General features: G+C 37.3%; 1 protein-coding gene across 1 annotated transcript; it reads left to right on the forward strand.

The window, feature by feature from the left end:
* Positions 1 to 36619: 36619 nt before the first annotated feature.
* On the forward strand, positions 36620 to 108304 carry CNNM1 (cyclin and CBS domain divalent metal cation transport mediator 1). The gene is made up of 12 exons (XM_074296036.1): positions 36620 to 38213; positions 59352 to 59495; positions 66291 to 66431; positions 67694 to 67863; positions 76069 to 76168; positions 76412 to 76459; positions 80309 to 80371; positions 89655 to 89815; positions 103237 to 103420; positions 103584 to 103712; positions 106126 to 106248; positions 107597 to 108304. Exons 1-12 carry the CDS (start codon positions 36635 to 36637, stop codon positions 107674 to 107676), a joined length of 2922 nt encoding a protein of 973 aa, XP_074152137.1. The 5' UTR covers positions 36620 to 36634; the 3' UTR covers positions 107677 to 108304.
* Positions 108305 to 125249: the final 16945 nt, after the last annotated feature.

The following is a 125249-nucleotide window of genomic DNA, read 5'->3' on the forward strand; positions in this document are numbered from 1 at the left end:
CATATGCTAGCTTTGTAGCCATAGGCAAGTGCTCAAGGTAATAAGAAATTATGGGTGAGTTCCATTCCAGGAGAGCATTTCCTGTGTGATATGTGTCATCCCAAGAAAGACCTTGTGGCTCCTGATTAGTCCTCCTTGTATGTCTTTGTGTCAAGTGGTCACTTACAAACCCAAACTCACGCATGTGTTCTTTATAGATGCCAGTGAAATTACAGATACTTACTGCAGAACACCTAAACCATCCTTCTTTTTCTGGGCTCCCAGTGACTATAGAACCTATTTAGATAATAGGATTTAGGATTTATAGATTAGTTAGACTAAAATTTCATTTTACAGATAAGGAAATTGAGGCCCTGAGAATCAGATTTAAACCAGTCTCTTCTGCCTCCAAGTCTTATACATTTTTCCTTTCTCCTGCTTCATGAGTCTCTGGGTAATTCCTCAGGGCAGACACCTAGAATTTCCTAGAAAATATATATTTCAGAGACTTTTTATGTATCGTAAGTAATGAAAAATCTCTATTGCTGTTCATATCTGTAGTGAAGATCTGAAAAATCCCATTACTACAAGATGGGATAAGCTCCTTTTGGTAGCAGTAGATCAGAAAACATATTGAGTCTTGTTCTCTCTGGTATTTAGGAAGGTTCTGCCAGTAACTTCGGTGTACAGGCAGGCAAGATTTTTCTTATATTCAGGTCTTGAGCCTGCCATTGAGCACTTTCTATGCTCCCACCCAAGTGCACTTTATTAGATGCTGGGGAGTGACTGAGCTACTAGAGAGAACTGTTATAATAGGAAAATACTGTACTGTTAATAGCAGAAGAGTGTCTGTACATTTTAAATTAAACAGAAATGGCAGTGACTGTGACCACTTAGCACTTTTATTATACGATTATGTGCTGGGAATGAAAATCGTAAATTCTACTGCTACATTAGCCCAAATCATCCTTTTTAAACTTTCAGGATACTCTCCAATGAGTGAAATTCACTAGCAAGAATGTGGATGGCGACTACCATCTTGTGGGCAATGAAGTAATTACAGGAAAAATCTTTGAAACAGATGGAAGATGGCTGATCATTAATTCATCCCCCATGCAAACCAAAGAAAATCACTCTAATAATCTACTCTATCATTTTTATGACTTTGGAAGGGAACGATTCCCAGAAGATTTACATAGCAGTTTCAATAATGAACTAGAAGTATATTGTGATGGAAGAAGAATTATCTTGCTACCATTCTGTAGCCAACTAAAATCTGTCTCTACCAGTAAAATATGCTTCTGTACTTTTCCCTAGAGAGACCATTGCTCTGAATTTAAAATTCATGGGTGTATTGACCTGAAGCTATAAATGTTAGCCCTGGGCTCTTTTTTCTTTGCAAATAACCTTTTAAAAGAGAAGAAATAAATAGGGTACCTAGATACCTTCCTTTGCTTAACTATTTTACCATTCATTGTATTACTGCCAAATCTGAACCAGGGAAGGGAATAGAGAGAAATAGTAATTCGACTTTGTTGCACATGGTACAATTTAAACACAAGGAAAAAACTGAAAATGTCTTTCTATATTTGAGGCCCAGGCTGCAACTGGTTTAAATTGTGACTTGTAAATCCACTGTATCTGAATTATATATTTTAATTTTATAATAATAAAACATGTTTTTAAATTGTCAATGATTCAACAATTACTTGAAGGAATTATTAAAGTTATATTATATAATTTGTTCATGGTGAAAAGGCTTTGTGTGAGTATAGATGCAGGATTCTGAACGAGCAGGAAACTTAGAAACCTTACAATGAAATGATGAAGTTTGCAGGTGACACAGAACTGGAAGAGGCAGCTGACACACTGGATAGCAGATTCAAGATTTAAGATCATTTTGCCAATCAATAAATTTTGGGTGAATCTAATAACGTAGGATACACAGAAGATTTCTTACACTTGGAACCAACTTCACAAATAAGAGATAGGGAAGATGTGGTTGTACAGAAGTTTTTCTGAAAAAATATCAGGGAGGATTGGTGTACCAAACTCTCACAATGAGTCAATAGTGTGACATAGCAGCCAAAAATAGCTAATGTCAACTTGATCTGTTTTAAGAAAAGTTTTATAAAAAGGCTAACTGAGGAACCTTTCAGGCTCCAGTGTGGTAGTGATACCCTCTGTTTCCTAGCAGCCAACCAAAGTCTTCCTGAAAATGAGCATAGAACCATCTTGGTGCCAGAGCCATCTTAGAAGCATGTCCCCAAGACCTGGAAGGACTTTGAAAAGTTAATTCAATGTGATTTCTATAATAGCACCAACTAATGCCAACTATGCCACAAACTCATTGAGGCAATCCAATAGTCTCAAAATACTTTTCCAGAGGGACAGGTAGGTTGCACAGTCACAGAGGACTAGCCCCAGAGTCAGAAGTACTCAAGTTCAAATCTAAGAAAAGAAAAAGAAAATGAATGCAAAGAGGCAGATGTCCTTTAATGACCTAAAAGTTGGTGGGATCTTTGTAGAATTGGCTGCCTTGAGAAGTAATAGGTTTCCACTCTTTAGAAGTCTACAACCAGACTGAATGACAAGTTATCAAGTATATTGAAGGTAGGACTACTTTTGAGGTATAGCTTAAATGAGGGAGTTGTGGAGATCCTTTCCAATTCTAATATTCTGTGACTTCTTGAGGGTATAACTTTCTCATTTCACAGTTGAGAAAACTATGGCTCAGAATTATAATTCATAATGGTAAAGGCAGGCTGAAACTATGGGTCAAAATGAAATTGAATAGGAACAAATGTGAAGTCCTACTTTTAGGTTCAAAGAGCCAATTGCTCAAGCCAAACTGTAATTGCTAACATTTATACAGTTTTCTAAGATTTGCAAAGTGCTTTACAAATATTATCTCATTTTATCTTCACAACAATCCTAGGACAAAGATGATATTATAATTATATTACTATAATGAGACAATATAATATGGCAATTTATAAAATCATATATTATTGTTATTAATACATATTATAATAACTATAAATAGGAATTTGTGCTCTGAGGAAAAAAGAGGTAAGGATGGCAAGTTTACCTGGAATACAGATGTTTCAGGAAGGAAACTTGAAGAACCTACCACTGCTGATAGACTGGCCATGACTGTAGAAGGAATCAGCAGAGTGGACAGGAGGGGCTAATGATAGGACTACCTAGAGGAGAAAGCATGCAGGAGCTTCAGGAGGAGGCCATTGCCACTGAGGATAGTTCCAGATGGAAAGAAAGTCACCGGGAAGGCAAATACAAAAGAAAAGCAATCCAAGACATTGCTGCTAGCACTTTCTAAGTCTTAGTACCCTAAAACAAAGTGTCATAATTCTGCTCTAGTGATATATCTCTGTGTACATATGCAAATTGAAGCAGATTTTTTATAGAAGCAGTTTATGTGAAAAGATCTAGTGGGCCTGGTTTGCAGCAAATTCAATGTGAGCTATTAAAATGATATGGTTACTAACAAACCAACATGATCATAGGACACCATAGGGACCAACCCATAGGAAGTAATAGTCCCATTGTGCTCCATGGGAGTCAGAATGTTTTCTGAGGGCCATGTGTTAAAAGGAGCTTTGACAAATTGAATTCAGAGAAAGAGGATGATGTTGGTGGGAGTCTTACAATATGACTATATCATAAGAACAACTGAAAACACTTGGAAAAATCAAGCCTTATTGAGAGACAGAATAGCCATCTTTGAATAGCTAAATGCTAACATGTCTTATCATGTGGAAGAAAGAATAAATGCTGATTCTGAAGTCAGGAAGATCTAAATTCAAAGCCAGCCTTAGACACTCACTAGTTGTGTGACCCTGGGCAAGAAACTTAACCCATGTTTGCTTCAGTTTTCTTATTTGTAAAATAGGGATTATAATAGCACCTAACCTGAAGAGTTGTTGTGAGGATCAATAGTAACATTTGTAAATTGATAATCCTTGTAAAAATCCCTTAGCACAGTGCTACTCAAAATAAGCACTTATTTAAATGCCTATTCCTTTCTCTTCCCCTACACTGATTCTGTACAGCTATAAATGACAGATCCAGCAAGGCTTACCTGTACACATCCTTTGCAGGCAGTGTTGTGCTGGAGAAAAAAAACCTAGATGTGGTTATCCTGACCTGGATTTGAATCCTCACCCTTATATTTGCAATTGGAAGTCATTCAACTTCTCTGTCTTCATTTTCCTTATCTGTAAAATGGGGCTTAATGATTTGATCTCAAAAGGCCTTGCATTTCTAAATATGTGACCCTTGATCCTATGATGAAAATGAGGAAGATGCACAGTTAATTTTCTTTCACTTGAGAAAATTATCTAGTGCCAATAGTGCTAAAAAGGAATTGTGGGTTCCAAGGCAATCCAACAGATTTGGGACTAGAACAAAGAAACATATAGAAACTATAACATCTAGTCCCAAATCTGCCATGAGTTGGTCAAAATGCATCCCCGGCCTATGCCCAAAGAGCTATCAAACTGTGGATACTCTTTGAATCAGCAGTATCTCTACTGGATCTATATCCTATAAAAAAAGAAAAAGGATGTACATGGTCAAAAATGTTTGCAGCAACTCTTCTTGTGATGGCAAGAAACTGGAAAGTGAGTGGATTCTCATCACGTGGGGAATGGCTGAATAAGTTATGGTATATGAATGTTATAGAATAGTATCTTTCTATAAGATTCTATAAGATTTCTATAAGAAATGATCAACAGGATGATTTTAGAAAAACCTGGAAAGATTTACATAAACTCATGCTGAGTGTAGTGAACAGAACCAGGAGAACATTGTACACAGTAACAACAAGATTGTGTGATGATCAGCAGGGATGGACTTGGCTCTTCTCAGCAGTGTGAATAATCCAAGATGATTCCAATAGACCTGGGATGGAAAATACCATCAGAGCTGCAATCAGAGAGAAACTATGAACACTTAAAGTGAATCGAAACATGCTATTTTCACCTTTTGTGTTTGCTTGTTTGCTTTTTTCCTTGTGATTATTTTCATTTTTGGTCAGATTTTTCTTGTACAACATGACAAATGTAGAAATAAGTTTAAAGGATTGTACATGTATAACCTTGCTTACGTCTTAGGGAAGGGGAAGAGAGAAAATTTTGGAACACAAAGCCTTACAAAAATAAATGCTAGAAACTATCTTTACAAGTATTTGGAAAAATAAAATGCTATTGAGGAAAAAAAATGCTTCTCCAGCCCTCATTCTTCTCATCTGCAAAGTGAGAGAGCTCAACCAGATGTTCTCTAAATCCCTTCTAGCTCTAACATCATGTGGTGAAATCCCTGCAATGATTGTATGCTTCTGGATGACTGTCTCTTTTTCTGTTAGACCAGGAAATAGGGTGTCGACAGTAGCTCAATGACCTTTAAGAATACTGGACTACCACTTACATCACTGGTTAATTGCTATTGATATTTATAATGGCCAGTGCATGGCCAGACAACTGTAACAGCAAAATTCTTTGTGATTATGGCCCCCACTCAAGGGTTTGGTGGGAAGCTCAGCTTTTTTTTTGGCCAAGTGTGCCCTGACATAGGGATGGTGAATCAGGTACAAAGGGTACATTTAAACTCCTAGGACTGTCCTGTTAATTGATTAGTAATAACATTCATATGACACTTGAAAAGTTTGAAAAGCCCCATATATCCTTCATGTCCTTTGATTTTTGCCATATCTCTGTGATATAGGTGTTATGGTTAGTATTATCTCTATTCTACAGATGAACAAATTAAAATTGAGAAATGGTAAGTGATTTGTTTTCACACAGTTAAGAAATTCAAGATTTGAACCCCATTCTTCCATCTTCAAATCCAGAATTCTTTACCTTTTACCATATGTATTCCCTCAAAGTGTTAATTGTAAGATTCAAGGACCAAAACATCTTAGCCTTTTTTTAAGCCTACCAATATCCTACTATAGCTAAATCCTCCCTTCTGCCTCCTCTACTGATGTGAAGAGCAGATAGAGGTTGAAGACCCTCAGAAGATTCACAAAGGGACTTGAATGCCTCTCAGGTAATGTAAAGATTGACTATACCTACTTCCTCATTTTACAGATCAGGAAACTAAGGCGTGGAAATGTTAACTTACTCACTGTCATACAGGTTGTATTGTAATCATACTAGAACACAGCTCCTCGGCTCCAGATCCTGTGCCTGATCCTGATACTCAATAGATGCTTAATAAATGCTTATTGAAGGACTGACTGAGGACCTGAAAGAGTTAATGTCCTTCCATGAGTATATTTATTAAATATTTGTACTAAAGAGAGACTTAAGTCCTGGACGTCTGAGGGATAAATCCCTAGCCTGAAAGAGTTACAGAGGAGTAAGCCATGAGGCTTTTGTTCCAATAAAATGCTTAGCTTAGATTTCAAGGACTGAAACAACAATAACTGATAAAGTCATCAGAAAACACAACTTAGCTGGGTAAACTATATTTATCTGTTAGCAATTTGGCTGGCCTAAATCCCCAGGTTCCTCATTTATCATCAGAAAAAAAATCTCATATTGGAACAATAGTGCTGGAACTGTCAAGTGAGCCCCTGTGTTAAGCTCAGGTTTCTTGGTAGACAACAGTACCAATTAAGGAAAAGAAGGGACCCAAAAAGAGCTTCTTTTCATCATGGGCTGCATTGTTCTCTGCTGATAACATAGAATGTGATGGCACATATATGGCCTATCAAAGAGAAATGGTACAAGGAAATTACCCAGAGAAAGACAAGAACTTCTATCCCAAGCATCCATCCTGATGAAGAAGCCTTTGGCATCACAGAAAAAGAGGTGAAACAGAGTTTAATGTTCTTATTAAATCAAGCCCTTCTTCCTTCACCTCAGGGAAATGTCTCAGCTCACAGAGTTTCCAAGATTGCAAGGAAGAGCCAAGTTTCAATTTATTAACAAGTCCGAAAGGCTTGTCTTCCATTTGCAAGTGTTGTGATGTGTTAGAACACCCAAGAAAGCAATTTGTGAAGGGAACATTAAAGCAAATACTAGGAGGTAATATAGAGTAAAAATCGCTGGTGACCACAACTATCAAAGCCATATGTATAAAGTAAAGAAACCATGGCATCATGGATGGAGAGCTGATCCCAAAGTCAGGAAGAGCAAGATCCAAATCCAACTCCTTTTTCTCCCCCACTTAATGGTATTTCTTCCAGTTAATATAAAGAAAGTTTTTAAGATTCACTTTTATAAGATTTTTAAGAAAAAACAAAAAAAAGTATGCTTTGATTCACATTCTGACTCCAAAAGTCTTTCTTTGGATGTGGATGGCATTTTTCATCATGAGTTTTTTAGAATTCTCTTAGATCACTGTATTGCTGAGAAAAGCAAGGTATATTATAGTTGATCATTGCACAGTGTTGCTGTTATTGTGTTCAATGTTCTTCTGGTTCTGCTCACTTGACTTTTGCATTAGTTTCTATAAGTCTTTCCTATTTTTTCTGAAATCTAGTGCCTCTCATTTCTTATAAAATAATAGTATTCCATTACAATCATATTCCACAATTTGTTCGGGCATTCCCCAATTGATTCCCTTCAATTTCCACTTCTTTGCCACCACAAAAAGAACTGCTTTTTTGCACAAATGGATCTTTTTCCATATTTTATGCAAATCCAATTCCACAATTTGCCTCTAATCTTCCTTCCCAAATAGCAACCAATATGGTCACATTACTCTGCCTATTCCCACGGGGCTGGAATCACTTACTATATTTTCCATCATTTTAACTTCCAATTGTGTGAATGCAAATATATGCAAGCACTCCAGGGAATTTATTATTTATACTAATTATTATTTGAATAGTAATTATAATAATAGCTAAGATTTATATTGTTGCCCTTACTATGTTCCAGGCACTGTGCTAAACTCTTTACAAATATTATCTCATTTGATCCTCACAACAATCTGGAAGATAGTTGATGTTATCATCCCTATTTTAGAGATGAGGAAATTGAGGCAAAGGTGAAGTGACTTACATACTTAGGGTCACATAGGAGGTGTCTGAAATTCTATTTGAACTCAAATCTTTCTGACTCTGGGTTTGGTGCTCTATTCACTGAGCCACTTAGCTATACACTTTTTATGAAAATCAGAAGGATGAGTAGGAAGGTGTTGAGGTGCATAGAATATTGGACTTGGAATCTGGAAGGCATGAGTCCAGGTCCTATGTCTAATAGGGTTACTAGTGTGATTCTAGACTTCACCTCTTAGTGTCCCTAGACAACTTTCTAAGACAAAAAGTTACACATATAGGTGAAGGAAATTACTCACCAGAAGGTTCCTATACAGGTTAACTCTAAGATCCAGACAATAAGAAATGCATCTGTGGGGTAGAAGTATTTCATAAACTTTCAGCCATATCCCATGAGGGCACACTGTATGACTAGAAAACTATGGAAGAGAACCATAATTAAAGTAGGGTAAATGGGGTTTTCTCTTAAAGTGCTGAAATTTATAGGATACTAACGATAATTTCAGTCCTTCATTAGAATAGAAACAACTTGTTCTAGCAATACATTAGCAAAAATAATTAAACTAAGTAGCAATAGGTGGGATTCTCCTTTATTTTGGTAGTTATACCTTAGATGAGCTCCAATCTACCTGGTACTATCCTGATCCTCTGTCTCCCCACAATAGAGACTTCATAATGTTGGAGAGACCCTCCCATATCATTAACCACAGAATTTTTTAAAATGTGCCGATTGTCCCACACATAAAAGAGTTTTAGTTATGACTCTGGTGAAGAATACCAGATTGGGAGTCAGACAAACTAGGTTCAAATTCTGACTCTGAGATCAATAAACTTTGTGTAATATTCGGCAAATAATCTTGGGCAGATCCAACATTCTCTGTTTACTTTCATTTTGTGAAATTGAGCTATTTCATCTTAAATCCATGGAGAAACAATCCAGAAAAAAAAATAATGGAGAAAATTAAGTTATTGTTTAATTCGGGGGTTGGATATTGATTAAAGGAAGTCAAGAGTACCACCTACTAGGCCACACAATTTTATGCACAGAGTATTGCTTCAAGTTCCAGCTCTGGTACCTACCAGTTCTTTGATCACAGGCAAGTCATTATGCTGAACCTGTCCCTCCATCATTAAAATGAGGTGTTAAGAAAAACAATCTCATGGGGGTGGGACAGAGCCCACAGTTAAATTAATAGTAAAAATATTATGTTATAAGTGAATAACTGAACCAACAATATCACTTCATGGTCTTGCAGTTATGACATGGGATTGTTTTAAGGCATTTCAAAATAATGCTATATAATGGTGAAATGCTATATGTAATCTGCCTGATATACCTAATAGGGGAAGTAAGGGAAATGCAAAACATAGAGAGGTACAAAGTGCTTTACCATTTATAAAGAGGTGCAGAAATCTGAACTCTCAGATTTCTGCACCTCTTTATAAATGGCAAAACACTTTCCTTATGACAACCTTGTGAGTTGTGAAGGGCAATTTATCATTTTAATCCATTTTATTTTTATGTAGTTCTGTTGTATCTAACTCTTCATGGCATCACTTTTTTTGGCAAAGATAATGTATGGTTTGCAAGAATTTCAGCTCATTTTATAGATGAGGAAACTGAGGCAAACAGGATTAAGTGACTTGATCAGGGTCACAGAGCTAGTAAGTATCTGAAGTCAGATTTGAACACAGGAATATGAGTCTTCCTGACTTTAGGTATAGCACTCTAGTTGCCCATTTTACATAAGAATAAGCTGAGTTTCAGAGTTACCTAAGAAGAAGAAGCATGGCATAATGGATAGGGCACTTAGTTTGGAGTTGGAAAGATCATATACTTACTAAGCATGTGATCCACAGTGTACCATTTACCCTCATATTCTCATCTGTAAAATGAGGTCATTGAATTTGATGGCCCCAAAGGTTCCTTCTAGCTCTAAATATATGATTTTATCACAGAGCTGGGTCTCAAACCTAGGCCTTCTGACTTTTACTTAAGTGCTTTCCATCACACTACAATGAGATAGGGAGACTGGGAACTCTTTAAATTCCATCCAATACAGGCAGACCCCATCAGCAAGCCTTGATTAAATGATTCCCTATGAGCTAAATGATGGCAAGGACCAATCATTCTTTACATTTATTTCCTCAGTAGCTTCCAAGGTGTCTTGCATATAGTAAATACCCAACCAACATGTGTTGAATTGTTCATTTCTTCAGAGGTTTCATTATCAGTCCAGTCTGCATCTAACCTTACCTTTGCCATCTAGTGGTGACAAGGAGAAACTGCAGGGCAGTAAACCTTTCTCAATCTGAAATGATAGAAGCAGAGAATCAGAGTTGAAATTGGAAAGGTCTTCTAGGTCATTTTGTCCAAACTTTAATGATTTGCACAAGATCTCTCACAGGGGACATAAAGGGGCAGAAGGGAAACTCAAATCCAGATCATCCTTTCTGACCACAAACCTTCCAGCACCCCGTGCTTATGGTTCAGTCATTTTTTTCTCTCATGTCTAACTCTTTATGACCCATTGGAGCTTTCTTGGTAAAGATGCTGGAGTAGTTTGCCATTTCCTGCTGCAATTCATTTTACAGATGAGGAAACTAAGGCAAACCAGGTTAAGTCACCTATCCGAAGTCACACAGATAATGTCTAAGGCCAGATTTGAACTCAGGAAGATGACTTTTCCTGAATCCAGGTTGGGCATTCTACCCACCATATACCCATCTACCTATCCCACATGTTATATACATTCTATGTGTACTTACATTTACACCCAGAATGGCTTAAACTTAGTTGATGTTCTAACCTGCATATAGAAAACAAAAAATCTCAGAATAACACCGCTGATCATTGGGGCAGCTGAGTATGAAGTAGAGAGAATGCCCAGCCTGGAATCAGGAAGGCCTAAATAGAAACAAATGAAGAAATAAACAGAAAAGAGAATGAAAGTAAGGAAGAAAGTGGCAGTGATGGAAATTATGAAGAGGGATTTGGTATAAAGTATAAAATCTGAAAATTCAAAGTAACAATACATAAAAGTAGCATTCAATGGTTACAAAATGTTTCCTCAATCATCTCAATCTGCACAACAACACTGTGAAAGTAGATAGATAAGTATTATTATCCTCATTTTACAAATGGGGAAAAATGGGTTTCAGAGAAGTCCTTTGAATTGCCCCTGATCACATTACTAAGTGATAGAATCAGAATGCCAACCTAGATGTCTAATCAGAGGTGTAACTAAGGTTAGGTAATAAGGGCTTTGCCCTGGCACATTAAAATTTAAAGTGCATTGATGATAATCATACTCCTTCAGTGGGTAAGATCAACTATACTTAGAGCCAAATTAGTAAAATGAAATAGTTAAAGTAGAAATATATCATATGAATATACCCAGCAGTGTGCTGTAAATGAATAACAATTACTCCCCCCCCCAAAAAAAAAAAGTATGGCTTGACCCATTTTTAAGTTTAATCTGAATTATAAATATTTTATCTCTTTTTTAAATCCAGATAATCAACAAAACAACAAATCAAGTCCTGATTTTGTGGTATTTTCCCATTTTTGAGGTGCAAATGCTCACACTGAAAATTTAACAATCAATTCTTAAGAATGCTAGTTCCAGCACACCCCTGGGGGACTGCACACGCCAACTCCGTGAGCTTTTTTCCAGCTCAACTCATTATGTTTCCTTCTCTAGCAGATCCGAAACTTGTGTCCTATAGTCTTAGGCATGTTTCATAGTATTGGCCCCATTCCCCAAAATTGCTTCTTTAGTTCTGCTTCTGATTTCATATCTCAGGGTCTTTCAATCACACCATCCTGCTTTTCAAAATAAAATAAGAAGGTAGCTTGCCAAGCCAAAGGCTACTGAAACTTGTATATCTTTATTTTGTATTGTGTACAATTATGCATTAAAAATAAAACTATTTCTCCTCTTTTTAGGGATGTCATCTTACATTTGTATTTGGTTTAATTTCAGATCAATGTGGCATTGGTTGGGATCCTGATTATAAATTAGTAATGTTAGAAGTTATAATCAGCAACCCTGATTATAAGCTAATCTTGTTTTGCTCCATGCAATTCAGAAACCAGGGTAATGTTAAGTATATTTTTTCCTATTTGAATAACCAAGGATGCTCCCCTCCCTAGTTCCATCCCTTATGTTAAAGGATAGTAAGGTTGATAAATACAGATGTAAAAGTGAACTCAAGAAGTTAAATGACTTCCTCAAAATCTCACAGAAAAGTGTTTGAATCCAGATTTCCAAACTTTGAGCCTCGCTTATTTTCCTGGTTAAGTGATACTGTGACATCTAATAATTATCACCTAGTGGGATAGGCAGGCAATGATTCCTTTATTCTTGGTAGCTCTTTATTAATTAAGTTCCTTCTCCAGTTCCTGATTTAACTAGTTCTCATTATTCACTTTACCATGCTTTTCTTCTCTTCTTTTGTTCTCTCTTTCCTTTGTCTTCATCCCTTTATTCCCACTTCCATTTAGCTACATAAATATAAGAGGTTAAAAACAATTATGTACATTCATGCTGTAACCTGGGAAATATCTTACTCTTCTCAAAAATCACACTGTGGGAACTACTTGAAAAGCATTGTGTACAGGTGTCTAAATGGAAAGAGAAGTGCTAGCTGCACTCTCAAAATCACTAGTAAACTCCATTCCCCCTTCATTAATTGAAATTGGCCAAATGGATTGAAAAAAAAAAATCCAGAAATAACAAAATGGACCAAAGGACAGGATCTTGAAATAATAACACAAGACCATCATCTGCATACCATGTAGTACTGAAGAGACCCCCAAAATAGAAGACTCTTGAAAGTTGGGATCTGAAAATATCCGGATTATTACCCAAATACCTCCCTGGAATTCTCCTGCAGAGCTAGAGTCTTGTGAACTTGGAATCTTTTGAACTTGGCAATAGCACGTCTTGGCAGATTTCACCCAATAAATTGCACACACAGTTTTCTCCTTGAGAACAGGGGTATAAATTTATTGAACACAAAGGATTAAAACATACGATAATTACTTTGGGGAAACTTTAGAGATCCATTGGAGAAAAGTTCATCCAGGAGAGTTTGGTTTCTCACTTGAGGGTGAGGGGTTGACTCTTAATCAGCTCCAAATCCCAGATCCCTTTTAGTAAAACATTACATGCCTTGGAAACTAAAGTAGGACTAGACTTCCCTTCTGAGGAGAAAAGTTTGAGGTTTTTTTCCTCTTTTTCTTTTCTTTTCCTATTTTTTTTTTTTGCTATTTTTAATGCTTAGAAAATAATTTTCCCACAATACGATATATCTTTAACAAGCACCAAAACAAGCAGGCACCTAAAAGAAAATTTTTAAACTGTATTCAATTGTTGAATTTGTAAAATAAAACAAAAAAATGTTTTGGGCAGATGAGTGTAGCCTCCAAGGTCACCAGCTAGGAAAATCTGGATCCTTAAAAACTTTATTAATTTGAGGAGTATCTCAGAACTCTATACCCTGGACATGATTGGAACTCAGTGCACAGTACTATAATCAGAAAATTCGTCTAATGAGCAACTACTGGGCCAATGTGTCCCAAAACTACTTTTATGTAATGGAACTGATCTATTTATCCAATCCTAATTTCTCTTCTATCCTCTAGTCTCACATCTCTAACTGCCTACTGAACATCTCTAATTGGATGCTCTATAGATGCCTTAAAATCAACATGTTCCAAACTGAATATGTTACCATTCCTCCAAAATCCTCCCCCACTTCCAGACTTTCTTATGACTATGGAAAGCACCAGTATTCTTCCAGTCACCCAGATCTACAATATGGAAGTTATCTTGAAACTCCTCACTCTCTCATACTCACTATATCTAATCTATTGCCTAGTCCTGTCAATTTTATCATAACATCTCTCTTACATGTCCCCTTCTCACAGCCATAGTTTTATGGATGAAAGATGAAATATCTGAGGAAATTGCTTTGAGTTTCTGAGCATATAAAATTATTAAACAATGCATAACAAATGGGTACCCCATGTCTCCTTAGTTTTGGCAATAGACCTAGAATACATGGGGAGAAAAATTTTATGCATTAAGAATAACTAATCAAGTAATAATTAATTAAAAGAAAACAATTAACCAGGATGCAAAATTATCTCCCCATGTATTCAGAATTGTTATGAATTAAGAACAACTAATCAAGTAATGATTAATTAAAAGAAAACAATTAACCAGGATACAAAATTAGATAATCTGATTTCTAACTTAAGGAAATATTAGGAACTTTCCAAATTGAGAGGAGCAGAACCAATAGGCATAATTCTCTGAAATCAGAAAAAAGAGGTGTCCCTCTCCACCCTGTCATGTGCCTATATTTAATCTAAGGAAACAATAACTGATTAATCAATTTGGGGCCAGTTTCCAGATAAAATATAAAAGTTGCTTAAGATATAAATTGTGAGAAAATTCCTTGGGTCAGTCTTTGAATTCAACCAGGTTTCTGATCAGTATAATCTTGGTCCTTACTGAAAAGTCTCTAGGTAGCAGAAAAAGCAAGTTTAGTTTCCTAGCCACAAACAATGCAATAAAGTTTTCCCACAATTCTGACAATTGAATATAGTTTTCTCACAAGACAGAAATTGAACTAGACCCTAAATTGAACAGAAAGGAAACTGAGCTAGATCCAGAATTGGATTCCAAGATGGAGTCACTGTGATTTTCTCAACTCCCACAGATGTAGGCCCTCATTATCTCATGCCTGGTGGTCAGTCTAAGTCTTTCCCTACTCTGATCAGTCTTCCAGGAAGCTACCATATGGATATCCTTAAAATATAAGTCTCACCATATCATGCCCCTATTCAATAAGCTCCCCTGGCTCCTTATTACTTTCAGACTCAAAGGTAATATTCTCCTTTGGCTTTCAAATCCCTTCATAGCCTTGACCCTTTTTACCTTTCCAGTATTCTAACACCTTACTCCCCTCCATATGCTCATTAATCCAATGACACTGGCCTCCTTGCTGTTCCTTGACCAAGATACTCCACCTCCAGCCTCCAAATGTTTGCACTGACTGTCTCATGCCTGAAACACTCTTCCTCCTCTTCTTCATCTCTTAACTTCCCCAGCTTCCTTCAAATCTCTGTTAGTGGGGGACTTCCGGCCAAGATGGCGGCGTGGAGGCAGATAGCTGCTTGAGCTCCTTGTTTTCTCTCAGAACTTACTTCATGACAAGCCTCAGACTTAATGCTTGACCCCGAAAGAAATCCACAAATAATCACCAAGAGAAGATATCCTTGAAAGTCGCCAGAAAAGGTCTGTGTTTCCTTGGGGGAGGGTCAATCAGACTGGGCGCAGACTGAGGGCAGGCAGCCAGAGCAAGACAGGCAGCTCACACAGCTCAGACCTGAGGGGGAGGGGTACGATCTCTGCAGTTTCTGTGAAAAGGCTTTTACCCCAGTGTGGATACTCCATCTTGGCAGCAAGCTAGGATCAGTGGAGAGGGTGTAAACACCGGAGGTGAAGATTAAAACCCCGGAAAGCTAGTCTCTCAGAACCCGGCCACCCCCAACTCCCACCTGGACTGACTCAGTGCGTTCTCAGAGCCTCAGAGCACAGACTCAGTACAATCATCGCTGTTCTGTTAGTGGCTCTCTGCTGCCTTACCCCCAGTCTGTAGAGGGAGCCCATTAATACCATCCAGCCCCAGCCCCCGCAAAACAGACCAATTGTTTCTCTTGTCAATTTATTTTCTTCGATTCCTACTCTGACAAAATGAACAAAAAATTCAAAAGGGCTCTAACCATTGACAGCTTCTGTATGGAGAGAGAGCAGACTTCAAACACTGAGGAGACTAAAAACAGACTGTCCCCAGAGGAATCCCCTAAGGGGGATATGAGCTGCTCCTCAATACAAGAGAATCTCATAGAGGAAATCAAAAAGACTCTCACAAGAGAGCTGGAAGAGAAATGGGAAAAGGAAAGGGAAGCTTGGCAAGAGAGCCTGGAGAAGTCATCCCATGCATTCAAAGACAGAGTGGATAAAGAAATCAAATCATTGAGAAACAAGATTAGTGAGCTAGAAAAAGTAAACAACTCCAAGGAAAACAGGATTAGTGAGCTGGAAAAAGAAAACAGCTCTCTAAAATTAAATAAAATGGATAAAATGGAAAAAAAATTCCATAGAAGATAAAAACTCAATTGGACAATTACAAAGAAAATACATCATTGAAAATTAATCTCGAACAAGTAGAAATGAATGACTCAAGGAGAAACCAAGAGGTAGTCAAGCAAAACCAGAGAAATGAAACAATTGAAAAGAATGTCAAGTACCTTATTAGAAAGACAACAGACCTGGAAAACAGATCCAGGAGAGACAATTTGAGAATAATCGGACTCCCTGAAAAATGTGAGGAAAAAAAGGGCTTGGACACCATTTTCGAGGAAATTATCAAAGAGAACTGCCCAGACATTCTGGAAACAGAGGGTAAAATAGACATTGAAAAAATTCATCGATCACCTACTGAAAGGGACCCTAAAATCAAAACGCCAAGAAATATAGTGGCCAAGTTCAAGTACCATCAGACAAAGAAAAAGATATTGGAAGCTGCTAGAAAAAAGCAATTCAGATATGGAGGATCCACAATAAGGATAACCCAGGATCTAGCAGCGTCCACATTAAAAGAATGAAGGCCCTGGAACATGATATTCCGAAAGGCTAAGGAACTTGGTATGCAGCCAAGAATAATTTACCCAGCAAGAATGAGCATCGTTTTCCAGGGAAGAAGATGGACATTTAATGAAATAAATGAATTCCATCTATTTTTGATGAAAAAAACAGACCTACATAAATGTTTGATCTTCAAATACAGAACTCAAGAGATTTCTAAAAAGGTAAAAAGAAATCTTGAGAACTATACTTCTGCCAAAAAAATATGTAAAGAACATATGTACAATTTGTCTTAGAAACTAGAGGTGGAAAGGAAATTATATCATAAAAAAGTGTAAAGTGGTGGTACTACATCTCATGAAGAGGCAAAGGTAACCTATTATATCTGAGAGAAAGAAAGGAGGGAGATGAACATAGTGTGTATCAATAGACATATTCGATTTATGGTGAAACTTCTTCCACTTCATTGAAAAGTGAAAGGGAAGGAGTAAGCTAAGGGGAAGTGAATACAGAAATTGTGAGGAAAAGGGGTAAATAAGGGGAGGAACTTTAAGGTGGGGGAGGGATCCTAAAAAGGGAGGGCTGTGAAAAGCAAGTGGTGTTCACAAGTTTAATACTGGATAGGGGGGTAAGAGGGAAGGAAAGGGGAAAAGCATAAGCAGGGGTTAATAGGATGGCAAGCAATATAGAATTAGTCCTTCTAACCATAAATGTGAATGGGGCAAACTGCCTCATAAAGAGGAAGCAGTTAGCAGACTGGATTAAAAGTCAGAATCCTACTATATGTTGTTTACAGGAAACACACCTGAAACAGGGTGATACATTTAAACTAAAAGTAAAAGGGTGGAACAGAATCTATTATGCTTCAGGCAAAACCAAAAAAGCAGGAGTAGCCATCCTCATCTCAGATCAAGCAAAAACAAAAATTGATCTAATTAAAAGAGATAAGGAAGGGCATTATATCCTGCTAAAGGGTAGCATCAATAATGAAGCAGTATCAATATTAAATATATATGCACCAAGTGGTGCAGCATCTAAATTCTTAAAAGAGAAATTAAGAGAGCTGCAAGAGGAAATAGATAGCAAAACTATAATAGTGGGAGATCTCAACCTTGCACTCTGAGAATTAGCTAAATCAAACCACAAAATAAATAAGAAAGAAGTCAAAGAGGTAAATAGAATACTAGAAAAGTTTGATATGATAGATCTTTGGCGAAAGCTAAATGGAGACAGAAAGGAGTATACTTTCTTCTCAGCAGTTCATGGAACCTATACAAAACTTGATCATATACTGGGGCATAACAACCTCAAAATCAAATGCAGTAAGGCAGAAATAGTAAATGCATCCTTTTCAGACCACAATGCAATCAAAATTACATTTAATAAAAAGCCAGGGGAAAATAGACCAAAAAATAATTGGAAACTAAATAATATTATACTAAAGAATGATTGGGTAAAACAGGAAATCATAGACATAATTAATAACTTCACCCAAGAAAATGACAATAATGAGACACCATACCAAAATGCGTGGGATACAGCCAAAGCAGTAATAAGGGGAAGTTTTATATCTCTACAGGCCTACTTGCATAAAATAGAGAAAGAGAGGGCCAACGAATTGGGCTTACAACTAAAATTGCTAGAAAAGGAACAAATTAAAAACCCCCAGACAAACACAAAACTTGAAATTCAAAAAATAAAAGGTGAGATTAATAAAATTGAAAGTAAAAAAACTATTGAATTAATTAATAAAACTAAGAGTTGGTTCTATGAAAAAACCAACAAAATAGACAAACCCTTAGTAAACCTGATTAAAAAAAGGAAAGAGAAAAAGCAAATTGATAGTCTTGAAAATGAAAAGGGTGAACTCACCACTAATGAAGAGGAAATTAGAACAATAGTTAGGAGCTACTTTGCTCAACTTTATGCCGATAAATTCGATAACTTAAATGAAATGGAAGAATACCTTCAAAAATATAGCTTGCCCAGATTAACAGAGGAAGAAATAAGTAGTCTAAATAGTCCCATCTCAGAAAAAGAAATAGACCAAGCTACTAACCAACTTCCTAAGAAAAAGTCCCCAGGACCAGATGGATTTACATGTGAATTCTACCAAACATTTAAAGAACAACTAACTCCAATGCTATGTAAACTATTTGAAAAAATAGGGATTGAAGGAGTCCTACCAAATTCCTTCTATGACACAGACATGGTACTGATACCTAAACCAGGTAGATCGAAAACTGAGAAAGAAAATATAGACCAATTTCCTTAATGAATATTGATGCTAAAATCTTAAATAAGATATTAGCAAATAGACTTCAGAAAATCATCCCCAGGATAATACACTATGACCAAGTGGGATTTATACCAGGAATGCAGGGCTGGTTTAATATTAGGAAAACTATTAGTATAATTGACCATATTAATAATCAAATTAATAAAAACCATATAATCATCTCAATAGATGCAGAAAAAGCATTTGATAAAATCCAACATCTATTCCTACTAAAAACGCTTGAGAGTATAGGAATAAATGAACTATTCCTTAAAATAATAAGGAGCATATATTTAAAACCTTCAGTAAACATCATATGTAATGGCGATAAACTAGAACCTTTCCCTATAAGATCAGGAGTGAAACAAGGTTGCCCACTATCACCATTACTTTTCAATATAGTACTAGAAACTCTAGCCTCGGCAATAAGAGCCGAGAAAGAGATTCAAGGAATTAGAGTAGGAAATGAGGAAATCAAATTATCACTTTTCGCAGATGACATGATGGTATACTTAGAGAACCCCAAAGACTCTGCTAAAAAGCTATTAGAAATAATTCAGAATTTTAGCAAAGTTGCAGGATACGAAATAAATCCACATAAATCCTCAGCATTTTTATACATTAACAACACAATCCAACAGCAAGAGATACAAAGAGAAATTCCATTAAAAATAACAGTCAATAGTATAAAATATTTGGGAATATATCTACCAAAGGAGAGTCAGGAATTATATGAGCAAAATTACAAAACACTTGCCACAAAAATAAAGTCAGATTTAAATAATTGGAAAGACATTCAGTGCTCTTGGATAGGCCGAACAAATATAATTAAGATGACAATACTCCCTAAACTAATCTATTTATTTAGTGCTATACCAATCAGACTTCCAAGAAACTATTTTAATAACCTAGAAAAAATAACAACAGAATTCATATGGAACAACAAAAGGTCGAGAATTTCAAGGGAAGTAATGAAAAAAAAATTAAGTGAAGGTGGTCTAGCTGTACCTGATCTAGAACTGTATTATAAAGCAACAGTCACCAAAACCATTTGGTATTGGCTAAGAAATAGACTAGTTGACCAGTGGAATAGGTTAGGTTCACAGGGCAAGATAGTGAATAAAAATAGCAATCTAGTGTTTGACAAACCCAAAGATCCCAAATTTTGGGATAAGAATTCATTATTTGACAAAAACTGCTGGGAAAAGTGGAAATTAATATGGCAGAAACTAGGCATGGACCCACATTTAACACCACATACTAAGATTAGTTCAAAATGGGTCCAAGATTTAGGCATAAAGAAAGAAATCATAAATAAATTGGGGGAACATGGGATGGTTTACCTCTCAGACTTGTGGAGGAGGAAGGAGTTTGTGTCCAAGGGAGAACTAGAGACCATTATTGATCACAAAATAGAACATTTTGATTACACCAAATTAAAAAGTTTCTGCACAAACAAAACTAATGCAAACAAGATTAGTAGGGAAGTAACAAATTGGGAAAACATTTTTACAGTTAAAGATTCTGATAAAGGCCTCATCTCCAAAATATACAGAGAATTGACTTTAATTTATAAGAAATCAAGCCATTCTCCAATTGATAAATGGTCAAAGGATATGAACAGACAATTTTCAGATGATGAAATTAAAACTATTTCCACTCATATGAAAGAGTGTTCCAAATCACTATTGATCAGAGAAATGCAAATTAAGACAACTTTGAGATATCATTACACACCTGTCAGATTGGCTAAGATGACAGGAACAAATAACGATGAATGTTGGAGGGGCTGTGGGAAAACTGGGACACTGATGCATTGTTGGTGGAGTTGTGAAAGAATCCAACCATTCTGGAGAGCAATCTGGAATTATGCCCAAAAAGTTATCAAAATGTGCATACCCTTTGACCCAGCAGTGCTACTCCTGGGCTTATATCCCAAGGAAATACTAAAGAAGGGAAAGGGACCTGTATGTGCCAAAATGTTTGTGGCAGCCCTTTTCATAGTGGCTAGAAACTGGAAAATGAATGGATGTCCATCAATTGGAGAATGGTTGGGTAAATTATGGTATATGAATGTTATGGAATATTATTGTTCTGTAAGAAATGACCAACAGGAGAAATACAGAGAGGCTTGGGGAGACTTACATCAACTGATGCTAAGTGAAACGAGCAGAACCAGAAGATCATTATACACTTCAACAATGATACTGTATGAGGATGTATTCTGATGGAAGTGGATATCTTCAACATAGAGAAGAGCTAATCCAATTCCAATTGATCAATGATGGACAGAATCAGCTACATCCAGAAAAGGAACACTGGGAAATGGGTGTAAACTGTTATTTTTACCTTCTGAATCCAATTCTTCCTGTGCAACAAGAAATTCGGTTCTACACACATATATTGCATCTAGAATATATTGTAATATATTTAACATGTATAAAACTGCCTGCCATCTGGGGGAGGGGGTTGGGGGAAGAAGGGAAAAAATCTGAACAGAAGTAAGTGCAAGGGATAATGTTGTAAAAAATTACCCATGCATGTGTACTGTCAAAAAAAAGTTATAATTATAAAATAAAATTAAATTTAAATTTAAAAAAAGAAGCTAAAAAAATAAAATAAATTAAAAAAAATAAAAATAAAAAAACAAATCTCTGTTAGTCCCACTTTCTTCAAGAAGACTTTTTCAGTCCTTCTCAATTTTAGTGCCTTTCTATTTGGTGTACTCCCAATCTATCCTGTTAATATCTTGTCTGTACACAATTTTCTGCATACAAACACAACATACAGACATACAAACATAGTTGTTTGCATACAGTATCTTTCCCATTAGATTATGAGTTCCTTAAAAGCAGTCACTGTGTTTTTGCCTTTTTTTGTATTCTTAATGTTTAAGAGAGGGGATATAAAATATGCCCTAAACTGACATTTAATAAATGCTAGTTGACTGGATTAATTTGTGCAAAAATATATCAAGGAACTCTTTTAGAAGAGGTGAAGAATTGAAAATTAAGGAATGTATATCAATAGTATATCAACTGTATATCAATTGGCTAAACCAATTGTGGAATATGAATGGAATAAAATATTATTGATGAGACAGTTTTAGAAAAACCTGAGAAGATCTCTATGTTTTGATAAGATCAAAATGAGAACAATTTATAAGATAAAAACACTTTAGATTTAACGCTGATCAATGCAGTAATCATTCATGATTCCAGAGATCTCATGATGAGATGTGCTACTCACCTCCTGACATACAATGATGGCTCAGATTGAGACAAATGTGGTCAATGAGAGAATTGATTCAGCTTAACTATACTTATTTTCACAAGGATTTTCTTTTTTCTTTTTTTGAGAGAGGAAGAGAATGCATATTCTTGTTAATAGGATGTTGCATATGTACAATCTATATCAGATTGTTTACCATCTCAAAGAGGGGAGCTATTATGAGGAAGGGAATTTCCTGAGGAGTGTGTCTCTTGGCAAGAGACTAATATAATACACATAGTTCCCTGGTGCTGGGTGAACTAGCATCAAGGAATAAGTCATGGGATGGGAGATCAAGGAACCTGAATTTTCTCTTCCACTATTAACATGAATTATGACATTAACATGAGTCCAATAGGAATAGGAGGGTTTCCTGTTTAGTAGCTCCAAGTGAATTTCCCTTCCAGGGAAAATTTAATCTCTCAAGATAGTATTATAAGACTTATATGGATCTCTGTGGGGTGAAGAAGAAACTTACCAAAATATCAGGGGGTTCTTTCCAGGAAACCCAAGTTCATTTCCCTTTTGAGGGAATACTAAGCCATAGGGAGACATTGACTCTAAGAGGCTTTAGGAACTTAAAGAGAGTAAGACTCATTAGAGAGGGAGAAGAATTGAACTGATTACTCATGGTTATTATGAGTCATTCTACATGTTTTCAGCATTTGTTTATGCGCTTCTGTTAGTCCTTGGCATCTTCTGTATTTTCTGTGAGATGGAATAAACATTATCCCACACCCAATAAATGTACTGTTATCTCAAGTTATTATGCAGCATCTGGGTGGGGAGCACCATTTTTATCTACAACCATGAAGAGCTAGATATGAGATATATTTGGAGACTGTTACAAATAAACTGAGTTATAAAATAACTGTGATTTGGGGGACTGTCCCACAAATCAGACTTGAATCATATAAAACTAGAGCTTGGGGGCTTTTGGCTTGGGATTATATGGTATAGGCCAGAGGGATTCCATAGGGCTTAGCCAAGAAATATCTTTTAAAGCTGGTGGATCAAAATTACAACAAACACTAATTATCTGCCTTGTGCAGACTACTCTTTTAAGGGACATATAAAGTTTAGATTACATAGGTCCAGACCTTCAAGGAGTTTAGAAATAATCTAGCAAATGGAGACTTCCAGACTCAAGTGCTGGAGCAATTAAAGGGTATGCATAGTTCAGTAATTTAAAAGGCATAATTCCAAATTATTATCTGGAATGCTTGGAATAATTCACAATTCCAACAATGGTATATCAATGTGCCTGTTTCCCACAGTCCCTCCAGCATTTGTTATTTTCCTTTTTTAAAAAAATTTGTCTTTGCCAGTCTTCTGGGAAAGAGATAGAACCTCAGAGTTGCTTAAATTTTGCTTTTGTCTTTTTATTGATTTAGTATTTTGAAATCTTTATGAATAATGATAAAAGTGCTGTAATAGCACACATTTATCACTCACTCACTAGACCCATGCAGATCATCACATAGAGTATTTTTTTTTAAGAGAAAGTACTTTTTGCTTAGTTTGCCATTTATCTTAGAATTTGTACTTTCTATTTTGGATAAATGATTATATATGAACTTATGAAATGGAATGACACTTGTAAATCATTTATCACAGTGCCTGGTACATTGTAGGTGCTTAATAACTGCTTTGTGGAATAGTCCTTGTCTTTGCTGACCTGATTGAAGAGAAATGAAATCAAGATTCCAAGCTGTTTTCAGAGCTTCTTCTAGGGAACTGAACACAAGCAGTTTTTTTTTGCTCAGAAACTGTGAGGAAGGTCCCTCTTCCACTGTAGCTGTAAGTTGTACTGTACTAAAGCAACAGAGTTCTTTCTCAATGCTAGTAAAGAGACCTCCTGTGAACTGAACCTCTGGAAGCTGCCCATCACTAACCGTCACTGCCCATGCTCACTCCTGATTTGCTAGTTTCCTAAGGCCCTTTCACTTGACAAAGCTTTCCTGCCAACTTTCCAAATTATTCTTGCTGTCTCTGGGCTGAGTGGTCTAGAAACTGTCAATGTGCCACCAACCCAGAGGACCGGACCCTGTGCCAATTCCTGCTTTGCTGTAAAGGGAAAGGGCTGAGGCTGAGGCCAGGGCTGTAGCCACAGCTGTGCTGGTGTGGCCTGAAGTGGGATGGCATGGTAGACTCCCATCCTGGTGCCACAGACCTTTTCTGCTGACCTTCTAAATTGTCTTTAGCTGGAAAATTGTGCTACTTCATCTTTTTGCATGTTCTGGTGGTCTAAAATTTGTTTAGAGTTTAAAGGAATTTGGAGTGGTTTGGGGAAGAGCTTGGCAGTTCCTATCTTTATTCTGCCATCTTGGCTCCCTATACCAGTGGTTCTCAAAGTTTGGTATGGGGATCCTCTAGGGGCTCTGGGAGATCAAACCTATTTTCATAATAATGCTAAGATGTTTTGATTTCTAATGCAATACTTACCAATAAATGTAACCCACAAATAATTAAGCACTTTGGGAGAGGTCCTCATTGAGAACCACTGCCCTATACCAATTAAATCACAGCTTAAGTTCAAAATATTTTTTAAAATAATTTAAGCAGCTTACAACAAAGATGTTAAACACAGGGTCAGATTACTTCATGTGCCATCCCTTCCTTACCCCCACTCTAATGTGGCAGAATTGGCTTAAAATATAATTGGGAAATATTTAACAAAATAAAAATACAACAGACCACAGATAATGTTAATATATGATTTTCTAAGTCAATATGCAACCTGCAAGAATCCTTATATTTGGTTTAGTTTCCCCCATACACACATTTCTATAGTTTGACACTACTAATATAGTCTAATTCCAATTACATTCTCCACTCCTGCATTGATATGGTCACACCTATAACCTCATCAACTCTCATAATGATTCTATCTCCAAAAGGAGAGAGGCATCTGGGTGTAAAGTCAGAGAATTTGGGGTTCATATTCTGGCTTTGATACTTACTCTGGACTAGAGTTTTCTTCTCTGGGAAATAAAAAGGTTGGACTAGATAACCTCTAGTCTGAAAAATGCCAATAAATGTTTAACAACCAGTCGGGGATAGGACAGGAGGGGAGACACAATTTTAAGTTTTTTCTGCATGAGTAGCCTTTTCTTTATCACTTTACCTCTAGACAATTAACCAAACAATAAGTCAAGCCTTGATTTGTGGCATTCACTGATTTACAAAGCATAAATGCTCATATATGACTAACCAGTGGTTCTTGATAAGTTGGCTACTGCCTCTAAATATTTCATAATCATGATCTATGATGTAGATCTTCAAATTCCACCCTTCATTTTCGGCCTATAAACTACTATCTCTCCCACTGTCTCATCCTCAGCTTTCTCATGACATGCAGTTCTTTCCCCTATTCCTTTTCTCCCAGTCCAACTCCTTGTAATCTAGTTTTTCTTGCCTCAAATCCATAGCTGCTCCCTCCCCTCCAAGACTCATCCAGGGGTTCATACAATGCAGAAAAATGAAGCTACATAAAGCAAAAGTCATGCAGATACTACAGATTGCCTGTACTACCCCATTCTTAATTTTCTCACTTTCTAACTCTTTAAAAAAAAAAAACAACAACTATCTTTTATATATTGGGTCCTTGCTAGATAAATCACTTAATTTCTCTGGACTTCACTTTCCTAATCTGTAAAATAAAGAGATTTAATAAAGGGGGTGATTTGTAAGATGTTCTTTCCAGTTCTAAACCCATGATGATGCAAAGATGGGACTCCTGCCTGCAAAGAATTTAGTTTAGTAGGGGAGCTGGCAGACACACAAATAACTACTTTATAAAGTAAATTTGGCTAAGCACATGAGAGTTATAAAGTGCTTTGAGAAGTCTGAAGAATAAATAATTGCTTCTGATTGGGAGATTCAGGGAAAGATTCTCTTTGTCATTGACATTTTAGCAGACTTAAAGGATAGAGATGCCATTTCAAGAGATGGAGATAGAGGCAAAAAATGGTATTATTGGTACATAGAACAACAACACAGGCAAATTTTGGAGAAATTTTGGTCATAGGTAAAGTTTAATATAATCTTTTTAATATATTACCTCACTTCAAAACAGTTCCAATAGATTTGTGATAGAAAGTGCCCTCCGCATCCAGAACAGAACTATGGACACTAAATGTGGATCAAAACAGTATTTTCACCTCTTTTCGGGAATTATTGCTTGCTTGTATTTTTCTCTTTTTCATGTTTTTTTTTTCATTTTGATCTGATTTTTTTTTGTACAACATGATGAATATGAAAAAAGTTTAGAGGAATTCCAAAAAAAATATTTAATGGGAAAAAATACATTATCTCACAATAACCCTTAAGATCCATACTTTTATTCCTATTTTACAGATGAAGGTACTGAGATTTATAGACTGTAATGAAGACCTAGCCTCAGCTGGGAGCAGTAGGAATGGAAAGGAGGCCCCAGAGGGGAGAGATGCTGGAAAATATAATCAATAGGCAGTTGAGTGAATATGGCAGCCGAGGGACCCCACAAGGAGCCTGTAGTGTAGACATGGTGTTGATCAGTTTCCACTAACTGACTTTCTCAAGAGGAAGAGCTGGAAAGGGCAAAGAAAGAGATGGGAGGTGAAGAAATAGTCATCCCCCTCTCATTCCTCCTTAAGACTTGTCCTGGTCACAAAAATCAAAGCCTTTGAGACAATTATGTAAGGTTCTGAACCAAACTATCAAGTTTGAGCTCTATTCTAACAACTGTATTAGAATCATTGTCATAAAGCACAATCTGGATCACATCACTCTTTCCATAGCTCCTTATTATCTACTGAATAAAATATGACTCCTCAGCATGGCAACTGTAATCTGACTCCTATACTTGTCTTCCACATTTATTTTTTACTTTTATGAGAATAAGTATGGTATACGAGTGCTGGATTTGGTGGCGGGAAGATCTGAGGCCAAATCCCATCTGTGGCACATAAATAAGTCATATAGGTTTCAGATGCCCCATCTATAAAATAGGGACAAGCCTACCTTAGAGGGTCATTGAGAAGTTCAAATGAGATAATGCATTTAAAGTACTAGATAAATGATTATCCCAGACTTCAGCCAAACTGGATGATGTCCCATGCCACAAACCTGTTTTATGAACTTGGCTCTCTGTGATCTTTCATGTATCTCCGTCTTCTCAATCTTGATGCCTGGTGGCTAGCTGGAGCAGCGGGAACACATTAACTAAGGGACTTCTTGCCCTCTGGGGCTTTGGAAAAGAGCCCAGTTTGCCCAGAAGAGTGCAGGCAGACATTCAGGCTTTGTTTACAGGTCTGGTATTCACCAGCAGGAATTTTTCTTGGATTATTGAATGCATTATGGTATATTTGTTATATGATGTATACATTATGATATATGTCATATAATACATATAAATGGTATACTTAATTAAGAAGTAAAATTCTGAGCTCAGCCATTCCAGATTTTTAAAAAAGGTTTACTAGGCTTAGCCCAGGAGTTGGACCCAGAAGGATCTCTGGGACTGGATATCTTCTAAATGAAAATATAGAAAATATAGAAAAGTAAGAACTCTGGAAATTATATGGGGGAAGTTATATGGATGAGTACCTGAGAGCTATCAAGGATGGATGATGCTACTTTTTGATTGAAATGTAGATTGCATAAAGGAAGCAATACAAAATCAATCTAGAAAGGGGTTTGTGCCAGATTATAAAAGGCTTTAAGAGCCACAATAGCCCATATTTTATCCTTGAAGCAATAGAGAACCATGACATTTTTAGAGCAGAACAACATGGTCAGGATTTCAGAATATTATTTTGGCAACTGTGTGGAGAATAGAATAGTGAGGGAAGAGACTGAAAGCATAAAAACCAATTAGAACAGAAATTCTTAACTTGGGGTCCACAGATCCCCAAGAAATCCTTGGAGAAATTTCAAGACGTCAATGGACTTAGGGGGGAAAATACATCTTTTTTAACAAACAATTTTGGTTGCTATTATAATCCTATGTATTTTATTTCATGCATTTAAAAGCATGATTCTGAAAAGGGATTCATAGGTTTTCTCAAACTGCCAAAAGGGTCGGTCCATGGCCCAGAAAAAGTTAAAACCCCTTCAATAAGAAGATCATAGAAATAGTACACGGAAAATCTTACCTACTTAGTGAGTAGAGAAACACAAACTGCTATGAAACTGGTTTGGGAGGCAGAATCTAGAAGATTCAGCATCTGATTAGGGAGTAGGGATGAGAAAAGACTAGTAAAGGAGAGTGAATAAGAAAGAATTGTAAAAAGATGCTAGTAGTCCCAACAGAAACAGGTGAACTAGAAAGAAGGGTAGAGTTGAGGGAAATAATCCTGAATAACATATAATTCTTTTTTTTTTAACAAAAATTTTATGCATAGGTAATTTTTCAGTATTGACAATAGCAAAACCTTTTGTTCCAACTTTTCTCCTCCTTCCCCCCACCCCTTCCCCCAGATGGCAGGGTGACCAATACATGTTAAATATGTTAAAGTATAAGTTAAATACAATATATGTATACATGTCCAAACAGTCATTTTGCTGTACAAAAAGAATCGGACTTTGAAACAGTGTACAATTAGCCTATGAAGGAAATCCAAAATGCAGGCGGACAAAAATAGAGGGAACCATAAAGGCTAAACCCTATATCTGGCATGTTCTGCTCCTTCATCTCTGCCTTTTAGTTTCCATGACTTCAGCTCAAATCCCACTTCTACTAAGAGATTTTTACCTTCTCCTCTACCATGCTAATACTTTCAACTCTGACATTACCTCTCATCTACTCTTTAAACATATTGTATGTATTAATAATGTACATGTTTGCCTCACTGTTTGAATATAGGCTTTTTAAGGGCAGGCAGTGTTTTGCTTTTCTTTGCCCTAGCACAATGCTAAGATACATTGCCTGGTGCATAAGTGCTTGTAGACTGACTACTAACCCTTCTTCCAAGTCAGCCTGGGAGTGGGATCTAAAAGTGAATTTAGAGCACTGCTGGAGGTAGGACATAAAGGGAATTAGGAACAGGGAGATTTAGGAGCTCAGAGTCTAGGAAATAATCTTGAAAAGTATGAGAAGGCAGTACCAATCAAACAAGTATCAGAACCAATAGGAACCACAGAGCACATTTCACAGATGGGGAACTGAGGCCCTGAGAGGGGAAAACAGAATGTGGAGGCACTGAAATTCAGTCTGCCTCTTAGGTTTGGGACAGTTACCCTGGTTAGGACTAAGACAGAAGAGGTAAGAAAAGTTATAGATCGGTGTTGGTGGAGTCCAGATGTGAATTCCACCATTATATTCTCTTTAATTAACAAAACTAGATTTGAGAGCCCAGGCTTTTAGTCTTTGATACGGGAGCAAGGCCTGGGCTCAAATGGAACATGAAAACCTATCCAAATACAGTTTACAGTGTTCTCACATAGTGTGAAGTATCCCATATAATAGGACATGTAGAAGACAGGCAGGAGCCCATGAGAGAAGCAATGTGGCAAAATGGTCAGAGCCCTGGATTTGGAGCCAGTGTCTCTCCTAGTCCCCTTAGCCTCCTCCTCAAATGATGTTATATGTATTTATGCAATGTAGAATGTAAACTTCTTAAAGTCCAGTATGTAGCACATCACTTTGTACTCAGCAGGTGTTTATTTGACTTTTTAAAATTTGATTTATTTTTAATAGTATTTTTCCAAATACATATGTAGTTTCCAACATTAATTTTTGTAAAACTTTATATTCCATATTTTTCTCCCTTCCTTCCCAAGACAGCAAGCAATCTGATATAGATTAAATATATACAATTCTTTTAAACATATTTTCATGTTTATCATGTTGTGGAAGAAAAATCAGACTACAGGTAAAAATAACATGAGAAAGAAAAAACAGCCAACAAACAAATAACAACATTAACAAAAAGGTGAAAATACTATAGGATATAGGATTTTCTATCCACATTTAGTCTCCATAGTTCTGTCTTTGGATATAGCTGACATTTTTCATCCCAAGTCTACTGAAATTGGCTTTAAATCACTTCCTTGTTGAAAAGATCAGCAGGTATTTAATAAATGCTTGTTGGATTGGATTAGATTTTTCCCAAGTTCATACTTTGTGTTTGAGGTGGGATTCCTTCCAGTTCCTTCTTGCTGTGGCACTGGCACACTTTTTTCTAAATTCTCCCTTGGAGTTAAGAATCCATAAATCCTCCCCTATCATTGACAGTGTAGCCTTGGATATGGTGAACATCTCTGGAAAATCTTGGAAATTCTTGCCACGAAAGCAGCAAGCAACAGACTCACAAAGGGATAGAGTCCAAGAGGGACAGACTCCACAGACAAAGGTGCACACTTAGGTGCTATGTCTAAAAGCAGAGGGGGAAAAAATTCCATGACGTGTAATGAGGTCTGAATGTAGATCTAAAAGGATGTTGGCTATTAGAACATGTAGGCAGTTTGTATTGAAAGGAGACAAGAAGAGAAAAGGGTCAAATAATCCAGTTCTAAGATTAATCTTTTTTAAAAATAATAAAATACAATCAAAATGTTGAAGCTATTAAATAAAAAAGGAATCCTTCCTTAAGCAGTTTACATAACTGCTCCTCTCCTTCCCCCCCCCCCCAAAAAAAAAAACCAACTTCCAAATTAACAAAAACAAGTAATTTTGCATGATAGAGTGGAAGAAGATGAGCCAAGACTATATAGTACAGGGTAGTGGAGGCTCTGCCCCAGGCACTGACATCTAAAGTGGTTTCTGTGCCTCAGCCTCAGGTTGTTCCCTAAAGCAACACTGTGCTGTAATCCCACCCTTTTCCAGGGGCCAGCCTTCCCACTAGGACAGGCTGCTTCTGATTTATCACTGGGAGTAGAGACTGCATCATGAGGAAGAATTGGACTCAGCATGGTGATGATGGGGAAAATCCCTTTGACCTCACTCTCTTAGTAGTAAATTCCTTTCAAAATCTTATACATCTCTGCCTTCATTACCACTATATCTTCTGGCCCATCCTCAATGGTTGACAAAATCAGCTTTCTTGGATTCGAATCCCACCCTTGAAAGCTGTGTCACCTTAAGTTATCTCTGGGTTTCAGTTTGTTCCTCTGTAAAATGAAAGACTTGAAGTTAATGACTTCTCAAGCTGCCTAAATGATTCCAGAAGTCCTAGCTCCATGATCCTATCATTTCTTCCTCTTACTAGCTTCCTTCTGAAAGCCACTCGTAACTCTTTCCAAAATGGTCCCTTTTCTCACTCCCTATTATAAAATAGACTATTTCACCTACTTCCTCTGCTATCATCCCATCCAATGTCCTCCACTCTCTTAAAGTTCACTTCCTTACATATAATCTTTTTCTCTAGACCTTTAGGTCACCATCCTCTTTCTCAAGCACATGACAAATGGTTTCCATATCTACTTTGAACATCCAAAATTCAGTCCTTCCAACTGCCATTCCATCTATTCCTCAGCCTTTCTAACTTCTGTAAGCATAGTTTTAAATCTATCCCTTCTCCCTCCATCAACTAACTTTGTCCTAGGTGCCAAAATTCCTACTTATAGCTCTGGATTCAAATTTTGGTTCTCATACCAGCCAAGTGATCTTTGGGAAGTCACTTAAGCTGAACTTTGGTTTCCTTATATCTTAACATGCGAATTACAATAATCCCTGGATAGGCCTCCCAGGGCTACTGGGATAATCAAATGAGATAATGGATGGAAAGCAGTTCTTTCTAATTGTCCTGTCAGTTCTGCAGGTGCTAAAACTGGACTGGGAGGAAAGACTTTTAAAAACCACGACCAAAAATACCCTTTCCATTTCCTCCCCTATTTATGACCTAAACACAACTGTCCTTTTCTACTTCTCCCTTCCTTTTCTCCTTTGCTCTTATTTTGTTGGATCATGTTAACCAATGCTTTAAATTGTTCTTGTTAGTCTTCTCCAAATTCCCTCCTGTTTTATCAGTGTTTTTCTGGTAATGAGGTGTCCAAAATGGAACACAGTACTCCAGGTGCTGTCTCCCCAAGACTCCACAGAGAGGGTAGTCATCTCCACATTTTGTGACATGAGGCTGCTCTGGTGCAGTCATAATTTTCTTGCAAGATTCTGCCGTAGACATGTATCTAATTTGTTGCTTAGCGGCACCCAAAGGGCCTCTTTCAGTCATTACTCTTTTCCAGGTGTTGCCCTCCCAATGAAAATTTGTCTTAATGATTATTTTCCCCTAGATGCCTCAACATGTATTTTTTCAGCATCATTTTCTTTCCCATATTTCTAATCTTAAAAAAATATCCTTTCACTCGGGTTTTATTGGCACTTGCAGCATGCCTTAATTGAGTGTCATCTTCAAATTTAATTAACACATTTGAGACAGGATGTTGGAGAAAGGGGCTACTAAGGGACCCTCTTGCTATTCCTTTATGACTAGGTGCCGGCATCTAAAGTGAGAGACTGAACCCCTTTCACAGATGTAGTACACAGGTGCTCTTTTCATTTGTTTGAAAAATTAAAACTACATTCAGTTTCCTGAATAAGTCTTTTTGCAAAATCAGCCTGAATCCCTCTCCTAAATAAGAGCCATTGGAATCCCCATCCCTAACCTATGATTCCATTAAATTGTCTTCTTTCTCCAAGATTATCCTCCTAGAGACCAGATCATCATAGGGACTGACTCTCAGGACAATTGATTCCTGTTCAGCAACCATAGCAGTGATCCTGAGATTCTCTATTAAATGTATTTCCATGTGTTCCTTCCAACAGCATCACTTGATTGGCTAGAGGCTATTTGACCTTCCATGTCTTGCATTTTTTTAAAACATTGTTCTAGCCTGGCACCCTGCAAAGGATTATTTGGACCACACACTCAATGAATTGATTGGCTAGTAGCCTGGTCTTCTGCCTACCTCATCCCTCCTACTTCCTATTTCTCCTATTTAGAAGTGACCAAATACTGTTTTATCTTTGGGCAAAATATACATATCTTTGCAACACCCAATCAGTGACAAGTGATAAAATGCCATATGACTAGTTTGTTATTGGTTAGGAAAAGCCAATGGTGTTGGTTTTAGAAGAACTGAGTGGCAATTAGTAACTACAGAAATCAATAAACATATATTAAGTACCTACTATGTGCAAGGCAATGTGCTAAACACTGGAAAATCATTTTCTCACATAAAATGGGGATGTTGATATTCTGTACTTTTTAAACTTCACAGGAGAATGTGTTACCACTATGGAAGTATGAGTAATTATTACTTTCACTATCAAAGGATTGGCCAATGAATTTCTTGGCTATAGAAATTCAAAAACTCTAGTTGCAATTTACAGAGGTTGCAGACTTTCTTCTGCGTAAGTGCAGAGTGTATGTATATGCACACTAGTGATATGGTGAATTTCAGAAGTATTTTATTTTATTATTTTTATTTTGAGCCTAAAATTCCTAAGTTTCCACACTGAATGTGCTTAGTACTGAATTTTTGTTTTTTGCATTTAGTGTATGAAGTCGGAAAAAGCTGAGATCACATTCTTGCTGACATTAATCATGGGACTCTTGGCAAGTCACTTAACCTGTCCGCCTCATTTTTATCATCTGTAAAATGGGGATATAATAATTAGCAACCACCTTCCATGTTTTGTTGTGAGGATGACGTGAAATAATATTCACAAGTTATGGTGCAAACCTAAAAGGGCTATCTTGTATCATCATTAAGCAACTGACTTATAGTAATAGGCCCTACCCTTCTTACTACTCCCTCCAAAAATAAAGATAAAAAAGCGAAAAGGCCAAGAGAAGAATACCAGATATGCCTTGAATACCATGCCAATTTTGAGCTTCCAGCAGCTTGCCCTTTGATGACCTACATAATATGTGTTTTCCCTCTCCATCCAATCAGCTCAAATTAGGTCCTTCAATTCTCCCTACTTTAGATTTTGGAACAAAGCCTTCCTTGAGCAAGGAAATCTATTTAATGTTCATATAGAGTAAGACTATAAGGTCTTTGAGAGATTGCTTTTGCCTCGTTCCTTCAGTTACCTAGCACAGTATCTGGTATACAGTAGGTGCTTAATAAATGTAGTAAATGAAATTGAATGTGAAATATATAATACAAGACAGAGGGAAGAAAGGAAGGAAGGCACATTCTTCTAGGTTCTAAATATTTGAACTTTCATTTTCACCGTAGCACAGAAGCTGAGTAGGAGATGTTATTCACTCCAGCTCTCTGATAAATCCACTACATATTGCATGCTGCTATAATAAGTCATAGGAAATATACTGGACGTTTTTGGTAGCATAATTATTCTTTTCATGTCCTTGGAGTACTCTCAGTTACCCCAGACATTGGAAACTCGGGAACCTGCTTGGACTGAAATAAAGGAAGAGGTATTTGATCCCCCTTCACTGTTTGGAAGCACACTTCAGTTTTTTCCATCGTTCATTTTTTTAAAAGGTACAGATTTATCTTTTAAAGGAAGATTTTGAAGCATACTATTTGTCTTCATAGAAAGAATTGATACTGTCTGAATATAAATTGAAGCATGCTATTTTTTACTTTATTTCTTTTTTTATTCAACTCTTCTTGTACAAAATGACTAATATGGAAATGTCTTACATGATTGCACATGTATAAACTAAATCAAATTGCTTATCATATCAGGGAGGAAGGGAAGGAGGGAAGAATAGTTTGGAGCTCAAAACTTAAAAAAAAAACTTAAAATTTGTTTTAACATGTAGTTGGAGGAAAAAATAAAGTATTATTTAAAAAATAAAGAAGATTCTGAGATTGCGATCTGAGATTGTGAAAACTTGTCTTTAGTGCCATAGTCAAGATTGTGGATCTTGAAGGGATGAGGGAGTATCTTGAATTTCAGGTACCTTTTTCTTTTGGAGATGAAGTTGGAGAAAAAGAGAAACTCCTTTACCTTTCAAATGGCAATACTGGGGTGTTGATGAGTCCTCTCTCATTTTTGGCCTTGTTTCTGCTTTTTTTTACAAAACCTGTCTGGGAGTTATGGTTGGAGTCTGGCTCTCTTCTGTTTTCAGATTGTCTAGTTTGCAGCACAGAGCCCACAATGGAATATTGCATACATTGTCACAAAAGGTAGATGTGTTGATTAATTTTGATGAATTGCTTCCTCCTCTCTTTATTTTTGAGGTAGAGTTTGAAGATCTATATTCAGAAAAGTAAGAGCAAAAGATTCCAACAAATTATTATTTTTTTTTAATGTGAGAGAGAATTGAGGCCAGAAATTTGAGTTCCAATTAGTTACAAAAAGGAGAAGAATCAATTTTCAGTACTGATGAAAAGGGTGGTAAAAATAAATAAATAAATAAAAATTAAAAAGAAGAAGAAGAAGAAGAAGAAGAAGAAGAAGAAGAAGAAGAAGAAGAAGAAGAAGAAGAAGAAGAAGAAGAAGAAGAAGAAGAAGAAGAAGAAGAAGAAGAAGAAGAAGAAGAAGAAGAAGAAAGAAGAAGAGGAAGAAGAAAGAAGAAGAAGAAAGAAGAAGAAGAAGAAGAAGAAGAAGAAGAAGAAGAAGAAGAAGAAGAAGAAGAAGAAGAAGAAGAAGAAGAAGAAGAAGAAGAAGAAGAAGAAGAAGAAGAAGAAGAAGAAGAAGAAGAAGAAGAAGGAAATTGTTTAACAGATAAGACAACTGGTTAGTATGTATGTGTCCCTGTTTTCTGTTTCTGTAGGGAAAACCAGGCCATATTAATTCAAATAATTTTAAACAATGAACACATAAGACTGTTTGAAGAGTGTAGCTCAAGTACCAAGGTTTGTGCCCAAAATGCAAATTATTATCCTCAGAATCTCTTGCAAATACAGGAAGGAATGCTGCTGATGGGTTGATTCCAAACGAGGCAAAATGCAAAACAATGTAACTTGCCAAGAGAAAGCTGTAGGATGCACTTGGCTGAGCTGATGGTGAAAGTCACAAGGATGGATATAAGGCCATTTTAATCAGGAAAAATGAACAAGTTGGAGCCTTTGCCTGGCTGGCCACTTCACTAGGCCTAGTTATCCTTGGAGAGGCCAGGGGCTGAATAAATACTTTGGATAATTCAAACACACACACACATATACACACATACACACAATATGTGCACACACACTCACTCACTCACTCACTCACTCAGTTATACTTTACACTGGGCTATGCATTCCACTACCTTTTGCCTTTGGGATAGTCCCCCGATGGTCCTCAGAGATTGGAGCCTACCTGCCTCGCAGGGAGCACCACCCCTGAAGCCGTGCCAGGTGGCCACGGGCATCGCCCCAGGGGGCATCGGGAAGGAGGCCACCACGGCCACCTACCAGCGAGGTGCACACGTGGTGACCCGTTTGGGGCCGGGTTCCCAGCTCCCGGCTCCTCCTCCCGGTCCGTGCTCCCCTCACTGCAGTATCACGTGCGCCCGGGCCGGGTGCAGGATGGCGGCGGCGGCGGCAGCGGCGGCGGCAGTGGTGGCTGGTGCCAGTCTCCGGTGCTGCTGCAGCCGAGGTGCAGTGCTCTTGCTGTTTTTCTCGTTGTCCCCTCAACCTCCAGCCTCGGCCGCCTGGCTGCTGGGGCTGAGGCCGGAGGATACCGCGGGCGGCCGCGTCTCCCTGGAGGGGGGCACCCTGCGCGCTGCCGAGGGGACCAGTTTCCTTTTGCGGGTCTATTTTCAGCCGGGCGCCGCGACGAGCGCGGCGCTGCTCCCTGCCCCGACCCGCTCCTCCGGGGAGAATGACACCAGCGACTGGGCCCCGAGGCTCGTGTTTATCGAAGAGCCCCCCGGAAGCAGCGTCGTGGCCCCCAGCGCCCTCCCGAGCCGACCCCCGGGGTCTCAGCGGTGCCGCGAGCAGAGCGGCTGGGCATCGGACGTGGAGGTGCTGGGTCCGCTGCGGCCCGGCGGAGCGGCGGGCTCAGCTCTGGTGGAGGTGCGGGTGCGAGAGCTGCGCAAGGGGGAGGCGGAGCGGGCCAGCGCGGGAGGCCGCGGGAAGCTCTTTTCGTTGTGCGCCTGGGACGGACGCGCTTGGCACCATCACGGCGCGGCTGGCGGCTTTCTGCTGCGGGTCAGGCCGAGGTTGTATGGCCCGGGCGGCGAGCTGCTGCCCCCCGTCTGGCTGAGGGCTTTAGGAGCGGTCCTGCTGCTCGCCCTGTCGGCCCTATTCAGCGGCCTGCGCCTGAGCCTGCTCTCCCTGGACCCGGTGGAGTTACGGGTGCTGAGGAACAGCGGCTCGGCAGCAGAGCAGGAGCAGGCGCGCCGGGTGCAGGCGGTGCGGGGCCGCGGGACGCATCTGCTGTGCACCCTGCTGCTGGGGCAGGCCGGAGCCAACGCAGCTCTGGCAGGGTGGCTGTGCGCGTCGCTGCCCCCGGGCATAGGGGATGAAGGAGAAGAAGACTGGGACGGAGGAAGTCACTTTCCCTGGCTGCCCACGCTGCTGTGCACAGGTGCCGTGTTTCTGGGCGCCGAGATCTGCCCGTACTCGGTATGTTCCCGGCACGGGCTGGCCATCGCCTCCCACAGCGTCTACCTGACCCGGCTCTTAATGGCTGCTGCCTTCCCCGTGTGCTACCCGCTGGGCCGCCTTCTGGACTGGGCGCTGCGCCAGGAGATCAGCACCTTCTACACTCGGGAGAAGCTGCTGGAGACGCTGAGGGCCGCAGATCCCTACAACGACTTGGTCAAGGAAGAGTTGAACATGATCCAGGGCGCCCTGGAGCTGCGGACTAAGGTGGTGGAGGAGGTGCTGACCCCGCTGGGGGACTGTTTCATGCTCCGCTCGGACGCGGTGCTCGATTTCTCCACGGTCTCCGAGATCCTGCGCAGCGGCTACACCCGCATCCCGGTGTACGAGGGTGACCAGCGGCACAACATCGTGGACATCCTGTTTGTCAAGGACCTGGCTTTTGTAGACCCTGACGACTGCACCCCGCTCCTTACCGTCACACGATTCTACAACCGGCCCCTTCACTGCGTCTTCAATGACACCCGGCTGGACATGGTGCTGGAGGAGTTTAAGAAGGGTGAGCACTCCCCCTCCCCCTTCAGTCCCCCTGATCTCTAGCAGCACTTCCCTGGGCCCATAAAGCTGCCTCTCCTGGGCTATATGGGCTCGATATCTCCCCCTTGTACATTCCCTTGGGTCGGTCCAACAGACATCTCGCAGCCCTTTCCAAAATTTTGCTCCAACAGAGTCTCATGTTTGTTCTTCCAACACTGCTCCCTCAGGCTGAATGGGCCTCTCTGATTCCCCTTCTATGTTTGACAACTTCACTCATCTTTGCATATTCCAACATTTAACACCATAGATTTAGGCCTGGATGAGACCTTAGAGATCAAAGAACTTAGATGCTTCATTTTACAGGTAAGGAACTAGAAACCCAATAAGGTCACACTTAGTACTTAGCAGGGGAGCTAGGAATTGAACTCATGTCTCTCTCTTCAAGCCCTTTCTGCTGTTCCTCCTTACCTTTCATCCTCCCCTCTTTCAAAGCCTAAGTCTCCTTTTTTTGGATTACATAAGGAATACTCTTCACTCAGCTCCCTCCCACACCTGCCCTTATTGCCTGAGCTTAATAATGTTCAGAATTAGGGTTGTCTTTCTGACTGCCAAAGTCTGCTTTGAAGCTTCAGAAAGACAGGTACTGGGCATTTCAGGAGAGCCAAGAAAGAATTAGTTGCCTGGGGCAACAGCAGTGTAGCTATGGACAGAGCATGAGGATAATGATATGTAATTATAGCAATAACAATAATCATTGACATTTGTATAGTGCTTTGAAGCAATCTACATATATCATCCCATTTGGACTTTATGAGAACCCTGTAAGGAAATGGAGATAGTTTTATTACTCCCATACTACAGGTCAGTTATTAAGCTGATAAAACATTTACTAAGTGCAGGGCACTATGCTAAGCACTGGAGATACAAATGAGAAGAAAAAAGAAAAGAGTTCTTGCCTTCACGGAGTTTACAGTCTAAGAAAGGGAAGACAACACACAATAGGAAGTTGAAAAAGCTGGGAAAAGGAAAAGAGATTGGACATGATGAGTCCAAGGAATGGAGCTGGTACAGGCAAAGAGTTGCCAAAGTGAGGAAAATGAGGCATTTCTATAGTTATTTTTCATGTTTCACTATTACATACACATACATAATCCCAGTTAGTCCTCACAATGATGTTGTCAATTAGATAGTTTAAGTGTTAATTATCTCCATTTTACAAATGAGGAAACTGAGAACCTTGCTTGCCTCAAGATCAGAGGCAGAACTATGAATTTCTATGGTAGTATAATAGATTTAGAGTTAAAATGAGGATCATCAAGTTCAGCAAGCCTCAAACTTATGTTCAAAAAACCCCCACTCTTAAAAATTACTGAGGACACACAAATAGGATTTTAATGGTAAATGGTTTGTAGCTATCAGTACAAATCATATTAAGGGAAAAAACACATCAAATTAAAAATATAGAAATAAAAATGCATCATATTAGAAAAAATTAACATTATTGTGATAATAGTTTTGATGTTCCAGATCCTCAGGGGATCTTCTGGAGTCCCCAGTCCACACTTTGAGAATCATTGTCTAATCCAGTTTCTGCCTTTTAAAGAAAAGGAACCTGAAATTTAGAGCATTGAAGTGTCTTGCATAAGATGATAAAGTTAAATGACCGAGGCAGGAACCTTCTGGTTCCAGATGTGGTGCCCTACCTATTATAGACCAAGCAGGAAGTTAGTGAAGTTCCTGGCCAAAGCTATTAACAAATGCAAAAGTAATGAGCTTGATTTTTCACTAATTATAGATGTCTTTTTAGATTTAAAGTTTACCCAGCATATACATGTTATTTCTTTTGATCTTCCCAACAACACTGTGAAACAGCTATAGGTATTAGTGTCTACATTTTACTGAGCAAACTGGTGATTAGAGAAATTAAGTGACTTATTCAGGCATACACAGAAGATAACCATGGTGCTATTCAAACCCAGGCACTTGGGCACACTGTCTTTATTGTCTTTCCTTTCAAAGTAATCCTTTTATGAAACTGTATACTACTATTACTTTTATCAGAAGCTTGATCATAGAAATAAGGGCTGAAAGGGCCCTGATTGTTGAATCCAAATCTGTTTTCCAGATGAGGAAAGTGAAGTTCGGAGGGTTTAAATAATGTCCCAGAGCACAAACCAATAAGTGTGGAATTTGGTAGAATTTGAACCCAGGTTTTCCTGAATCCAAATCTAGGATCCTTTACAGTATCTCATGCTGCCTTTCATTTCTAGGACTCTGCTCTTGGATTTGTCTTCAGAGAAAATTTATCAGCCATGAAGATAAAAGTCTTATTACTTTCTAATCACGTCTGAACAGATTAATTAGTCACTTCATTCATCAGGCTTGGCTCATCTCTTGGGACATTTCTGAGAATTAGATTTATTCAAAGCATACAGATTTGATACAGGCTGTTGAGAGGATTAGGAAGAGAAGCAATAATCTGTCTGATTGCCTTAAACTCCTACTTCACAATTATCACAAATTCAGAACTTCAGAACTAGAAAGAACCTTAGAGATCATACATCTAGTCTAGAGTTGTTATTTCATAGATGAGCAAATTAAGAGTTAAAATGACTTTAATCTAGATAGTGGTAGAGCATATAGGGCACTGGAGCTGGATTCAAGAAAACCTCTCAGATTCAAATCTGACAACAAATACACTTATTAGCTGTATGATACAAGATAACTCATTTAATCTCTCTGGGCCTCAGTTTGCTAATCTGAAAAGTTAGAGTTCGAGCTAATGACTTCAAACATCCTTTCCAAATCTCCATCTATGAGCCTTTCTTCTGACTTCCAAACTAGTGCTTTCAAACATGGTGCCTTGAACTGCAGTGTTGAGGATGTGTTGGGGGTAAGGGTTAGAAGAGGGGCACAGACCCCTAATGTGGATCAAAGTACCCTGTACTCATCTCCCCTTTCTCAGTATTTTTACACAGATAAAGATTAGGCATGATTGTGTACATGCATGCATACATAACATACATACATATAGTAATATGCATTTAAGCCTCTGGATTTTAATACTAGCTTGATTAAGGTTCCCCTAGTATAATAATAACATTTCTATGGCAGTGTTCATCAAAGTAACATCCTAGCACCTTGAAGTTCTCAAAGGCTGTAGCAGCAGAACACATTATAGTATGTTAGTATAAAGGAAAGTGTGTGTGTGTGTGTGTGTGTGTGTGTGTGTGTGTATTACAGTATGAAGTATAGTATGAAGTTAAAGTATGAAGGAAAAGATCCAGAGGATATGAGTCACACCTCAGATGTTTGTTATTTGTGTGATGCATTGAGCAAGTCACTCAGTTTTCTTGGCCTTCAGTTTTTCAGCTGAAAATGGACTAGATGGCCTGAGAGATTTCTTCCATCTCTAGATCTAGGATCCAAGCTGAAAAGCCTTTAGGAGAGCTTATTAACTTAAAATCCTTGAAGTAGTTTTTTTCAATATGTTAATAACTATATTTTAATATAATTTATTTTCTTTGTCATCGCATATATTTCTTTTTATGCATTTAAAATCATTATTCTGAAAAAGGGTCTATAGACTTTGCCACATTGATCAGAGGTTCATGATATAGATAGATAGATGATACATAGATAGATATAGATATAGATATAAAAGGTTAACTGGAGACTACAGGATTGGTGATAGAATAAGTATTGGAAAAATGACCAGACTGGCTAAGAGTGGAGGGGTTGTACACCAACTTTGCCTGAAGGTAATGAATGTCTTGAATGTAGCATCTTGTTAAGAGGCTTACCCTGTGTTAGCAAAGAAAGGGCAGGATGCGCACCACTGCAGTTACAACTTTGTGAAATGTTGAAACCTTAATGCTTTAAAGATTGTGAAGCATGTGAGAGAGGTACTGGAAGGACCCTTACTTCTATTTTATGAGAGAAGTTTGAGTTTCTGCTGAAGACTGTTCAGCCAGGGAGTAGGATTTAAATCCAAGCTAGGTGACTCCCAGCTCCAGAGTTCATTCCATAATACTATAACTGCCCTAGTTAAGGCATCTTGCCCTGTACCCTTACAGGAGGAAGACTGAGAGTTGGCTACCAAATGTCTAAAATAACATTATATTATTAGATGCAAGCCAATGGAGGGAACTTCCCCCACTGACATATCATCTTTGTAACTTAATCTTAGTGAATAGACTGGAATCACTGAAGACTTTCATAGTAGAGGTACATGGGTGGGGGGAGAGAAAGGAATAAACATTTTTATAATGCTTATTATGTTCCAGGCCTGTGTCAAGCATTTTTACAAATATTATCTTATTTTACCCTCACACAATCCTGTATGGTAGATGCTGTAATTATGCACATTTTACAGTTGAGAAATTGAGGCAGAGGTTAAATAACTTACCTAGGGCCACATAGCTAGTGAGTTTCAGAAGCTGGCTTTGAAGCCAGATCTTACATCCTCTAGGCCCAACACTTTATCTACTGTAGGACCTAGTTGTGACCCCCTTGTCACGAAGCTACAATTACTCAGAGGCAGAAATTGAATCCAGTTCCCTCTTCATCACAGCCCAGTGCTGCTCATTCTTCTGAAGTCTAAATATTTTGGGGGTTAGTCTTTGAGTTTCCTATCTCTTCTCTTGCTCTATAGAATAGGCCTTAGTGAAATCCCCATTACATATTTCCTTAGTCAGATCCAGAGAGGTCTCTGCAGGCAACTTATGTTAACAATCTATTCACAGTGAAGAGATCTAGTACTGAGTATTATAGATTCAAATCTCAGTGAATAGTCTTCCAAAGCAGTCTTCTTTATACTAGAGTAATTGCCCTGTCTGTTAGCTGGGTCTTAGTCATAGTACTTTTTTCTGGTAATAATGAGTTACTATATCAATCTAATAAAATATAAAAGTCTTTTCTCTAGCTCTGGTCCCCAGACCAGTCACTTTTTTCAGCTGGTTACATTGTGGGTGAAAGGAAGAGAACTGAATCATATTCTTCTGTTCTCTCTTTGTGGCACCCTTCAGGTTTCTCATTTCTTCCTATTTCAGATGTCTTGACCACCTAAACAAAATCATACCCAGACACCTCCCATGGAGACAACTTTGTGTTCTGAGATGTCTTTTCTTTGATAATTCACTTTTGTGATAATATTACTAGTGATAATTCACTACTGAAATGTTTTGAGGCAGACAGGCATCAAAATTCTATCTCAGATACTTACTAGCTTTGTGACCCTGGGCAAATCATTTAACTCTTTTTGCCTCAATTTCCTCATCTGTAAAATGAGCTGGAGAAGGAGATAGCAAATTATTCCACATCTTCACCAAGAAAACTCAAAATGGGGTCACAAAGAGTTGGATGTAACTGAGACAACTGAACAATAAAAGATGTTTCATTTTCAGAACCCGTAATTTAGGATTTTTACACACAGAATTTCAGTGAGAAGGGATGTTAGCAACATCTAAGTCTGATTAATATCTGAACTAGAATCACTCTGTAATGTACGCAATATATGGCCATCTAGCCCTTGCTTGAACATCTCTGACAAGGCAGAGAGCACAGAGCTTCCTGAGGTAGCCCATTCCACTTTGGATTGCTTTAATGGTTAAAGAATTTGTCCATTTACCAAACTTGAATTCTCTTCTTTACACCTTCTTGTCTTTCCTAGTTCTGTCCCCTGAATCCAAGCAGAACAAATGTTATATTTATGTATGACAATCTTTCAGATACTTGAAAACATTGATCATATTCCCCCTCAGTCTTTTTTTCTCCAGGCTAACAGCCCTCCACTAGCCTCAATTCCTTCAAACAATTTTCCTATGGTGTGATCTTAGGGCCACTTATCTATTATTCCCTTTTAGACTCTGATCTTTGTAGAATGAGACATGCAGAACTAAACATGGTACTTCAGAAATGATGAATAGTATAGTCATTTCCCTAGTGCTGGTCACTATGCCTCTCTTAAAGCAGCCCAGGATCATGTTAGATTTTCTTGACTGCCCTATCACTGTATTGACCGAGATGGAGCTTCTAGTTCATTCAGACTCTTTTTTTAAACTACTACCTAGTCTTTTTTCCCACGTTTTGAATTTGTGGAGTTGATTTTTTGAACCAAGTCCAAAAATTTATATTTATCCATATTTGAATTTCATATTTTCAGATTCAGACCAATATTCTTTTTTTGTTGTTGTTATTATAGCTTTTTATTTACCAGATATGTGCATGGGTAATTTTACAACACTGACAATTGCCAAGCCTTTTGTTCCAATTTTTCCCTTCCTTCCCCTCATCCCCCTACCCCAGATGGCAGGTTGACCAATACTTGTTACATATGTTAAAGTATAAATTAAATATAATATATGTATACATGTCAAAACAGCTATTTTGCTGTACAAAAAGAATCGGACTTTGAAATAGTGTACAATTATCCTGTGAAGGAAATCCAAAATGCAGGCAGACAAAAATAGGGGTATTGTGAATTCTATGTAGTGGTTCATAGTCCCTCTCCCAGAATTCTTTCGCTGGGTGTAACTGATTCAGTTCATTACTGCTCTATTGGAACTGATTTGGTTCATCTCATTGTTGAAGATGGCCACATCCATCAGAACTGATCATCATAGAGTATTGTTGTTGAAGGATACAATGATCTCCTGATCCTGCTCATTTCACTCAGCATCAGTTCATGTCAGTCTCTCCAGGTCTTTCTGAAATCATTCTGCTGGTCATTTCTTACAGAACAATAATATTCCATAATATTCATATACCAAAATTTATTCAGCCATTCTCCAGTTGATGGGCATACACTCAAGTTTCCGGTTTCTGTCAGGCTAATATTCTAAGCTATTGAGATCTTTTCTGGATTTTAATTTTATCATGTAACATGTTGGCTGACCCTCGAAGCATTGTGCCATTTGCAAATTTGGTCAGTACACCATCTCTTTCTTCATCCAAATCATTAATTGTTTTTGTTCATTCTTTTCAGTCATATCAATTCTTCATGACCCTATTTTGGGGTCCTCTTGGCAAAGATACTGTAGTGGTTTGCCATTTCTTTCTTCACCTCAGTTTTCACAGATGAGAAACTGAGCCCCAGAGGGTGAAGTTGATTTTCCCCGTGTCACACAGCTAGTAAATGTCTGAAGCCACATTTGAAATTTGGAATATAGCTTTTCCTGATTCCAGACTCAGTACTCTCTGTCTGCTCCACCACCTAACTGCCCTAAGTCATTGATAAAAGTGTTAAAGGGGTAGCTAGGTGGCACAGTGGATAGAGCACCAGCCTTTAATTCAGGAGACCCTAATTCAAATCTGGTCTCAGACACTTAACACTTCCTAGCTGTGTGACCCTGGGCAAGTCACTTAATCCCAGCCTCAAAAAAATAATAATAATAAATAAAATATTAAAAAGATAAAAGTATTAAATAGCACAGACCCTTTGGCAACTCTACCAGAGATTTTCTTCTGAGCAACTTCTAGCCACATAATAATTTTTACAAAAATCCATTAAAACCAAATAATTTAGATATTGTAAAGGAGTTTCATACATAATATCCTCATTTTACAGATGAGTATTTGGAGGTATTTGAGAAATTAAGTATTGCCAGCAAGGTGTTTCCATCGTTGGTATTTGAGTTGGATTCAAACCCAAATCTTCTGATACCTAGTGCAATGTTTTTTCCTCTACATTTCAGTCTCTTTTAAGTACCAGGTGAGAGGAGAGTTACTCTAGAGCAGGGGTTCTCAAACTACGGCCTGCAGGCCAGATGAGGACGTTTATACAGCCCTCTGGGTTATGGCAAATGGGTTGAGGGGCGGAGACAGAGTGCGAGTTTTTGTTTTTACTATAGTCCAGCCCTCCCACAGTTTGAGGGACAGTGAACTGGCCCCCTGTTTAAAAAGTTTGAGAACCACTGCTCTAGAGCCATGCTTCATAATCATTTTTTGTGAAGCTAATGAACTAGTTCTCAGATTCATGTTTCCAAATGTATAAATATAGATGGAAGATTACAAAAGAAGCCAATTTTGTTGAAAAACAGCTACATCAAAATATTTTTAATTCATGAACCTCAGTTTAAAAACACCTGCCTTTCCAATTCTATAAGATTTTCTGATTCTGTAGTATGAAGGGAGAAGGGAAAATCAAATAGCAAAGGAGGGTACCCAACCCATATTACATCTACAAATGGAAGCTCTCTAATCTTTTTCAGGTTTCAGGATATCTCTGTGATTTAGTGAAGCTGAGTCTAATGGAAACATATAGACAGCAGCCTTTCTTTGATGAAAAACATTTAAAATAATATTTTATTTCCCCCCAATTATGTGTAAAATGATTTTTAACATTTTTCTCTTTTCAATGGTGTGGCACTTTGAGGAGAAAAATAATCCCATAACGACTTTAGAAGAACTGAGTCTTAGAAACACAAATTTGGAGCAGAGAATGGAACACTGAGGTCATTTTGTCATTCATTCATTTGTCCAACAAACATTTATAATGCACCTACTTATATACAGTCAGACTTTCTCAAGCTCAAGTAAAATTAGACATTTTATCTACTGTGTTCAGAATAATATGTTTTGAGGTCAAAGGCTTTTTGGATACTGGTTACTGCTGTGTGTGTGTGTGTGTGTGTGTGTGTGAGAGAGAGAGAGAGAGAGAGAGAGAGAGAGAGAGAGAGAGAGAGAGAGAGAGAGAGAGAGAGAACAATAATGTATAATTATTTGTATAATTGAGCGCTTAATTTCTGTGATACTTGGGTCTTTTGTAAAATGAAAAAAAAAATTGGATCAAATGATCTCTAAACCATTGGCTTAAAATCCTATGCTATTAATACCATTTTGTTTTGTTTTGTTTTTTTTGTAGAAACGACGACATTTAAAAATACTGTCAAATGTTTGCCAAGCCTGGCCAGAAGATACAATTTTGTAGATTTGTACACTTGTTTAGCCAGATTATCATCTAACTTTTACTACTGTTTATAGTTTTTCTCCAAATAGAATATATGTAGAGGGCAGGGATGATGTTTTTATCTTGTCTTTTGTTTCCCGAGCACCTAGCAGATTGTCTTGCATTTAGTGGGGCACTTAATAAATCTTGTGAGATAGGACTGTATTGGAGTAAATGAACACTTTCCTCACAAGTCATTTCCCCTCTCTGTGCCTCAGCTTACTGATCTGAAAACTATGGAGATTGAATTAGATGATTGCTTCTATTTTTATTAATAAGACTATTCAATACAGTATTTATTAGAGTTACACTTCATTCCAAACAAGCCCTCCTGACTCCATCACCAATAACAAAATTTTTTAATTTTTCCCCTCTGGCAAAGGAATAAAGGGAGCAGGAAGTGGGCTCTGTTGAAAATGCTGATGCAATTTTTCTAATATTTTCTTTATCCGACACCTTAGGGAATAAGGTGAGATGAGATATTCAACTACAAAAGTATTTTTTTCTAGATGACTAAAGTTTGCCTCTTTGAGGACCAAATTTTTGTTTATTTTTACCATATGACAGGAATATCTTGCCAGAAGAAATTATATACATTTCTGCCTTCTTGGGCAGAGGTTGGGGAATATAATTATTCTTTTCTTGATAATTGGGGAGTCATCATTTTGAATATCCCTTCCTGTGTTGTGCTATAGTGCAGCCCAGTTCTGTACCTCCTTTTTTCTGCTTTTAAAAAAAGTTCTTCTGCTTATCAAGCTAAAAGCAACCACTTCTCTCAGCTGCTTTTATGTCTCGTTATCTAACACTCCCCACCTCACTAGAATCTGTTGCTTCCAATTAGCTGTGGGCTAGGAAACCAGATCAAAAAAAAAGAGAAAAAAACAAAAAAAAAACCTGTTCAGGAATTGTATGTAAGTGTAGATTTGTTGGTAGCAGTGGCTTGCTAGGAGAGCTTTTTGACAACTCTTTGTGTGTGCTCAGAGCTCTGCTCCCCCCCACCTCTTAGGTTGGGACTGTGAGTGGGTGACCCTGCCTTGGTGAGGGGGGCATCCCTGGGAAATGCTTTACAGCCCTGCCCAGAGAGATTGATGGTCAGAGCTAGTTATGCATTTGGCTCCAATGAGTCACAGCAGTTTTTCAAGTCTTGGAAATGCTGGTAACCATGGTTCCCATGATGGAGGGATTGGAATTGGGGGGGGGGGGGGTTTCTGCTTTATCATCCTTCAGATGAGAAACACATGGAGAAGGGAAATGGCTAAAAAGTAGAACCTAACAAGAGTAGAAAGGGCTAGGGTGTTTTTATTCTTCAAAGACACATTGTCAGAGGATTATCAGGATAATATCTGAATCTTTCTTTTCTCTCTCTCTCTCTCTCTCTCTCTCTCTCTCTCTCTCTCTCTCTCTCTCTCTCTTTCTCTCTCTCTCTCTCTCTCTCTCTCTGTCTGTCTTTGTCTCTGTCTTTCTCTCTTTCTGCTTCTCATTGTTTCTCTCTGTGTATCTGGCTCTCTGCCTGTCTGTCTCTGTCTGTCTCTCTTCCCTCTCTACCAACCTTCCCTCCCTCCCCCCTTCCCTCCCTTCCCTTTCTATATCTCCCTATTGGTGTCTCTGTCTCTCTCTGTCTTTGTCTCCTCCTCTCTTTTCTATCTTCCTCTTTCTCTCTGTCTTTTCTGTATCCTTATTTCTGTCTTTCTTTCCCATCCCACTCTCCTTGTCTCTTTCTATCTGTCTGTTACACACACACACACACACACACAAAATCTCCCTGCAATTCCAATGCAATTGGAGAGTTCATAGCACTTTATTGAGATGGAAGAGGTTATAAACACAGCATTGCTGTTGCAATAGCAAGCTGTAAGTATCATTATACCCCCTCTCTCATCTATTACTTGGGAGGGACTGTGACATACAGGAAAGCACCCTGGACTTGATATCAGAGGCCATTTAGTTCAGCCCCCTCATTATACAAGTCAAGCCAAGGCAACAAGCAATTACAATATGTCTGGCACTGTATTACTGGGACTATAAATACAAGGAGTCCCTGTGTTTATTGTATTTTATTTAAATATTTTTATAAAATATTTAAATATATTTATTATATTTTGTATAAACAGAAAGACAATCCCTGACCTCAAGGAGTTTTCATTCTTTCTTTCTTTTGTCTGCAGCACATTCTGATAGGGGAGGACAACACAGAAAAGGGGAGAGGGAAGACACATGTATGGGCAAAGAGTCAGGAGTGTAGCAAGAGAGAAATGGAGTAAAATGGTTGACCTGGGCACTTTCCCCAAAACCCAGGTTCTAGAGTCATCAGTGGGGTAAAGAAGCTACAGGGTTCAACACTGCCTGTCCCTCTAGGTAAACTCACATGCTCTTCACCATCTGTACAGTAATTTAGTTGGTAGACCAAAGTAATCTCTAAAGTGCTTTTCATCTCTCATATTCTTCTGTTTCCTAAATGGTAAATCATTCACAATAGTTTACTTAAATGCCAGTTGGCTGAGTATAACAGATTTTCTGTAGGCAGAGACATTATAAAAATGATGCATTTGTTGTTCAGTTGTATATGACTCATTGTGACCCTGTTGGAGTTTTTCTTGGAAAAAATAATGGATTAGTTTGCCATTTCCTTTTCCACCTCCTTTTGCAGACGAGGAAACTGAGGCAAACAGAGTTAAATGACTTGCCTAGAATCACATAGCTAGTAAGTATCTGAAGTCACATTTGAACTCAGGAAGAGGAGCATTCCTGACTTCAGCCTAACATTCTATCCACTGTGCATCTCACTGCCTGTTTATTTCATTCTAAATCAGTTCACATATCTTCCTATGCTTTATTAATTGTAGTCATACAATTTTTAGACTATAATAATACTCCATTATATTCACGTATTACTGTTTGTTCAGCCATTCCCCAATTGATGAGCACCTACTTTGTTGGCACAAAAAGTGCTATCATGAATAATTTGGTGCTTTTGGCTCCTTTCTGAATATATACATAATATATACATAAATTCTATAATCATAGGACAAAGGATGTTTGAGTAAACTTCTTAGCAAGCTACAAATTGTTTTTCAGAATGATTGTACTGATTCACAGCTCCACCAATAGTGTATTAGTGTACCTGTCTTTCTGCATTTCTCTGGTTATGCATTTCTGTTTTTATTAGTAATCTGGAGCAATTTTTCATATAACTGTATAATGAAGAGTTCATCAGGAAATCCCTGAACAAGAAAGTTCTTTCCAACTCAATTAAAATTACAGGATTTGAGGGGCAAATAACAGAAAATGTACAGGGTTAGCCAGAGTGGGAACATGTGACTCCATAGAAAACTTCAAAATACCTTGAATTTTATAAATGACAAAAGAAGCTTCAAGAACTATTTTTCATGGGAAATTTGTGTATGACTGGACCATCTAACACTATGCCTTCTTTGTTCTGTTTCTGTATAATACCTGAATTGGCCTGTAGTTGGTATAGATTTCCATGATGTTATTTTGTCCAGTTGCTGCCAAGACAGCAAGAGAACAATTGGTCTCTTGTGAATAAACTTCCCCCCAATTAACCTAATTAGCCCTAATAAAACCTATTAATAACCTAGTTGGTATGAGCCCCTCTTTCTTTGTAATGTCAGTATTCTCTCAGAGGATATGTTACCCTATAATTGGCATAATTAGAGCAAAACAGTTCTGTCCCCTAACATTTGCCATGGATAATCTGCCTCCTTCCAGAAGTATAAGGTTTTTCCCTTTTCAGACTCTGAGTGATTTTATTTGTAGCATTTAAAGGACAAGTGCAGGTTGAGGGAATAACCCAGAACATCTTGCACTCTTGCATTTTATTACCTCTTACGTGTCCCTTATATTTTAAAAATTCAGCAACTGAAAATCCAAAAGGTGCCAAACTTCTTAATGTGTCTATTACCTGCACATTACCTCTTCTAATTTCATGAAGCAAATTGAGAAAAGATTGAATCAGAACCTCTACTGAACAGCATTCCACTCCAGATGCACTTGTTACTGGTTTATAATTCTTCTTTTGTTCATATCATTTTGACTAATCTATTGAGGATGGTTCTTAACATTATGTGTTTATGTTAATTCCATATATTTTTTATATATAATGTTTGTGTACCTTATATACAATCCTTGCACCACATCTACAATAAGGATCTCTTTTATATGCATTTATAAACTACTATAGAGATGATATCCTTATTATATAGAGAAATAAACACATATAGGATTCTTGACATAGATGTGGCATATAAAACTTTTCTACAATTTGTAACTTCCTTCTTAACTTAGTTGCATTGATTTTGTTCATGTGCATACTTTTCAATTTCATGTAATTGAAATTAACAGTAGATAAACTCGGAATATCCCTGCTAACCTATTTATTTATAGTTAATATAAGAAGTGAGTTAATTCTCTTCTCTCCTATTCAAAATTAGCTACTTAGGTGAATTAATTGTTCTCTGTGCAGTAATATGAAATAGAAGAAAAATTAACATAGATAATCAATAATTAATTGTATTATAATAAGAATGTAGAACAAGAAGGCTAATTAACAACTTAAATGAAAAAAGAATTAGACAGTTGTTAGGTTCTTACTAAGTGCTAATGAGATAATGAGATGATAAGTTCTTACTAAGTGCTAACTCGGTACTTGACAATTCTCTAGTTCCGGCCTTTACTGGGAGTTTTACTTCTGTGACCTCCTGGGGAAGAGCTTGCATGCTTAGGAGGAGCAAGTTCATTGGTTGAAGTAATTTTCCCCAGAAGCCCTTGCAATTTGATGGATTAAACTTTAAAATTTAAAAGTGTGGTAAGACAAATTCATGACTAGAATAGGAGAGTTATAGCGGAAAATGTGCCTAAGTGACTAAGTGCCTAATATCTAAAAGTGCCCTTAAAGGTTATCCATTCCATTCCCCGCTTCCAATGCTTATATGTGTGTACACACATGTACATATAAACAATGTACTTTATAAAGAAGAAAGCATCAAGGGGAGAAGAGGTGTTAGTACATTTGCATCTCCTTATTTACCTCTGTAAAATGAAAGAGTTGGACTCTGATACTCTATGATTTTAGACAAAACTCCAGGCTCCTAAAATATAAGGGACTTTAGAGACCAACTAAATCTAAACCTCCTCATATTAGAATTCCTTGAAAGTAGGAAACTTCATTTTTTTCTGTTAGTGTACACTTAGCAGAGTTTATTACGTAGAATTTAGTAAAAATTAGAAAAAAATTTGTCATTTGTTCATTCATATTATAAATGAGAATAGTGAAATTATATTTCTTTTTCAAAAATAATAATAGCTTTTTTTATTTTTCAAAATACATGCAGAGATAGTTTTAAACATTCTCCAGTGCAAAACTTTGTCTTCCAAATGTTTCTTCTTCCCTCTACCTCCTCCCCCTTCCCCTAGATAGCAAGCAATCCAATATAGGTTAAACATGTACAGATCTTCTAAATATATTTCCACATTTATCATGCTGTGCAAAAACAATCAGATAAAAAGGGAAAAAAATGAGGAAGAAAAAAAAAGCAAAGAAACATCAAAAATGGTGAAAATACTATGTTGTGATCCACATTCAATCTCCATAATTCTTTCTCTGGATGTGGATGGTACTTTCCATCACAAGTCTATTGGAATTGCCTTGACTCATGAGATGATATTACTTGCTCAAGGCCACATATTAATAGCATAATTCCATTGTTAGTTGTCCTTGAATTGAGATCTCCTAAGGCCGAGTCCAGTCTTCTTTTTAAAAGACCAGATAGGAAGGAACTTTGTAGTACTAGGTCAAAAACAGAGGACATCAGTGGATACAGGTATGACTCAATGGCTGGAGTGCCAAATTTGGAGTCCAGAAGACTCCAGGAAGAAGTTTGAGCACTGTCTCGGATATTTCATAGCTATGGAGTTTTTGTCGAATCATTTAACATCCTTAAGCTTCAGTTTCTTTATCTGTAAAATGGGAATTATAAGAGCAACTATACCTTATAGAGTTATTATGAGAATCAAATAAGACACTGTGTGTGAAGTACTATGTGAATCTTAAAATACTATAATAATGTTAGAGGTTATTAGTTGAAAAGATAAGAAAAGGGATGCTTCTTAATAACATTCCTCTTTTTAAAAATGAAATCTGCATCTCTTTCTGAACTTTAAGGTCATAGACTCATAGTTTTAGAGTTTAAAAGAATTTTAGAGATAACTAATCCAAGGATTAGTTAGAAAAATAAACCTTTTGTCATTTTATGTCACTTTTGGCAGCCTGATGAATCCTGCAGAGCCTTGTAAAAATATTTTAAATGCATAAAATAAATATTTAACATAATAAAAATGGGAAGTGATCAGAAAAGAGAATAAGTATTTCCATAGAACCTATTATGTGCCAGGCAATATGATAAGTATTTTTATAAATATTATCTCATTTGATCCTCAGAGGAACCTTGTAAGATCAGTGCTATTATCTCCATTTTATAGTTGAAGAAACTGAGGCGAATAGAGATGAAGTGATTTGCTCAACACAGTAAGTATTTGAGGCTACTTTGGAACTCAAGTCTTCCTGATTCTCAGCCCATCATTCTGCCAATCTGCCCCTCCCAACAGCCTCACAAAAAGAAAGAAATTATATTGAAATTTTGTTATTTTTTTTTTTCAAAAAAAGTTTATAGGCCCAGGTGAAGAACCTCTGATCTAGTCTAATCCTCTCACTTTAAAAATGAAGGAACTTAGATTAGAGAAATGATTTGCTTAAGATCACATTGAAAGTAAGCAGCTAGCCTGAGATTAGAACCTAAAACCAAGTCCTTGGACTACAGACTGAGTGTTTTGTTTTTTTCAGTATCCCACCAGAAGAGTTTATCAAATAAGAAAAGTGTAGTTCTAAAAGGAAAAATTAATGAAATTGAATCTGAGTGGTGATTTCAATTGGCTCAGATTATAATTAGGATAGATGAATGGAGAGTGGGGAGAACTTTTCAACCAGGAGTCAGGAGATATGGATTCAGTTCAACTGCCAATTTTGTGTATGACTTTAGAGACTTTTGTTGGCCTACAAAATGAAAGCATTGGACTGAATGACCCCCAAGAACTCTTCCCTTTGCTGAAAATCTGTGAGCCTATATTCACCATGCTCCAAGGTGCATTTCATGGTGTGGAGCATCTTTTCCCTACATTATAGGAAACCATAAATATGTGCATAGCTGAGCCTTGAGTCTCTTGAAACCCTGGCCAGCAAATTTGCATTTTATGAAATTAGTCTTGTTAATTGATTTATCACATAGCAACATTTATAAGAATCAACCATAAGTTGGGCAGTTAGGTGGCATAATGAATAGAACACTATGCTTGGAGTCAGGAAGACACAGGTTCAAATGTGACCACAGACACTTAGCTGTGTGATCCTAGACAAGTCACTTAACTCTGTTTGCCTTAGTTTTCTCATTTGGAAAAGAAAACAACAAATCATTCTAAAATCTTTAATCTTTGCCAAAAAAGTCCCAAATGGAGTGAAGAAGAGTTGGACATGACTGAACAACAGCAACAACCTACTTACTATGTACTAGATGTTGGAAATATGAAAAAAAGTTCCTACTTTCAAGAAGCTTGTATTCTATTAGGGAAATATACATACATACAAATAAATATAAAACAACAAACTATGGCATCAGAAAAAGTCTTACGTGGAAATGGCTCTTGAAGGGAGTTACAGATTCTGTAAGACTGTTATCTTTAGAACCATAAACTTTGAAGCCTGAGTTCCCATAAGCTTTGGTTCTAGAATTCAGAGCAACAGTGCACAGAAACCACACAGTTGCTAGAATTGAGCAGAAATCATACCTAACAGAGACTGCTTTTATCTCCAGAATTGGAAGGATTTATTGAGGAAGGATGCACCTTCCCATTGGATATCTTCCTCATTTCTAAGAGAAGCATGATTGTGCCAGCATTCTTACCACAAGGACTTGCCCACCCCATCTTGTGTCAGATGAATGAATAATAGGCACATCTATCAGCAAAATGCATTTAAAAAATAAACAGGAAAACCTTTTACATTTACAACAGAGACAAGTATAATACTGTGGCTGATTTTCCCATTGGATTCTGGGTCAGAGTGACAATGCCTCATTCAGCTCTTCCAAAGCAGTAAAATAAAGTCACTCTCTTAACTCACTTGAAATTCTCCAGCGCCAGAGAAGAATCTTTTGTCACAGTGGTCTGAGGATGAGTCTAGAGAGCATTTTAAATGAAACATTGGAGCCAAAATAAGAACAACTAGCTAAGATTAGCTAAATCTTGACTTGTTCCCCATCAAAACCAGGTCCTTGGAGTTTCCTGGAGTGTGCTATTTGTATTCAGTAACTATTATCCTGAGACTTAAAGGGAGAACTGAAGTTTAGCAAAGATATTAGATAGACAAATATTGGAGTTGTGCTCAGAGATAAAAATTGAAGGAATGGCAATTGATGAAAGCATTAAGAAAGAAATTATAGAGGGAAAAGAGAAGAGAATTCAGAATAGAATATGTTTCACTTAGGAGTCAGGAGTAGATTATAAATTCCTTAACTTTCAAGGTTGAGTTGGTCTCCTATTTTCTTTCTTTGTATTATTAGCACTTGTTACAATGCCTAGGACATAAATAGGTGCTTAATAAACACATGTCTAATTAAATTACATTATAGAATTAGGCCAGCCATTCAATGCAGAATAATAAGCTTTTATATGGCACACTTAGGAAGGGATATGTGTCTCAACTGGAGATACTCACAGTTGGAAACTTGTAAATGGAGGCTAGGATGATGAGGGAAAGGCAATAAGGGATAGTCCCCATTCCCAGACTATGTAAACAGTTGATATATCCAAAGAAGAATAGGCAAAGACTACAACATGGATATCACTCACTAGAAGCTTGATATACATCTTGGATTTGATGATAGACCTGTCCGATGTATTATCACTCTATGGCAGGACTTGCTTGTTCTGGAGGAACAGTTCAAGGATATAAAGGAATCCAGAGTTTCATTCAGTGAATATTCTTTGGCTCTCCCTTTCTGATGTTTGGCCAGGTACATGGGAGATAGAAGTCTTCGTCATGGAAGTTTCTAAGCCAAGAAGCCCCAGTAAAAAAGAAGGGGTGTCACATAAAGGAAAGGAACATATCTAGAGCACAGATAGCCTATCTCAAGAAAAAATAACTAGTTAGTTAAGACTTCCATAGGGAAATGAAAAGGGCTCAGTCATTAAGGTATGGACTTTTTCATTTCATAGTCCTATGCCAAAATTAGCTTTAAGTATATAAATACATCAGAACTAAAAAGAACTTCTACTGAAATGAAAAAAGCGATTCTTGGGTCTCTGCCCTAGCTTTATGTGGTTCTAAATTATTTAAAGAGCAGTCCTGTTTTCCGGGGAGAGTCTCAGCCATCATGTGGGTAGGAGCTGAAATCAATGCAGTGATATTTTTGGGAAAGCTTTTCTGAAATTCCATTGGTTTCTATGCAGTACAAGTGCCACTGTTCCCATCCACATCTATAAATCTTTCTGCCTCAAGAACTAAATTTTCAGAGCATCCCAAGAAAAGAAACAGAAAAGGGCACAGTCAGGATTCAAGCTATTTCCCCCATTATTGCCATTAAGAGACAAAGATACAAATGTTATAGATGGGAGAATCAATAATTTGTGTTTCAAAACAGAAATGAAGATGCTTGCAAAATTAGGAACAATGTGACATCAATAGGTTTCAATTTCAAATTGCTGTCATATATAGGTTAGTTAAAATTTCAATAAAGGATTGAAGGAATTGTGATTCCAAGAGGCACAGTCCATGGTCGTAGAACCTTCCCAGTTCAGCTGACAGAAACAAAAGTTTACCACTCAGATTTGTGGAGACCATCATTTATTGTCATTGCCATCACCAGAAATTGCCACCAGATGGAACTCTTTCACCTCACCTGGCGTAACTTGTCACCATACATGCTGTTTACCCATTCACTGGACTCTTGCACAACAGAATACTGGTCAGAACTAATGTTCTAAACAAACTGATTCATTATTTTTGAATCTTTAGTTTTTATGCAGAATTCATTCCTCCCAATGGAATGCCATCTCTTCCCTTCCCCATAGAAGTATGACATTTTTTTAAAAAATCACTAAGGAAAACCACTTTCTAATTTTTTTGACTTAGAATTTTCCAGTTTATGAGATTCACTGAGTCCCTACTATGTGTGAGGGTCTATTTCGGATCTAGGGATGCAAAGACGTTATAGTTATAGTTCTTCTAAAGTTTAAAGTTTAGTAAGGAGAGCATTGATTTAGAATTGGAAGAGAATCTTTGAGTGTCTCTGACCCAGTCATATCATTTTGTAGATAAGGAAACTGAAGTTTGAGAGAGGTCACTGAGGTTGGCTAAAGAAGGGAAAACAGAAGTAATAGGAGAAAGGTATAAGAAAGGGGAGGGGCTGTAAAGGGGGAGGGCTGTTTGAGGGAGATGGTGGTCAGAAGCAAAATACTGGAGAGGAGGAAAAGGGGGGAAAGGAAGAGAGAGGTCACCGACTTTCCTGAGATCTCTCAAATGGCAAGTATGAAAATTAGCATTCGATCTCAGCTATCCAGTGCTTTCCCCTCCCCCGTCCCATATCATGAATATCTTAGGTATAGAGACACTTGCATCAAAAGGCATAGAATATCTTCCTTTACACTTCTCAGTTCATGCCTTCATTTGTTCTTTGTTATTTTTGTTATGAAACCTTTCTCATCTTCATGTTTTCGCTTTAGGTTGGAAAATGAGACAAGCATATGTTCTAACAGAAAAATATAATGGACAGAATTTCTTCTGACAAGGGATTTTATATGTTTAAGTGGCCATTTCTCATTTTTTCCCTAACTGCTCTGGTCTTTTTTTTTCATCTATGTTTTGCATTTTTATGGATTTTCCTAAGCCAACCACTTAACAGAACTTTAAACTGATAGAAGTTGACATTTTTTCTGTTGGATTCATATTTGCATAAATACTTTTATTTAATTATCTTTAAATGGTCTCTAATTGCTTTCAAAGTAAAGAAACAGTCTAGATCCAGGGAATGACACTGCCAACCACAGCTAGGACAAGGCATTTGTATATTCTAGACTGAAGACACTCCCTTTCTGCTTTCTGCTGCTAGAGAGTAGGAGGCTTTTATAGAGCAAATGTGACTTATCATTAAATAAATCCCAGTGTGTCACAGAAAGCAGACTTTTCTAGCATAAAAACTGTACATTTATTTAAAAAAAAAATTTTAATGTTTGCCTGTCCTTTACAAGTATTGCGCCTTAATCCACTGCTCGCTTCTCCTATCCCTTTGTTCAGCACTGTTGATCTACTACTAGACTTGTATTTTTAAAATGATATTGAGGTTATACAGAAGGGAAAAGCAATATTAATAGTGGGTAGTGCTTTTAGGGAACACAGATAATGCAGACATGATGCCCGGAATATTGGTCTCTTGTTAGCATAAAGAATGCTGGACTAACCAGAATGGTTAGTGGACCTAAAATCAAGAGTTTAAAAGGTTTGAATCTTACCTAAATTCAGGTCCTTGGATTTCAAATCTCTTTACCTATCATTGAGTCATGCTGTATAGAAAATCATAGAAAAGAATTTACTTTCAGCTCATTGGGGGACCATTAAATTAACTTTCATGAAAAGGACAATATGGGAACAGGGCCCAAAATATCTAATACATACAATCCTTTGTTTCAGATAAGGACTTCAGTGAGCACCAAGGACAGGGTTGGGTTTTATTTTGCTTTTGTTTGTTGTTTTTTACTGTTACAGATGTAAACTATATCATGCATTTTCAGATAAGGTTACTATATTGTTAGTTTTACTTACATGCTTTACTTTGTAACTAGAGATCTCTCCTGGAAAAGGGATGGAGAAGGATAATCTGTTAATGTTTGTAATATAGATGAACTTTTGGGGGTCAAGCACTGATTTTTGTCTTTCTTTGAATCCTCAGAGTTTAGTGTTGTGACTGGCCTGTAACAGGCACTTAAGTAAATGCTTCTTGATTGATTGATTTAAAATATATATATATATATTTTAAATCCTGGTGAATAGCTGACAGCTGCTACTTCTTGATAGCAAGATAATTTAAGAGAATCTCTTGGATCCTTAAATCAATGTGCTTATTTTTCAAATTTCCCTTGCCTCAACAGGAAAATCTCATCTAGCTATTGTCCAGAGGGTGAATAATGAGGGAGAAGGAGATCCCTTTTATGAGGTGATGGGCATTGTTACTCTAGAGGACATCATAGAAGAGATCATCAAATCAGAGATCTTGGATGAAACTGACTTGTATAGTAAGTGCCAAATGTTTGTTTTTAATCTAGCTTTTTTGTTACTCCCCTTGTAATCTCCATGAAAAGAGAGTTGCCAAAGTATCAAATTTTTTAAAAGCATCCTCCAGAATTGTTTCTTCTTTGGATGGTGTACACTTAAAATGCTTCGCCATATTGGCCATATTTCTGAGATAGATCATGGCACAATTTGAATCTTGCTCTGAGTTATTGTTAAGAAAATGTGATAACAATCACTTTTGAACAATATACTCAAAAATTTAAATGAAAAGAACATGAAAAGGAAGCCATGCTTTCAGTGATTTTAATAAATAAACTTGGTTCTGGAGGACACACAATAACACATTCTTTCCCTTTTATCAGAAGATGAGGGATCTTGGAGGCAGAATGTTTTACTTTGTCAGATATGGTCACTAAATTATTTGTTTTTGTTTTATTTTTTATTTTCTTTTTTGGAGGGTGGGTTTGTTTTAAGGGAGTGTTAAATTCCAGGGTGGAGCAGAGGGAGTGGCTTACTCCAGAAGTGATTATGATCTACAAACAAAAAACATCAATAAAATTTATTGTATAAATTATCTATATGGCATAGTAAGAAATAATGAGTTCCCTTTATAGCCACAGAATGACTTAGTGAACTGGGCCCTGAATTTGTTATGAGGATTTGATTTTTGTTTTGTTGATTTTCAAACTTAAGAAAATTATGAAGAAAATGTTAATAATGAAAATTAAACTTAATAGTGCATATTTTTTTTTATTTCCTGAAGAAATTATTTCCAGTTATTAAACATTTACTATCATACCACTGGATGCAGCTGTTCAGAAGTACAATGTTTCCTGGATCAGCTATGGAACAGCTCTGGTAGAGATCTTCCCATTGAGTCCTTGTTCTGAGTGAAGATCTTCCTGGTTTGTGGGGGGGGGGGGGTACTGACTCACATTATCTAGATATTAAGGTGTTGTAGATCTATGAGGAGGAGAGACATAGGTGCAGCTATATATATAGGAAAATCCTATGCTTCTGTTCCCCATCTTCTGGCATCTCATAGCAAAATGGGACAGAGAACAAATGATGGAAATTCTATAGCACAGTGCCTGGCAGATAGGCACTAAATACATCAATCAATGAACAGTTGTTAAACACCTACTAGGCTGTAGGGCTTATTGGATTAGCTTTATGTAAGTTGGTTGCTGGAATAGCTAGTTAGTTGTCAATAGTAGGGTGGATTGAAACTGTCCATGGTACTAAATGTGTTAGGAACATGGAAGGAGAATCACTGGTTTTGGTGACCATATCTTCCAGTAAGATAAAAGAGAGTGAATGAAGGAAGGTGAGAAAGGTTGCATACCAAGAAAGCAATGTGGGTACTTGTCTTACATTACTTTTCTCTCTGTGTGGTGAGGTAAGAGAAATGTAAGAATATTTCTTAGCCAAGATCTGGAGCTTATCTGCCAGTATTGTCACAAAGCAGACAGCTTGGAACAGTGAAAAAGAATGAAGATGGAATCAGAGAATCTGAGTTCAAATCTTGGCTCTGCTATCTATTTGAACTCAGGCAAGTCAATCCTTTCTGAGCATTAGCTTCTTTATCTGTCAAATGATGGAGTTGGACTAAATAACTTCTCAAAATTCCCTCCCACTTTTTATCTGTGTTCCTATGACTAGAATGAATGAACAGTGATGAGAACCATAAGATTATATAGAGCTTATCTGGACTAGTGAGACTTTGAGTTTGTTTCTGGTGTCTTTTGTCTTCAAAGAAAAACATCTGAGCAAATTAACATATCTCATGAGAGATATGTGGTCCCAAGGTTTGGGGCCTTCTGATGGCCTTTGGCTAGCCTGTTATGACAAAGGCTTAGTCCTCCTGTTTACTTTCCCTTTTGGGGTATGTGAAGACAGGGATGGAGGTAGGAGAGACCACAGGCTGTAAATTTCTTCACAGGAAGGAGTGACCTTGGATAATGACTCCCATTGCTGATACTGACAAATGCCCTCAACCACCTTTAATTGTAGCTAGATTGCTATAAGATTTTGAGGCTTGAGGATTTATAGGGGAAGTGGCTTCTTCTGGGAACCCACTAACTTAGGTTTTATTTTTAACCTTAAAACAACCTGAAGATTTTGTTTCCCAAGGACAGAATGTATCTAGGAAGAAAATCAGTTAAGGAAAAAATGTGGTGTTGTTGAGAGGGGTAGAGGAATCCATTTTAATCTATCATGGCTTCAAGGTCTGCGTCATAAGTTCTTAACCTGGGAACTCTGAACTTTTTAAAGAAATTATTTTGATAGCTGTATTTCAGTATGATTTCAGTAGAGCATCTTCCATATTCTCTCAATAGAGAATTATGTCATTCTCTAATGGCAATTGGTCTCTATTGTGATTCTATGTGTTGTATTTTATACAAAATATATTCAAAAAACCTTATTCTGAGAAAGTTTCTAAAGGTTTCACCAAATATTGCTCAAAGGGATCCGTGACACAAAATATGTTAAGAACTTTTAGTCTAGGCTGACTAGAGAGACTCCAAGTAATAATAATAGTTCATAATAGCTAAAATTTATATAGTACTTACCATGTGGCAGGCACTGTGCTAAACACTTTGCAAAAATATCTCATTTGATCCTCACAACAACTCTTCTATTATGCTATTATTACCTTTATTTTAGAAATGACGAAACTGAAGCAAAAAGTTAACTATCTTGCACAACCAATAAGTATCTCAGGCCTAATTTGAACTCAGATCTTTTTGAATCTAGGCCAGTGTTCTATCCTCTCCACCACCTTGTTGCCTCTCTAAATTCCAATATTTTAATTATACAACAGAGGGATTGTGCCAGAATTCAAAGGCAATCTATATCATGACAGGTTTCTTCTCTCTATTCCTAATGTTGAATTCTGTTGGGGACAGTAATTTCTTCAGGAATCAAAGCAAGGGGACACTCCCAAAGATAGCATTAATAACATTGACTTTTTCCAGCTAGAATCCCATTTTGAACCAGTTCTCTTAGAGTTTCCTTTAATGTTCTCTGGATTCTAAGAGACAAGGTAAGGTACCTATGCCCCATTCTTAGATTTGTGGATGTATTTTTTTTTAAATTGATTAGTTTTCAACATTTACTTTTAATATATTTTGATTTCCATTTTTTTCTCCTTCCTTTTTTCTTCTCCCTTCCCCAAGATGGCAAGCATTCTGATATAGGATATATATATATATATATATATATGTGTGTGTGTGTGTGTGTGTGTGTATGTATACATATATAGATAGATAGATATAGATAGATAGATAGGTAGATATACAATCACATTAAGCATATTTCCACATTAACAATGTTGTAAAAATCAGAATAAAAGGGGAAAACCACAAGAAATAAAAAAACAAAAAAGTGAAAATAGTATGCTTCAATATGTATTCAAACTACATAATTCTTTCTCTGGATATGGATGACATTTTCCACCATAAGTCTTTCAGAATTGTCTTAGATCACTGTATTGTTGAAAAGAGCAAACTCTATCATAATTGATCACCGCACAAACTTACTGTTACTGTGTACAATGTTCAGCAGCAGTTCATATAAATCTTGACCATTTTTTAAAAAACCTGCCTCTTAATCATTTCTTATAGGACAATAGTATTCCATTACATTCTAAATGACCTTTTATCACTAGATCTGGAATGTGGCATTTGAGTGGAAGCTTTGAGATTGTTCCCCCAGGCCCTTTTTTCCTTTAAACTCTAGGAACCTTCCTGGATAAAGGTACAACTTACTATTGTTTATTTGTTTGTTTTAAACAATCCCTATGTGCCAAGGAGAGCAGAGTTTTCCAGAACTAAAAATATGTGTACTTATATGAAGTAATAGTAAAAAGTCTCTCATAGTATATCCATTCCCTATTTCCATGTATTTGTACTTTAGGCAGCTACCTCAGCAACCCTGTTATGGAAGAGCCTCTCTTCTACTGTTCAGCTTTCCATCTAGTATATATAAAGGTAGGGATAGAGGTATAATACACCATGAGTTGTAAATTTCCTTTTCAGGGAGGAGGGACCTATTTAAGAATTGGTTTCTCCATTCTCAGCTCTGCTGTCAACTTGTTATTAGCTTTATATTTTAGAAAGAGAACCATCGGGCAGCTAGGTGGCGCAGTGGATAGAGCACCAGCCTTGAATTCAGGAGGACCCGATTTCAAATCTGGTCTCAGACACTTAACACTTTCTAGCTGTGTGACCCTGGGCAAGTCACTTAACCCCAGCCTCCGGGGGGGAAAAAAAAAAGAAAAGAAAAAAGAGAATCATCATCATGGTTCTCTTATATTTGGACTTATATTGACTATCTGAAAATTACAGTTAAAAGAGTATTCTTGATACAATATTATCAAGGAAGATTGCCCTGAAGTTATGGAACAAGAAGGCAAAGTAGAAAATAAAACAAAACCAATTACCTCCTGAAAGAAAACTCAGGAGGAAAACTTACAGGAATATCATAGTCAAGTTTCAAAGCTCCCAAGTTAAGGAGAAAATACTGGAAGCAATAAGAAACAATATTAAATATCATGGAACTACAATAAAGATTGCACAAGCCCTAGGAACTATTTATACTGAAGGACCTATGGTCTTGGAATACTATATTCTGTAAATCAAAGAGTTGACGGGGTAACTTAATCAGCAAATGAATGAAAAAAAAAAGGATATTTAATTAATTGAAAGACTTCTAGAAAGTTGTGAAAAATAGCAGAACTTAAGGGAAATTTTGACATATAACATCCAAGAGAAATATAAGATAAACACTAAAGACCAATTATAAGGGATTCAATAAGGTCGAATTGTTTACTTCACATATGTGAAAATATTAGCAGTACTCTTATGATTGTCATTATTTAAGTATTTTGAAAGAAAGATATAGACTGAGCTGAATATAATGGTGTGTTCATTAAAAAACACTATAGGGAGAGATAAAAAGAAATAATTATCTCATGCAAATGAGGCATAAAAGAAAAAATATTGATACAGAAGAAGGTTTTAGGGAGAGGACAGATACTTTTTTAGGGAATCAGTTAAAGAGGGAACAACATATATATTATTAAGGATATAAAAATCTTCTAAATTCGGAAAGAAAAAAGAGCAAGGGAATAAGATCAAGGAGAAGATAAGGGAAGAACTCATACAGGGATAGGCAGGTTAAAGAACTAGGGGCAAAACAGATGTAAAGCAGAGGATTGAGGAATAATAGGGTAAGTAGGGGGAGGATTGTAAGGAAAAATAAAAGGAAAATACACAAGTAATTGTAGCTTAGAATGTGAATGGAATAAATTTACCCATAAAACAGAAATAGCAGATTAAAAATTTGCATTCAACAATATTTTGATTTCAGGAAACATTATAAAAATGAAAGATATATACAGATAAAATATAGGGCAGGAGTAGAATTTAATATGTAAAAAAGCAGGGATAGTGATCATGATCTCAGTTAAAGTTAAAGTAAAATAGATTTAACCACAAGTGACTTAATTATATCCTTCTTTAGAGTAGTGGGGAGAGGGAAGGGAAAAAATAAACTTAAAAGTCCACAGCAGGGAACAGCTAGTTGGTATAGTAGATAGAGCACCAACCCTGAAGTCAGGAAGACCTGAATTCAAATCTGGTCTCAGACACTTAACACTTCCTAGTTGTGGACCCTGGGCAAGTCACTTAACTCCAGTTGCTTCAGCAGATAACAAGAAAGAAAGTGTACAGCAGAGACAAAAAGAAAATTAACAAAGAAGCAAAGCCAGGCAGTTTTGAAAACAATGTATTATATTTAATTTGAAGTGGACATTGATTATTTTATATTGAATCCTTTCTTTTGATCTGCTGTGTACATGGCAACATTTTTTTTCTTTTCTCATTTTGTATTTAGCTTAAAATAAGAAAATAAGAAATCAATCCATGCAGTATGAAAAGAGAATCTCAAGCAGAGTACTAAAAGGTTCAAATCAAAAGCATTTGTTCGACCAAAGTCAAGGACACCAGAGTCAGAGGAGGACCTGGAAAATAGCAGTAGTAGAGGATTGCTGGGAGGTATCTGCTTCTCAAATCTGCATTGTCCACTGTGGGTGAGCCTTAGTTAGGTGTGATGCCATTTCCTCTTGAGTTAAGGGAGATCCACAAATTACCATGAAAGGACTCATTGAAAGATCTTTTTTTAGGAGAGCAGGAAAAAAAAATGACTATTCTCTATAGTAACCTAGCCTCCTTAGACATAATGGTGAACCTGTTATAAGAAATCACATAGGCTTTGGGTTCCTCTCCTGTCTTTTATTCTATGTCTGTTTCTTTCTATATCCAAAGAAATAAGATCAGCGGTTTAGAACTGCAGAAAGTCTTAAATGAAGTGACTTGCTTAGGTTCATATAACTAATAAGTAGCAAAGCCAAAATTCAACTTGGACTTCCCACTCCTATGCTCTTCCCATTGCACTAAAATATGGTAGTTTCATTTGTTTATTTTCCATTGTAAGAAGTTTATATAGGGGCAGCTAGATGGCCCACTGTATAGAGTACCAACCTTGAAATCAGGAGGACTTGAGTTCAAATCTGGCTTCAGACACTGAACACTTACTAGCTGTGTGACCTTAGACAAGTCACTTAACCTCAATTGTCTCACCAAAAACAAAATAAATAAATAAATGAACTTTAAAAAAAAAAAAAGAAGAAGAAGTTTATATGTAACATCTCAAGGATTGAACCTGTTGGTGAGATAGCTACCATTTTTCTTGCATGTTGTGTACACACCCTTTGTCTCCTTGTGGTTCTTTAGCAGACAATCGGAAAAAGCAGCAGGTGCCTCATCGGGAGAGGAAGAGACATGATTTCTCCCTTTTCAAGCTTTCAGACTCTGAAATGAAAGTGAAGATTTCACCACAGCTTTTATTGGCGACACATCGATTTATGGCCACAGGTATACCTAAGTCTCCAGAATCCCTGGTCCCACTGAGTCCTCCACATCAAAGGCTACTTTGGGATGAGCCACAGTAATTGGTAGAAAGGAGCTACCAATTCTCATCATAATATAGACTTTGATATGCTCTTTGACTTCTCCTCAAGTCCTTTTGAGGGGTAATATGGTTTAGTGCTTAGAACTACTGGATCTGAGTCAAAATGCGTGCTCTGTAATCCTGCTTTAGATACTTACTAGACACTGGAGATTTAGATCATTTAACATAACTTCTCAGAGTTCTAGTTTTCTCTTCTGCAAAATGGGAATAAGATACTTGTATTACCAACTTTCGTTGGGAGGAAAGTGTTTTGCAGAGTGCTGTAAACCACGAAAATAACTTTTTCCTATTAAAAGTTCATTCTAGAAGATTCTTCCCTCCCATCCCCATCACTACCAAATCCCTCCTTCTTTTAAAAAAATGTGGTAACTGTGGCTCCCAGAAAGCTACAACCATAAGTGGCTGCTAGAAACAGAAACCATAATTAGGGTGGGGTGACTGGAATTTTGTCTATGGACACAAAATTTAAAAGGGACTGAAAACATTTGTATCTCTTCCCCAGCATATATATAACTGTATATCTAACTGGTAATAATAATTGTTCATGATGATAATGATATTGACAATAACAATAGCTAGAATTTATATAGTGTTTTAAGTTTTACAAAGCATTTTACAAAATATTGCCTAATATTATATTTACAGCAACCTCGGGAGGTATTATTATTATCCCCATTTTACAGATGAGGAAACTACAGTTGAAAGAGGTTAACTTACTTAGCCAGGGTTACATAGCTAGTAAATGTTTGAACTCAGATATTTTTGATTCCATGCCAACAGATGAGTTCCAGGGAATCTTTTGATTGTGACACTTTTTTCTTTTTTCTTTTTTTTTTTCTTTCTTTCTTTCTTTTTTTTTTGCTAGGGTAGACTATCTCTTCTGTGCTCATAACCTAGGGACCTGTAATTCCAGTTTGCTGTACACCAAAAAGTGAATGCTGCTTAGGGGGGAGGGGATAGTGGAGAGGGAGCTCCAAATACATATCAGTTTGGGTCCAGTGCTAGGGCAACTGACCCATCAAGGGGAGCAAAAGAAAAAATAACTGTGTCTTGTGCCATCCCACTGGTACTGAAATTGTTGGCTGACTCCTAGGATCAGCTCAGGGCCATAAGGAACGTCTCTGCCCCACTTGTGCTAAACTCAAACCAGCTTCCTTTCTTCTAGAAGTGGAGCCCTTTAAATCTCTGTACCTTTCGGAGAAGATTCTGCTTCGACTCCTGAAACATCCCAATGTGATCCAAGAACTAAAATTTGATGAGAAGAACAAGAAAGCACCAGAGCACTACCTTTACCAACGCAACCGGCCTGTAGACTATTTTGTGCTTCTTTTACAGGTGAGTAGATCCAGAAAGTAAAGGAGGCTCATCCCCTTACTCCTGTTGAGTTGTCAGTGAATAAAGTGGGCCTTTCAGGATCAGCAACAGGGACCACACCTTATACATAGCAGAGTTAATTCAATTCAGCTAATATTTTGTCTTTAATGTTATTTTTATAAAATTTTGTTTTTATGTTAACTTCTCACTGTCTATACATAACTCTTCCTTTTAACAAAAGAAAGAAGAAAAAGTCAGTTCAGCAAAATTGTCCAGTACCTTTCCCATGCCTGACAATGATGAAGAAAAAAGTTAATACTCTATTCTATGTCTAGGCACCAGTCTGCTAGAAAATGTGAAGATGTTCTAAGTCATTTTTGACACATACTCACATAAAGAGAAACAAAAAGGAGACAGGAAGGGAAGGAGGCAAGAAAAAAGGTAGAGAGAGAGAGGGAAGGATAAAAAGAGAGAATGGGAGAAAGAGAGAGAGAAGGAGGGAGACAAAAGGGAAAGAGGAAGAGAGAAAAAGAGAGAGAAAGATGCAGAAAGAGAGAAAGGGAGAGGAGGAGAAAGAGAAAGAGAGAGGGGAGAGAGGGAGGCAAAAGAGAAAGAGAGAGAGAGATAGGAGGAGAGAGACAGAGATAAAAAGAAAAAGAGGGAGAGAGTGGAAGAGAGAGATACAGAAAAAAGAGGAGAGAGAGAAAGAAGGAGAGAGAGAGAGAGAGAGAGAGAGAGAGAGAGAGAGAGAGAGAGAGAGAGAGAGAGAGAGAGAAACAGAGAGAGAGAGAGACAGAGAGAAACAGAGAATCAAAATGTTTTTATTTTCCCATGCCCTCCAATATGTTTCTGCTCCAAGGAAATTTTGAGGTAACATTTATAGAAATCTTAAACAAAGAAAAGGATGGTAATTTGATAACACATAATAACATTCCAGAACAATCATCACTCAATTCTTTCCTGGACCACTTCCTCTTTAGAGATCTTTCCTGTGATTAATATCTTAGCCTTGATTTTCAAAAGAAAAGATACTCTTCCCAGTTGAGTGCTGGCTCCAATCACTAGGGGTAATCTCACCTCGAAAAGAGAAGTTTTGTTATCACCCTTATTTTCTTTCATGAAAAAAAGACTAGGAGCTTTGTTCGATCACTTCACCAAAAGAAAAGTTTGAAGGGGTTCTAGACCAGATAAATATTAATTCATAATATTTTCAGTTTATAATTATATTTTAATAAATACATGCCCATACAATGTATGGAATATTCCACACCCATAGTTTCTCACTTATTAAACACCACCACCAAAATGGAGAAAGGTTCACAGATTCATAGGAAAAAACCTCTGAGGACATGTAGTCCAACCCCCTCAATCACTCAGTTCTTCTTTGGGCCCAAACATGGTCATAATAATTACCAGGCCTTCTGGTTTGTTTTTTTCTTCTTGTTGTTTAACCCAGCTTCTCTGAAGGCTTCATAGTCATCATTTCTAGTAAGACATTTATATTCCATTGCATGAATATTTCACCATTTGGTCAGCCATTTCCCAATTGATGGAATCTTCTTACTTCCAATTTTGGGATATTACAAAAACAGATTCTTGCAAATCCTTTCATACTTGTCAAAAAGGCCTCTGAGTGTCTTTATTCTCCTTTCCAGTGGGGTGCTAAAGAACTGTGGCCTGAAATGAGCTAAGTTCTGTTGGATAACCATAGACTTACAGTCATGTAGGTGGTTAGAGAGGACCAAGAGACACTTCTCCATATGTGACAATATCTCCCTGCCCAGTCTTGCCACTATGTTTAAAATGCCCATTAGCCACTCCTTTGGATTAAAGTTTTGAAGGCTACTGTGAAAATACAGTTGTTTCTTAGGGAAATAATGCTATATTAGAATATGCTATTAATTGATTCACTTTTCAGATGACCCAGCCAGTCATCTAGTAGGGCACTAAGGGAATGGGATTCAAGATAAGGTGTAGTAGGGAAAACCATCATATGGTAATCAGGAGATCAGTTTCTAGCCATGGCTATGCTACCAGAAGTCAGCTTGCTGGTGCAATGGATAGAGCACTGGGCTTGGAGTCAGCAAATCCAGAGTTCAAATCTAGTCTCAGACACTAGTCAGCTGTATGTTCTTGGACAAGTCACTTAATCCTTCTGTCTCAGTTTCCTGATCTATAAAATGGGGATGATAATAATAGTACCTATAGTGTAGTGTTGTTCTAAGGACAAAATGAAATGATATTTGTAAACTGCTTTTGCAAACCTTAATGCAATTTATAAATACCAGTTGTGGCTATATTGTAGTACTAACTAGTGAACCTTAGACCAGCCACTCATACTTCCTAGACTAAGTATCCTCATCTCTAAAAGAATTGAATCAGGTGATTGGGTTTATATGATTGTCATAATACAGAGCAGGAAGATGAAAATGATTCAGCATTGATCCTGGATGATGGTACCCAACATGCAGTCTTCTACAAGAGTGGTTCTAATGAGGGAAAGGAAAGGGGGAACCCCATTTCTCGGCGCATAGCTGATCCCATGAAGCGCAGTGTCTCCTGTAAAATGAATTTACAGGCCCGAAAATCTAGATTGATTAAAAAAAAAAAAAAAAAGGTTGTTTGTAGGAATTTGGAAGTAAAGCTCAGTTAGAAAGACGCCAGGGCCTAAGGTGGCCGCTAGGTGGGCAGGAACCCCTACATGGCTGGAAGGATACCATGTGTTGACTGGAAGGGCTCCTGCAATGAGAGTGTTCTGGCTCGTTTCTTTTATACCCAAAAGATGATGGGCGGTACCCCTAAGTTCTTGGCGGGCTTTTCAGTTAGCTCAGATCAGGTGAGGGCTGGGGGAAGCTGAGCTGATGATGGTGGGGGCTGGGCCCAGATATTCAAAGGGTGCCTTTGACCAGGATTTGTGAATCAAGGTCAGCCATGAGTTGGGCAATTAGAAAGAAATCTTAAAGGGACCCCAACCCTCATCAGTTCCACTGGGTGAGGCTCAAAGTAGATATGTAGTGTGCTTTCTAGAGCCCCCAAATTGGGGTGCCAAAATGTACTATGCCTTCTAGAGCCCCCACACTGGAGTACCAAAATATACCATCTGAACTAGCTCTCTGGAGGACTTCGGGACCAGCATGAGTCCTTGGTCTTAGTGGAGGAGTGAAGAAGCAAGGGATCCACAAGGCTAGTCAAAGATGGAGTCTGTTTATTTCAAGTCCTTTCAGCCCCTAAATACCTTAGTATGATTACATCACTACACTGAGCATGTGCCAACATAGAAGCATTATATCACCACAGCACAATTCAAAAGTGTTAACTATAAGCACCCTGCTATTGTTACAGTAAATGCCTCTTTACTGTAAGTATCCCTGGCTTCAAGTAGAACACAGGTGGTCACGCCCTCCTTGATTTTTCAGCGAGGCTGAGAGCCCTTAGGGAAGATGGGGAGGCAAACCAGACATTGTCAGCAGGTTTCCTCTGGGCTGAAGGGTCACATACCCAGAATTCCCCCACTATCTGTGACCCTCTACATAGGTATGTATGTGTGGAGGCAAGGATGATATAGCTTTTTTTTAAATCACAATACCCAGAATTGTGCCAGTGGCTCTCATGATAGCTCTCATGATAGCTCAAGTTCCTGATATAAATAGATAGGCAGACAGACAGATGGACAGATAGATAATAGATATATAGATATAGATATAGATATAGATGGAGGAATAGATAGACAGATACATGTACATCATCTCTTAAGCACTTTCTATGCATCAAGTACTTTGCTAAACAGCAAAGCAAGCAAATAGGACAACACCCAGCCTCAAGGAGATTGCATTCAAGTGGGAGAATTCAATGTATACAAAGAATAAGCTTCCTGAAGTCAGGAGCCTTTGTATTATAGCTGGATGCTGAGTGACATAGTATGTAGGTTTAAGAATTCACTCATTCATTGTTTATAAAATATATAAAGCATGTTGTTGATATTGGAGATACAAGGGTAGTTATGGCACAGTCCCCAATCTCAAGGAGCTCTTGGTGTAAAGAAGGGAAAGATGTGTATACAAATAACTATGAAGGAAGGGAGAGTGAAAAGGAAGAGGATCCAGCAGAGTATCATGAAAATCTGAAAAGGAGAAACCATATTTACCCTGTGCTGAATGTGTAGGGGAAGGGGAATGAAGTAAAGGGTCAAAGAAGAGTTCTAGCCTTTGAGAAGGCATTTTGACAGAGACTGGAGGAGGCAGTGTAAAGAATCTATTCTGAGCATGGAAGACAGACTAATCTAAGACACAGAAAGGAAGGGATAAGACAAGAAAAGAGGGTTTCCCTGAAGCACAGTATGCAAAGAGGATTTGTGTCACTTAGGACTGAATAGCCATAATATTGGGATTGGAGGGTGTATCCTTTATCATACCAGTGGGAACTTTTGAAGGTTTCATAATCAGAAAAGTCCCCTGTAGCTACTGACTTGACATGAAGGGAAAGGAAGCTTTTTGATTCAGTGAAAAATGCAACATTTAGAATCAGAGTGAATGAACAAATTAATGGGGGAAAATTTATATATTTATAAATGAAAAATCTAAGACAATTTCTACCCTCAGGGGTTCCATATTCTAAAGACACAGATGACTTTTGCAGAATAGTAAGTAGCTAGGGAGGTAGTATGATGTCTGGCCCTCCTTACTCTCAAATCTAAGAATATTGTTACTACAACTTTTCCGGGTATTCACAAGAGCCAAATGTTTGGATATCTGTAACTAAGCAACCAGGTCACTTGAGAATTTGTTTGAACTAGACATGAAGAAAAGACATGAATTAGGAAAAGGCTCTTTAAAATTTATAAAAAGAAGTTTAATAATTCATTCATAGCAGAAAATATGGTAGTAAAATTAATATAAAAACCCAATAAAACAAAATATTTTCCTTTTCAACAAGCTTCTGAAGAACTTATTTCTTTTGAAATCCTAGATCAGTGTCATTCATTCTCCAGCTTTCTGACCTGAATCTCCTTGTCAAATTCTAGATATGATTCCAACAGTTTTTACAATCTGTTGTTGCCCTAATACTTAGTTAAACATTTCTTTTTTCGGAGTGGGGAAAGTACTGTGATATCATTAGGATATGGATATTCCTTCAGGAGTTGTAGACTAGCAACTATCTATAATAGTTTTAGAGAGTTGTGAGTTCCCCATGGTTGAATAACTAGAGTTTATAAGAGGAAAGACTCGAACCCCTGTATCCCTAATTCTTAGGTCAGATCTCTAGCCACTACTCCATGCTGCTTCTCGAGGTTGTACTGACAATTATTAATAATAATTGTAACTTTACTAAACGTTGTGATGAGAATGGATTTGCCAAATGTAACCAAAAGTGATTTACCTCCAGATGGAGTGTATGAAACAATTCTGATCTGAGAGTGAACTTAAAAGTCCTCAGTGGGCAGTGTTCATTACATGAACTCAGTCCACAATATGTTGACAAAGAAGCATCCAAAAAATGTCTGACTCATGCATATTTTCTTGCTGAAATAAAAGATTTTTATGATGGCAATCAGGAGTCTAAATCATTACCATAAGAAAATACAGAAGAATTACCAGTAATGACTCCAGGTTTAATGATCCATTCAGATTGTGCAAGAAAAATGGTGTAGACTGTGTATATAATAGCTGGCTGCAAAACTTTTAACACCTGTGGAATACCTAGTAAGACTTAATCTAGTGTGGCTTGAATTATACATCAGAAGCTAGCTATCTTTTATGGACAGATAGACAATAAGTCTATACAGGCACTGTAATATTCTGGAGAATTTAACTAATAAACTGTATTGAAACCAGACCATATTCACAGACTGAACTGTTGCCCACAATCTTCTGGATATAAAAACAGCATTTTAATAGATAACACCATCCCAAATACTCATATTCCAAGCTTTGTGAAATAAAAAGTGTTCAAAGTATAGAGATAAAAACCACATGGGGATAAGATGAGATGTATATCATCCCCTGTGCCCTATCTGCTGTTGGAGTTGTACTAAGGATGTTTTCAATGAATCTCTAGAGGATGAGTTTACATTCTGATAATTTTATTCAGCTACAAAAAGCAAGTTTTTTTATATGAAACATAAATGAATAATAGCAAAATAGAGCAACATGTTCTATTTAAATACTTTTGGAAAAGATGAGAACAAGATCACATCCACAAAAATAATACTTGTAGTGATATGGTATATCATTATTCCATTATGATCATCTCCATCCCAGCATTATAATCTTCCTCTTAAATCCCCTATTAGCTACTGTCTCCATCAATAGTTCTAGTCAAAAAGTCTCTTCTTTTATCCACTGAAGAGGTATAGCCCAAATTCTTCCAATTCTTTAAAGGTTCCTAAACCATTATTTATCCATAATAAGACTGGAGTCAGGAAGACCTGTTTTTAAATCTGTCCTCAGACACTTACTAGTTCTGGGACTATGGGCAAGTCATTAAATCTTATTTGCCTTAATCTACTGGAGAAGGAAATGACAAACCACACCAATATCTTTGCCAGGAAAACTCCTTGAACAGGATGGTCTGTAAGGTATGAAGAATCAGACTTGACTGAATGAGTGAACAATAACAATGCATAATAAAAAGTGGAACAAAGGAATAATGAACATATATAGAGTACTTACTACATGCTAGGTACTGTGCTAAATGTCTTACAAATAATAACTATTTAATTAAATAAATGAGTTAATAAGAAATATGTCAATTTTCAAATAATAAAACAAAATCACACCAAACTGAGCCATACTTGGGCTTTGAATGATATTCGGTTCCTCTAAGCCAAAATAATATAGACACAAATCTCTGATGCTACCTTAGTAATGGTCTTGCTGCAGATAGCATACAATATGCAGGATGTCCCCAAAGCCTTAGTGCAGTTTTAGCTTTGGTTAACATTTAATAATCTGGAAGTATAAATGCTGCAAACTTAATTTTAATTATTATTGTGTTTATTATGAAAAATTGAATGTAACTGCAGTCTTGTGCTATACATCACTCTATTCAGTTTTTTTTTTAATTTCATAAAAGCTTTCATGAGAGGCTGCCCAGTGATGGAAAGACTTGAATTTGTAATTAACCTTAACACAATCCAAAGAATGAGGTTTTGATTCATATTAGGAAGTTCTGGTATGACGCTGCTAGAAAAAGTCTAATGGATATAGATCAGGTGACTGAGATGGCCAACCAAGACTGGTGGCCATCCAGAAACTGTCACATACAAAGTACATAATGACAAGTTATATTGTCTTGTTAAAATTTAAATTTAAAATACATTATTCAAGGAGCAGCTAAGTTGCACAGTGAATAGAGCACTAGTCCTGAAGTCAAGAGGACCTGAGTTCAAATTCAGTCTCAAACACTTAACACTTCTTAGCTATGTGACCCTGGACAACTGCCTCACCAAAAATTTAATTAATTAATTAAAACACATCACTTAAAATTCAGAAATTTAAATAAGTATAAAAAAATTAAATAAGTAAACTCTCAATTCATATTTTCATAAGTTGGCATTTATATTTCTGAAGTTACCAAAAATTAAAACCACACTAAGATTTTGGGGATGCCCTGTATGACACTCTGATTCACTGAGACAGTAGACGCAGCAATTTGGAATGCTGCGATGTTGTACATATATTAAATCCTTGCCATAATGAATAGTGTGGACTTGGAGTAAGGAAGGCTTGGATTTGTATTCTGTCCCAGACACTTACAAATTATTTGAACTTAAGTAAATCAATCAACCTTTCAGTTTTCATGTCTGTAAAATGGGGCTAATAACAGCACCTACCTCATAGGCTTGTTGTGAGGATCATATAAAATATTAAATGCTTTGTAAACCTTGAAATGCTCTATAAAATCAGCTGTCATTATTATTACTCTTATCATCATCATGTATGATAATTATCTATATTATATGGGTTTTTTTCACCTTCTTAGACCATAAGTTTGATTAAGTCAGATATTGTACTTTATCTAAACTTTACATGTTCCTCCAGGAGACTGGCAATCACTTAGAGTTCAGGTTTTTGCACATAGTAAGCATCTGGTCAATACTTATTTGAATTCACACCTATGTAAAAAACATTAAATTTGCTTTATATTAGTTATGCTATTTCTGTGTTTTATATCGAGTCTAAGCTTCTACCAACAAAATAAAAGCATTGTCCTTTCTTCTTTCCCTAGGGTAAAGTAGAAGTAGAGGTTGGTAAAGAAGGTCTTCGCTTTGAGAATGGAGCCTTCACTTACTACGGTGTGCCAGCCATCATGTCCACTGTGTGCTCAGGTACTTCGATTATGCTCCTCCCCAATCCCAGTCTGTGCAGCATAAAAGTATCTAAAGGCAGTGACGACTTAGGAATTTGACTTTTAAGTTTCTTCCCACACTGTCTCCCCCCCTTCTCTACCTTCTGGGTGCATTCTCAGCTTTGTGGCTTCAATTGGGGCTAGGGATAAAGAGAGGTAGGACGAAGTAGGCAGATGTGTTTTCTGAGTTACCACTGACTACATTTCACGCTTCTTTCCTCAGATAATGATGTGCGGAAGGTTGGAAGTCTGGCTGGATCCTCCGCCTTTTGTATGTATTCCTCAATTGCTATTCTCACATATGGCAATATGCGCCTGCCTCAAACACATTGCACATGGGTTTTGGACTGAGCAGTTCAGGCCCCAAGCTTGGAATGAGCATAAAATGTCTTGTCTTCTTGTTGCTGGGCTTGTTGCTTATTTTCTGTGTGACTAAAATGCTTCCTGCTTATCTACATATCACTGAAATATTGAAGGGGGGAATTTTCCTTATTTCTTTTCAAGTACCAGAAAGTCAGATTATATTCATGCTTCTTAAAAAAAAAAAAAAGACTAAAGCTTTTCTTTTTCACTAGATAAGGAAATGGTTGGTATAGTAAAGAATACTGAAGTCTAAAATCTTGAGTTTGAATTTGGACTCTGCCACTTATTCTGTGTAACCCTAAATGTATCAAGTTATCTCTCTTGGTCTCAGTTTCCTCATCTGTAAAATGGGAAGATCTGACTAGATGACTTGTAAGGTCTCTTCTCTCTCTAAATCTGTGATCTTCATAAATTAGGTTTTTTCTTAAAGACCACTAGACACCACTACTATATTAATTGGTCTTGATCTTTGATAAGAACTACTGAGGATACCCTGAGGAAGGTACTGTTGAGTTGATGTGACAGATGACTTTGCTTCTCAGTGAAATCTGAGTAAGTAATGATGCTCCATAGATCTGGAAGTGCACGTAATATGGGCAGTGCTGATATGAGGCTGATTGTTGCTACGCTGCAAATAACATGGCAACCATTTGTCTATTCTCTGCACCATTGGCCTGCTTTCTTCCATTTAGTTCTTATAGATGGACATAGGTGCATGGGTATGGTATATGTAATCCAGGAGGTATTTTTCTCTTGTGTGCTCTTGGGTTTCCTAATCTAAATTTTGTGTTACTTTAGTCCATTGACTCTCATTGTAGCCATTTATATATCCAAGGAAGCATTTTCTTCCTTTTATTTCTTTTGTTTTTACATTAAAAATAGAATAGCACTTTGTTTTTATACATTCATCAAAGGATCCCAAAGCACTTGATTATCATATTTCCTGGTGAGTGTGTTCCTCTGTGTATGTTTACATTGCTATGAATTACAACGTTATTGCATTACTATTAATAATTAGAGTAGCATTGTCTACTCTGGAGGGAGAAATTGAAAAAAATGATTTGTCTGAAATCATATAGAAAGTCAATAGGCCAGCTGGAATTAGAGTTCAAACTCAGGGTTCTACTGCATCAGGGAGATTCAGAATTTATGTCCTTTACTCTACCTCAGGAAAATGAATTTTCATAAAATCATTTGCTGTAAAACTTTACTTCGTAGTCATCATAACAGAAATAAAGAGTGAAAGGAAGTTCCCATAGACACTCCTTGAGATGATAGCAAAATAGTAAATGTAGCAAATCTCTAAAATAAGGACAGAACATTTCAGTCTTGCTTAATTTGGTAGGTAAGGGTCATAAAACTTAAGTATGGTCGGATAAGTCTTCCGCTGAGGGAGATGGGGAGATGGAATCGTTAAGTAGGAACACAATGAAAGCAATTATTGATGCCATCTATGAGGTCATGTTCCAGTGGGAGATACACTGTTAAGTACTCCCATGCCTCTATGAGTTGAGTAGTTGACACCTTGGTTTCATTAATGTTTTGTAATGGGTGGTAAGTGACTCAGGAAGACCTACAGAGTCAGGGAGAGATGAGAAAACTTTGTTCCCCTAGAGTGAGCTCCAGATCTCACTTCCCCTTGAAAATCTGTGGAATTTTGAGAAGAGCAATCTTTAGAAATCTAATGAGCTATAAGATTGTTTTCCCTAAACTGTTAGGCTCCCCAAATTCCAAAATAAGTAGAAGCAATTGAAGACTAGTTCAATAATTCCCTCTTCCCTTCAACTCAGACTATATTTATTCTCTCAAAAAAATGTGAGAAATTATATAACACTTCTAGTTTCCTCCTTTTCCTTGTCTTATGTTTTAAAAGTTTTGTCCCATTTTAAAAACTTTTAAAAATATTTTCCCCCTGAGTAAAATAGGAACATATTTGTGCCCAAGCTATGTAGTACCTTCTGAATTATATTGGTCTGATCAGCTACAGTTTGACAAACTGTACATTGATCCTAGTATTGACATTATGTTGTCATTTTGATGCTCCTTAACATCAACAATGAGCAAGGAGAACATAACTTGCAATACTGACTAAAAGATTCCATTACTGTTGAAGTCACTGTCACACTTTTGGTCTTGCTGCAGATAGCATACAATATGCACTATTGATTTGTGTAAATGTATAACTCACTAAAACAAAACGAAATTTTTTTATATAATCCTTTAAGGAAAAAAAAAACCTACAGGGCACTGAAGATGAAAACTACTATTTTCCTATCTCCACTCATTGAATAATGCTTACAAACCTGGTAATAACTTACATGGGGGCAATTGTTTAAAAGGAAGCATCTGCAGGGAAGCTCAGCCAATAAAGCCATCTGCCTTCACAAGTCAAGCTGTGAACCAAATAAGAGAACTTTTGATTGAATGGTGCAGATTGAACTGGGAATAAGCCCTTGATTTGCCTGATTTCCTATATTATGATTCATAGCTAGACTGAAATTATATCAGCCATTAAGGATAAGGAATAAATATGACAAAGTGGCAAGAGAATTTTCCCCATGGCTATCATACAAAAATCTTGTTTGAAGTTACACAAAAAGAACCTCACTTTTCTTGATAATAGCAGGGTATGAGAGTTTCTAAAAGGCGCCTCTTCCTATGGAAAGCTAGCTTATGGTACAATGATGAGCTTAATAAAACCATAGGTTTATAGATTAGAGCTGAGAGAGATCTTGGAAGTCTGAAGGCTGCTTTGAAGTTGGCTTCCCCATCAGATATTATTTAGTATCTCAGATGTCAGTCATTCTGATATCGATTCCATCCCTTCTCCCCTGAAGGAACCTTAATCATGCTGCAGGTGTGGAAATGAGGAATATCAAGATTAACTTCCCTCTGATTATTTGCTCTGGCATAGTCAGTTTCAATGTACCTGTAGATAATGTCTGGTCTATTCCTGGAAAGGCTTCAAGTTAAGTTCCTCTTTTAATTTTGTGGGAAAGAAAGGAGAAGCAAAAAGGAAAAACAAGAGTGGGAGAAGGACAAATAGTGCAGCTTATGCCTTCTGAGAAGTAGATATATGGAATTAAAACTGCAAGGGAATTGATCTCCCACCCCAACCTTTATTCTTCATTAAATATCATTGTCGTCTATAGAGAGGGAGATACTTATTGAAATACAAGGAGTGGGAGCACAGCTGGGCAGCACAGTGGTAGAGCACCAGCCCTGAAATCTGGAGGACCTGAGTTCAAATGTGACCTCAGACACTTAATACTTCCTAGCTGTGTGACCCTGGACAAGTCACTTAACCCCAATTGCCTCAGCAAAAAAAAAAAAAAAAGGGTACAAGTACTTAATATATTTCCCACACAAGTTACTATTTGCAAAAACATGGCTACCAGTTATAACTAGGACTAGGGCTCTGCCTCTAAAGGGTCACAATTTAGAAGGGGGCATTGGGTATGTTTAGCCCTTCAGAAACTTAGAAACAACTGAATTTGGCACCAAATTCACAAGAATGATTGGTTAAGATAAGAGCCTGATAGAGCAGCTTCCATGACCCTTGCAACCTATTATAGTCTTAATCCACCAATAACTCACCTTCAGTTAGAACCAGAAATAGGTTTACTTCAGACAGAGTAATGTAATGCTGTGAAGTTCCAGGAACAGACTCTTACATTTTTTCCTCTTCCTTTGTTTTTCTCCTTGTGTTTATCTTTCCTTTCTCCTCCTCACATTTCTTTGACCACTGCCTCTCTAGTGCCTGTCTCAGTGTCCCGTACCTTCGCCTTCAGCAGAGGGGAATCCTTGGCAGGCTCCCCAGGTAATCGTGCATGGCTGTCTCAGGGGACGCTGTGGAACTTAGGGGACTGGAAGGCGCTGGTTACCCTGCCCTACCCTGCATGAAGAGCTGGTCTGTACTTTTACACCAGGATAGGAAATGGGTCTAGTCTCTGGATTGAGAATATTCATAGCCACATCACAAAATGCCACCTACTCACACATGTAAAAGCATAATAAATTACATATGTAGCCTAGGATTTACTAGTATAATGTCATTCAAAAACTTAAACTCCATGGAATATAGCTGTGTGTATTTACACATGTAATGTCCAAGAGAAGCTATTCCAGATAACATGGCATAATGACTATGGAAGCAGGCAAAGCCATGTCCAAGACATAGTAGTTATGTAACTGTGGATAAATTGTTCAGCCTCTCAGGTAACCCTCTATATTTACAGAACATTTCTTGCCATAATTTATGCTTAGAATGAAGCTTCTGATTGTCACAGGTGAGTTTCTGATCCACAGTGACGGATAAAGCTTAGCAGTTCCCTGAATCAATAAAATCACAAGTTCAGACCAAAAAGGAAAGAAGAAAAAACCTAAGCAATTTTCCAATTAATTCCATGTCTCATAAAATAATTAAATATTACTGTGCTTATTGTCATTTTGCAAATAAGATAAAGCCTGAGACAAGTACATAGTTTAGTAAAACCTTGATTAATCGGAGTCTAATTCATCAGAAATCTTTATGAACTAGATTGGGGGGGGAGGGGAAGGCAGGGGAAAAAGCAAATGAAAAACAAACTTCCAGATTCCAGAGTATGCCCAGGGATTACTTAATATTCAGCCCAACCTCTAAATCTTCTCTGTCTCTAGAAGGCCTGTGATTATAAATAATACCCAGAATGATACTGTGGGTCTCCTGAAAGATCCTCAGACTTTAGAGGAGGTCACTGTGTATTATACTTTTTGCAATTAGAAAAGTGAACTCAAAAGATTTAGAATTTTTATCAATAAGATTTGAAAGGGAAAGGATTGTCTGCTTAACAGTTAACCAGAAAATTGAATTAACAAACATGTTTCAGACATTGTTTAATCAACATTTTACTGTGTAAGCTTTACAGTCACCCAAGGGCAGGGAAGGGCAGGTTCCTATTTGCGCACAGCTTTCCATTAATGCTTGGTTGCTGCATGTCTGAGAGGGCCCTTCTCAATTTTTTCAATCCCATTCTTCATCCTTAGCTTGGACCATAGATATTTAGTCATAAAAAGAAATGAGAGATACCCAATTGGAGCAGAATGAGTTGTTCTCCTCCACTCTGCATGAGATAGAAGAAAGGAATGATGAGAACAGAAAAAAAAAAAAAAAAACCAGGAAGAAATATGAGCATGTTATTTTTTTTTCTTCCTTCCAGCCTTCCTTCCTGTTGCCTCATTTTAGCTAACCATCTCCAATGAGTATCTAAAATAGCTGCCCTCTACTGCAACTATTAATTGATCACCACTTTTACTATATTTCTACCTAAAGCCAGTAATAGATTATATAAAAGGAAGTCTTAGTACCCATTTGGGCTCCCTCTTTGCATTTATATTTTCATTTTCTATTTCCCTTTTCAAAGTGGGAGTGAGATGTATGTATACTGTTTTTTCTTTTTTTTTTTTTAATGAACTCCCCTCCTATATGAGTCTCCTGCTCTCATATAATAGAAGAATCCAGATATCTCAACCATATTTTCCACTTTTTGGAAATGCTAAGTGGCAGCCTGAGTTGATGTCAGAAAGAAGTGGATCCAGTATGTGAAATGGGGATGTTTATGGCTATATCATAGACTGTTATATCATAGAATGTTAGACCCTGTCCATGTTGTTCATAATGATTGTTTCTAATAGGACCCTCAGTTTCAGTGAAAAAGAAAATATTATGGAGTGGTGTAAAAAATTGGAAATATTTTTGGAAAATCATTAAAACCATGCATTCTCATTGTCCCTCCTAGCCATTTATCCTTCTCCCTCACCCACATCCTGCAGAATATTTATCTGTGACAAATGCTAGTTCTTTACTGGTACAAAGCCTTATGAAAACAAAACACAAAACTTTCAGGAAGAGCAGACAATTGTATTTTAAGTTTCTTTTTTATAATTGGGTTCAAGTCTTGTCTCTGACTGATGATAGCCATGTAACTATGAGTAAGTTAACAGATTTCAGAACTAGATCTGTTTTCCCAAAACTGAAATCACTGCTCTAAAATCCTCAGATAAACAATGTTATTAATTAGCACTTTCTCTGAGTGTACTTAGTCAGCCAAAAACAAATGTAGTTTGCTTTGTTTTGTTTTGTGAAATATGGTCAATGGAAATATTCCTGTTCTCATCAGTTCTGCTAGAGTGAGCATTGTATGTGAGCAAGTTTATCTGGGATCATAACTGGAATTAAGTTGCAGAATTTAGATTGTGGCCAGAAGTTGCTTTACTAGAATGTTTTGGCAGATTCTTTTTCCAGTTTTGCATATTTTATGTGCCACCAAATGACGGGTCCTAAAATTCTAACTTTTACTATTTCAGAATCATGTAGCTAAATACATCCCAATCAATTTGGCAGAGAAGTCATAGCTCAATGAGAATAGCCAAACTCAATTCTATCTCTCCTTCTCTGTTTCCCTTTCTCTTTCCTTCTCCCTCTTCCTCTCAGTTTCTTTGTCTCTCTGTGTGTCTGTCTTTCTTTTTGTCTATCTCTCTCCACCCCTCCCCATTTCTTGTTCTCTTTCTCCATCTGTTTCTAATTTTTTATCTCTCTGACTCTGACTCTGCTTCAGTTAGAAGAAAACTCAAAGACCATCTAGTCCCATTTTTTCCTGTCCCAAGAATCCCTTCTACAATTACTATCAGCAATTGTGGTCACTAATAGATCACTGCTGAATATCCAGCAAGTATAACAAATGGATATGATGCCAGACTTATGCTTCATATTCGCATCCCTGAATACTAAGGGAAAGTACCACCTCTGTACCACCCAAGCTTTGGAACTCACTGATTTTTTTATCCAGGACCGAGAACCATCACTTCCTCATTTTTACTCATCTCTAGGTTGTAGACACAGGGGCTATAACTGAGCCTAATTCCTGCCTGTTACTGTAGCATGGAGGCTTTCTGAAACATTGATGATTCTCATCCATTCCCATACCCTGATTTTTAATCCCACCCTCCTTTTAGTCAGAGTCAACTTAAATAGCATTACCTTTCCCATTTTATATAACAAGTTCTCTATAGTTTCCTTCCAGCATTAAGGTGGTAGAGAGAAGGTCATGTTTATCAATTTAATCATAGCTACTTATATGATAAAGAGAATTCCCAGACTTGGACATCCTTTTATGGAAACCTTTGTTCCATCCTCCTTGGGATGTACTGGGCTCTCTCTCCATGCTAAATTTCCTGAGTCTGTGCCCTGTGTTCTTAAGAAATACCAAAGGGAACTAAACTCTAAAGTGTTTTTCATGCTCGTGACATCGGTCTGTTACTAATTTCTGCTTTTTATTAAAATCATTTCCATGTCTCTTGCTTAGAAGTCCCTAAATATATGCACACTTATTTAAAATGCAGAGTCAATAATGTTTTATCTTGAGAGGAATATCAGACTAGAGAAACAAAATAGACTTTTATACAGAATTTAAATTAGCTAGGGCTCTGTTATATCAGAAGGAGCATTTTTTTCCAAAAATAATTTCCCCTCAAGAGAAAAGTTGATATCAATTATGCCTTTATTAAAAAAAAAAAAAAAAAAAAAAAAAAAAAAAAAAAAAAGGAAAAATGGCATACTGGTCTCAGAGATTTGATCAGTCCATATCCGGCTTCATGCTTACAGAATCCGAGAGGTGGAAGGGAATTCAAAAATCACTAATACTTAACTAAAGATACTTAGTCATATTTTGGATTTTGGATTGTTTTGGAAGTCTGACCAAACCTATAAACCCTTTCTCAGAATCATATTTTTAGGCATAAAATTCATAGTATTTCGATGGAAATCAATCATACAGAAATGTAATTTCTAAGAATTAAGAATTTCTGGTATAGTCCAAAGCACAACTAACCAAGAGTACCCTATACAATATTGCTGACAAGTCAATAGTCTGTTGAATTTTGTTTTGTAATTTTGGAGGTGGGTGCTGCTGCCCATCCACCACCACTTTTTTTTTTTTTCCTTACCACATATGACTTAGGTTGTTACATCACCCTGATCTTTGGTTTCACAATGTGCTGATCCTAGCTCCAAGAGTCACAGAGCAGTAAGGGGAGGTGGTAGGAAATGGAGTGACCATTTCTCCTTGTTTACAGGGAGTAAAGAGAGTAGTTGCCACAGACCCAGTAGTTGCCACAGAAACAAGTGGAAGGAGATCCAGTTAGGATTATGGGAAATTAGCTAGTTCAACCTCCTCCCTTTACAGAAAAAGGAAATACTATCTCGCTTATTGTGAACCAAGGAGCAATACCTGGCATAATGCCCTTCCTGACTTACGGTTGGGTGATTCACACATTAAGGTAGGGAAAGTCAGAGGTTATCAAACATATTGAGTTGTTTCTAAAGGCACTGCCCCTAACACACCCTCCTTCCCCATTGGCTGTGTCTATCTCAGTTGGGATTAGGACCCTTAAACTGAGAACTGGTGTTGTAGAGCCAGAGGGAACAGACTGCCCTACTTTCCACAATTACATAAGACTGGATTAGGTAGAGACATCAGCCTGGGCCCCTGCTGAACCAGTCATAACTGGGGAACAGCTACTGTCAGAGCTGCCAAAACTCAAATCAGATTTTTTTTCAAGGGCACCCTAATAGGATATGAAGTAAATGTTTTTCTGCTGAACGTTTCTGTCATTAATGGGAATTGTTGTTTTTGTGCAGTCCTTGAGAATACCTTCAAACATCTTAGTCTAATTAATCTGTCTTATTAGAGAGAGGCAGCATGGGACAGTGGATTATGCTGATTTAGGGTTAGAAGACCTGGATTCAAAACTATTTCCTACCTAAATGATCTTGGGTTTAGGATCACTTAAAGGCCTTTTCAAGCTCTAAATCTGAATCGAAATCTAATTAAATTTGAATTTAAATTTAAATTGTTTCTTATGAACCAATGAGCTGCCCCCTCAAGTCCTTATAATTATTACTTTTAGGCAAGTAAGAAGAATTACCTGTATCTAGACCTTCTGAGGGCTATGATTTCATTAGCGGATCCACAAGAATTCATTAAGGGGTTAAGAAGTATTGTGGCTGAACAATTTATGACCCATCTTCCAGGCAAGTGATGAGTCTTCCATTTATTAGACAGCTATGTAAAGTCAGGAAAATGAGTTTGGATGCTGCCTCAAACCTTTACTAGCTGCATAACCTTGGACAAGACATTCTCTCAGATTCAATTTCCTCATCAATAAAATGGGGGTAATGATAGCCCTACCTCAGAGAGCAGTTGTGATATCAAATAAGAATATACACACAGATATACACATATATATAAGTACCTATTATGTTCTAGACATTATGAAAGTTACAAGGACAAAAATGGTTTTACTAGTGTAAGGTGCTCCTAGATGAAGAACTCCCTTTACTAAGAATAATTAGCACCTTCTCTAAAATTTAGTAGTCTTAGAGTAAGTTTGAGCTATTGAGAGGATGTCACTTTCATAATTAGTACTTGTTCAGAGACAGAATTAGAATCCAAGTTTCTCTGGCTTCAATGCCAGCCCTCTTCACCAAACCATGCTGCCTCTGCTTATTTAGAGGTATGTACAAGGCAGCTGACAAGTAGTCTTGAAGGGGAAGGCCTTAAAAACATTAAAAAAAAAAAAAAGCTTTTATGCATTAAAGTGGTGTTTGAACTGAGACTTGAAGGAAAACAAGATGAGGAAGAGGGAGATAGGGAAGGGAAACTAAGAAATATCTAGCTTACCTTCATCCAATGAGAGAGAAAAGACCATTAAGGTCTAAAAAATATCTACGGTACTGACCTTCATCCAAGTTCCTGGGCCAGTGATGGCACGGGTAGGTGGTTCAATGGATAGATCCCCTGGACTGGAGTCAGGACAATTCATCTTCCTGAATTCAAATATGGCCTCAGATATTTGCTAGCTGTGTGACTCTGGGCATTTGCTTAACCTTGTCTGCCTCAGTTTCCTCTTCTGTCAAAGTAACTGGAAAAGAAAATAGCAAGCCACTCCAGTATCTTTGACAAGAAAACCCCATAAAAAAATCACAAAGAGTTGGACATAATTAAATAAAAGCAACAAAGGCCAATGATAGAGCTTCTTGATCACCAGGGGCAGTCCTTTTTGAAAATTTCTAAGTCTCTTTGCAGGGAAATTTTAGATCTTTTGAATTATTCAGTCCCTAAAGCTCTCTTAGGAACAGGGACCCAGTTTTCCCCCAAGATATTTACCCTTCATCCCCAAGGCTATTAAGAGGATGTGATCTACTGGTTTCTACTTGGGTCCAAGCCCTTAGGGTTAACAGCTTTATAAATGATATGTATCTCAATAAGTACTTGTAAGGCTACACATTATTATTATTTCCAGTGTGTATTTTGCTAGATGGAATCAAGTTGTTTTCTTCAAGGGGCTAACTTCCTATACATGATAGGTGCTCCATTCAATCCATATTGTAATTGGATGATGACCACCCTAGCTCATAGTTTGATAAGTTGGGATACAGGAATTCAATTTCCCAAGATAACTCATTGACAGAACTAGAACCAGAATCCCCAAATTTCTGATGGTTTCCCTTAGTCCACATTAGAAATGCTCCTCCTTGTCAGTCTTCTGGGGAGAGCTCAAGAATAGCCTTCAGATGAACATAGGGAATTTGCCTTTTATCTTGTGTGGGTTGCATTTATGCTTCATTATTTTCATGAGGACCACATTGAGGCATATTGTGACCCCTTTATGCCACAGTAAACAGTCAGACTAAGTAGTTATAGCTAAAAATTAGATTGATTGTGGTCAACTTTCTGGTGACAAGATTTTCTAAGTCAGATGGGCTGAGCCTTGGACAGCAGATCCTTAAGCAGGCACATTAGAGCTCATGCTCTGCTAGCCTAGCCTTAGAGAAATCAGGATCATATCCTTGTGAGGCTTCAGGGGAGTATTTGTTAAAGTTCATAATTGAGGAAATCTAAAGACCACCTACAGAAGTCAGGCCACTTGGTGGCAATGGATAGAGCCTGTGATACATTACTACCTGAATGACCCCAGGCAAAACCCCTGTCGTCTCAGGTTTATGAAATCAAAATAATAATAGTATCAACATATCTCACAGGATGGTACAATAAGAACTAAGGAGATATTTGTATTTTGCAAAACTTAAATTGCTACATAAATGCTAGCTCTTATAATCATTTTCACCTTCTGGGTGACTTTATGACGATAAATACAACGAATACTTAGATCAGGGAAGTTTGGAAATTAACTCACTATATTTCCTTTTTCTTTATCTTTTTGTTTGCTTTGGGGTTTGGGGGAATCAATCAGGGTTAAGTAACTTAGGGTCTCACAGTGTTTGAAGCAAGACTGGAATACAAGTCACCCAGATTCCAAGTCATTTGCTCTATTCACTGTGCCACTTAGCTGCCCCTTTTTCCTTGAAGTTTCCCAGCAAGAGAGGTAGTGTGGCTAATGAGCAGAGAGCTTGTGTTGGAGCCAAAAACTGAGTTCAAGTACTACCACTGACACATATTGACTAATATGATCCTGGGTGTGGGCCAAATGTTGTGACCCTGGATCTCTTAGAATCAGCAGGAGTCAGGATAAGCAAAAGTCTTTATTCTTAGTCTTTTGCGGTTGCGGTCAGGGGATTAGATCTAGCAATCTCCACACTTTCTTTTTCTCTCTCCATCGCCAAGAGAATCAATCTATCTCCTTCTCCTACTCCACACACTGATCTCACTTCCCCTTCTTTGTCCACACCCACTGATGGAGCCAGCACAGAATAGTTAAGTAGGGTCATCATCCAAACTTGTGGTTATAGAGAATTGTTCAATGGGTAATTAGCCTCAAGTGCCAGGTTACCTTGCATCTGCTCAGTTCTAGCCTTTTACATCTGGGGATATCACTTAAGGTCTTTGTCTTAGAAGTTGTATAGATAATATTTGTGGATGAGATATCTAAACCAAGGAGTTCCCTGTACTAGTGAGATTACAGTTCCAGTCCTTAACCTAGTAACTTCCTGGTGCTCGATAGAATGATCCTTCTCTAATTTTAAATACACATGACATCTGGGAGAGATGTTTCTCATTGATTTGTAGCACCAATTCCTGTTCTTTAGCAGGGGGATTTAATCCAACTTGGAAGTTTTTTATTTTTTTATTTTATTTTTTATTTTTTAGTGAGCAATGGGTAGGTAAATTAGCCTCAGCTGACCACTCAACAAAATTAGCTCTTAGCTAATTAGCCAACAAGTTTATCTTTGCATACAAAGATTTTAAGATTATAAAGATCTTCTTTGGGAAAATCAGGAGTTGGTAAAATCAGGGGATTAGAACAGGAGGCCTATGTGTAACCATAATTAGCAGTCAGTCACTGAGAAGTTGACAATTCTGTACATTGGCAATGATGGGTCTGGGAGAACCTAAATGCCACACCTGATATAAGATTCAGTTCAGTTGAAAATTAATATACTTGTTCCCATAAGGCAAAACTTCTTAAACTTTTTTTCACTTGCAACCCTTTTATGCCGGAGAAACTTTTACATGACTCCGTATATATGTGTGTACAATTGGTATGCACATCAAACATTTACTGATAATAAATCGCAATTTCAGGACCCTCACATTCAGATGAGACCCTATATGGGACCCACAGTTTAAGAAGCCGGGCTATAAGGAGGTGGGGCTCCCAGCACTGTCTCTCATCTTATTCTGGTCTTTTTTTTGCAACTAATAAGCTATGGTTGTAGTCCTGTGGATAGTTTAGCATTCTTCCTCACAAAATGGCTTGATTAGTTCTCTATAGAAGCTATAAAGGGAAGGAGCATGAACGAAAGAAAAGAATATTTATCCATTGAGTTGTTTGTGCTATGGACTCCTCTCTAAGGCTATTGACTCCTTGTATAAATAAAATGACACTTTCCCCAAGAAAGTGGAAAGTACAAGGGGCATATTAGCACTACCCAGTGTGACCATTGCTTAAAAGTCCAGAGGTGCTCAGTAAATGCCTCTCTTTGTCTCTTTTCCGTTTTCCACCCCTTTCCCTCCACCTTATCCCACCTCCATCTTTTCTCCCCCTTATTCCTTCACCCTCTCCTCTTCCTCTTCTTCCTTCTCCTCCTTTGTCAACATCTGCAGTAAACCGATCCCCTTCTCGCTGCAGTGGGTTGAACCGCTCTGAGTCTCCAAACCGAGAGCGCAGTGACTATGGGGGCAGCACCACCCAGCTGTACAGCAGCAACAACCTCTACACGCCTGACTACTCAGTCCACATCCTCAGTGATGTGCAGTTTGTGAAGGTAACCCTCCAGGAGGGCTTTCCATTCCTGTCACCTGGCCCCCTCTATTTTGCACAGACTCCATAAGGTTAAGCAGCTGCCCAGAGCCAGGGAGAGGACAATTAATCATTGAGTGACCATCCCTTAGACTGTGTCACCCTATAATAAACAATATGTGTCAGAGAAACAATCCATTTTCCAGCAACGAACTAGGAGGTAATCATTTTCTGACATTCATAAATCTATTTTTTTCATTAACCTTCATTATTCCTCATGTTATATCCAGGAGCATGCTCATAAGGTAGGTCTCTTTTCTCTTTTTTTCCACATGGAGAAACTAAGACACAGAGCAAGATAAAACAGTTTTCCCTGAGGCACAACAGAATTCCAAAATTTTGGTTCTCTCATACACATGGTTCAGTTTGCTTCTGTGCGTTCCTTCAGTGTTATAAACTTAAAGGGAGACCATGTTGCCTAATGGATAGAAAGCCAGCTTTAGCATCAGGAAGATATGGGTTTAAGTTATGTCTCTAATGTAAATATAGATAGATACACACATACCTATATATACATACACATACCTATATATACACACACATACATTATATATACACACACATACATACATGTATATACATATGCATATATGTGTATATACATGCATGTACATACACTATATACATATATACATACACTATATCCTTGGGTCATAGGCAACTCTCTAATACTGTAAATTGCAGAGTAGGTGTTGATATGCATTGACAAAGGAATCTTCCCCACTGGAAAACCAATTTAAACATGCCAATTAAATATATTTAATATTTATACCAATACCAATTAAATACATATGCATATATATTTAATGCCTATACCAATTAAGTAACAAACCTGTACAAAATAACCATAAAAAAAGCAGATGCTTTTTGGGCCATATGTAAGGAAGAGAAGGTATTATGATCTCATAATCAGAATGGCTTAAGATTTATAATCTAAAGCAGAAGTTGACTGAATTTGCCCAGAAACATTTTTATTATTCTGTATTACTCTATGTCATCAGTATATGCTAGGGGAAAGTATTCTTCAAATATCACCTAAAATATTTTCGCCACAACTTTATGTTATTAAAGAAAAACAAGATTTATCATGCCCTTTATTTAAATTGGTGTTGGTACAAAAAGTTCTCAGTAAATATTCTTTCTTCTTCTCCTCTGGTCCCTTCTCCTTCTTCTCTCAATCCCTCCCCCTTCTTTGAATTTATATTCTACAAATTGTTTGAAATCTATTAGTGATCTGGGCCTAGTGTTGGGGGGAAAGCACTGGACCTAAGATTCTGGAGATCTGGACTTGAATCTTGGATCTACTATTAATCAATCAATGAACAAGGATTTGTTAAGCACTTAATATGTGCCAAGTACCATGTTTAAGCACTGGGGATATTAAGAAAGGCAAAAATAATCCTTTCCCTCAAGGATCTTACATTTGATTTGGGGAGAGAGTATGTAAATAATTAGGTATATAACAGTTACATTCAGAATAGATGGAGAGTAACCTCAGAAGGGGAAGCTCTTGCATCCTTTTTAGCCATCCATTCTAGGGCAAACCACTTAACCTTTCTTGGCCATTATTTTCTCATCAATATACTGACAATAGGCTGTCAGGGTAATTATGAAAATCAAATGAGCTAATGATGATACAGCCCTTTGCAAATGTAAAATGCTTTATAATACTTGTCGTTAAGGCTAGCAGCAACATCATTTTCACAGTGCCTGACTGTCTTCTTGAACCAACTTGGCTTAAACCAATAATTTGCCTTTAGGGTGCTCACTCACATAGTAACCCTCACCATGGTACTTACCATTCAAGATTTTCAAAGGATGCATTTTGAAATCACAGATATGAGAAGAAAAACACTTCCATTCACTGTCGCAGCAAAGGACAAACAATGTCTAGTGTTTTACGGAAGAGAACGGATTTTTGGGCATATCTCTGGACATACCAGCCAGAGACCTATAAAACACCACATTAAAATCACAATCAGTTCTTCAAATTATACTGTATGAGGGAAGGTTAGGAGATGAGTGTATATAGTAAGAAACAAGGCACATGTAGCAGAACAGAGGAACACTGATTTAGAGATAGAAAAAAAACCTCAATTTAGAGCTTAGTCATCTAATTCAATTCCTTCATTTTACAGATGAGGAAACTGAGACCCAGAGTGCCTCATCTGCAGTCACACAACTAGCAGGGAAGAGAACTGAAATTTGAACCATGGTCCCCAGACTCCCAAACCAATCAGTTCTTTTTATTTATTAGCAAAAATGATAAATATTCAAGCAAGGGAAGTTGGGAGTAAAGGCAAGAAATTTTTGGATTATTTGAGGGCTTTGTCCATTTTTCCCTCCTTTACCATTGTTGGCAGTGATCATGGTGTAATGTCACTGAAGAGAGCATCCTCTATTTTTGGAGACATTTTTGATGGATGTGCCCTTGGCACTGTAAGCCAAGAGACTTCTTGAGCAACAGGAAGTTTTTGTAGGCCTTGATGTACTTGGGGAATAGGAATTTGGTGTTTCCTTAAAGAACTTGTTATATAACATCTATCATGGGAAGGCACTACGGATCCGTCAAAAAAATATATACTAAATGATGAGTCTAAAAATAATCCTCAACTGGGTGTCTTTCTCAGTGAATCTCTGAAAGGCCTACAGATATTAACCTTGGGTCATCACCTGTAGTAGGTAAAGAAGGGTGGGAAGAAAGGTAATGTTAGCTTAAGTCTCATATTACCAATAATGAATGGAGAAATAAAAAGCCCAGGTATCTTTCCTAGAGTGTGAAAAAATCAAAATTGATATAATCTTGTGTTTCTACTTATATTGATTCTACAATGTAATTGATTTTGTGATGTATTAATTTTATAATTGAGTCTGTACCTTCCCAAAACCACATTGCCATATGAGTTAAACTCGAGAATTCCACTTTCCTCTTAAGTTAGTTTAAATGTATAATTAAAAGATAAGTTTGTCTCTCTCTTACAAGTAGCCCGAGGAATACTACAAGGATATCTGATTGTTATTTTTAAGTCCCCACCCCAAGTTAACTTGGCATCATCCCCCAAAAATATGTTGTTTGTCCTTGTGAATTTAAGGGAGATTTTAGCTCTTCCAAGAAGATAGCAAGTCTTGTAGTTTTGATCCCTGAGCAAACAAGTGGCAGATAAGTCCCATAAAATAGTTAACATTCCTTAATTGTCAAAGAGGAGTGTGATTAACCTCTTCTGAATTTCAGTCCACCTTTCTTAGTATGGCCAATCATGATGTTCCACAATTATCAAGATCCCTTCTTTCTTGTGTGTCAATAAAAACAGTTCCCTCCTCATTGGGGTTGCTGGGTTTTTTGAGGAAACCAGTCTGACCCCCTTTGTTAAGTTATGTGCATCCCTGTTAATAAATTGATTTTGCTGAGAGTACATACTTCAGTTTACCTTTATTAAATTTACAAAGACAAGTGAAGTATTGGAAAAGCTCCTGGTAGAATCCATGTTTTACTGAATCAATGAAGGCCAATATCCCCTTTTCAAATCTTAGGTCCACCCCTCCACTGCAAATATATAGCTAAGTAACTAAAATATTTTCTTCCACTGAGGAACACTGTGGAGAAACTTGAGAAAAACAGAGATCAGTTAAATCTCCTTTCAAAAACCTTGTTTTAAATGTTCTATTTTACTATCAGATTTATAATTATACTTTGTGAAGGCAGCTTGTGAGCTCATGCTATTGCTCAAAATATTACTTTTTGGCAGATTCAAGTTCAATCTGGGAAACAGCTACCACAGGAAGTAACCATTGGATGAAAAGATATTTTAGTTGTCATATCAACAAGTATTTATTAAGCACTTACAGTGTGCTGGAACAGAACATTGGTTCCATCTCTAGATGACTCCACTATTTCTCTTTCCCTTGCCCCATGGAAGGAAGCAATGAGAACTCTAAGGAAGCCTGTGAATAATGACAGCAAAAAGAGCATGAAGGAAGGTGATTGCTAGAATGATTGAATAAGCTCCATTAGTGAATTGCTGAGAGAACTAGCTGCAAGGACTCTTTATACCTAATTGACCAGAAGTCTCTGGAAGGGAAAAGATAGGATTCTACATGAGTTCAAAAAGAACACTTAATCTTTGGCTGGGACAAAGAATAGCATTAGATTAAGCATTAGATTAATTTGAGTTGAGGATTAACAAATGATTTACAAAGGAACACTTAGATACTTATATAACTTTAAAAGACAGCTCTGTACTTTTCAGGGGTCAGCAAACTATGGCACAAAGACCAGCTTTTTGTACAACCTCTAAATTCAGAATTTTTAAAAATAGTTTTATTGTATTTATATACAATATATACATATATATATTGCTAGCCCATTTTATATCTTTAAGTGCCTCACTGATTACTGTTGTTTAAATTTTTTGATAAAGGGATATATTATTTATGTAAAAAGGGATAAAAAGAATGTTTTTCTAGCCAACAAAAGGAAAATAAGAGAATAAAAAACCTTTGTGTTTAAACCATAGAACCTTGAACTTATCATTTTATTATTACCTAGTAGAAGAGGGCTTAAATAATAGAACTTAAATGATAAATTTTTATTACAGGGTCTGTTTATTTACCATATATTATTATTTATAATGTAATATCTCTGATTATATGTTTATTATATTATAGGACTGATTAAAGACCTTGAAAACTACAGCCTTAAATTATATAATATAATAACAGAAAATATAAGAAAGATATTCAAACTTAATAAGATCATATTTTTCCATAGTTATGGAATATATTAATTGGAATAATTAAATGGAATATGGAAATTATTAACCATATTTATGGTTAGTCTCTGGTCTGTCTAGCTGTCAAGCTAAACATCCTGAAAATGCCCCTTTGTTATTATTGGTTGCAAAATTAACAGCAGCTCTGAAGCCTCTGACAAAATAAAGGATTGCTTAGTTAGTATTTGCTTCTGTGGAGAGAGAAACGGGAGCAGGAACTGTTTCTGTTTGTTGGAAATAAGTTGGATTGGGAAAGCCTGGTTGGGTAACTAAATTAAAAAACACTTTGCAACAGTAATCTCCAAGGTTCCCTGTTCCACCCTGCTTGTATGACCAATCACCTCTGTTGATCAGTCCCAGCTTTGAACTGTCAAATAGATTTTATATACAAGTTTTTTTTTTCATAATAGGTCCCTTATGTATTCTTCCCTATCTTCATTTACTCTTTCCTTGTTTCTCCTTCCCTCCCCATTTCTTTTCTTCTTTCTCCTCCCCTTTACTTCTCTAGCTCTTCTTTCCTTCCCCCCCTTTTCCTCCCCTTATTTTTCTTTCTTTTTCTTCATTTTCTTCATCAAGCCTTTACCTTCCAAAAACCTCCCCTACATCCACCAGCACCTTACTCAAACTTAACTGCTAAATTTGTCTGACTATTATAAAGTAGAAAAAGAGAAAGAAAATACTCGAGCTTTATAAATAGCAGTGTCCAAGAACTAGATGTTTCCCCCTTGGTTGTTTGTAATCCTTGTTCAAATTACAAGTTTGTCATTTTTTTGAACAAAGACTAAAATTGAACCATACTGAGTTTGCTCATGTAGACTTCAGGAAATGTACCTTAAATTATTAACTTCAAGGAGCCACCAGGAAAAGGCTTTACTTGTGGGAAAAAGCAGTTGGTTCCATTATGGAAGCAGGTTTTGGTTATGAGCTTTGGTTCAATGCCTGTGTACCAGACTTCTTTTCTGTCTTATAGATATCCAGAGGTGCCAACCAGGTGAAGGTGACCCCAACACTATAAAGCAGTTGTTGGAGCACTGTCCAGTTTGAGTCACCTCCCCTAAAGAAATTGAGAAAGGCCACCTAAGTGGGATTATGAAGGGCAACCTAATGTGGCCAGGTATGTTGGTAGCATGGAGTCCCAAGCCTTGGATGATTTTATTGGGGAAAGAATAGTAAAGGTGATGTACCTGAAGCAGTCCAATAGAAAAGGACATAGGAATAACCAGTTGTTAAAACTCTGGTGTTCCATATCTTAATAATTATCTGAGTGGTAGTTCTTACATGTTGGGGGGAGCCACATTGCCAGATCTATCAGGGTCCTCCAAATATGAATGCCAGCTTTCTTTGAAATTCTGCCCTACTTTAGGAGGTTTTGGTGAATGTTGAAGATTGAATATAATAAATGTTCAAAAATATTTATTAAGTTGAATTAAAATAGGGAAGATTTATCTCCATCATCCTTTTAGTAGTACAGTTTTTCTCTTTTAATTGGGGTGTCCTGCTTTGATGTTCCATTCAGGTCAGTCTTTTTATCAAGACTCTAGACCTTTCTAGTTTTCCTGACATCAAACTCATTAGTCCTGTATTCTACTTCATACCATTTTAGAAGAGGCTTTCAGTGCCTTAGCCCCAAAGACCAACTAGTCATTTAAGACTTCATGGAGTAATTAGTAAAGTTAGGTAAGGGACCTATGATTCCATTGGTATAAGGAACTCATGAAAGGAAACTCTTTCCATCAATGCAAGTACACCTTTCCTGCAAAGCGTAGTCTTAGAGAGTTTTCCCAAACACTGATAGGTTAAGTGATCTGCCCAGTGTCACACAACCAGTCTCCTTGAGGGAGCTGATTTGTTTGATCTGACTGACTAGATGGGTATCATCCCATTTCTCTCTCACCACTTCACCTGAATCCTTCACAAAGCTAGAAGCTCAATAGAAAAGTATGACCTTTTTCAATAGAGGCATAATTAAGTATGGGAGCTATATTGGGTGAAGAAGTCCTTCTAGGCTTTCCTAAAGTATCCCACATGAAAATAATCATTTTTTTCCAACAAGAACAAATAGAAAATAACAAAGATAAGAGAAAAAAGGTGGGAGAAATACAAACTGGCAAATACCTTCAAGGAAGGCAGTACAACAGAGGGGAAAAAATGCTGACCTAGAAATCAACACACCTGAAATAATGCTTATGAAAGATTTTGAAAATCTTAAAGTGCAATAAAGTACATTATCTTTTCCAGCACATTTTACAGATGAAGAAATTGAGGAAATCAGAATTAAGTGACTTGCCTAGGGTCACATAGTAAGTGTTGAGGCTGGATTTGAACTCATGAAGAAAAGTCTTCAAGACTCCAAGCTCAGTGCTCAGTGCACCCTAGCAGCATCATTATTGTTTGCATATATAGCAATTGGATTTTATCAAGTCGTTTGACTTCTCAGTTGGCTTCTCTGTAAAATTAGGGAGTTGATGGATGATTCTTGAGGTGCCTTTTGTCTTTACTCTTCTTTTGATAAGAGATTTCACCAAAGTAAAAATATAAGCCTGTTTACAAAACATACTTTTACCCTGAGATAGTATAGTATAAAAGAACCTTGCTTTTGATATCACTTCAACTCTCTGGGTCTCAGTTTCCTCATTATTTAAATGAGGGTACTGAATGAGATGGCCTCTGAGGATTTTTCCCAGATCTAAATTAAGGATCCTGTAATTTTATTATCAGTACAGAAATATTGTATTCAGCTTTAACTACCATAATAGACTTGGGGAGCCAGAAAGACCTTTAGAGATTGTCCTTTTATAGATGAAGCCATTGAGATCTAAGGAGATTCACTGTATTCATATCCCTAAGAATAATTCATAGCTGTGTGGATTTAGAGCTGCCAGCAATCTTTGAAGCCAACAAGTCTGCCTCCCCCATTTTGCAGATGAGGAAAATTGAGGTTCAAAGAGATGAAGTAATTTTATTGAAGTCATACAGGAAGCACAAGATGGCACAGTGGAGATTTGAATCAAGGCTCACTGGCTCCACCATGCTGCTTCCCATCATCTCATACAATATGTTTCCCAATGATTAATCAGAATCTTTAAGAGTTTAATGTTGTTGTTATTCAGTAGTGTTTGACTCTTCATGATCCCACTTGGGGCTTTATTGGCTATAGTACTAGAGTAACTTGTCATTTCTTTCTCCAGCTCATTTTACATATAAGGAAACTGAGGCAAACAGGGTTAAGTGACTTGCCTATGGTCTTACTACTAGTATGTATCTGAGGCTAAATTTGAACTCAGGTCTTCCTGAGTCTTTACTGAATCTTTCAGCACTCTATCCACTTTGCCAGTAAACTTCCCTTCTCAAGAGTTTGGGTCCAAGCAAATACAATATAAGCAGAAGAGGAAAAAAAGGATAACAGAACTCGTGGTGAATGCTGAGAATTCAACTCTGGGGAGCAGGAAGCCCATGTAGAGCCTGGAAATGACTGTGGTTAATTGGGCACCATCAGTTCTAATCTTTGTCATAAACTGTCCCCTTCCTTGACCTTGGCCCCTGTCCAATTAGTCTTCACTATTTCTTGAATGTAGTTGCTCTGTGCACCCAAATAAAGAACTCAAGGAAAGGCATGTATTTGAATGTATTTGGGGAGATTTCTGTGCCTAGAGCATTGCTATTCACTCAGGTAGCTATGGGGCTTGGAACAGGCCTTTGCCATATTTCTCTGAAGCTCTGCTTATTAGCAAAGTCATGCACATTCAAAATATCTGAACTTTCTTCTTAGAAACAGTTGTTCCAACTTGTATTGAACAGGAATGTGACTCAGCTTTTCCCTAACCTAGGACTTGTGCAATTAGAGACTCCCAGGGCCTAAATTTGCTTAGGGATGAGGCTGGGGCTCTGGCCTGTCAGGAGCTCTCAGCCAGAGATGGAGAGAGAAAGCATCCAGTGACTCACAGGAGAATAAAAAACCATTGAGATTTGGATGAACCAGAAAATCCTTCACTTGGATCCTAGGAAAGACCACGCCTAAGCTCCTGAATCAGCTGAAACCCAATCTGTCATTTTCTGACTTAGAAAATTACTTTCACATGGAACAGGCATGAAACACTTCTGAAGATCAAGCAAAAAAAAATGTCCCAGAGAATGACCTAATGCCTGAGTCTTCAGTTTAAGCATGTGGCCTCAGTTTTGCCTAGAATCATGCAGCCCTAAGGCTCAGAGAGATTACTTACCTATAGTCACACAAGTAATTAGTGCCAATTAAGTCAAAATCTTGTATAAGAAGTGCCACTTCAGTCTTTATTTAGTCACTTTTTTAAACCGGTGCTAATAAGTGCTCTACCCAGCTGAAAGCCTTGTATCCCTCAGTCCATGTCTCTCTTTAAAATGACTCAAATTTGCACTGTCTTAAGTATTCCTTCAATTTATCAATTAATATTCATTAAGCACCTATTATGTGACAGGAATTATTCTACTTTGTTTCCATCTAGATCTGCAAGTATTATACCTCAAAAATTGCACCCCAAGAACTTGCCAAAGGAAGAAAGAAACTATATATTAAAAATAAGTTATAAGAAGAATTCCAAGTTTAAAAAAAAATCCATAAACACAATGGGACATAATAGAAAAAGAATGCCACTCTTGGAGTTAGGAAAGTTCTGAGTTTGAATGAAAGTTCCAACCTGAGTTCAGTTCTGAGTTCAAATAGCAAGACTAATACTTGCACAGTCACAGTTATAGGAATAATTATAAAGAAACAAACTCTATTGTGTCCTTTTTGTTCACAGGGTTGTCATAAGAAAGGAATATAAGAATTTTTAGTTGTAAAACTTTATGTAAATATGTATTACATTATAGTTTTGTAGCTATGGAATGATAACTAAAGGAGGCCATGTTGACTTCTAGTCCCAGCTGTACCACAATTAACCATTTGATCAAATTGTTCCTTTCTAGGAACCTCAGTTTTCTTATCTGTAAAAAAAAAAAAAAAAGGTAGACTAGGTCCAATCATTAAAAGTTTCTTCCAAAACTGACATTTCTTTGTGTCTGAAAGTTGTTTTTTTTCTGTGATCCAGAGAGAGTCCAAAATTATTTCCCAAAACAAAGCTGTTGTAGGTGTGGTGAGGGTAACACATCACAGGCTAGGGTAGGGCTTGGGTGCTAATTTTGATTAAGTGGTGACTTAGAAGAAAGATAAGAATCATAGAATCTCAGAGAAAGAAGAGACCTCAGTAGCCATCCATCCCACCCTATTCCTAAAAAAGATTTCCTTCCACTACATGTCTGACAAATGATTGTCCAGCTTTTGCTTGAAAAATCCACATTAAATCATAGGGCTGCCCATCAACTGAGGAATGGCTAAATAAACTGTGGTATATGATTGTAATGTAATATTGTTGTGCTATAAGAAATAACAAATAGGATGATTTCAGAAAAACTTGGAAGACTTATGTGAATTAATGCATAATGAAATGAATAGAACCAGAAGAACATTGTAGACAGTAACAATAATATTGTCTGGTGAAGAATTGTGAATGACTTAGGTGTTCTCAATAGCACAATGATCTAAGAAAACCTCAAAGGATTAATGATAAGACAAACTAACTTCTTCTAGAAAAAGAAATGATATTGATTAAATTTAAACTGAACCATACTATATTTCACTTTCCTCCTTTCATTTCTTTCTTTTATCAATCATCTTATACAAAATGATATAAAAATGTTTTACATAATTGCACATGTATGACCTTTTTTCTGATTGCTTACTATCTCAGTGGTAGGAGAGGAGAGGTAGAAAAAAAGGGATAGAACTTTAAATAAAAGGAGAGAGAGAAAGAGAGAAAAGGAGGGAAGGAAGGAAGGAAGGAAGGAAGGAAGGAAGGAAGGAAGGAAGGAAGGAAGGAAGGAAGGAAGGAAGGAAGGAAGGAAGGAAGGAAGGAAGGAAGGAAGGAAGGAAGGAAGGAGATCCTCATCGAAAGAATTCCCATCTTATCTGAGACAACTTATACTCTTGGATATCTCTGCTTTTTAGGAAGCATTTCCTTATATCAACCCTAAAGTTGCCTCTGTACAGCTTCAGTTCATTGTTATTAGTTCTGCCTTCTAGAACCAAATGGTACAAATCCAATAAACCCTTCTTCCAGATAATCCTTTTGTCCTACCTAAATCATCTGTTTTCTAGGCTTAACATCCCTAATTCCTTTCACAGAATCTTAAGGCATCAACTTAAGATCTCTCACCATTTTGACTGCTTTCCTCTGAATGATCTCAAACTAATTTGTGTTCTCTCTAAACTGGGACACACAATGAACAATTTATTCTTCCATTCCCAGCTTCCCTCTCAACAAAATAGGAAGCCTCCTGATTTAATGGCAGGCTGTTTAATTCAATATTGATTCTAAATGTGGTATGACCAGAGCAGAGTGAAATGGGACTATCACTTCTTTATTTCTGATTCAAACTAAGATGGCCCATGCCTCATTGCTGAATCATGTTGGCCTTTCAGTGCACTAGAAGTCCCATGTCTTTCAGGAGATAAAGAGGAAAGAAATACTTCCATAGTCTCATGAATATCCAAAACATACTCTTGCCTTCATGCTCATTCTGGAACCCACCTCCAACTTTTTTATGCATAAGAGGGTTCTGTTGTGGGCAAAATTGTGTCCAATGCACAGGATACTGGTAATTCAACATCAAATATACCAGACTTATATACTTTGGAGAAGCCAAAACACTATTCCCAGCAGACACAGATCACTCCTCTCACCTACCCATATCTTTAGCTCCTTCAGAGCACCTACAAACCTCAAAGTAAAAACAAATTCTGGGTTATGATAACTCATCCCAGATAGAACTGAAATAGAACTTTTGGGTAGAAATTTTTGGAGTCTTTCTTAACCTAACACCTAACCTTAATACTTAGTCAGACCTGTATACAGCAAAGAAAATGAGTCTCTTTTTTTATAGGTTCAGTAAAGAAAAAATAATTTTATTCTTCATTGTCAAAATACTTTTTTTGTTTTTCAGAGCTCACAAATAGGGCCATAGAAGTCCGATACAGCAAAAACTATTGATCTCATAAGATTTTCTTACTTAAAAGAAAAAAGACTTCAGATGAATTCTTTTGTAGCTATTTTTCCTCTAACACCCTAATTCCTAAATAGCAAAATTTCCAGGTCTCTTGAAGAACTTCAGAGCTTAAAGTTATCATTTGAGACAGCTTGTGGTACAGTTGAAAAGGTATTGGACTGGATGTTGAGAACTGGGTCCCAAATTCTAGTTGTTCCATTAACTTTCTGTGTGACCTTTTGACCTCGACTGTGGATCTCAGTTTAAGAACTGCTGGCCTAGATTAAGATAACTAAAACTCTATTTAAAGAGCCCTGTATGATGCAAAAATTGTTTGAAGCTCATTTTGTGGTAAAAAAAAATCTTTTTCCAAATAAGCAAAGGGAAGAAATTGACACAGGGTCTATGTGTGGTCATCCTTAGGAGCCATAAGAAGGATTTTCTGGTTTCCCAAACCTAGAGGGCTTCCTGTTCCCACATGCGTCATTATCCATTTTCTTTCTGCCTCATAACCTGGAGCATTGTAGACAAGGATTCCTCAAAGAGTTTCTCTACAAGAGAGCTTGAAAAGCCAGAGCTCTGGCTGTATCTTGAGCAAATTTCTGGTAAATGTTTGGGCTTATCAAGCATAGCCCTTGGAAAAAATTGGAAAGTAGAGGAAGTTTGTTTTCTGCATCTTTCCATCCTACTTTCAGTTAGCCTCTCCTTTAGAGACAAAAGTGTTTCATAGTCCTTATTATTACAGCACATTATTCATTTGCCAAGAGAATCTAGATGCTTCCATGATAGAACACCAGATTTGGAGACAAAGGCATTAGAGTTCAAATCTGACCTCAGAGACTTAATAGCTATGTGACCCTAAACAAGTCATTTCAACTGTGCCTCAGTACCCTTATCATAAGGGTGCTTAAGACATTAATCCCTCTCTTCTATTATAATTTACTTACCACAGCATCTCAGAGCTGGAAAGAACTTCAGAAACCTTCTGTTCCAATTCATAACCTAAATAATTGTATAACATTTATCAATCAACATTGATTGATTGATATGATATATAATTACACAACAAATCTGACAAGTGGTCATCCAGCCTAGCTTGGCCCTCGGAGGTCTAATCTCTCCTCCAGAGGAGAGTCCCTTGAATTTAGCTCTCAGGATCCTTTTTCTTCTTTTCAGACTTTTATCTTATTATCTTAAGACCCTGCCTTCTTCTGGTGTTTGTTTAGTTAATTAGTATGAAAGTATTAAAAACTGATAATGACACTGAGTTACTAGGCTCAGAAAATATGTGTATATTTTAAGACTTGTTTTGAATTTTGCTACTAGCTCAGGAAGAATTTGTCACCAGTTGCAGAAATATTTTTGTACAGGGTGTCCTTGCCCTTCTGAGTGTTTCTCATCCCATTATATAGTTCAGAGGCCAGATGGTAAATATTCAAAATGGCCCTGCCTCTTGGCCTAGGTTGAGATGGTTGCTTATACCAGTGATGGGCTCCATAGATTGAGGTCTGATTAGCCCATCCTAAATAAACTGTCTTTCCCTCTCTCTGCTTTCTCTTAGATCACTCGACAACAGTATCAGAATGCACTCACTGCTTGCCACATGGACAGTTCCCCTCAGTCTCCAGACATGGAGGCCTTTGCCGATGGAGATTCCACCAAGGCACCAACTTCTCGTGGAACCCCGCAGACCCCTAAGGATGACCCTGCCATCACCCTTCTCAATGATAGGAACAGTCTTCAGTGTAAGTCAATGGGGCTGGTCATGGAGGCAGCATACAAAGGAAACTGCCAAGGAATTAGGAGCCTCCAGTCTCTCTGGCTACCAGCCAATCACTGCGATCTTGGGCCTCCAGCAGGGCCTCTGGACCACTCCAGATCAATGCAGTGGTTTGGTGTCTTCTACAGGCAGCCGGACAGATGGTTTGAAGAGCCCTAGTGAAGCGGTGTACCTGAAGATGGAAGAAATCTCCTTCGAACAGGAGGAACTGAATGCCGAGGAGAGCACAAATCCTCAATTTCTTCCAGTTAGACCAGGTCAGATGGGGCTGCAGTTCCTGATTTTAGAGCTGGAAGGGCACTTGGAAATTGTCTACTATACCACATTCTCCCACATTTTACAGGGGAGAAAACCAAGGCTCTGACAAAATGACTTTTTCATTCATAGTAACAACTAGCATTTCATGTAGTGTTTTAAGGTTTGCTATTCACTTTACATATGCTGTCTCATTTGGTCCTCATGACAACTCTGTGAGGTAAGTGTTGTTTTCATTCCCATTTTGAAGCTGGAGAAACTGAGGGCCAGAGAGGCTAAGTGACTTGCCTAACAAAAGTCACACAGCTAGTTAGTATCAGGGGTAGATATGAATTCAGGTCTTTCTATCTCTGAAGTCCAGCATTCTATCCAATCTATGGATTGCCTGGCTTGTAAGTGGCAGAGCACTGATTGGAATCTGGGAATCTATTACAAAAGGACTATGGGAATGATTACCTTTTAGTAGGACTGTGACTAGTGAGGCTGAGCTAAGGGAACATTGTGATTTGATTTAATTCTTATGCCCAGGTGAGTCCATTTCCCTTCATTCTCTAAGTACTTTAGATAAATCATTTTCAAAGTAGACCTTCTTCAGGCTCCTAATGGTGCTTTAGCAAAACTAATTTGTGGGAAATCCCAGAATTAACCTCCCAGGCACCAGCTCCTCTGACTGTAATTGTAGCTATAGGCCTTTCATCTCTATTTTCTAAATCTCCATAACCACAGAACCCCAACTGAGACATTAGGCCTCCTGGATCTGCCTAGTCTCTGTGGCACTTTGGAATCAGTAATGTCAACATTGCTACCATATCTGGTCCACCTTCCACCTCTTCTTTGATATTTTCCCCTTCTTATACAGATCCAGATCACCAATTTCCAGCTTTTTAGAAGGGAAAATAATATGTAGGTATGTATATGCATATATACAAATAAAATTTATCATATCTATTATGAAATTTATAAATTTCATAATAGATATGATAAATTTTATTTGTCCTAAATATACATATGCATGTGTATATGTCTATATGTACATTACTTATATATTCAGAAATAATACATCAGGGAGAGGTAAGTATAATAGTTTATAAAAGAAATCTGTATAATTTAAATGAGATGTTCCTCAGCTTTTTTCCCTAACTAGAATTTTCTTACCTCAGTCCTACCTTATCTTTTTGGGTGAAGTGGTCTGTGTACTTAGTGCTGTAGTTCTCAAGCTTTTAGGTGTCAGGACCCCTTTTTACTCTTAACAATTACCAACAGCCCCACGAAGAGTTTTTGTTCATAAGTATTATATCTATTGATATTTGCCACATTTGGACAATAAAACAGTACTATTACAAAAATAGTTTATACTTCATGAATTCCCTGAAAGGGCCTTAGGGATCCCCAAGAAAATGACCTCCCTCCATACAGAAATCTCCCACCTGACTCTTTAAATCTAATTCTTTGGTTCATTCTTATAATCCCAAGTCCTCTCTCAACAAAACAGGAAGTTTCCTCTTTTAATTATAGGGTTTGAAGTATTCCATTTATATTGCAGCTACTTGGCTAACCATTCAGTAAATCATATCAGTAAACATACTGTGTACTGGCTATAGTTATTCCCTGGGGAGATAGAAAGTTTAAAGAACAACCTGTTTTCATTGATGTTAAAATCTCCAAAAGGATAAGAAAGAACCAGCAAAAGACAGGTGTCAGCACTCTAGATTTACAACAGGTAGTCTTTTTTCCTTCACTGATGACAGTGATTACTCTGGCCAGTCATTTCCCCAAACTTCATGTAACGAGTATTATGCCAATTTCTCTGGGGATAGTGCTCCCCAAATCTGCTTCATTGTTATTCAACCCTCTTGCCTCCTGATTTCATCTCCCTTACAAATTGAACATTACACTAATCCATAGGGGCCTTTATATTTTAAGATTAACCCTAAAATACATTCCTCTAGGTCAATGGTTCTCCAAGAGTTCCAGAGAATTCTGGGGGTCTCAAATCCTTTCAGAGGATCTACAAATTTAATGTGTGTATATTTAATTTTAATATTATAAATATCTATAAATGTAACTCACATAAAAACTTTTTGGACAGATCCTCAATAATTTATACAGTAAAAAAGGATACTGAGAACTAGGTAGTACATATTTACCTTGCTAAGACCAAAAAAGAGGCAGGTAATTTTGTTTGGTTTGTAAAGTGGAGTAGGTTTGGTAGGAAAGAGAATCAGTTTAGTACAGTGAAAACATACTATACTTAGAATCAAAGAACCTGGATTCAAATCTCATCCTTGAATATTTACTAACTGCATGACACTGGCCACTTCCTCCCACCAGGTCCATTTCCTCATCTGTACAGTGAGGGATGTTGTGCTATGGTCCTAAAATTATTTCCTATTTTTCCTTCTCCTGATATCTTAGAAACAGACAGTGAATGTTGTAATCTCATCTTGGACTCTGAGGACCCTAACCTGGGGAGTGTGACCAGCCCCTCCAGCAGTGACTTTGAGGAGACGCTGGGCAAGAAGTTGCTGAGAACTTTAAGTGAGTAGATCCCTACCTATCTGGAAAGTCTCTTGAGAAGAAAGCCCTGCAGGTACACATTAATATCTATTTCCAAGATGGAATCATTGGATGACTTTGAAGGGGCCAGAACAGGGACATAGGACTTTAATATCTTATTCCATCGGGAAAGTATCCCCATTCATTAAATATCCAGAATTCATTAACCATTTTGCAAAGCAAACTCAAAGAAATAAATTCAATGCACAGTAAAAAGCCAAAGTTAAATATAGTCCATCCTGCTAAATAATGATTGCAGTTTCAGAGCTTGAAGAGACTTTAAAGGTCATCTAGTCCCGTCGTCCCATTGACATTAGATTAAATAATTTGCCCAAAGATCAAATTTGAACTCAGGATGCCTTCTGATTTCAAATCTAGCACTCTGTCCACTGTATAAATTGATTGACGCCAATGCAAATTGATTTTTTTTAAGTACAACACTTCTTACTTAAATATTCCTACAGTGTGTCATAGTAGATAGGGTTTGCCTTGGAGTCAGAAATACCTGGATTTTAGTTCTGCCACTGGCCCATACTGCCCATGTGATCCTTGACAAGACTCAGAACATCTAAGGGAACATCTACTATATGTTGCAGAGAATGTGCTGACCAGTATTGGTAGAGGGAATGTCTTTTCCCAAAGAAATCTCTGGTCCAGTCCTTTCCCCATGGAAACATGGTCAACTGGATAGACTCCTGGTAACTGGGCATGAAACTCAGCTGCTTCTACCAACACAAGAGACTTGCCTTAGCAAGATGTGATGGAGCAGTTACCCTAAAACAGCATAATGAGATGTGAAAGCTGAGAACAGGAAAATATTATCCAAGGGAGAGTCAATTCAGCAAGCTTTCTATGTGCCAGGCATTGTATTATATTTGGTGGATACAGAAAGGCAAATGATCCCTGACCACAATAAGCTTACAGTCTAACTGGGAAGCAAGTATATATTATAAGGCATTCTGTGGACTTAAATTCCTCTGTGAAATTTAATTTCCATAATCATTAGCTACCATTTTTTGAGTCATAGGTTTTCTTATTTTGTCTTCCTTCTCTTCAGATAAAAACAACTTCTTAGTCCTAAAAACTTGCTACCCCATTCAAAATGCCTATAATGGCAAATATAATGATTGCTTCCTCATTTCACTGAATTGAGGTTCAATTTCTACCCAAATTAGAATTATTTCCCTCTAGTCCAACCTACCATGTTCTTACATCTTTTCTACTTCTGAGGAAAGTAGAATGTATTGTAGTAAATATGGATTCTTGAAAAATAATACAAGGTTTTGAAATGCTTCACAAATGGATCTTGGATCTTGTAATGTCTTTTCAGGTGTTGGGAAAAGGAAGAGGTCACCAGATGGGGAGAGGACCCCTGAGGAGAATTCCAATTTAACACCTCTAATCACATGACAGGAAATTATTCTTGAACATTAGGTGGGTGGATGGATTTCCACACTCTTTGGGAAAGATCATCCTTCTATCATCTCCTCCATCCCCAGAGACTTGCCAAAGGCAATAAGGCACCATGTTGTTTTTTTTTTCCTCCATGTTTCCTAGCTGTCAATTTCAGCAGATATTTCCTTTCACCTCCATTCTGGCTCAGAGCCTTGCTGATGTTGTAAAGGAAACCAGTGCCTTGAATGGAACATTATGGAAATGGTGTAAAGAAGTAACCACAGCTTACCAGAACTCCCTTCAAGACCCATCTCTTCCAACTCCCTGGTAGATCTTTGGGACCCCCTGCTGCTTTCTTAACTCATCTGTTTTCACTTCATCAGTCTTTTCTCTCGGAAAGAAAGCCATTGTTGACCCAATTGAAACATCTGCACATGACTCAGCTCCAAGTGGGTGGGAGGATGGAGAGGCAGGTGAGAAAACTGATGTAGGACAGAATGTAGAAAATGAAGTTTCAAAGTATTATTTGAATAAATTTTATAAATGTATACATATATATACATAGATGCATACATGTATGTATATATTTTGTATCTGTATATTTGTATATGTGTGTGCATACACACACAAACACACACACACACACACACACACACACACACACACATATATATATATATATATATTTCAATATAGTCTTCAAACACTTAAGAGGTTCTTCCAGTGGTTCAATTCCTGCTCATGAAGGATTCTGGTGGCAGTGGCCTGCAAGTATCCATAGTGGCTTAGGGATGATAGAGAAGGATCTTTAAGTAGCTTTTCTTGCCCAGGAATAGAGGGCAAAGGTTGGACCACATCTTCAGCATGCCATCAGTCACTGATCAGTTTATAGGTCTGTGCTAGAAGACAGGCTTATTTGGATCAGCCAAATCCCAAGTGGAAGCCAAGAGATGAAATTTCAGCCTTTAAGGAAAGTAGCAATAAACCTGTAAGCAGCTATGGAAATGAGTTTTGCTACTTGAGAAACCAAAGAGTGCCAGGTCAGTCAAAGAGAGTGGCCCATAAGTACGTTTCTTTCTCAAGGAACTCCCCAGGAAAGTTGGAGAATCATTTTTCATATGCTCCTTCTTTTTCTCCCTCCTCTTTATCCTCTTCCCCCTTCTCCTTTTATTGCTACTCTGGCTGGCCAGTTTAGCAGCCTCTCTCATTTTCTGCTCTTTCTCAAGGGATGCTGAGGAAAGGCAGTTTTCAGAAATAGCCATATGGCAGTGCAATGACTATATCTTGGTATGTCCTGGCATCCTAGTCAGGAATAAGTGTGCCTACAAAGAAATCCTTTGTCTTTGGTCCCCTTCTTCTGTTCTGGCCCATCTCTTTCCTAATTGTTGTCTGGGGGCCTGGTGCCCTCAAGAAGCCTAAAGTTGCCCTCCTCCTTAAGTGCTTCACCAACACTAGCCCTTTCCAAGTGCCCTATTTTCCAGAATTATCTTCCCCTACTTCTTTTCCCACATCACCCAACCTCTCAAACTTTTCATCTCTCAGAGATGATCTCAGCTGAGTGCTAAGAAGACATCAATCAGATTTAACTAGTTCATACTAACATGGAAAGTGTTTATAATTATCATTGGGTATTTGCATCTTTTAAAAGAGTGTTATTTTATCCAAATAAATGTGTCATTGTTAGAACTCAGACTCCATGGGGCAAAATGAAGGAAAGGATTTTGTCAGTTTTGAGGGAGAGTTTGGGAAAGGGAATTGGAGTGGTGGTGGATGAATGTCTATCTCATATCAATATCCCTTAAATTGTACTACACAGACAATTGCCCACTTTATCCATGAATAAAACCAGGCGCTTGGAGACCATCGGAGACTCCTTAAAGATGCTGAGGAGTTGGTTACAGGTCTGCTCACTTTAAGTAACTTTAAGACTTTAAGACACCTCCCTCTCTTTTTCCCCAAACCAGGAACCAATTTCCCAGTGGAGTGGGTGTTGTGAAAGCTTCACCTCTAAGTAAAGTGGAGATTTAGGAGCCTCAGTGTGTGTATGGTTCTATGCAGTGTGGTGCTGACCTTTCCCTTCTAAGCATGGCCGGCAGCCTAGTGATGCATGACCTCACATAAACCCTCTTGCCTCATAAGAATATTTGTAGTGTCTATTAAGTACTCCACTGCTTTCGATGCCATCAGCCAGGACTAGAAAACCTTGTTGAGGTCTGTCAGGAGGTTTGAGTCAGAGCAGCTATTTACCCATTCCTCTTACCTTTCATGCATGGGCCAGAGGGACCTAGACCTAGGCCAAAAATCTTCCCTTCACTCATCATCCATCTGATTCCTCACTCCCTCCTTCCCTTCACCTATCAGACCTTGGGTCTCAGCTCTTGGCTATGTTTCTAACTCCATTGAAGAGATTAGAGGGAGAGCCTCTCATCAGAACCCTTCCCCAACCTCATTCCTCATCCCCATCTCCCTAGCCAATAATTCATTTTTCTTCAGGTAAAAAGTACTCGGTGAGAAGATTTTAGATAAAGTATTTATGAAGGGTCAAATAAGTTGTAAATAGTTTTTAAATAAAATGGAAATGCCTTCCCTGGATTGTGTCTGATTATTCTTCCCTATAAATCTATTTGACCTTAAAAGGAGGCCATACTGGAAGAAAAGTTCATGATTGCAATACACAAGCCTGGGAATGTCCAATTTTTGGTCTTAACTGTACATTTAAGCAAAATTCCTCAATAACAAAGTAATTTGGGTGGTCCCAATATCCTACAAGAGTAATTTTCTTAGAGTTGTGCTTTTGTAAAGCAGTTTCATACTCTGACTATTCTAGAATAAGTCAGCTCCATCAAATTCCTATATAGTATTTTTAAATGACTTAGGATCTTTAGCTGCTGGTAGCAAGCACACAGCTACTCCAATTACAGTTCTGGGTAAAAACACCTGAGTACCCTAGAATGGATCCATCTACCTCTTCAATTGAGGTCTTTGCTCTGTTTACTATTGCTGAGTGAGGTTTAACACCTGTTAATTGTCCTAATTGCTAATACTCTCCTAGGTTAGTTACCCAGGCAGAAGGAAGAAAGAAGAATGGACAAGAATGAGGGGAGGGAGAAGTAATGGAGAGAGAAAGGGAAGGATAAAGCAGAGGGAGAGGAGGGGAAGGAAAAGGAAGGAGGATACAGAGGAAGAAAAAAGGAAGAAGGGAAAGGGAAGGGGAAAGGGGAGAACTTGTCCTGACCGAGTTAATGAACAAGGATTCAAGAAGCCCTACTGAGTGGAGGAGCTATGAAGGATGCCTAAAAAGGGAATCAAGGGATCTGTAAGGTAAGGGTTAAGTTTGTCTTCCTTATTTCTTCCTGAGATGGTTACCAGTTAGGTGAAAGTGAAAAATACTTCTTAATCTTCTGATTTATTTATAAATAACAGAGATTCTCAAGGTTCAAAAAGTAATCTGAGGCAGTTAGGTGTGCAATGGATAAAGCTTTGGATCTACAGTCAGAAGAACTTGAATTCAAATTTGGATTCAGACACTTGACACCTCCTAGCTATATGACCCTGAACAAGTCACACTAAAGCAATAATACAACACAATCCAAACTAGGAAAGAAGATTATGAAGGAATAGAGGGAAATCCAAACCATTGTTAAGAGTAGGGAGATAGGACACAGCAGAGAAATGAAAGAACCACCCACTCCCCCCACCCTGAACTCCTAGAAATGAGGTTTTTCATGATGGGGAATGATACTCCTTTTGCTAAAGCAGTAGTTAACATACTGATGCAAGATACACAGTGACCAGCCTAAGGAATTTTGCAACTAATCGCAAGAGGTAGGTAGGATACTTTGTAGAAGTAGATGAGCCCAGATATTAGGTGTTGGGGGAAACATCTCTGGAGAAAAAGAACCTTTGAGATCAAAGGAATAGAACTGTGTGGCTATGTAAAAAGAGAATTTAAACTGGCAAGCACAGGGTGAACTCCATAGATTTCTATGCTGAGAGAAATCGCTACTATTTTAGACATTCCCTGTCCTACCAGGATATTCTGATAAGATTAACTACAGGGAAATGGAACTGGAACAGACTTGCTCTTTGGGAACTCCTGAAGGCACTAGGGTTAATGAAATTTAACACATTCTTCCCAAAATCTTCTGATTCCCTGTCCCTATTACTCAGTGTCCCCCAAAACAGAACTTTACCACCTCATAGCCCAATTTAGACTTTTCATTTTCTGTGTAATGTCACCCCAGACATTACACAGGCAACAGCCAGCCTATATACATTAACATTCTTTCTTAAATTGAAATCTTTGCCATCTATATGGCAACAGTCCACCAGCTGGTTACACTATTAAACCTCATTTTCTTGTCTTTGATTTGTTGACTTCCATTCAAATGGACCAAGATGGGAGTAATTATTCTCCAAGAGAGCCTTAAAACTTCTGGATTGAGAAATTCCCCATCAATCTCACGGTGACTCCATTGAATGAACAGAGGTGATCAAATCTAGACTTGATATCGCTATCATCAAATTGGCCATCTTTCTGAAGCCATTATCCAAGGTGAGGCTGGGAACCTAATTCATTAAGCAAAATGACTACCACTTGGTAAATCAGAAAGAACCTGGAATGAACAAATGAGAAGTCCTGGAGGAAAAAGCACCTGGAGGCCCACATGGTAAGAGTTCTTCTAGAAGATGGTCATTACCCTGGAAAAGAAAGCATAAGGGACTATGCAGTGAAAAAGAACAGGATTTGGTTTCTTGAAACATGTTTTACATATTAAATAAAAATAAGAAATAAAGTCAAGATCTTCGGATTAGAAGGAATCTCACAGACTTTTTTCAAATTGTATCTGAACAAGGACTCCTATACAAGATATCCAACAGGTGGCTATCCAGCTTTCCAATTTTCAAAGGCAGGGTGTCCCACTTTTAAATAACTCTAACTGGATAGAAAATGATTTCCCACAAACCTATGCCTGCCTTGCTGTATGTTTACTCATTACTCCTAGTGTTGAACTCTGGGCAAACAAACTTAATCTTTCTCCCACATAGCTATTTTAAAGACTTTTAAAAGTTTGCCATCATTGGACTGTCTTCATCCAAAATAGCTATCAAATGTGTGATTGTATGTGTGTGATTGCTTGCTTTGTTGGTAGGGGAAGAAAAGAAGAAAAAATGGAAATCAAAATCTTATAAAGGTAAATGTTGAAAACTAATAAAAAAAATTTTAAATAGCTATCATGGACCCTATCAAGCCATATCAAATAAGACTTTTCTACTGTAGTTTTCCCAATTGCAATCCAATTCCAAATGCATCTAATTTGAGATAAACTTTTAAGTATCTACAATGTGTCAGACACTGTAGTAGGTATTGGGGATGCAAGTATGCAGAACAAAAAATCCCTAGGAGCCTATATCATAATAGAGGAGACACACAACCACACATATATACATATGACATGCAACACACACACACACACACACACACACACACACACACACAGATGTGTATATATATATATATATATATAATATACACATATATCACTATAAATACAAATGCTTATAAAAATGCAAAGTAGTTTAAGTTAAACTACAAGTAGTTTGGGTGGTACAAGTAGTCATTGGTGGGACAGGGAAAGGCTTCATGTAGATTTTGCCTTAATTGTGTCTCAGAGGAAGAGAAGACTTTTAAAGTTAGGAAGGAGAACTTTGTATACTTGTGGGCTAGCCAAGCCTAAAGTACAAAGACAAGATGGAGAGTTTTCTGAGAAACAGAGAAGGCCAAGTGGCTAAATTATAAAATGTGGAAAAGGGAATAATATCCAATGAGGCTGAAAAAACAGATTGGGTAAGGCTTTAAAACTAAAAAGAGGGATTTATTTCTTTATCCTAGATCCAATAGAAAGCCACTATTGTTGAATAGGGGATTCACATGATTAGATCTATGTTTAAAGAGGATTGTTTTGCTAAGTGTTTGAGATAGACTTGACTGATACTAGAATTGAGGCCAGTAAGAAAGCTCTTATAAAATTCTGAGAGATGCTGAAAGTCTGATATCAGTTGTGTGAGTGTGGGCAGAGTTGGATATAAGAAACTGTGGAAGTAGAGATGGGCAAGATTTTGAAATTGTTTCAATGTGTTAGGGTTTAGAAGAATGAGTCAAAGATAATGTCAAGCTTATAAACCTGTAAGAGTTTGCCTTGCCAGAAAATGGGAAGTTTAGAAGAAGAAATAACTGGGGAAAGTTAAGTTCAGTTTTTGGATGTGTTGAGTTTGAGATATCTCTAGGACATTCAGTTTGAAAGGTCTAATAGGCAAATGATGACACAGTGCTGAATGAAGCTTAGGAAGGACTAAAACTGAATGTATAGACCTGAGTCCTCTTCAGAGAAATGATAGTTAATGAGAGAGTTGATGAGAGCCCAAGACAGAGAACCCTGGGAAACACTCACACTTGGGGCCATGAAATGGATGAGTCAGCACAGGAAACTGAGAAAGAATAGATAGATAGAGCAAGGAGAGAGGAGAAAATGAAAATCCAGGGAATATCCAATTTTCTTTAGTTTATTAGTGCCTAACCAAAAACACAATGACCCAAATTGAACCCAGTTGTCTTTATAGAGGATGGTCAAGGTGAACTATAAGAGGACTATTCTTCTCCCTTAGTCCTGGGACATTATGCTTTTTGAATGTAACCAAAGACTACATCAGGTTTGTTGGTGGCCCTGCCATACTCCAGATTCATATTGACCTTGCAAGGACATTAAAACTTCCAGATCTTTGTCAGCTAAATTGCTATCTAAACCAAAGCTTCTAAAGACTGTGGGTTGTCATCCCACATAGAGTTATGTAACTGAATGTGAGAGTCATGAAAAATTTAGCAACAGTAAAAGGTATCAAATATTCCACTAAGATTTAATTCTTTATGTAAAAATAAATAAGCACATACATCTCAGTATGCAAATTTGCCATTGTCTTTTTTTTTTTTTTAGATTGATGAATAAAAGGTTTATTGTAGGAATTTGGAAGTAAAGCTCAGTTAGAAAGACTTCAGGGCCAGAGGTGGCTGCTGGGTGGGCAGGAGCCCTTGCATGGCTGGAAGGATACCATGTGTGGCTGGGAAGGGCTCCTGCCGCCATTGTCTTTTATTAAATGGTAAAAGTATATGCATATCAAAGAATTGTTTTAAAATAAATTTATGGGGGGGTGGAGCCAAGATGGCGGAGAAGATACACGCGAATCTGTAAGCTCCCTTCATTACCAATTAGTTAAATCAGCCTCAAAAATAACACTGGACTGATAGAAACCACAAGGACTGGAAGCACGACTTACCAGCTGAAGAGAATCTGGAGTTTCAACAGAAAAGGTTGGTTCCCAGGGGAGGAAGAAAAAAGGCCAGCACAGACGGTTAGGTGCTAGCACACTGCGCCGATAGAGCTGGGGAGAACTCTGGGATCAGAGAAGCCACTGAGATAGAAGAATCTGGCACAGGCTGTTAGCTCTTCTCTGCTTATAAAACAGCAGTTCAGAAGAGACATCAAGCCACTTTAAAATATAAAGCCAGATACTAGAACCATCCCAATGCAGAAGTGACCTAACAGATTTCAGTAAGGCTGTGCAGCCACTTTCTGCTGTCTGGGGCTTCACCTTAGGGTAGTTAAGAGCTTGAACAACGGGGACACAGCCCAAGGCATCTAATTCACATAGTGCCGGGCTTGGCTGGAGGCTGTGGAACTCAGATGCGGAAGTCCCAGAGAAGCGGAACCTTTGAAATAGGGACAGCGGTTTCTGGGCAGACACTTCCAGTTTGAGCACAGGGGCTTTTCACGTCAGCTGCTGATATCCACGCCCCACGGGACACATTGGCTGGGCTTTGTGTCGCCTTTACTGTTCAGTCTTAAACCTCAGGGAAGTCTCTAGGACACACAGCAGGGTCCTTCACTGGGCAACCCTCACAGCGCAGCTGTACTAATCACCTCTGAGGCACTTCCAGGGAGGGGGAGGGGAACTCTCTCCCAGAGCTATCTCTTAGATCAGGGCACAGGGGCCGCTGCATCCATCTGGTCTGGGAGGAAGCTGGTAAAGAAATAAATAAATAATTTCTTACCCCAAGAACTGACCCCAAAAGATTTTTTAAATATGAGTAAAAAGCTAAAGAGAACTATTGATTCCTTCTACACAGAGAAAGAGTGGGTATCCAACCCCGAGGAAATTAATAGCAGAGAGTCAATAACAGCCTAAAGGGGAATGATACCTGCCCCCCATCATATAACTCTCTCCTAGAAGAGACTATTAAAAAGTTAAGAGAGTTTGAAGAAAAATGGGGAAAGGAAAGAGAAGCTACGAAAGAGAATAACAACATCCTAAAATTTGAGTTGGAAAAAATAAAGAATTCATAGGAGATTAAGGGAAACAAAATTAGAAAAGGTTAAGAAATCACAGGAAAGTAGGATTTCTGAATTGGAAAAGATAAAAAAGTCTCAAGAAAGTGGGATTTCTGAATTGGAAAAAGAAAATAAGTCTTTAAAAAAATTAGGGAAATGGAAAAAAATTCAATAGAGCAAAATAATTCATTTAAAAACTCAATTGGGCATATACAAAAAGAACTAAAAAATGTGAATGAAGAAAATAACTCATTAAAAATCAGGATGGAACAAATAGAAATGAATGATTCATTGAGAACCCAAGAATCAGTCAAACAAAACAAAACAAAAATGAAAAGCTGGAGAATAAGGTCAAATACTTACTGGGAAAATCTATAGACCTGGAAAATAGATCTAGGAGAGATAATCTGAGGATCATTGGACTTCCCGAAAACTATGACCAAAAAAAGAGCCTAGATTCTATTTTACAGGAAATCATCAAAGAGAACTGTCCAGAGATGATAGAAACAGAAGGGAAAATAGGCATTGAAAGAATTCATCAAACACCTTCTGAAAAAAGAACTCCATGGAATATTGTGGCTAAGCTGCAGAATTACCACACAAAGGAAAAAATATTGCAAGCATCTAGAAAAAAGCAATTCAAATATCAAGGGGCCACAATAAGGGTCATTCAAGATCTGGCTGCCTCCACATTAAAAGATCAAAGGGCCTGGAACCTGATATTCCGAAAGGCAAAAGAACAAGGATTGCAACCAAGAATAAACTACCCAGCTAAGTTTAGCATTTTCTTCCATGGAAGAAGATGGTCATTCAATGAAACAGAGGAATTCCATTTGTTTCTAAGAAAAAAACCAGACTTAAACAAAAAATTTGATCTACATCCACAAGACTGAAGAGAAACAGAAAAAGGTAAAAAGAACTCTTGAGAACTGTATCTCTGTGGATATATAGAAAGTCCGCATGGATAATTTGATTTTACTGACATAAAAAAGGGGGGGAGTAGTAAAGGGAAGGGGGTAGTATCAGAAAAAGAGGAAGGAGTGATAAAAAGAGGGAAACTATACCGCATCTGAGGGAATTTAGAGAGGGGGAGAAACATTGTGTGAATCTTACTCTCATCAGAAAAGGCTCAAAAAGTAAATAATTGACATATTTGTTTTTCAGAGAATTCTCTCTCACCTCATTAAAAGGGGGGAGAGGAAAAGGGAAAGGGAAAAGGGGAATAAGGGAAGGGATTTGGAAGGAGGGGGGAAGGATACTAAAAAAGGGAGGGCTATGCATCACAAGTGGGGTCTATAAATTAAATATTGGGGAAGGGGTTCAGGGAGGTCAAGGGAAAAAGCATAATCTGGGGGTAATATGATGGCAGGAAATACAGAATTAGTCATTTTAACTGTAAATGTGAATGGGATGAACTCTCCCATAAAACAGAAACGGATAGCAGACTAGATCAAAAGTCAGAACCCTACAATATGTTGTTTACAGGAAACACACTTAAAACAGGGAGATACATACAGAGTAAAGGTAAAAGGTTGGAGCAGAATCTATTATGCTTCAGGTAAAGCCAAAAAAGCAGAGGTAGCCATCCTTATCTCAGATCAAGCAAAAGCAGAAGTTGATCTAATTAAAAGAGATAAAGAAGGAAACTATATCCTGCTAAAAGGTAGCATAAACAATGAAGCCATATCAATACTAAACATTTATGCACCAAGTGGTATAGCATCTAACTTTCTAAAGGAAAAGTTAAGAGAGTTGCAAGAAGAAATAGACAGTAAAACGATAATAGTGGGAGATCTCAACCTTGCACTCTCATAAATCTGAGATTTATTTATTTGTCTAAATCGACAAATCAAACCACAAAACAAATAAGAAAGAAATTTAAAAAGTAAATAGAACATTAGAAAAACTAGGTATGATAGACCTTTGGAGAAAACTGAATGACGATAGAAAGGAATATATTTTCTTCTCAGCAGTTCATGGATCCTATACAAAAATTGATCATATATTAGGACATAAAGATCTCAAAATTAAATGCAGGGAGGCAGAAATAATAAATGCCTTCTTCTCAGATCACAATGCAATAAAAGCTACATTCAGTAAGAAGTTAGGGGTAAATAGACCAATGGACATGAAGCCCTAGCAAGTCATATCAAGTCTGAAGGACTTAAAGTACAGAATATATGTTCAAGCCAAATTTTGAGAGGTCCATCAGTAAGTTAACAGTAGGTTAATTACTCTAAAATTCAGACCATTAAGGTTGGTATCATGAAAGTAATGGAACTTGTAGGGATGTTGTTAGAATTCATTGTGAAGAAAAGAGAATACTGGTCATAGATATATACCCTCAACTTTTAAAAAGCAAGTAATAGATGTTATGGCCAATGTCTCTATAAAGGAATTCTGCTTAAAAGAATACTTAGCATTTATGCAGCACATTAAAGATTTGCAAAGTACTTTACAGGTTATTCTTATTTAGCTTTCACAACCACCTTGTAAGATAAATGTTATCTTTATTTTAGAGAGACTTAGAAATTAAATGATTTGTCCAGAGACTCACACTAGTGTTTGAGATTGGATTTGAAGAAAGGTCTTCCAGAATATAAGTCTAGCATGCTATCTATGAACTACTTAGCTGCCTCAAAAAGGGATAGGTGACTCCAAAAAAATTTATAACTGCATTTGTGAATAATCCTAATGCAAAAAAATCTAAAGAAATTAATATAGCTATATAAAGTTCTTTTATAAGCTCACTTTTTTAATAGAATATTTTTAATGTTTCAAATACAATAAAGTTGAAATACAGATATAGGAATATAATACCTCATTAAGTGATGAGCTAAAATTTTTTAAAAGGTACACTTAAGAAATAGAAGAGGGGTTTATAGCCCAAGACCAATGTAAAAGAGTAGCATGAACCCCTAAATTTGGTGTTAAGCTCCAAGCTTAACCAATGAACTAAAACTTACATAGACGCTATAGAAAATAAAAAAGAAGACACAAAGAATGGATAATTTGGAGGAAGGAAATATTCTCAAAAGGAGTGAGGGGAAAATTATGTAGCCACTATTTTACTTCCATTTTTCTCAGCAGGAAAACCAATCTTTAATCTGGAAAAATAGGAAAAAAATTTAAAAATCAAAACCAAAAGCTGAGAAAGGTGATTGGATAGTGGCTAAGTCACTTAGCCACATTATAACATGTGGAGTTCAAACTTCTAGACCTAGACGTGTTAAATCTGCATATTCAAAGAACTTAGAACTAGATATAACCACTGCACTTTGAGAAATCATGGAGAACAAAATACTAGAAGACTCGTGAAAGCAAGTATTGATTTGATTTGCAAAATAGGGCAAAAAATGGAGACAAACTACAGATAAGTATGGCTGATTACAATTCTAGATGGTAGTAAAATCTCTAGATGATGTTATTAAGGAATGTGCATACACAGAAAAGAAAGCAATGATCACTAGGCACCTGTATAGGTTCATTTAAAGCAAGTCCTATCAAATAACTACTGTGTCTTTTTCTTTTGTTTTTAGCTAAGGTTACTGGGAATGATTAATTTGTCAGGCTATTCCTAAAGATATACCAAATTTTTATTTCATTCAAGTGTGATATCTTTGAAGGCAAAATGGATAAATAAGAGCTGGATAAGTTTATTAGGTAGTTTATTTGCTAACCATATCCAAAGCATATTAATAGCATTGTCAATATAGACAAAGTTTTCTGAAGAAGGTTCTTATAATTCATTCATTGAAATTCAACTAAACTCATTTATTAAATGTTTACTATGTCTAAGGGACTGATAATACAAAGACAAAAATGAAGCAGTCTGTGCCCTCAAGAAACTTAAATTCTACTAGGGAATTTTTAAAAATACACAGATAAGTAAATACAAGTTTTCTTAAAAATGGAGAGCACATTAATAATGGGATATGAAGAAAGGCTTTATAGAAGGAATGATATCCAGGATGGGTTTAAAACAAACGAAAAAAAAAAATTGAGGATTGTGCAAGGCAGAGGTTTATGTAAATGGAAACATGAGATGGGACTGATTTCAGTGAATAGTTGCAAATCTATTTTGCTTGAAACAGACTATGTTAAAATGAATAATGTAAAGTAAACCTGAAAAGTTCATGGAGGGATTTAAATACCAATTCATAGCTCTTCTTACAGCTAAGAGGAGGCTGAAAGGTTTAAGCCATGTAATGGAATGATCTGACCTATTGGCCTTCAGAAGATTACTTTGACAGTAATATGAAAGAAGAGAAAGTTTAAAGACAAAATACCCAATAAAATTGCAATTGTAACAATCTAAGCAAAAGTTGATGAAGGTATGAATTAGGAATGGTGACCACAAAAAAGGGAATACAAGATATAATGGAGTTAAAATCAACAAGAGAACCATATGATCATCTCAATAGATGCAGAAAAAGCATTTCACAAAATCCAACATCCATTCCTACTAAAAACTCTTGAGAGTATAGGAATAAATGGATTATTCCTTAGAATAATCAGGAGTATATATTTAAGACCGTCAGTAAGCATAATATGCAATAGAAATAAACTGCAACCTTTCCCAGTAAGATCAGGAGTGAAACAAGGTTGCCCACTATCACCATTACTATTCAATATAGTACTAGAAACGCTAGCCTCGGCAATAAGAGCCGAGAAAGAGATTCAAGGAATTAGAGTAGGAAATGAGGAAATTAAACTATCACTTTTTGCAGATGACATGATGGTATACTTAGAGAACCCCAAAGACTCTGCTAAAAAGCTACTAGAAATAATTCAAAATTTCAGCAAAGTGGCAGGATACAAAATAAATCCACATAAATCCTCGGCATTTTTATATATCACTAACAAAATGCAACAGCAAGAGATACAAAGAGAAATTCCATTCCAAACAAATGTTGAGAGTATAAAATATTTGGGAATCCATCTACCAAAGAAAAGTCAGGAATTATATGAGAAAAATTACAAAACACTTGCCACAAAAATAAAATCAGATTTAAATAATTGGAAAGACATTCAGTGCTCTTGGATAGGCCGAGCGAATATAATAAAGATGACAATACTCCCCAAACTAATCTATTTATTTAGTGCTATACCAATCAGACTCCCAAGAAACTATTTTAATGACCTAGAAAAAATAACAACAAAATTCATATGGAAGAATAAAAGGTCAAGAATTGCAAGGGAACTAATGAAAAAAAACTCAGAGGAAGGTGGTCTAAGTGTACCTGATCTAAAGCTATATTATATAGCAGCAGTCACCAAAACCATTTGGTATTGGCTAAGAAATAGACCGGTAGATCAGTGGAACAGATTAGATACAAATAACAAAAAAGGGTACATCTATAGCAATCTAATCTTTGACAAACCCAAAGATTCCAACATTAGGGATAAAAATTCATTATTCGGAAAAAACTGTTGGGAAAACTGGAAATTAGTATGGCAGAAATTAGATATGGATCCACACTTAACACCATATACCAAGATAAGATCAAAATGGGTCCATGATTTAGGCATAAAGAGGGAGATAATAAATAGATTAGAGGAACAGAGGATAATCTACCTCTCAGACTTGTGGAGGAGGAAGGAATTTATGACCAGAGGAGAACTAGAGATCATTATTGATCACAAAATAGAAGATTTTGATTACATCAAACTAAAAAGTTTCTGTACAAATAATACTAATGCAAACAAGATTAGAAGGGAAGTAACAAATTGGGAAAATATTTTTAAAAACAAAGGTTCTGACAAAGGTCTCATTTCCAAAATATATAGAGAACTGACCATAATTTATAAGAAACCGAACCATTCTCCAATTGATAAATGGTCAAAGGATATGAACAGACAATTCTCAGAGGAAGAAATTGAAACTATATCCACTCACATGAAAGAGTGTTCCAAATCACTACTGATCAGAGAAATGCAAATTAAGACCACTCTGAGATACCACTACACACCTGTCAGATTGGCTAAGATGACAGGAACAAATAATGATGAATGTTGGAGGGGATGTGGGGAAATTGGGACACTAATACATTGCTGGTGGAGTTGTGAAAGAATCCAGCCATTCTGGAGAGCAATCTGGAATTATGCCCAAAAAGTTATCAAACTGTGCATACCCTTTGACCCAGCAGCGCTACTACTGGGATTATATCCCAAAGAAATACTAAAGAGCGGAAAGAGACATATATGTGCCAAAATGTTTGTGGCAGCTCTTTTTGTTGTAGCTAGAAACTGGAAGATGAATGGATGTCCATCAGTTGGAGAATGGTTGGGTAAATTGTGGTATATGAAAAGTTATGGAATATTATTGCTCGGTAAGAAATGACCAGCAGGAGGAATACAGAGAGGCCTGGAGAGACTTAAATCAACTGATACTGAGTGAAATGAGCAGAACCAGAAGATCACTGTACACTTCAACAACAATACTGTATGAGGATGTATTCTGATGGAAGTGGAAATCTTCAACATAAAGAAGATCCAACTCACTTCCAGTTGATCAATGATGGACAGAGGTAGATACACCCAGAGAAGAAACACTGGGAGGGGAATGAAAATTGTTAGCACTAATATCTGTCTGCCCAGGTTGCATGTACCTTCGGATTCTAATGTTTATTGTGCAACAAGAAAATGATATTCACACACATGTATTGTACTTAGACTATATTGTAACACATGTAAAATGTATGGTATTGCCTGTCGTCGGGGGGAGGGAATAGAGGGAGGGGGGGTAGTTTGGAAAAATGAATACAAGGGATAATATTATAAAATATATATATATATATATATATAATAAAAAAAAAAAGAAAAAAAATCAACAAGAGGTGGCAAATTATTAAATATGGCAGTTGGAAACAAAAAGGCAAAGATGATGATGACACTATGAACCTAAGTAACTGGAAGGAATAAAGCTGTAAGGCAGGTGGTTCCATTTTGGAAATGTTTGAGCATTTAAGCAGTTTGGTGGCACAATGGATGGAGTCCTAAGCTTAGAGCCAGGAAGTCTTAAGTTCAAATTCTATCTCTGACCTAACTATGGAACGCTGGTCAAGTCACTTAATTTTTCTTAGCCTCCATCTCCTCATCTATACAATGAGAATAGCATCTATTTCTCAAGGTAGATATGAAAATCAAATAAGGTACTATATGTAAAGCACTTAGCAAACCTCAAAGTACTATGTAAAAGCTAACAAAATTATATTGAAACTAAAATATCTATGGGACATCCAGGGGGCAGTTGGCAATATGGTATGAAAGTGATTATGACATCATCCAATTAGAGAGAATATTGAGCTCCTGATAACAAAGGAGATCACCAAGGAATTCTGAGGAAGGAATAGGACCTAGGTCTTTGTCATTTATCCACTATAGTGAAAAAGGAGATGGACTTGGAACAAAGACCTGAATACAAATCCCACCTCCCACACTAGACCATGGGAAAGTCACATCTATAAAATAGTATTTTATTACCTGTAATGACCACCTCCTCACACGATTTCTTTTTAAAACATTTTTTTCTTACATTTTGAGTTCTGAACCATCTCCCTTCTTTCCTCCCAATTAGAGAAAGCTAACATTTGAAATTGTGTGTGTGTTTGTGTGTTTGTGAAAGTATACAATATGCACTTCCATATATCAATTTTTACTCTGGAGGTGGAACATAGGTTTTTTGTAGTTAATTTTAATATTCATGTTACTCAAAATAGCCTAGTAATTCAGTTATTCTTAGAATGTTACTATTATATATATTCTCTCAGTTCTGCTGATAGGTAACATGTTCTAATTTCTTCTAATTTACTTATATCTCCCTTTGTGTATAGGTCACATATGCATTTTGACATTATCTTGGCAAATGAAGTTAATTTCTGCTAAATTGTTTTCCAGTTTTCCCCATAAATTTTTTTTACCAAATAGTGAATCCTTTTTTTTTTTTTTTTCCCCTGAGGCTGGGGTTAAGTGACTTGCCCAGGGTCACAGAGCTAGGAAATGTTAAGTGTCTGAAACCAGATTTGAACTCGGTTCCTCCTGAATTCAAGGCTGGTGCTCTATCTACTGTGCCACCTAGCTGCCCCCCAAATAGTGAATTCTTAATCCTAAAACTTATAATTTCTCAAATAAAGGCTACTATATTTATTACCATGTGTTTTATATATATATATATATATATATATACACACACCTATACATATATATACACATATACACACACCTATACATATACACACATACTTTTCTAGTGAGCCATCTTTCTATTTCTTAGCCAGTACCAGATACTTTTGATAATTACTACTTTGTAACAGTTTAAAATTGGGTACTGTTAAGACCTCCTTTCCTTGACATTTTTCCATCCTTTTGATATTCACCTTTTGTTCTTCCAAATTAATTTTTTTAGCTCAACAATTTTGATAGCTTAATTGGGATAGCACTGAGTAGATAAAGTTTAAATAGAATTGTCATTTTTTATTATATTGACTTGGCCCACTCATGAACAATTAATATTTCTCTGATTATTTAATTCTGACTTTATTTGTATAAAAAGCTTAATCTAATTATGTTTATTCTAATTTCTGTGTTTGTCTTCACAAGTATACTCCCAAATATTTTATATTTTCTATGGTTATTTTTTAATGAACTATCTCTTTTTCTTTTTGAAGGGCTTTGGGGATAATATACTTAAATGCTGATGATTTATGTAGGTTTGTTTTGTATCATGCTACTTTGTTAAAATTAATGTTTCCATTAACTTTTTTAGTTGAAACTCTAGGATCAATGTGACCAGTCTAGCAACTTGTCTGGAAATCATGTCCTATGAGGAAAGCTTAAAGGAACTGTAAAAGTTTAGCCTAGAGGAGATTAAGAAGAGAAGGTAAGGAGTTGTCTTCAGAAATAACCTCATAGAGAGGGAAAAGCACTGAATTTGAAATGAGAAGACCTAGATTTGGACACTGGATCTTCTATTTACTACTATTTTACTATATGGTCTTGTCCTTCACTTAAGTCATCATGAGACTGAGAACCCTCATCTATAAAATGGGGATGATTTGGCTCTCCAAGAACTCTACTCATTCCAATCTTATTATACCCTAGAGAGTTAGAAGGTTTTCCAGTTAAAAGATTAGACTTACTGAATTTTATGGAGTTGGATATAATTGTTATTGGCCTACCATTAGGTAGCTATAACTGGATTTG

Source organism: Sminthopsis crassicaudata, chromosome 2 (assembly GCF_048593235.1).
Source record: "Sminthopsis crassicaudata isolate SCR6 chromosome 2, ASM4859323v1, whole genome shotgun sequence".
NCBI lineage: Eukaryota > Metazoa > Chordata > Mammalia > Dasyuromorphia > Dasyuridae > Sminthopsis > Sminthopsis crassicaudata.

Coding starts and splice junctions, on each gene's coding strand:
- CNNM1 (XM_074296036.1), top strand. CDS start 36,635: ATGGCGGCGGCGGCGGCAGCGGCGGCGGCAGTGGTGGCTGGTGCCAGT. Junction 67,864..76,068: donor ATTTTGTGCTTCTTTTACAG/GTGAGTAGATCC, acceptor TTCTTTCCCTAG/GGTAAAGTAGAAGTAGAGGT. Junction 103,421..103,583: donor TGATAGGAACAGTCTTCAGT/GTAAGTCAATGG, acceptor TGTCTTCTACAG/GCAGCCGGACAGATGGTTTG.